A 111569-nucleotide genomic window follows, 5' to 3' on the forward strand; every position below is an offset into this window, starting at 1 on the left:
CTGCCTAACATGAGATGAAATGACTCAGACTAGCAGAGTTTCATCCCTGTTCAGTCACCATCTACCATGCTCTGTAGCTGAAAGTTCTGGCAACACCCGAAGTATTTGTTGAAAGCTGACCGAAACCCAGCACCGATCACTTCCATTTCCTCAATAGGGCACTGACAGACAAGGCGGGATAGTTTAGTTTACGCCACACTCAGCAATATTACAGCTTTATGGCAGTAGTCAGTAAATAATCGAGTCCAGACAATCCAGTGATCAACAGCATGAGCATCGATCTAAATTGGTAACCGATGACATCGTGGAACCGATCCCGAGATGGCAAACAAATGGCAAAATCAATCATGTACGTGCAGTATTGTACATCGATTGCAATTCAAATTGGTTCATGCAACACATGTTCTCAACACCACAACGATCGTAACATCCTTACCTAACATATACTTATGAAAGTCGTAGTGCTAAAATCATTCCATGGGCAGGCTCCAGAACAGGTAACAAAATAACTTGCCAGATTAGTTCTGGCTCATCTGCATGACAGACCGCAGACCGATCCCTCTTCATAAAACTGACAGTGTACTGGTCAAGCAAGCGTTTGCCGACAGGCTTCTCCTCCTGCCTAAAGTCAAGGGTATCGCTAACAGAGTGAGAGACTCATGCTTTTCCACTCTGAAACAATGGGAAATGAGCACCATCAATACAAAGCATTAAAATAATAATAACATATAATCATGATAGCAAACTTAAAATATTAACAATTAAAAATATATCTACCACTTAGAAAAAGAAAGGAAATCTACCACAGGATTGAATTTAGTGAAGCAAGACGAGAGATAGATTACACTATCGTTTGGCCTCACTACTGCCCACATAACCGTCAAGCCACAGGGCTTGATTTAAGAGATGTTAACCCACTTGCACCGGAAGTGGTTTCGAGCTGCAAGTAGCCTTTATATTTACATGAAACCGTTCAGTTACCTTTGGAAATGTTAAACGTTCGTCATCGGGAACCTATCCCCAATCATTCGTAAGCTATCGGTATAGAGTTACCACAGGTCGTAATGTTACTTAACGCTTTGTAAATCGGGATCCAGGTCAAAGTTTTGACACACTAAATTTCAGTATCACTGCAAAATCAGGTTTGAACAGATTGTCCATTAGGATGACAGATACAGGTGGATTTATACGAATGACAGGATACAGGTGATTTATACGAAATGACAGGATACAGGTGATTAATATGAATGTTTACGTGTACAACTCGGTTGGTCTTCTGACGTATCCAGAGGCTCCTTGCAATAAACTTCCAGTACCTGTGGTCGTGTGGTCAAGTTTCTGTTTTCTTGATGTTACTAACAGTTGGTTCGATTCTCAGGTGAGATTCATCCAACCCCACATACATAAAAAAATAAAAACTTTAGACATATAAAGTTACACAAAAACACATATCACCAGCAAGGTGACTCTTGAAAAAGCAAGGCCTGTGTTTATGTTCATAATGGACCATGAAGAACGTCAAACAACTCATTCAAAAAAGCAACTGATGACGACTGACTAATCCTGACTGAGTTTGGTTTTCACGCCGCTAAGCAATATTCCAGCAACATCAATGGCGTAAACACCAGAAATGGGCATCACTAATACTGTAGCCATGTGGGGATTCGAACCCAGGTCGTCGGCGTGACGAGCCAACGTACTTTTAAATCCACTAGGCCACCCCCACCGCCCTGATGACGAATTAGACAAGAAAACATCATATGCCTCGAAAGATGTGCTTTGAGCAAGGGGATAGTTCTATGATATACAACTTCTTTATAACAATGTTCGAAGTTTTGTTTTGTCTCGAGACAACGAAACGATCATCATTAATAATATTGGGTATTTCACCAAATAAATCAACCCAAATATTTGTACATAACTGTTTTCGTTCATTGCATAATCTATGCCCAAATCCTATTTCATGCATGTTAATATTGAGAGAAATAATCTTAAGTATAGTATTACTGCTATGTTCGATTTCAGTTTTTCAAAGCTTTGAGGCACCTGTTGCTGCCCTAGTAATGAATAATATCCGGGTCTTTGTTCAGAAGGCGTCATCTGAGACACTTTCTGTGTGTGTCTTGATCTCTTTGGTTGGAATTGCTATTGCACCCAGGTGACTATTAACCCACATTTAGAGTATCAGTTCTTAACGTCAAATACCCGTGAAGATCCGGTTAGAGTTACGACATCCATGCTTGTCGTAAGCGGTGACTAACGGATCGGGTGGTCAATATTGACTTGGTTGACACATGTCATTGTATCCTGTGTTGTGTAGATCGATTCTCACGCTGTTGATCACTGATTGTCTGGTCCAGACTCGATTATTAACAGACCACCGTCATATAGCTGGAACAATTGAAGAGGTGGTGTTAACTAACCAAGAAACATAACGTCGAATAAACCACTCATAAAACCGTTGTCCGTCATAATCACGTGAGCGCTTTCTACATCATATGTTATTTACTTATATGCCATGTTTACGCACGAAGTTATTCCATACATTATAGCGCCACTGATGGCACATGTCACAAACAAGACAAATTCGGTTCCCTGAACAAATATTGGACACAATAATAAGGGAACCATTCTTTACCACAAATCAGATATATAGAAGTGTGTTCTTCTTAAGACCATGAACTCTGAACCTCATTGGATGAGTCTCATTAACCTTATTCAGAAAATGACCTACTTTTGAGGGCGATCCGTCTTTACTCGTGTAAAAGTGAAAAGAGACACTACAAAACAACTATGGTTACACCGAATTCCTATTCCTTTGTTTCCCCATAAGTAAATGGTATTTACCAGTTAATTTCAATTTTAAACTGTAATAACATCGTATTTCTATATTTTATGGTGCGGTTAAAGCAGCATGACCTTAACTAAGACGTCACAGACTGTCCCTGTTTGATGAGGTCGTAAAATGATTTACACCATCTGACTCACTAGCTACACCTGTTATGGGTTTTTTGTGCTTTATGCAGTGTAGTTCCGTAACGCACAATGTGATTGATAATCATATCAAGTCCGTACCGGAGCGCCAAACATTTCTAGTGGAGAGCCCTCGCCTTGGAGATTTCCATCGATTTCCAGATTTCTGTTTGTCAGAGCACGCTGTACGACAGAGCACGCTGCACGACGTGTTTGGTAAGGATTTGAAGGAACGTAGTGGTTGTAATATGCAAGTAGCTTAGATGTATCAAATAATACTAATTAATATTTATGTATCCATTTGAATGAATTGGTCTCAATATACTGGACTGGTTATTGTACTAAGGTGTACTATGACGGGAACCCAGTCAGCAGGAAAAGAGACTGTTGTAAAATCAATGTTTTGACTTGTGTTATTTGCAGCCAAAATATAACAGAATATATTGTAACAGCGTAGGACCCTTTTATACTTCGTTACATTATACTTCCTCGAACTTTGTACACAAAGTGAGAGTCACACTAGCTGGGCTGCTATTGCTCCGTCTGAATTATTGCATTCTACTGCGATTTGCCATTTCCAGACATCCCTCTGAGCGCCCCTCAGCGATATTCTTGCACATACACTTTCATCCCATTTAATATTCCGAACAACATATTATTATACCGAAAGTCGTTAAGACATCTGGATGGTCAATGCTTTGATTTAAACCTTAAGCTTGAAGCCAATGTGACAAGCGATTAATATGAATGTACCGTTGTGAAACACGAATAGCTAAGAAGATCCAAGGATGGTCCAAAATATGTTCAACTCCGACATTTAAACTCTTAAAGAAATACTAAAATTGGTCGTAATAATGAAAATCAGCTTTCCCATTCAACGCTAAAACATTCAAGGTTTCTTGGCTTTCAAACAATTTAAAGGTAGTCTTGTGGAAGACATTTCCAAATTGTCCGAATTAGTGACGAAGTTGAACTTGCACCATATGTTTCCTCCGCACGTCTTCGTGTGTAGACATATGAACAAATATAACTCTCACATATGTTATATCTGGGATTACACTTTCTTAGTAAAGTACAGATTCCAATACTTTTGTTGGGTTGAGTCACATCTGGATTCGACCCCCATACCCGCAGAGTCGGGAATCTTATCGCCAGTACACAATGTCAGCTGTCTAGTCCACTCAGCCATCGCAACTTCCACATAATACAACTGTTGTTTGTGTTTATGACGAGTGTCACTGGTGGGGCATGGTACACTCACATTCGCGAACACCTAGTATCATCATTATTTGAGAATAAATAATATTATTAATAATAAGCATTTGTAAGCAGGGCTAAATTGTAAATTCCTGCTCAAGGCGCACAAAATGTCAATAGAGTCACCAGACAGCATCTCGGAAGAGATGGGTGTTTAGGAGACTTCTGAATCTGGGATAAACAGAGCAGGATCAGATGTGGTGAGGCAGATCATTCCAATCTTTAGCAGCAGTTGAAGAGAAGGAACGTTATCCAAATCTGGTTCTGGTTTTCTGATCGAAGTGATCTAGATGGACAATAAGGTTGTATCAGTTCTGAGAGGTAGACAGGAGCTGTGCCGGTCAAACATTGATGAGCCAGTTCCCCTCATACAACATACTACTTAGCAGAGGTTTCTTGTGGATGTGGCTTAGTGTTTTGTGGGTTGTATTCCTGTATGTCCTAGGGAGGAACCTACATAGTTCAGCTTATAGACTGGTATTTGGGCGCCTGCTACATGTATCTGTTCTGCACTCTGGAATGTGTGTCGGTGGTGTGGATGTATGGTGAGTACAGCTGTCCCCATCAAGGTATTCCATTCAACATTTCCAAATTCGTTAAGTTGCTGATTGCTACTGAGATATACATTTACATATGTCATGATGCTGCGGCGACTACTAGTTAAGCTGATTGATGTAATCTAATGCGGAATGAGGGCTTGGCTAATGATAAAGTTGGACAAAGTAAGCACCAGCAGCTGAAACCAATGGTGCTAGTAGTAGCAGCAGCAACAGTAGTAGTAGCAGCAGCAACAACAACAGGTGTAGCAGCACCAGCAACAGCAACAAGTAGCAGCAGCAGTAGCTGTATCAGCAGCCAAGTAGCAAGTAACAGCAGCAGCAGCAACAGTAGCTGTAGCAGCAGCAACAGCAACAGCAACAGCAGCAGCAGCAATAGCAGCAGCCGTAGCAGCACCAGCAACAGCAGCAGCAGCAGCGGCAGCAAAGCACCGTGTAGCAGCAGCAGCAATAGCAGCAGCAGTAGCTGTAGCAGCAGCAGCAGCAACAGTAGCAGTAGCAGCACCAGCAGTAGCACAGCAGCAAGCTGTATCAGCATCAGCAACAGCAGCAGCAGTACCGGCAGCCGTAGCAGCACCAGCAATAGCAGCAGCAGCACCAGCAATAGCAGCAGCAGCCACAGTAGCAGCAGTAACAGCAATAGCAGTAGCTGTAGCAGCAACAGCAATAGCAGCAGCAACAGTAGCAGCAACCAGTAATCGTAGCAACATCACCAACAACTACTAGTAGTAGTAGTAGTAGTAGCAGCAGCAACAACAATAGTAGTAGTAACAAGAATAACGATGGCGATTATTGTGATTTGTATTTGTATGGTTTTGAAAACCACCCTGAAAACAGAACCAAAATGCGCTTTGAAAAAAGAAACAAGAAATTTCTTGATTTTAGTTGTCTTCATGTTTCTTGTCATTGTACAGGGATAAATCAAGCCAGCAAAGACTTCCAGATGATGATTGGAACACCTCTTCCAGTTTATGTGAAGATCCTCTGGGCTTTTGTCATCCCAGCAGTGCTGCTAGTAAGTGTAGTGTTGGCGATGTCCTTCCACCATGAGTGAACGAGTCTATTGCACCTATCAGTCAGTGGTAAAACATTTCTAACATGCATATATACTTCCCATCAAAAGTTTAGACTCACTTAAAGCACTCACTATATCTTATGTGTGTATGTATATATATATATATATATATGGTATACATGTATATATATGCATGTGCAAATATCGTGCATGTGAACAGCTGTGTTTTGGTGTAATGTTTTGTTAAGAATTCGCCAATTTTCACTGATTTTTATCATTTATTGAACTCATGACAATAATCTTTTCAACGTTACGAATTTGTTTTACAATACATAAGTTCATGTGTAAACAGTACCTTTAAACTGGGTATGAAAAATTTCAGCTAAGCCACAGGGCTGGTTAGATGTAAAACTTGCCAGCCCTGACCTAAACTTACCTGCCCGCAAATAATTTAGGTTTGACATCCAATTGGAATCCATCATAAAAAAGTTTAAACAGTATGGAATATTTTGCAAAATTTAGTTTAGAACAGTTGCCTGTAGTAAGTGGCTATATTTACACTAGTGAGTTTAAACTTTAATGGGAAGTATATATAAGTTGCTTATGAATTGATGTTATGTTTGCGTGAATGAGTGAGTTGGTTTTACGTCAGCGTTTAGCAATATTCCAGCGGGAGACACCAAAATTGGAATTCACACATTGCACCCATGTGGGGAATCGAACCCGGGGCTTCTGCGTGACGAGCGAACGCTTTAACCACTCGGCAGGCCCACCGCCCCGATGTAATATTAATGGTTAGTGTAATTGTTAAACTATTGTTTTTTCCTTCAGATTTTTTTCACACTGACACTTCTGTCATATCAGCCCCCGACCTATGGCAAGTACTCTTTCCCAGGCTATGCTGGCACAGTTGGATGGTTCATCGCGGCAGTTGCACTTATTCCAGTACCTTTCTACATGATCAAAGCAGTGAGGAAGCACCTGTCTGCTCACACACTCACAGAGGTACAAGTACAACTCGTTGTCAGTTCTGAAATGTGACTCCACCTAATGTATGTGACATGGAATACCCATGTTTGATTGTCCTGAATTCCTCTTTGTGTCAGTAAACGTTGATGTGCCACTACATGTTTAATGTGTTACAGATATCAGTCCAATATATGTTTAATGTGTCACAGTTATCAGTCCAATATATGTTTAATGTGTCACAGATCGGATTCCACTGTATGTTTAATGTGTCACAAATAGGAGTCTAATATAAGTTTACTGTAAGTGTAACAGTAATGTGTCACAGATAGGAGTTTAATATAAGTTTAATGTAAGTGTAACAGTAATGTGTCACAGATAGGAGTCCAATATAAGTTTAATGTAAGTGTAACAGTAATGTGTCACAGATAGGAGTCCAATATAAGTTTACTGTAAGTGTAACAGTAATGTGTCAGAGATAAGGTCTAATATAAGTTTACTGTAAGTGTAACAGTAATGTGTCACAGACATGAGTCCAATATAAGTTTACTGTAAGTGTAACAGTAATGTGTCACAGATAGGGTCCTAATATAAGTTTAATGTAAGTATAACAGTAATGTGTCACAGATAGGAGTCCAATATAAGTTTACTGTAAGTGTAACAGTAATGTGTCACAGATAGGAGTCCAATATAAGTTTACTGTAAGTGTAACAGTAATGTGTCACAGATAGGGTCTAATATAAGTTTAATGTAAGTATAACAGTAATGTGTCACAGATGGGAGTCCAATATAAGTTTACTGTAAGTGTAACAGTAATGTGTCACAGACATGAGTCCAATATAAGTTTACTGTAAGTGTAACAGTAATGTGTCACAGATAGGGTCTAATATAAGTTTAATGTAAGTGTAACAGTAATGTGTCACAGATGGGAGTCCAATATAAGTTTACTGTAAGTGTAACAGTAATGTGTCACAGATAAGAGTCCAATATAAGTTTACTGTAAGTGTAACAGTAATGTGTCACAGATAGGAGTCCAATATAAGTTTACTGTAAGTGTAACAGTAATGTGTCACAGATAGGGTCCAATATAAGTTTAGTGTAAGTGTAACAGTAATGTGTCACAGACGGGAGTCCAATATAAGTTTACTGTAAGTGTAACAGTAATGTGTCACAGATAAGAGTCCAATATAAGTTTACTGTAAGTGTAACAGTAATGTGTCACAGATAGGAGTCCAATATAAGTTTACTGTAAGTGTAACAGTAATGTGTCACAGATAGGAGTCCAATATAAGTTTACTGTAAGTGTAACAGTAATGTGTCACAGATAGGAGTCCAAAATAATATTAATGTAAGTGTAAGAGCAATGTGTCACAGATAGGAGTCCAATATATGTTTACTGTAAGTGTAACAGTAATGTGTCACAGATAGGAGTCCAATATAAGTTTACTGTAAGTGTAACAGTAATGTGTCTCAGATAGGGGTCCAATATAAGTTTAATGTAAGTGTAACAGTAATGTGTCACAGATAGGAGTCCAATATAAGTTTAATGTAAGTGTAACAGTAATGTGTTACAGATAAGAGTCCAATATAAGTTTACTGTAAGTGTAACAGTAATGTGTCACAGATAGGAGTCCAAAATAATATTAATGTAAGTGTAAGTAATGTGTCACAGATAGGAGTCCAATATATGTTTACTGTAAGTGTAACAGTAATGTGTCACAGATAGGGAGTCCAATATAAGTTTAATGTAAGTGTAACAGTAATGTGTCACAGATAAGAGTCCAATATAAGTTTACTGTAAGTGTAACAGTAATGTGTCACAGATAGGAGTCCAATATAAGTTTACTGTAAGTGTAACAGTAATGTGTCACAGATAGGGTCTAATATAAGTTTAGTGTAAGTGTAACAGTAATGTGTCACAGATGGGAGTCCAATATAAGTTTACTGTAAGTGTAACAGTAATGTGTGTCTGCAGATAGGAGTCCAATATAAGTTTAAACAGTTACTGTAACAGATAGGAGTCCAATATATAGTTTACTGTAAGTGTAACAGTAATGTGTCACAGATAGGAGTCCAATATAAGTTTACTGTAAGTGTAACAGTAATGTGTCACAGATAGGAGTCCAAAATAATATTAATGTAAGTGTAAGTGCAATGTGTCACAGATAGGAGTCCAATATATGTTTACTGTAAGTGTAACAGTAATGTGTCACAGATAGGAGTCAAATATAAGTTTACTGTAAGTGTAACAGTAATGTGTCTCAGATAGGGGTCCAATATAAGTTTAATGTAAGTGTAACAGTAATGTGTCACAGATAGGAGTCCAATATAAGTTTATTGCAAGTGTAACAGTAATGTGTCACAGATAGGAGTCCAATATAAGTTTTAATGTAAGTGTAACAGTAATTTGTCACAGATAGGAGTCCAATATAAGTTTACTGTAAGTGTAACAGTAATGTGTCACAGATAGGAGTCCAATATAAGTTTAATGAAAGTGTAACTGTAATGTGTCACAGATAAGCATTGTATGTTAGAAACGTCAATAACAAAGGTCCAGTGTAACTTTAATTTGCTATTGATATTTCAATGTATATTCGTCAGTTTATGAAGTGGCACTTGACACGTTGATTCCTCTATACTTTCAGAGTGTGACATTTGCCCTGGGGCTTGCGATGGGTGGTATCCTTCAGATCCTGTCTATAGACAGGAATACCGACAGCACTTAATGGAAAAACATTATTCTTTTCGAGATAACCTCAACCACATTGTTGTAAAGTGAAGTAAAGTGAAATATACTGAGATTATACATGTTTTAACCCTACATTTTCTTTGAATGAAGTGGAACGTACGTACATTCTCAGGGAGACAATCTAACAGTGCTTTACATGGTTGACAGAACCAAATAACATAAATGGAAAAGGGACCCGAGGGGGCAGGGAACCTGTCTTGAGAAAATCTAAACTTGCTTTGTTTAGGCTTCTGCAATTCAGAAAATGTTGGACGGAAGGGACAAAATAATGTGGACCAGGGCATATGCAGGACACACCATTGCGACTCATGCTACTTTGAATATTAGAGATCAGATCAATGTTATTTCCTTGTAATCCTGGTGCTGGTGAATTCACAGGTAAAACGAATGTTGATAGTTTGCATACCTATGACTTAGCTTGCATACATATCACTTTACTGCACGGACGTGAGGTGATTGTGAAGGAGATTCAATCCTAGATTTTGGACATAACGTCCATTCCATATATGGCAAGTGTTCACTGTTCGGAAGCTGTTCGCCTCCAAGTTTCAATTATCGATTTCAGGCAAGTCGTAAGGGATAATAAGTCGTTTATTGCATCAATAGGACGACAAAGCGAGTGCATATGACCCAATATATATATAATTTAGGCCAAAATATTGTCACAAATGTGCGACATTGTGCCTTTACAAGCGAGTCCGGAATTCCGCGCGTCCGGTAATTCCGCAGCTGCAATAGCGTACTTCCGTATCGAAGGTAAACATCGTTTGCTACCAAATTTACGCTTGAAATCGGGACATTTCTACAAGGGACTGGCTTTTAATCACCAAAGGTAAGTAAATAACAGTAACTGACAGATAAATTGACAGTTTTATGAAAATTCGTTTTTCCAGACTTAAATTTTAAACCTTTTTCTTCATTATTCATAATTGGATTTAATATGAAACACTCTTCCTTACATTGATGAAGTGATTTTTGAAAATAATCTGGCCCTAATACACTTCCATACTTCGGATCTCAGGGGCGTAGCTACCATTATAAAAAACTATCGTGCTTACACGAAAAAAATGGCCTTGGCAACGCGCCTGGATCTCCAGCTGGATGTTATGCGCATCAGCTGCTGCGCAGAATTACCGGACAGCAAGCGATGTCGTCAGAGCGCCGGTAAGGTCAACCGTATGGCATAATGCAACGTAAGAATCTTATAGTCGTCAATAAAACTTGTATTTCTAGATAAATATAATGCACACCAGCATGTAAACCACAAAAGTAGAGACGTTAGTTGCCGTGTTGCGATCGATGTGCCTCAGGTGCGCGGAATTACCGGACGGCATTGTATGTCATTTTATGATTTACCTTCGCCAGACTAGGGTCACAGTAGATTGCAACAAATATGACCACAGGATTCATGTTAATGGGGTTTGAACCTACCATGCCGCGGGCTTCCTGTAAAACCTCAAGGTTACGACGTAAATTGAAATAATAAAAACGCAAATTGTAATACTTGCAGCAAATTGTAATAAACTTGACGTAAATTGTAATAAAAATTGACGTAAATTGTAATACGCAAATTGTAATAAAAATTGACGTAAATTGTAATAATTTTCGTTGCGGTAAAATGTAATAAATATTTACGTAAATTGTAATAACAGTTTTAATCACTCGTAAATACGCGGGTGTTTGTTTTTCGTTGCATTTCATACATCAAATAAGCTTGTTAGGGCGATAACTCAAGAAAGAAATGATGGATTTTGTTCAAATTTGGTACCAAGGTATATTGGCGAGATTCACCGACACAAGTGAAATGGAGTGACCTTGAGATAATTTTCAAGGTCACAGCAAAAATCTGAGGGTTTTGCCAATATAAAGATTGTTAGCGCGATAACCCAAGAAAGAATTGACAAATCTTAGCCAAATGACGAAAATGATATTCGTCCTGATATATACTCTCCCAAAAAAGAAACGCATCATGAAAATAGCAATTTCATGTAGCAATGAATTAAAACGTGATTCATTTTACAAAAGGTTTTGCTCTGTTTATGAGTCCTATGGTGTTTATGTTTTGAAACATCACAACAAAACGCACCATCCGTAAAATACCCGTATGTAACAGCATGATTTTCAATTTCGGCGTGTAGTGTCACAGAATACACAATTCACATGCAATGCACGTGAAAGTTGGGGATCAGATAGTCTCAATGATGGGTATAAAAGGTTGATCGCTGTCTGTCGATTATTCACTGTATTTGGAATATTGTTGACGAACGCAAAATGCCACGTCTAAGTGAAGCCAACCGTCATATCGCTATTGGTTTGCTTGAAGCTGGCCAGTCTCAACGTGCAGTTGCCCGACGCATGAATGTTCACCAAAGCACCATTTCACGGCTCTGGGAGAGATATCGCCGGCAGAATGCGGTAGCAGATGCCCCTCGTAGTGGGCGACCTCGAGCGACCACTGCGGCGCAGGATCGCTACATCCAGGTACATCACCTGCGTCATCGAACAGCTACGGTGACCAGTACCGCTCGACAAATACCCGGATTGAGGAGGCTTTCTGCACAGACCGTCAGAAACAGGTTGAGAGAGGCTGGTTTACGTGCCAGAAGACCTTATTTTGGCCCTGTGCTTCGACAACAACATCGTCGACATCGAGTTCAATGGTGCACCAACGTTCAGGCCTGGAACCTACCGAATTGGCGTAGAATCTGGTTCAGTGATGAATCACGATTTCTATTGGAACGACGCGATGGAAGAATGCGGGTGTACAGACGTCGACGTGAACGTTTCGCCGACGCTTGCGTTCCCCAGGTGGACAGATTCGGCCGGGAAAGTGTTATGATGTGGGGAGCGATCACCTGCCGTAGGAGAAGTGATTTGGTGATGATCCAGGGCAACCTGACAGCTCAACGGTACTGTGACGAAATCCTACGCCCACACCTCCTTCCAATCATTGATCGCCAGAGGGAGTTGTTTCAACAGGACAATGCCAGGCCCCACACAGCACGTCACACTAGAGACTTCCTCCAGAACCACAACATCAATGTGCTCCCCTGGCCCTCAAGATCACCGGACTTAAACCCGATCGAACATCTGTGGATGCCCTGGACAGACGGGTGCGACGCCGTAACCCTCAGCCCCAGACACTTCAGCAACTCGCACGGGCACTACAGGCAGAGTGGGCTGCGATTGGGCAACACGAGATTTTGAGACTTATTCGTTCGATGCCGAGGCGATGCCGTGCAGTTCTGATGCCCACGGTGGTCACACGAGGTATTGACTTCAGCGCCACCACACGTCTCCATGTGACACTCAAACTGACTTTCCTCGAGTTGGTGCCAAAGACGGATAAGTCTGCATTCCCAGTGTGCAATTTCGCTATATTTCATTGACTCATAAATCCTACAAGATGTTTCAAAATAAACATAAAAATATAGTTGAAATTCCTATATGCGTTTCTTTTTGGGAGAGTATATAATCGATATAAAATCTCCTACTGTCCTCTGTATCATGTCTTTTCGCAAATATCTTTTGAGGTTTTGATATGTACAAATATAAAGTGGGTAGGGTTGGGGGTGGGTTTCTAACGGGTATATCAAATCAAATCAAATTAGACATTTGTATAGCGCTACATATCCAGAGTCCTGCTCATGTGCGCTTAGTCGAATGCTCGTTTGAAGAGGATGGTTTTGCGACAAGATCGGAAACTGTTGATATTTTCCGATTTTCTGACATTTTCAGGTAATCAATTCCAGAGTACAGCACCCGGTCTGCTAAATGATCTGTCTCCGTATGTTGTGGTTCGGACAAATGGAATAGCCTAGCTGACTAGCAATGAAATGCATCACAAATTAAACTTCAGGAAACAAAATATGCAAGAAACATTTTGCATGTTTGAGATTGGTAGAGGTCGGCTAGAATCAAACTTAGATATTAAACTGCACAAAAGGCAATTTGAAACTACAATCGCTTGTTCAAATGACTCCCCCTTCGGTTTACTGAAAGAACTCGAGAAAGAAATGATGGATTTTGTTCAAATTTGGTACCAAGGTTTATTGACGAGATTTACCGACACCACTTGAATTTAGTGACCTTGAGGTCATTTTAAAGGTCACAGCGAAGGTGTAACAGTTTTGCACATGCCAAGCTTGGTAGCCGCGAACTTAGGAAAGAATTAATAGATTTTGATCCAATTTTATATCAAGGTGTATTGGCGGGAATCCCCCTACACCAATTGAAACAAAATATGCAAAAAACATGTTGTATGTTGGTAAAAGTCAAACTTAGATATTAAACTGCACAAAAAGCAATTTTAAACTATAATCGCTTGTTCAAGTGACTCCTTCATGTTTACTGAAAGGGCTTGTTTTGGAGACACTACCCACCCCCTTTCAGTTGACGTCATCATAAGGATATAACTCATCCTAAAGTTTTCACTTATTCATACATGATGTCAAGGGTTCAAACTAAATACTGAATGGTCACACAAGTGTCAGCTCTCAATATGTTGTATATCTGGACACAATGTTTTTGAAAATTTAAAATGATGGTGTCCTAAAAAAACAGTCCCCGTCTAAATGTAAATCAAGCAATCCAAATCTTTGAATGTTGATGATGACGGGAAGTCATCCAATACTATGCTGAACATATTTTATATGATATTATCTGAGGGTATACCATTATCCAAGAGATAGCGCAATAGTGCAGTTGTAAGGCGTCTGCCTATCACGCTGAAGGCCCGGTTTCGAGGAGGCACCGAGGTTCGGTTCCCGAGATGGGCACATTTGCGTAGTATCCTTGGACAAGATACTTAGATCTACACTGTCTCAGTTCACCCAGCTGTTAAATGGGTACCCGTGAGTATGTGCTGGCAATGTGAGTGTTTAGTTCATTGCGCCTAACAGGCAGCATGGCTGTACAGTCCCCAGGGAGTTGAAAAGGTATCGGAAACTACGATAGTGTCCTATGATCGGGGATAGTAATGTACGTAGCGCCGTGAGCAGGCAATGTGCCTGGATGTGAGCGCCATATAAGCGGACTATTACTATTACTAGATACCAAATGGGAGATCGTTTTCCATTTTCTGCAAATTTGCAAGAAACATAATACCCCAATGTTGTGATGACTAATATCTCGTTAACCACATTACCCACATGAAATTTTGGATATGACTTTGCTAATGATTCCTTCAAAATAAAATGGAAGCTTTTTTTTTCAAACATTGGACATCGAGAATATAGTTAGTTTGACTACTTTTTCAACGCCCCTCGTAAAATACTTAAAAGAAAAGAGAACGTCTAAGGAAAAAGCAATTCGATCTCTGAATACTTCTGAGCTATTTAAGTACAAAAAGCAAAGGAATAAAGCAAATAATCTAAAAAGAATAGCCAAGGGAAACGTTTAATCTATTTTTGATAACTATTTATCACCTCAGTCTACTCAAACAGGTGGTTACTACTTCATCGGGACACATTCCCTTCTTGTAACTGATGATTCTGGGATACCTTCAGTTTTTACAGATTTGGATAAAGCTCAAACATTAAATGAATATTTTGTATCTGTTTCAAATGTTACTGATGGCGGCAAGACTTTGCCACCTGTTAGCCATCGCTGTGTTAACAGTATAACAAATGTCATTGTAACCGAAAAGGAGGTATCTGATAAGACCTTACCAGCAAACAAATCTAGTGGACCTGATGGCATTAACATGAGAGTGTTAAAACGAATTTGTACATCTATAGCTGAACCTCTTTGTTTGTTGTATAATATATCACTGAGTGACTGTATTTCCTACATTGTGGAAAACGGGTAATGTTACTCCTATTTTGAAAGAAGGAGATGCATCCCTCCCAACTAATTACAGACCTAATAGTTTATTACCTGTCCTTTGGCAAATCCTTGAAAGAATAATGGTAAAGCATGTGCACGACCATTTCCATGAACATAACATTTTAAGTAAATTCCAGTCAGGTTTTACTGCTAGTCATTCTACTACATCTCAACATAGACATTTATCATAATATATGCTCAGTCCTAGATAATCACCACCTTTACTGTATGCTGTTTTGTGATATTTCAAAAGCTTTTACAGGGCATGGCATAAAGGTTTATTGCACAAATTAGAAAAATGATGGTGTTCGTGGAAACGTACTTAGTTGGTTAACTAACTATCTATCTGGGCCCGGGTTATACTCGGTTATCTTAACCGCCGGTTAACTCCTAACGGCCGGTTAAATCCTTAACCGGCCGTTAGGTAACCGAACGTTAAATATGCGTTGTTCAAAACATGGTTAGTCATGCCGTTAGCTAACGTCGCCGTCAAAGTTTAACAGTGTGGTTAACGTCACTGGTTAGCTTCCATATATCCCATAGTTCCGTTTTCTGTTTACTTCCGGTTTACCAAAAATGGAAACGCAAAATGTCGCCTGCACCCCAAGGAAAAAGAGAAGTCGAAATTTCTCTGCTGACGAAGAGAATGTAATCCAGTCAATGGTTTACGAATCATAGGCATTTTGTACGAACGTTTTGTATTGGAACACAAGGTTCCAGCCGTTTGCATAATTTATATTTCAAAGACATTATATGATCCCAGCTCTGTGTAGGACTTACTTCAATTCCAGCAACAGAAAAGACATTTTAATGAAAAACTATAGCACAGCTATAGATAAAATATGATGAATCCATGAAAATAATATTAATATTAGAAGCATGTTGTCCGTGGATAGAAAATGTATAAATATTACACACAGAGTTACGCTTAGACGGCTACAGTCTTAATGAATCTTTGAATTCCCACAAGACCTATCGCTCACTTTTCACTCCTTAAATTGTCATGACTGTATGGCCAAGTCGTGAAGATGCTATCAATATCATTTATTAATTATTTGCCAAGTCTGTCAAAAAAATTGTAATGTATGAACACACATTGCCAAATCTTTTAACATCAAACAATATAGATGTTGTGAAATTAATACCATAGCTTTTATCTGAAATATGCATTCAATACCAATAGAAACTTAATATGTTACTAGCACCACGTGCAAGTAATCAAACTGTAATCGTACTATAGGCCCCAGGGCCAACACTGCTGAATAAAGTCGATCTATTATCAGACCTTACTGTTGACAGGAATCTCATGAATAATACTGTGCAATATCGTCATTATCTGAACGCCTTCACAGACGCATATTCCGGAAAGATGTCTTGAAAACATGAAGCTGCGTCTAATTTATAGATGAACATAATTTCCTCGATACTCATTAATCAGATGAACCTTTATTTAGTTCAATTCACAAGTGACTGCAGAAAATGCATAATTCTTGTTAATGACTTCACGGTCGGAAAACATATATTATATTTCATAAGTGCATTATAGAACGCTGCAACGATTCGACAGAGAAATACATGTATATGGACACTATTGGGACGCTGGTAACTGTCATCACACATTATTTGACGACATTTCTCATGGTTTGAATATAGCCGACTTTATAGAAGATAAATATCAGTTTACAACACAACTGCCTAAATCTTGGTATTTTCGGAACCAGAGAAGGGATATGCCGATATTTAGGTCGTTAACCTAGCATATTATGGTCACGAATATAATTTTCTATTTATTACCGAAGTCTTTAATTGCGGAAATTACGCGATAATCTACTTTCCAACAAAGGCAGGCTCCCCGTCATCGTTGTATTTAGAAGGCGGCTTCTTAGAAGCAACGTGACGTCATAACATTGTTCATGATGTCATGTCACCATGACAAAGTGATATTTTACCCGGTGCATATCGCATCAAAACAAATTATCCCCGATATGTTTGCCCTCGTAGGTTATAAGCATTGCTATGATCATTCTTTGAGGTTAATGCCACCCGTTGAATTCTTTGTTGTATTTTGAGCGGTGAAACTAAATAAATGATTTCTTTAGTCTACCCATAACAATTAAGGTGTCAACTTCCACTGTATACCTTACAGAAAGAAGTTTTGACTTTACTTTGATAACGAGCACATCTGATCGATTCCTTGAAGCAAATGATGCAATTCAATATCATTTCTACATTTTATTTTAAATGCATCAATCAAATACAACAAATGAGTCTAGACAGATTGACTGCTATGTGGCAAGGAATAACCAGGCGCCAGCGATTTATGATATCCTTAGTAAATGTAACTTAAAATTCCCTCTCATAAAAATACAATAATATGTAGTAATATGATGAAGAAAATAATACGAACCAGGTTAAACTATGACAACGCAATATATGAATGTATGATCGAAACATAAATCATAATAAATCACATATGATTAAAACATTAAATTAACTTCAAATATGTCATTGCGTCAACATTGAAAATAATTCGAAAATGAAGAAAAGAAACGTACATTTCAAAGCGTAAACAAACAATATCCTGTTATTTTGGGATATGCTATGAAGAACTTCAAAATGTAATAGAAATAACATTAAATTATTGAAAGCTATTGCTCGTAAAATATGTCCTTGCGTCAACATCGAAAATAACTCCATAATGAAAACAATTAACTTTAATTTTCGAAACATACACAAATAATCTCTGGCTTTTTTAAGACGTGTCACGAATAATTTCACAGCTGGTAGAATTAACATGAAATTATAGAAACCATATGCTAACAAAAATTTGAAAATTAGTAATGACAAAGCGTTTGTCACAAACATAGCTATTACCCCCGCCACATGTCGATATCTGAATGTCGCAATTATCCTCTGTCTGACCCTGAAAATTATGTAAACGTTACCGAAACTGTCATCTGATGCCTTGATACAAAATGCGAACAAATTCCATCCATTAGGTTTGGAGATATCGCAAGAATACTCGCTGTGACCTTGAAAATAATCCGAAGGTCACTGAATTCGACTGGCGTTAGACGATACTCCCAACGCATGTTGGTACTACCTTTAAGCAAAACATATTAATTCTGTCTTGTATTTTCGCACTAAAAAGTTAGACATGTGCAAAACACTTTTCACTGTGAACTTAAAATGAGCACAAGTTTCCCAATCAATTGGTGTTGGGGGAATCCCGCCAATACACCTTGATATAAAATTTGATCAAAATCTATTAATACTTTCCTGAGTTCGCGGCTACCAAGCTTGGCATGTGCAAAACTGTTACACCTTCGCTGTGACCTTTAAAATGACCTCAAGGTCACTAAATTCAAGTGGTGTCGGTAAATCTCCAATCTCCAGTCAATAAACCTTGGTACCAAATTTGAACAAAATCCATCATTTCTTTCTCGAGTTCTTTCAGTAAACAGAATGGGGAGTCATTTGAACAAGCGATTGTAGTTTTGAAATTGCTTTTTTGTGCAGTTTAATATCTAAGTTTGATTCTAGCCGACTTCTACCAATCTCAAACATAGCATATTTTGTTTCCTGAAGTTTGTGATGCATTTTATTGCAGATTTTACGTTTTTTGGGAGTACCAAGCCAAGATACAAAGTCTCACAAAATGGGGATCGTGAGGCTGCAACATAGCAAAACCAATTTGCTTGAGGCTGACAGATAATATTTAGAAAAATAAAACATAAAAACAGCTGCATTTGTATCATATTCTAGGTGAGGCTGACTACTATTTGAACGTCCCTCGTAGTTATACCCGTTAGAACACCCACCCACCTCTCCGACTCTACATGCATGCAAGTGTGTTAGATATACCCGTTAGAAACCCACCCCTACCCCACCCCCACTTTATATGTATACATATCAAAACCTCAAAAGATATTTGCGAAAAGACATGATACAGAGGACAGTTTATATCGATTATATATCAGGACGAATATCATTTTCGTCATTTAGCTAAGATTTGTCAATTCATTCTTGGGTTATCGCGCTAACAATCTTTATATTGGCAAAACCCTCAGATTTTTGCTGTGACCTTGAAAATTATCTCAAAAGGTCACTCCATTAATACTTTTTCCTTGTGTCGGTGAATCTCGCCAATATACCTTGGTACCAAATTTGAACAAAATCCATCATTTCTTTCTTGAGTTATCGCCCTAACAAGCTTATTTGATGTATGAAATGCAACGAAAAACAAACACCCGCGTATTTACGAGTGATTAAAACTGTTATTACAATTTACGTAAATATTTATTACATTTTACCGCAACGAAAATTATTACAATTTACGTCAATTTTTATTACAATTTGCGTATTACAATTTACGTCAATTTTTATTACAATTTACGTTTTTATTACAATTTACGTCAAGTTTATTACAATTTGCTGCAAGTATTACAATTTGCGTTTTTATTACAATTTACGTCGTATCCCAAAAAACCTCCGTTTGGAACACATACTGCACAAAATAATACATATCACGAATAACTCGGGTCAATGCGTTTATAAATTCACTAAAAAAAATACCCATTAATGTTTTTATCCCTAATTTATTTATATTCAGTAAACTACTCACCCTTTTCCGCATTACTGCTTCAGTATATTATTCTTAAAACTTTTAAATGTCTGTTATAAAATAAGGAATATTTCAAGAACTTACGTTATAGATTGAGCATCTGAGAATTCGAGAGAGATGAGAGACTGAAGGCCATAGTAGAAGAAGGAAGCATATTTTCCCCACTGCATCCACGGAGGGGGAGTGTTGAAGGCACCACCTGAAGAAAGAACCACAACACATTACTTCTCTCAACTCAGCATCCTGCTCCGGGCATCGTTAACTTAACTTCGATCATTATAATTAGATTCCAGAGGTACAGATAAGCTGCGTATCTGCGTAAATTACGCAATGTTGTATGTGAAAACTCAATTCCTATGAAGTCTCTTGCGTACAAGTATGCTTAAATGTTTGTAAATGCTCAATAAATTTGATCTTACATGCGTACAAACAAAAACAGATAAATAACTGAGGTATATTGAGAGGTTCTATTTTAGCAGTCTTTCTTATCGTTTCTAATATAACAGATCAAATATAAATAACAAACACATAAACCAACATTTAAACTTTAGCATATTTTCATAATTTATGGAAAATGGCAAAATACCCAACTGAGTTATTTGGTTACTCAAAGGAAAATTAGGACCCAATTGAGATGAAGACAAGCGAGTACATAAATCAATGACCTCCAAAGTTATCAGTAGTTTTGTAAGACTGAGTTAGATTTAAGACCGTCTTGAACACTATGTCTGTTTATGTCTGTTTTATTACGGGGAAATGATGCAGGTCTAAGATGTTATCACTTGACGACCAGTCACTGACGGTCAAAGAATCCTACTAAGGACGAATCGAAACTACGACCATATGAGTGAGTGAGTGTATTTGTACGCCGCTTTAAGCAATATTCCCGCAATATCATCACGGGGGACATCAGAAATAGACACCACAACGGCCGACCACGGGGCGCTGGGGTAGCCTAGTGGTTAAAGTGTTTGCTCGTCACGCCGAAGACCCGAGTTCGATTCCCCTCATGGGTACAATGTGTGAAGCCGATTTCTGGTGTCCCCCCGCCGTGATATTGCTGGAATATTGCTAAAAGCGGCGTAAAACCAGACTCACTCCTGCAATGCTAGGAAATGTGTTCAAACAGATTGGTTCAGTGAAGACTAGGATGTGAGGACTCCTACCTGGTTTCAAATGTGAATTTGTGTAAAAATATGGGTGGGTTTTTTTCAATGTTAAGATGTCTGAGCAGTTGATTTTATGCGATACTTTTAATTTTGTAAAAGTACAACCCAAATTGTGATAATTGAAAAATAGGACTGTAGAATGTATTCTTTAAATGTTGATATACGGCCACTATGGTTCAAATGTCAGTAACTGACTGACTGACTGACTGACTGAGTTTGGTTTTACGCCGCTTTTAGCAATATTCCAGCAACATCACGGCGGGGAACACCAGAAATGGGCTTCACACATTGTACCCATGTGGGGATTCGAACCCGGGTCTTCGGCGTGACGAGCCAACGCTTTAACCATTAAGCTACCCAACCGCCCCTCAAATATCAGTAACATTTTCAGTTGAAAATCAAACCTATGACAAAATCAAGTAGTTTCTCCACAGTTTTCGTATTTACTTGTTCTGGGTTATATGCCTGTCAACACCGTCGTTATTGAGTGAGCGTGCGCGTGTACGTGTGCATGTGTGTATGTGGATGTACCAATCAACATCATGGACAGCAACCCCAGCGACATCACGGAGACGGTCCACGGCGGGTTTAACATTGTGCCAAGAAACAGTCCGATACTCTGTAAATTGCGAGTAAGGAAACTTAACATTAATATAAAGTTATTACATGACATGTCTTAAAAAAGAGGGGATTGGATGGGATATGCATGTCAACTTCTCTATCAGGTGACGAAGGTGTAACCATGTACACGTCATACAGACCCATGAAAATCCGGGTTAGCACCGGCCTTCCCGCGAAATGGTAGCTAAGGAACTATTGCAACCCAGTAGAGTGAGTGAGTGAGTTTTACGCCGCACTCAGCAATATTCAGTAAATAATTGAGTCTGGACCAGACAATCCAGTGATCAACGGCATGAGCATCGATCTGCGCAATTGGGAACCGATGCAATGTGTCAACCAAGTCAGCGAGCCTGACCACCCGATCCCGTTAGTCGCCTCTTACGACAAGCATAGTCGCCTTTGTGGCAAGCATGGGTTGCTGAAGACCTATTCTAGATCTATCCCGGATCTTCACGGGTCTGCAACCCAGTAGAGGCCTCAGTGATAGAATGAGCCAGAGTGAGGGTGCGCCCATTTCAAGGCCCATGTACACAAGGCTATCTCAAACCTAAGGTGATCCTAACTCCCACCCTTCAGCATTGGACCCTTGAAGATCTGGGTTAGAATTGGTCTTCAGTAACCCATGCTTGTTGTAAGAGGCGACTAACGGGATCGGGTGGTCAGGCTGGCTGGCTTGGTTGACACATGTCAACGAATCCCAATTGAGTAAATCGATTCTCATACTGTTGATCACTGGATTGTCTGGAACACTGCTGCGTGTGGTGTTAAACAACAAACAAATAAACAGACAAACAAACTTGTGACACAAAAGTTGAAATCCATGCATGTGACCTCTGAATCACTTCTAAAAGCGGAGATATCTATACACCATGCAAGCATAAAAAACACTAACTTGTTCTTTTGAAAGCTTCTACAGGACGTGTACCGCCTCCATGGTTTAGTGGTTGGAGCGTCCGCCTGGAGAGCGGAAGGTAGCGGGTTCGATCCCCGACTGCGTCATACCAAAAGACGTTAAAATATGGTACTTGTTGGTCCCTGCCTGACGCTCGGCATTAATGGGTACAACAAGGACTGGTCAGCTCGGAGTCAGTATAATGTGTCTGAGTGGGGTATTCATGCTTCACTGCGGCATGGCATCTCAGTGGGCTAGCACTATAAAACCAGCTCAGTCTGGCTCAGTACTAAAAGCCGCAGATATCTATACACGCATGCACGTCGTCATATGAGCGAAATATTCTCTAGCACGACGTTCTTTTCACCTCACCTCTTCAGGACGTGTAACCTGGAAGTGGATCAATAAGGCCGGGGAATCATAGGTTGAATCAGTATAAGTAGTTACCTGAGCTGCATAGACATCAGCGATGACGACGCCGACTGACTTGACGAAGGCGTTGGCGCTGTTGAGGTTGGCAACCCAGTACATGACGCCCATGTATAGACAGGGTTGAGTATGGTGAGTGGTAACTCGCTGATGCTCTTGGCTAGACAGTAGGCGCTCACTCTGTACAGACCCTGTACTCTCTCCCTCGTCACAACCTTCAGCTCCTTGGGGACTTGGATACAACAGAGGGTTTTACTGGTTGGTTTACTGACATTCGCTTAGTGTGTGAGTTAGTGAGTGAGTATGGTTTTTACCCCGCTTTTTAGCCATAATCCAGAATATCACACCAGAAATGGGCTTCACACACTTTACCCATGTGCAGAATCGAACCTGGGTCTTAGGCGTGACGACAGAACGCTGTAACGACTAGGCTAGCCTAGTATCCTGAGTTGAACTGTTCTTTGAACAATATTTACTTATGTCATACGAAATGAACCTGACTGACTGACTGAGTTTGGGTTTACGCCGCTTTTAGCAATATTCCAGCAACATCACGGCGGGGACACCAGAAATGGGCTTCATTACCAATGTACACCCATGTGGGGATTCGAACCCGGGTCTTCGGCGTGACGAGCCAACGCTTTAACCACTAGGCTACCCCACCGCCCCAAATGAACCTGAAGTGATGCTTCGTTTTATGCTTAATGCATCTGCTGAAACCAAAGAGCATCGTTTTACGCCGCTTTTAGCAATATTCCAGCAACATCACGGCGGGGACGCCAGAAATGGGCTTAACACATTGTACCAATGTGGGAATTGATGTTTGGCGTGACAAGACGCTTTAACCACTAGGCTACTCCATCGCCCCACAAAGAAATGTAGTCAATGTAGCAGCATCCCTGCAACCCACATACTCACATGTGAACACAGCATCGAGGAGTGCAAAGAACGCCCACTGAACGGTTGTGAAGAAAAACTGGAAACAAAAAGTAAGAAAATGACGTCATCCAGCAGCAATAGCAGTTTTGCTGATCGACCCGTCCAAGAATATAAACTGACGTGCAAAAGAAGGTATTACACTTGAAAAACGGGGTTTTACCAAAACATTACCAACGTTTTCAAACTCGGCAGAAAACAGTCGTCGAAACACTCCAAAATCCGGGTCCGAAACACAACTTGGATTCTCCGTATGAAATATACTCATGCCAATAATGGTTGTCACCCCCTCCCCACCCCAACCCTACATACACCTCACACCCCCACCCCACACCCTCTCAAGTTAAAAATTGAAAGGGGTGACAACCATTATTGGCATGAGTATACTTGCTTGCTGACTTGGTTGACATATGTCATCGGTTCCCAATTGCGCAGTTCGATTCTCATGCTCTTGATCACTGGATTGTCTGGTCCAAACTCGATTATTTACAGACCACCGCCCTATAGCTTAAATGTTGCTGAGTGCGGCGTAAAACTAAACTCACCCACTCACGTAAGAAGCGACTAACGGGATCGGGTGGTCAGGCTCGATGACTCTCCTAGACACATGTCATCGTATCCCAATTGCGTAGATCGATTCTCATGTTGTTGATCACTGTTGTTGATTGTGTGGGCCAGACTCGATTAATTACAGACTGTCGCCATAAGTGCGGAATAAAACTTAACTCATTAGCTCACCCATAATACTGTGATGTCTTAAGGCAGTGTAAAACCACAAACAAACTATACTTTACTGGTATTTTGCAATAACTAGTAAATATCATCTATATAACGTTTTTATTCACCAGTCCCATCCTGTCCATGACCTTGCCCTCTGTCCTCTCTGGTCGCCACCATATAAGGACACACACGACCAGAATGTACGTGTTCTGAAGAATGCTGATTGGGTTTAAAATCCGCCGTCGCGCATTCCGGAAGTTGCGTGACGTCAGCGTTGACAGCTGAATCAAAAATGACGTCTGACCTCTTTGTTTCCAGTGTTGATGTTCTTCTTCGGATGATTTTGATTCTATCATGAGTGATACTTTATCTGAAATAAATTGCATAATTATCTGTTAATGAAATACATGTTTTACAATAATTCAATATAATTTGTAGAAGATTCCCGGTATAAAGGAATAAGCAAACGTTAAGAATAAAAACGTTTTGTCATCAACAAGTCAAAACATTGATTACACAACAGTCTCGTTTCCTGCTGACTGGGTTTCGTCCTATTGCGCAACATAGTACAATAACCAGTCCAGAATTTGTTAGACCAATTCATTTAACTGGATACATAAATATTAATCAGTATTATTTGATACATCTAAGCACTTGTATATTGCAACGCTACACTCCTTCTAACCCTTACAAACACGTTGTGCAGCGTGATCTGTCGTACAGCGTGCTCTGACAGACGTAAATCTGGAAATCTCAAGACGAGGCTCTGCCGCTAGAAAATTGTGACGGTCTGGTACGGACTTGATATTATATCAATCACATTGTGCGTTACAAAACTACATTGAATAAGCGCACAGAACACATAACAGTGGTGGTGAAACCACTGAGCTAAATGAATTGTGAATCATTTTACGACCTCATCAAACAGGGCAGTTTGTGAAGTTAAGGTCATGCTGCCTACACCTCGCCATAAAATATAGAAATACGATGTTATTAAAGTTTAAAATTAAAATTAACTTGTAAATACCATTTAAAACAAGGAATAGGAATTCAGTGTAACCATAGTTGTTTGTGGTGTCTCTTTTCACTTTCACACTAGCAAATTCCGAACGGCTGAAAAATAGGTCATTGTCTGAATAGATTAATGAGACTCATGTTTCGGTTTGAAATGTTCTATTAGGTCCGTGGGCACACGTTATCAGAGTTACGTCTCTTGACTATGCCAGAAACCAGTCACCGAAAGTCTGAACTTTGTTAACGTATACATTTCATGCTTACTGTGTTGCAGGATCGGGGTTCAAATCCCCTATTCACACAGACTGTATTGCTTGGTGAATCAGATGAACCTGATGAGAAAACGGGGCAGTGGGGTAGCCTAGTGGTTAAAGCGTTCTATCGTCACGTCGAAGACCCGGGTTCGATTCCCCACATGGGCATAATGTGTGAAGTCCATTTCTGGTGTCCCCCGCCGTGATATTTCTGGAATATTGCTAAAAGCGGCGTAAAATCAAACTCACTCACTCACTGATGAGAAACGAACACGACCTACATAACTTCAGGCCTTCCTACATGAAACTGATGAGCTGTTATACAATCTCCCGATAACACACACCCACTCACTCACCCACCCATCCATCCACTCACTCACTCACTCACTCACCCAAAGCCACTCACTCAGTCACTCACCCATCCACACATCCACCCACTCACTTACTCATTCACTCACTCACTCAACAACTCACTCACTCACTGTACCTTCATCCACCACTGCATCGTTGTCCCCACCATGAGAGTTCTTCAAACGGGTCCTGGCCTCTCTGACCGTTAGGAACTGTTTGCGACAGTCCACGCCATTATACGTTACGTCTCCAGAGCGGTCCCTGTAAATGTGACGTGTTCACCAAGCGTTACCTATGACCGTGGGTTCGATAAGGTCAAACTGTCTGCAAATATCAATTTGAAGCCTTTTTATATTGAGATAACCCAAACATACTGTGAAACGCTACGTATCCAAAATTAAATTCCAATTTGAATGAATTAGTATGAGTGAGTTAAAATTTATCGTCACATCGGCAATATTTCAGCCATATCGTGACGAGAACAATTAATTTTATACAGAGTAATGAATGGTAAATTGAAAAACCTGTCAACGAAGGACAGTAAAATAACTAGATTATCACAGATTCGAATTTAAAACTGGCAACTAAATCTAAAACAGTTTAACTATAGATGACAATACAAGGTAAACCCAGGCTATATATTGCCAACAACTGAAGGTAGATCACCATACTTGGGACCATGGGGACTTACAGTACATTTGCTTCCTGCATAGATATTCGCGCAAGAATTCCACTTTGAGGTTAATCTAATGTGAACATCACAAAGATAAATTGGGAAACGCTACTTAACCATATGAAATGAGTTCTCAAGTCAACACCTCTGTATCAACGAAATATTAAATGGGAGTAGTTCGTTCCCATTGCAGGTTTTGTGGGTTCGAGTACCGTTTTGCCCAGACAATGTGTCAAGGTAAACGTCATGCTCGTGCTTGTAGGTTTCAACAATGTGGTAAAATTTAGACGTTCACCACGTTTTTGCCACGTTCATCTGACACGCCCTGTGATAACTGGCATATTGATCTAATCAGCGTTAAACCCACTCCTCACTCACTATTCCAGTTTGTAAATCTATGCATTTACGACCCGGCTAGTCCATCGATAGGTCGTATCAGCAGTACTCCCTATAGTGTACATAATCTCTCCGACTGGGAATAGTTACCTCCATTGCGGACTTGCCTTGATTAATCCTTTCAGCTGACTGGTATCGTCATAATGATCCTCACTTGTAAGGAGTTCTACTGAAAGATGAGATTTGTCGAGTGTTCTTACACACAAAGGGAGGAGGTTACGACCAAAAATATTCCAACCGTAAACTTATATTGGTTTTTAAAATGTGTCCCGTGAGGACTCCCCAGCATATAGAACTGATTTTAGATTGTTAAATCATCAGAACTGATAAAGACCTATGCACGTTTTACAGTAGTAACGTGTAAAAGGAAAGAAAAATGGATAAGTTCTTGTAATCTTTGGCAAATATTTCCTACATTTTCACTCTTTTCAAACGTACCAACATCGGTTGTACAATTATGGACATGGCCTGTGTAAGTAAAAAATGGTATCTTTAAATCATATTTACATGTACGAAATCTAAGTGAGCAAGGTTTAAAACAACACACACACATACACATACACACAAAACTCTCTCTCGCTCTCTATCTCTCTGTCAGACTCACACAGGTACACGTGCACGCACACACACGCAAACACACAAACACACGTATAGCATGGATTCTGATAGAAGTTCATAGATTTGAAGATATTCCCAGAGATTGGATTCAGGTTTGCCCACACTCCACACTATGAACTGTTTTGTAAATTACTGTGTTCAACAGCACACGGTCTTCACTTACACATGAAGTCAGCCATGTTTGTGTTGGCTGGGTATGTAATGTTGGCTACATGTAGTATCTCAGTCAACATGGACGTCTCCCCAGAATACACCATCTACAACCAGAACACCATCATATTGCCATTAGATGTTTATTCGCGTTATCGTATAGTTCTAGCATACAAACATATTTCATCATTAAAGCATTGTTGTACTGTAACTATATCAAAGAGATGAATATAGGTTCAAGGTACAAGAGGTTTGTTAAGGTACACACAGGAAGGGAAGACGGGTTGACGGGTTGACTTGCGGGTGAGAAGACTGCGTGGTGACAGGTGGGTGGGAAGACGGGTTGACCAGGTGACACGATTGTGGGGAGACGGTTTGTCGAGGTGACCAGGTGACACATGCGTGGAAAGACGGTTTGACCAGGTGAAGATGGGTTGAGGAGGTGACACGTGGGTTGGAAGACGGGTTGAGGAGGTGACACGTGGGTTGGAAGACGGTATGGCGAGGTGACACGTGGGTTGGAAGACGGTATGGCGAGGTGACACGTGGGTTGGAAGACGGTATGGCGAGGTGACACGTGGGTTGGAAGACGGTTTGGCGAGGTGACACGTGGGTTGGAAGACGGTTTGGCGAGGTGACACGTGGGTTGGAAGACGGTTTGGCGAGCTGACACGATGACGGGAAGACTGTTTGACGAGGGGACACGATGGTGGCAAGATAGTTTGACGAGGTGACACTTGGGTGGGAAGACGGTTTGGCGAGGTGACACATGGGTGGGAGCATGGTTTGGCGAGGTGACACGATGGTGGGAAGACTGTTTGACGAGGAGACACGATGGTGGCAAGACAGTTTGATGACAGAGGTGACACATGGGTAGGAAGACAGGTTTACGAGGTGACACGTGGTTGGGAAGATGGGTTGATGAGGTGACACGTGGTTTTATTGAAGGAACCAATGGACATAAATGGTGTCCAAGAAACTTACTACCAGGAACCTATGACTGAACATGATGAGTGATGAACAAACGAATATTTTTAAATCCGATAAGACGATGATTTCTTACCTCGCCGTCATGCAGGAAGATGACTTTAGAGCACATCTGGTATATCGCGCTGCTGACGCTTTCGGTTGCTATGACAACTATCTTGTCCAAGCTTTCTGCTAAATATTTCAGGATTCTCATAAGACGTAAAGCTTCCACAAAACTTAGACCCGCAAAAGGCTCCTGAAACGTCAGGATATATTTAGAAAGTCGTAACAAAGTTCATGGTTCACGTTAACAGAATGTACAAATATTTTGTCACGTTGCCGGATAAGTATTCGAATGTTAAAATCATGTACTTATCTCATATGCAAAAAAAGATTTTCAGACACCCTTGAACACTTGGCGAAAGACCTCACCTCATATATTCAAATATTTACTTCATACACAAAATATCAAGGAATGGAAAGCAAAAAATGGTCTGAGACATTTTTTCGAAAATGACGGTGTATATTTGGAAGCAAAACAGGATAATCCAGAGAAGAAGCTTACATCTACCAGCAGGGCACACGGGTCGGTCAACATCTCACACGCTAAGCTGAGACGTCTTTTTACCATTGGTGATGTGAACTGCGCGGCTGTGGACAGACCAATACTTCAGTATATTTAGACGTATTGTTGTTTGTTAATGCCGCACTCAACAATATCCCAGCTATATGGCGGCGGTCTGTAAATAATCGAGTCTGGACCAGACAAACCAGTGATTGACATAAAAACATCGATCTACGCAATTGGAATACGATAAATGTGTCAACCAATACAGCAGTCTGACCACCCGATCCACTTCCTCGCCTCTTACGACAAGCATGGGTTGTTGAAGACCAATTCTAACCCGGATCTTCACGGGTCTGTTTAGATTGGGATTGAAATTACCATATACACCCAATGAAGGAATATTCTTTGAAAGAAGGGCAATGTATTCCATTCGATAGTTCCGTTATCATTTACCTAAGACAACGTATGGCTTCAGTCCAAAGAACTCAATAACTTTGTCGGCTCTGACGTCCCTTTCAGACAGCGTCATCCGTGACGGCAAACGAAGGGACGCGTCATACTGAAAACATATACATCACTTTTATTGCGACTGTTTTGTTTTGTATTTAAAAGGAAAATTTCTGATATTTCTTCTTTTATTTATCAGATGCAATCCTATATCATTATGCTACCTGTGTTATGGCTCCGTTTCTCTTTTCCAACCTACCTGCACTGTTTCCTTAACTGTCAACAATGGAAGAAAGATGTCGTCTGCTCCAACTACAGAGAGCTCCTGTCGTCTGCTTCCTAGTAGGTCACCCCCGAGGTGGACTTGACCAGTGGTGGGCACTCTTCCCCCCAGGGCGTACACCAAGGATGTCTTTCCACAACCTGGTTGAAGAAAACAAAATATGTTTTCAAAAAGTTCTAAACGTTTAGGTTGTCATTCATGATTTTTGTTTGAGTCATGGTTCTACAGATTGGACTTCAAACTTCAAAGCAAACATTAATGAAAATTCGCCGGCCTTACAACGGCAGAAAATGGCATTCAGTGATATTGTGCTTATTAAGAATAGGTTTATCAATAAATATAATAATGTGTTTATACATATAATTCCTCATTATTACGCGAAAATAGTAGCATGAAGCTCCTGAAATGTCTGAAGTCTTTGCCCAGGACAATCTAAGTATTCCACGCGCACGTAAACATCGTTGCCTCATCAAAAACCCATTACATTGAACGTTTGTTGACTGTTAACTGAGAAATACCTTTCGGACCAAGAACTGCCAATATCTCTCCTTGCTTCACACGTCCAGTAGCTTGTTTTAGTGCAGGACCTCCACCTCTGTTGACAGAGAGTCCCTTGAACACCAGGTCTCTGTTATCAGGCTGACGTCGTGAGAACATTGCGTCTTTATTCGATAACCCTCCTTCGTGTAAACGTCCCTCCTAAGAACTTCATCCACCCGTTGCCATTCAATCTGTTCTAATCATTGAGTAGTCACTGTAGTGATCAAACAGTGTCAAAATATCCTGGGTTTGGGTAGCAAAGTGGTTAAAGCATTTGCTCGTCACGACGAGGGTCCCGTCTCGAATCCCCACAGTGTTACAATACGTGAAACGCATTTCTGGCGTCCCCCGTCGTGATATCCCTTGAATATTGCTAAATGCAGAATAAAACCCAACTCCTTCACTGATCCACTCACTCAAAATAGTCTATAACTCTCAGTTCCTATTAGCTGTTTCCAAAGCGAAGTAAAAGTCGAACAGCCTCAGTCATGGCAAGTTCTGTCTCACGTTAGCTCAAGAGTGGTTTCATATTTAGGATCAAATTTTCTCTCACTTTAAGACTCTTTCCATGAAATTAAGCTACGATATCCCTGAGTTAAAACTAGATCTTGTCTTGCATCTAACCTTCTATGCCATATTGTTTTATTTTCGTGATCCCACTGACTCGATGTTAACATGGGTGTACGGACAATTGCCCATCAGGACAATTCTCCACTAGGACAATTCCCCACATAGAACAGTTCTAATGTTTTCATCTGCTTTGTAGAGTTCATACAACCCAAGATTCTGCACTTTTCTCCAAGTGTTCTGGGTCAGATGATAGAAACATCCTTTCAGGGAAACGTGACCTCCAAACACTGATGCAGATGCTCTCAAGATTAATTAATCCCACCGCATCTATTGTACTACAATTTTATGATGTGTGGGGAGTTATCCTACTGGTTACAAAACAGGTGTGGCGAATGCTCAAATACTCAAAGATCAATATTTACAACAATGGTAATGTGAACTAGCGTCTAGTGCGAAAGGAAAATTTTACCAAAATGTTAAAGACAATTTATGCTTTGAAAACTACCTCTTCCTTCCCAAATCTATACATAATCCAATTCTTAGATTTAAGTTATCAAATCACAATTTACCGATAGAAACAGGGCTCTGGTACAACATTCTTAGAGAAAATAGACTGTAAACTTTGAGATTCTCCGTCTGTTTGGGACGAATTCCATTACCTTTTAAATGCGAAGCTCTTCTCCAACAGCGGATAATGTATATTCCAAATTATTACTACGACTGGCCTAATCTATTCAAACTTAAACGGCTATTTTCAATAAAGAAAACAAAGCATTTGAAAACCTAGATAAATGTTTAAATGCCTTGTCAAATGCCCTGAAATCGCAAACAAATTGTGATAATAATACTCTATCTAAGTATTCTATTATCCGCCATCTTGATTGTATATTTATGTTAAATTGTATATCATTATATTCTCATGTACCACCGTGGGTGGGTTTTAGAGAATAAAATGTTCTGTTCTGTTCTGTCAAGATGGGGAAAGGTCATGTGGGGATTGTCCCAGTGGGGAATTGTCCTGATGGGGAAATTCCCTACACTCGTTAACATGACAGACTGATTAATGTAGGCCCTGTGGTACAATATGATACTAGCAATGCCATCGATTCAAGGTGCCCCCTGTCGATTCCTAAGTTAAACCATAACTTTCTCGAGAAATCTATACTCAAAAGAACTCCCCGTGAAAGCTACAAACAGCAAAATACACGATTAACAGATATATAAAATTAAGTATAGGTTATATATTAACAAAAGTTTAATTTAATATCAACTACAATTAGTGCGCAGTATTTACAAGGACAGTATACAATGGAGTGGGAGTACAACATTCAGTTACAGTGGAATCATAATGACTATATAAAATAAAACAGTAGTGACAGTAGCAATAGTCAATGAAAACAACCTTCACCCTTCCACCAACAGTTGACAACAGTTGTCAAGACGCCAACATAGGCCTGGGCTGATTATCTTGGGTGAAAGGTGACATTACAAGTCAAAACATTGATTACACAACAGTCTCGTTTCCTGCTGACTGGGTTTCGTCCTATTGCGCCAAATAGTACAATACCCAGTCCAGAATTTTGAGACCAATTCATTCAACTGGATACATAAATATTAATCAGTATTATTTGATACATCTTAGCACTTGTATACTGCAACACAACACTCCTAACCCTTACAAACACGTCGTGCAGCGTGATCTGTCGAACAGCGTGCTCTGACAGACGTAAATCTGGAAATCTCAAGACGAGGCTCTGCCGCTAGAAAGTTTTGACGGTCTGGTACGGACTTGATATTATATCAATCACATTGTGCGTTACAAAACTACATTGAATAAGCGCAAAGAACACATAACAGTGGTGGTGTAACCAGTGAGCTAAATGAATTGTGAATCATTTTACGACCTCATCAAACAGGGGCAGTCTGTGACGTCTTAGTTAAGGTCATGCTGCCTACACCTCGCCATAAAATATAGAAATACGATGTTATTAAAGTTTAAAATTAAAATTAACTTGTAAATACCATTTTCTTGTGAAACAAGAAATAGGAATTCCGTGTAACCATAGTTGTTTGTGGTGTCTCTTTTCACTTTCACACGAGAAAATTCGGATCGGCTGAAAATAGGTCATCGTTTGAATAGGTTAATGGGACTCATGTTTCGATTTGACAAACTGCGGCATTAATCTATGCGATTCTATAAACTTCTATATTACTCTCGGCGCCCAGTCTAAATATAGCAATTACACTGCAAGACAGCACTGCAGTCTACCGAATCTTAACAGAAACACTGTGATGTAAACACAACACAGTTTTGCTCTCACAACAACAGACACGTCATTTAAGAATGATGTAGGGTTAGACACACATTATCTCAGTGATAGCAGGGATAATCTACGTTATATAGTCTCCCTGGTGATAGTGAGTATGGATTAACGCCACCTTTAGCAAAATATTCCAGCAATGAGCTTCACACATTGTATTAATGGGGGATCGACCCGAGTCTTCGAACGCTTTAACCACTAGGCCACCCCACACATGGATAATTTGAAACCCACTCGATCCCTACAATAACAAATCTTGTGGTAAGGCCATTGCTTCGCTCAAAGTCTATTCATGTCCATCTCAACCGTTCACACCCTCAATTCGGTATCCCGTGAAACAGCTGACCTGAACAATACAAGTTATAAGGCTACCGTATAATTAAAAGGGTTGCCGTTTGCATGCTCGTATGAGGCTTCTCAAATTCTAACATGTGTGCTATCATTAATCATCTGTTAAACATGATACATTACACGTTTTGGGTTGTAGGGCATATAATACCTCCGGGCCAGTTGTCTATATGCGTCCTAGCTCATTTGCATAGACAGGTTTATACGAAGTTGTTTTACACATTTTGCAACAGGGACATTGGAGACACAAGCATTGTGAGCTGTTGGTTTTGTATTTGGTTTTGGTTTAATATATAAACTTACTGATATTCTCACTCCCCACTTACGAAATTACAATAATATCGCCACACGGCAAGGAAGCGATTTGGCCATATGGTTTAAACATATTTATTTCATGAAAAAGCAAAGACAGAATTTTCATGAACTGGATTGGTCAACAAGCTCGAAAGAACTTATATGAAGACCGTTCCAATATACATAGATATATGAAACAGTATCATGACAAGAAAAGATGATATCTAAAATGAAAGTAGATGGTATGACATGTAGTCGGAAACTTAAAATCATGATGGTTGTATACATTCATGGCATCTGCAGTCGGGATCCATAGTAGTATAGCTTTGAGAATTATAGGTTTTAGTGTATGACTTGCTCAGTTAAAGCGCCTAGTTTCAATTATAAATAGATGGACTGATTTTAAGATATGTGATTGAATTTGTGGGTCCATGGAAGACGTTCCGTATAAGATTGTTTCTAATGAAAAGCCATTGGTATAATAAAATTTATTTATTCTTACAGCATCAAATCTGGGACATGCAAAGAAATAATGACGTGCATCTTCTCTGATACATGTCTGTTGTGTTTGTCGGCGTTGAGATCGCTACATCCTAACCTTAAGCGACAGTGGAGGATTTGACAAACTCTTGAACCTATATTTGGATCGAAATGAATGTCTTTAGCTCTATGACTTAAAGCAGATTTAAAATCATTGATGTCTGTAAGAGATTTAATATTTTGCGGTAAAGCATTCCATAAACTTACAGCGTCCGGTAGAAATGAATTGTCATATAGAGCAGTACGGCAGGCAATAGTTTGCAAATGCGATGCGTTACGTAAGGGATAGTTACTGACTTGAGAGACGAAGGGAGGGACGAGTTCGTTTAGATAGTGGGGTAATCTGTTATGATGCATTTTGAAAATGTGATTAGTTTAGCTATTCTTCTTCTTTCGCGAAGAGAAACAGAGGATGTTTCAGCGTAGATTTTATCGTGACTGGTGCCGCGAACAGCTCCACATATCGTACGTAACGCGTCTAAGTGCATGTTTTCCAAGATTGTTGCTTGAGTTTTGGTACAATTGTCATAAATATGGCTACAGTAGTCAAAGATCGGAAGTATAAACGACGTATACATACGATTCAGGGTGTTTCTCGTTAGTCGATATTTGAGGCTTCTTAAGCAATTTATCATGGGGCTGACTCTCTTAACGATATCGTTTATATGTATATCCCATGTACAATCGTTTTGAAGAGTTATACCTAAATGTTTATGGCTCGAAGTTTTTCAATTCGAACGTCGTTGAAAAACAAGCTTGGATGAGGATTTGAATTTGGTTTCCTACTGAATAAGACTGTTTTAGTTTTAGATGGGTTGAAATCGATTTTCCAGGGTTTTGCCCAGTTTGGTACTTTTAGTAGATCATTATTCAGACTAAACGCCGCTACGTAAGGGTCATCTATTTTTACATAGATAGAAGTATCATCTGCAAATAATCGTATATTACTGTCAATGCCTTCAACAATATCATTTATGTAGACCAAAAACAGAAGTGGTCCTAGATCAGAACCCTGCTGGACGCCAGCTTTTACCGGTTGAATATTAGAACTATAACCATTTATGACTACACGCTGGGATCGATATTCTAAATAACGTTTAAACCATTGTAATAGTGAACCATCGATTCCACATGATTTTAACTTATGCACGAGACCTTTGTGCCATACTCGATCAAAAGCTTTGCTGATATCGCAAAATACTGCACGTATTTCCTTACCTTCGTCCATTGCCTTGGCTATGAAATTATACAAATATGTCAACTGATTCACGCAAGAGTCCCCTGGGATGAAACCTGACTGTAAATTGGATAAGATGTTATTGCCTCTGAGATAGTTGAAAACATGTTTGAATATACATCGCTCAAATATTTTAGATACACAACTAGTTAAGGCTACTGGTCTGTAATTTGTACAATCATTTACACTTCCCTTTTTGTGAATCGGTATAACGCTTGCTTCTTTCCAAACTGCCGGGAATACGCGTTGTTGAAGTGATAGATTAAAAAGTCCCGTTAAAAGGGGTGAAATACTGACAGCGATTAATTTAAGAATTCTATTTCCAATGCCGTCGGGGCCGGTTGCTTCATAGTATTAACACTCATTAAGATATCATATACTTCACTGTTAATAAGTTTAATTTCTGATAGGCTATTGATTGTCTTTATATTGATATTGGGGGGGTGTTGAATCCGGATTTTCTACTCGCGATTGCCGAGTGAAATAATCATTTAGAGAATCAGTTATATCTTGTAAATCATCGCTTACGACATCATTGAAAATCAACGGGGAAAATTATAGTTGTTTTATTTCTCTTCACGTAATTATTGACTAATTTCCACCAACATTTGTCCGTAGTGGATCGATTTATCGTTTCATCTAGTTTATTTGCATACGCTCTTTTCGCTTTTGGATAGCCGAGATTACTCTATTTCTACTGTGTCTGAATCGAGCCCAACGGATAACAGAATTTTTCCTCTTAGCGAGCTGATGATGTCTATTGCGCTTACGTATTAGCGATCTCATTTCGTTATTCATCCAAAGTGGATCCGATGGTCGAATAGTAACAATTTTATTTGGGATATTCTTGTCACAAGTATTCCTTATTATAGTCGTTAATTTATTTGCTATGTCATCCACGTGGTTGTTTAAGAATAAGTCATTAGTGTCAAGATTATTGATATCAGAAATCATACCATTAACGTCCATATGTTGATAATCATATATTTTACGTTTAAAATGTATGACACCTGGGTCTAACAGATTTGATATCAACATATATCGGACAATGGTCACTGCAAATAGGGTCTAACACCCCGCGATCCTGCACATTTTGCATAGAGGATATAAATATGAGATCAATTAAAGTACTGGATTGCGGGGTGATTCGAGTTGGTTTGTCAATAATTTGGGTTAGTCCGTGTAAGGATTCCAATAATTGAATTTTACGATTGCTTTCATTTAAAATATCTACATTAAAGTCGCCAGTAATAACGGTAAATAAGTTAAGATCAACAGCGTTTCCAATTGACTGATCAATTAGTTCCCAGTACGCAATGCTCCGGTCAGCTCTGTAGAAGGTACTTATGAGGTAGGTACGATGTTTACATTTAACATGAACCCATACGGCTTCAAGTCCAGCAATGTCGAGCTGGTGCATATGCTCCGCATACAAATTGTCTTTAACATATATAGCCACACCGCCCCCGCGACTCCCTCGATCTTTGCGGAATGGAGGTTGAAATCCCGGTATAAGAATATCATCGTTCGGAATGTCTTTATGCAACCACGTTTCAGTTATGCAAATGATATCAAAGAGTTAAATTCAACTTCTATAACATCTAATTTGTCTTTGAGACTGCAAACATTTAGGTGGACTATCTTTAAAGTATTTCGTACTGGGCCAGGGTTAGGATGTACGTCTCCACAACAGAGTATTAGAAGAGATGCGATAATACTCACAGATTTGCTGAAAACGCAAAGATGTCGGGATGGAAAAGTGAAAATATTTAGTTTACAAGCTGCATGTGAGTGTAGCCAGACTGCAAATGTCCCCACTGCCTGTCTGTACTGACTGATGTCAACCGGCATCTATACATTCAAACATTCCATTGTAGGCGGCGGGTAGATGCACAGCAAAACCATCATGTACTTGTTTTAAATACACACAAAATGTCATTTCTTTCAACATATACGTTTGCAAATAGATATCAGAGTCAACTGACGGAGCGTAAAAGCATCCAGTACAGTCAAAGAAAATGTTTTTACATAAGTAGAGAAAAGAAAGAAAACATGTAAAAAGAGGAATGAAAAGTCCACACCATCATTTCGATGAGATGGGGAAATACCATGGTGGAAACAGTATGGGTAATTAAAATGAAATAATTTGTACAGAAGGGGAAAAGTGCCATAAACCTGCTAATTGCTATAAAAAGCAATAGTAGGGAATAAAATACCTAAGGTAAGTTTGTATATCATTGTTAATTTTTGATTAATTATATTTATGTCTATAATCGCTAGAGGTTATGTATGTTACCTTACATACAACAGAAACAAGTGTGTATGTTTAACTATAATATTAACTATAAATAGTATTGAAAAATAAAATAAAATTATAAATAAATAAATAAATAAAATAATAATAATTGAAAATAAAAATAAAAAATAAAAATACATATACACACATACATACATATATACATACACACATACATACTTATACACACACATACATATACACACATACATACATATACATATGCAAAAGTAATAATAGTAATAGTAAAGCAAAATGAAAACATACATAAAAAAAATATCATAATAATAACAGTGTTGAGACATCAAATGAAGTCAGTCAACACGAACTTCAACAACAATAGCATGGTCTACAACAACAAAAGCGTTACGTAACTCGTGCGCTTACATAACTCGTGCGAGGTCACCGCATGGCTCGTGGATACCTGCCGGCTGTGAGCTCAAATATCTATGGATAATTGTGAAAACAGACAACCTTGCGATGTCCTCACAGGGTACCTACCATGATTAATGACTTCCTATCCAGTGAGTAAAACCCTTGCGTTGAATTGCTCAATATTTAGAACATAAATAAAATAGAGATCTGCAACAAAACAGTAACCTCGGCGGGTTGCATGATTTGCACGTGAAACCGTAGATAATCATAACGTAAACAAAAGCAAGGGGTCAGTGCAGACAAAGCTTCTATTGTCTGATGTTAAATAAAGTTTAAGAACATACATAATGTGAGTCAGTGCAACAAGACAAACAATCCGCTTCGTTATTGTCAATATAGTTATTTTGTCAACTATACCATCGGGTATTTAATCCACTTGCCGAGGAAGATGCTATATTACATGACAAAGTAACAGCAATGAAGTTCAGCTGACATTAATTTACCCACGACAAATGGAGTCTTAATAAAGCATCAGAAAATCAAGAACCATTTATGCAATTGCACACTTTGTAGAACGATAGCTTTGATTGGTCTCGTCAGTGCTCTCGCATCAGGTAAAACGGCAAAACAATAACGCTGGCGTATTTTACATGTGCAACCGTAGATGATCATAGCGCAAATAAAAGCAAAGGTGTCGATGTAAGCAGAACTTCTATTGATCGATGTTTAACCAAATTTAAGCACATACATAATGTGAGTCTTAGTGCAACTAGACAAATAACCAACTTCGTAATTTGTTTTATCAGCGATACCAGTTTAATCCACTTACCGAGAAAGATGCTATATTAAATGATGAAGTAATAGTAATGGACTTCAGTTAATATTCATTTACCTACGACAGTTGGGGTCTCAACAAAGTAGCATAAATTACGAACCAATTACACAAGAACGCACTTTGTGGAACGATAGCTTTTGTTTGTCAATAGATTCGTATTAAGGTAGCACTTTTAGTAGAAAACTATTCCATCCAAGTATCAAACATAAGCTGATATTCAATTATTGTTGGCACAACACATTGACATGATGATTGTAATTGGTCGTTGCTATGACAGGAAAATAATATATATATTCACTATTAATATTGCTGTTTGGTAAGGTTGATACATCAGGAACATAGAATCTGAATATCGTGATTGATGAGAATGGAACAGTTCTGTTTAGGTATGGAAATCAACTGGCAAGTGATTTGGTATTGTTCGATTAGGGTAGCATCTTGATGAATATTGTTTCATCAGGATATCAAGATAACAAGCCTGGACTAGTATACGGTTGTTGGTGACAGAACACAATGAAGCAATGATTGCAATTAGTCGTTGATCTTGTAATAGAAGCATAGTTACTGTTGATATTGCTGTTTAGTAGGGAAGACACAATAAGTCAGCATATTAATATCATGGTTGATGAGACTAAAACATTTATGTTGTTGATGTGTAAATCAACTGGAAAGACATTAGCTAGTGTTCAATTAGGGTAGCGTCCTTAATGAATATTACTTCATCAAGATATCAAGCCAGGGCTGGTATACGGTTGTTGATACAGTATAATGAAGCAATGATTGCAATTGGTCGTTGATATTATAATAGAAACATAGTTACTGTTGATATTGTTGTTTACTAGGAAGACACAACAAGTCAACAGCATCTGGATATCTTGGTTGATGAGAATATAACAGTTTGTTGATATGTAAAATCAACTGACAAGTCATTAAATATTGTTCAATTAGTTTAAACATATTTTTATTCCGTCAATGCAGAAACCTGGATAGGCGAACAAGCCTAGTGGCTTATATAAACACCGCTCCAGTACACGATTCCAATATAGCTGGATACATTTTGAAATAGTCCCACAAGAAAAAAGAATAATACTGAGACAAAATTACACTCAGAAAAATGATTGAATAATAAATATTTGGTTATGGTGTTGGTTGTGCCTAGCAACGAAAAGAGCTGCCGCAGAAAATCAAGTTATATAAATCTTGTCTTGCATTGAATATACATGTATATGTAGAGATGATAATCACTGGAAGCGCTTACTTTTAGAAATGAACTGGTGTAATGAGTTGAGAATGTCACAATTTGTTCAGTTATCCAATGCGTCGTTACCGTATAAGGTAGTTTTCACATCGTATCCTTGAATATATAAAATACACCGTTGTTCTTAAATTTTGATAGTTCCGACACGTGAAAAGGTAGTGAATGACGTCTTCGGTATAATGACCACATGAACACTTAGCTGTTTCTCATATATGTCGATTATATCTGTCTGCGTTCAGATCACTACAGCCGAGCTTGAGACGACAACGGATGTTTTGACAAAATCTAGTCCCAAAATGTAAATCAAAGTAGTTGTCAGTTTCTGTTGGATTTATCATGGTTTTAAACTGCCTCACGGAACTAGTGTTAACAGCTCCATCGGGCAATGAATTCCACGACATAATCGCTTAATGTAAGTAAAGCCTTTGACAAAGTTTGGCACAAAGGTATTATTCATAAACTTTACGCTTATGGTATACAGGAGAACTGTTTGAGTGGTTTAAAAGTTATTTAGATTGTAGAATGCAGAAAGTGGTAATAAATGGATAAAGTTCAGGTATCAAATCTGTGGAAGCTGGTGTACCCCAGGGTTCCGTATTAGGACCACTTCTGTTCATCATTTATATTAATGACATTGTAGATGGTATAGACAGTAACATTCGCCTTTTGCTGATGATACATCAATATATGCTATAATCGATGATCATATTACAGCAGCCGCAATTATAAACAATGATTTGGCAATAAGTTCAGACTGGGCCAGAAAGTGGCAGGTAAGTTTTAATCCTAGTAAGACTGAGAGTATAACATTCACTCGTAAAACGAAGATTTATGCCAGGCCGAACTTACTAATGAATGGCGAAACTATTAAAGAAGTTGATAACCATAAACACTTAGGTATAACACCTCAAAGCGATTGTTCTTGGAAAGTTCATATAGGTGACATGGTAAAGAAAATTAGTCCAGTGATCAATTGTCTGAGAAGTTTGAAATATCGTTTATCTCGGAAAACGCTAAATACTTTATGTAACTCCTTTATCTTACCACTTTTTGATTACTGCTGTCATATATGGGATAATTGTACGATTGAACAGGCGATTTTACTGGAAAATTAACACTTAGACGCATTAAGAACTATATGCGGTGCGGTTCGTGGCACCAGTCATGGTAAAATATACAAGGAAACCAATTATAGCACACTGGAAACAAAGACGATATCGCTATAAACTTATAACTTTCTATAAAATGTATCATCGTCTGACTCCTGATTATCTGAATGATCTTGTACCAGGTAGAGTATTTCAACAAAGCAACTATAATCTTAGAGATAGTATTTCCATTCAAACTACTAACTGTAGAACGCAAAAGATATTCTCAATCATTTTTACCGAGCGCGATTATGTCGTGGAATTCATTGCCCGATGGAGCTGTTAACGCTATTTCCGTGAGGCAGTTTAAAACCATGATAAATCCAACAGAAACTGACAACTACGGTAACGGCGCATTGGATAACTCAACAAATTGTGACATTCTCAACTCATTACACCAGTTCATTTCTAAAAGTAAGCGCTTCCAGTGATTATCATCTCTATAATACATGTATATTCAATGCAAGACAAGATTTATATAACTTGATTTTCTGCGGCAGCTCTTTTCGTTGCTAGGCACAACCAACACCATAACCAAATATTTATTATTCAATCATTTTTCTGAGTGTAATTTTGTCTCAGTATTATTCTTTCTTGTGGGACTATTTCCACTATGTATCCAGCTACATTGGAACCGTGTACTGGAGCGGCGTTTATATAAGCCACTAGGCTTGTTCGCCTACCCACGAGTCCCAAGAAGGGACACCCCACGCATCCCAAGGAGGGATAGGCCTGCCGACGTGCCAACCGGCGAAGGCGACCTCCAAAGCATCTAACACAACAACAACATTGTTCGCCTATCCAAGTTTCTGCACTGACGGAATAAAAATACGTTTAAACCACAATCAAGGATATAGGAAATCGAACCCAATATCCGAGCGAACACTATAAACCCTCCACTGTCCATCACCATGTTGAAAAATATATATGACGACAATTCAGAGGTAGTCAAAGAAATATATACAAAAGTTGCATTATATCTCCAGCAGCAGCGATGACCAACAGCAATGTACATATCGAAAATTTTAATTAAATACTGACCTTCGAGTGTGATAGATCCCCACACAAACCCTCCTCGAGCAATGGCTGCTTAGTGACTCAAGTCAATTTCACCTGACTAGATCAGATGGCATTTTATGCTAGATCAGGGCGTGATGGAACTTTAACCGGGCCCTGCTGATGGATGAGATATAAGTTGATAAGCCTAAACGTGAAGAATTGGGGGGTGTTTCACAAAGACAGGAAGACCTCTTAAATATTCAAATAACATTGTGTATTCTACAAATTTATTCGACGGCTGTCGAGATAGTGTGTGATTGATTGGCAGGAGATTCAACACGATTTGGCCTGTCTGTCGTAAGAGATAAGGTGGGGTTGACAATATAATCATATACATCTGATAAACACGTGATGTAACATTTCTTGGAGATATGTACGACCCGTGCGGTCTATATTCCCTTCTGTTGGTTTTGATCAAGAGTCTCTTCGTTATGTGACTATGTAAGTGATGTTTATATAGAACAAACATATGATCAAAGGATATAAGGATCAAATGTAAGCTGTGACTATGTAAGTGATGTTTATATAGAATAAACATATGATCAAAGGATATAAGGATCAAAGGTAAGCTGTGACTATGTAAGTGATGTTTATATAGAACAAACATATGATCAAAGGATATAAGGATCAAATGTAAGCTGTGACTATGTAAGTGATGTTTATATAGAACAAACATATGATCAAAGGATATAAGGATCAAAGGTAAGCTGTGACTATGTAGTGATGTTTATATAGAACAAACATATGATCAAAGGATATAAGGATCAAAGGTAAGCTGTGACTATGTAAGTGATGTTTATATAGAACAAACATATGATCAAAGGATATAAGGATCAAAGGTAAGCTGTGACTATGTAAGTGATGTTTATATAGAACAAACATATGATCAAAGGGTATAAGGATCATAGGTAAGCAGGTAATTGATCTCAACTTTTGACACTAAGTTAATGTTGTTAACATCTTGCTATATTACCGTTGCTATATTATATGCTGTTCACGTTATCGAGATGGCAAATGCTCAAGTACGGATCACCTTTATAGAGAGTGTCAGAGGGGGAAGACACTTGAGTACATTACGTTTCATGATAGACCGTTGCCTTTAATAAACACTCAGAATAAACATCTGCCTGGAATGAACACCTACCCGGTTACACAAGCTGGTCATACGCGGTACTGAATAAAATAACTAAATGCTTGACCTGCCTTTAGGTGTACATGCTGAAGACAGATTTTCTGTTTATGCTGTCTTGAACAGTTTCTTTGAGATGCATTTTAGAAGTTGTGTAGATGAAGGAACACCAAGTTCTGTGGATAGTCAACTTCTTTATTGCAATGAGTGCGACGTTTCGGTGTAGGTACTAACACCGTTATCAAGCAAGTGATACAAAGAGTTGTAACATGGGAAATATATACATAGCTGCAAAGTGTGTATATACAATTGACAAGGTTGATATACATTGGAGTGCTAATTAGTGCTTTGAGCAGAGTAGATTGATGTACATAGTGATAGTGATTAAAACAATATGCAGAATGAGTTTATACAAAAGATATAAGCGACTAGTGTCTTTGTATGACAGAGGTTAGATGACCTTTACACTGTGAGTTTTAACTACTATATTTCCCCGATCAAACCTCGGGATCTCAATTAAACGCCGGTATTCATCCTGGAGCAAATTTCGCCAATTTTATTCTTGCTATTACACGCCTACAGTCTGGATTAAGTACTGGGGCCGGGACTAAGTTAAAAAGTAGGCCACGAAATTCCTCTCGTTATTATTCTTGCAATGCCTCCTGGAGTTACGAGGAAATACGGAAGCATTCCATTGATCAATAAATATGTGTAACCTTATGTGTTGAAACCGTAAGTGTGCGTACTCAAACATACTGAGAGTCCTTGTATGACGCAAATACTTCAAAGAAAATGTTGTCATTTGATTATTGAAATTGAGAAAACCTTTCTCTGACTTCTGTTTCAATGTCAGCTGCGACGACACAGTGCATGTGCAATTAAACATACCCAATCATAATGACATGATACCAATACCTATTCCAGTCTCAGGCTAATATTATATCATTAACGATGTGTTAATTTGTAACTTCAAAACTTTGCGTTTTGCGAAAGACTGTTCCTTCGACTGCCTCTACAAGAACCGTACTCTTCAAGTTCCCACCCTTATCTAACGGTACTCTACAACTTCCCACCCATATCTAACGGTACTCTCTACAACTACCCACCCATATCTAATGGTACTCTACAAGTTCCCACCTTCATCTAACGGTACTCTACAGTACTCTACCAGTTCCCACCTTCATCTAACGGTACTCTACCAGTTCCCATTCTTATCTAACGGTACTCTACAAGTTCCCACCTTCATCTAACAGTACTTACAAGTTTATCTAATGGTACTCTACAAGTTCCCACCCATATGTAACGGTACTCTACGTTCCCACCCTTATCTAACGGTACTCACAAGTTCCCCACACTTATCTAACGGTACTCTCTACCAGTTCCCATGGTCTTACAAGTTTCATCTAACGGTACTCTACAAGTTCCCACCAAGTTCCCACAGGTATCTAACGGGTTCCCACTTATCTAACGGTACTCTACCAGTTCCAACCCTTATCTAACGGTACTCTACAAGTTTCCACCCTTATCTAACGGAATTCTGCAGGTTGCTACTCTTATCTAACAGTACCTGCCACTGTTATGCGCATCAGTTAACACAAGTTACCTTTCACATTCATATGTTTTGTTTATTTTACGGGGTGTATATAGTGTTCTATCAACTTGTCTGCCATCGGACGTAAAGAAGGACTGGTGACCATCGATCCATGTTAATATCAATATTTGCAGGTATTTACTGGGGTTTTAATGTAGTGAATTATTGATTTTCCCTCTTGTTATTCATTTATGGAGCTGGAACAAGACGCTAATGACTTCTTGTCAACTAATGTAATCTGTACTGAACAATCTCGCAATTTCCACCTATGGAAACGAGCGAAATATGCCTTAAGTGCGAGAAAGCGTGATCACAAGAAACACCACACAATCGGTTAATTTATATCTTGACCAACAACAAAAAGTTGGTAAAGAGAAGGTTTACTAACGACGTTGTAAACATGTACAAAAGTACCATGAATTAACAGGTATATGCTACAATGATGCATTGGTAATTTGCTGTAACACTCCTGCTTCCATGCACCCGTGAAGGTCAGGATAGAATTGATCTTCAGTAACCCATGCTTGTCATAAGAGGCGACTAACGGGATTGGGTGGTCAGTCTCGCTAGCTTGCTAGACACATGTCATCGGTTCCCAATTATGCAGATCGATGCACATGCTGTTGATCACTGGATTGTCTGGTCCAGACTCGATTATTTACAGACCGCCGCTATTTAGCTGGAGTATTGCTGAGTGCGGCGTAAAACTAAACTCACTCCTCCTGGTTTACATGCAGTTGCTTAAGAAATACAGTTCGCTCTACCACCATGTATAGTGTAATAAAGCACACTTTCGCCCTGAACTATTATAGTTAAAGTACGAGGACGCTTGCGTTCGAGTGTTTTAACGTTATAATAGTTCAGGGCGAAAATGGTTCTCACGTACGTAGTACAAGCTCCAGCAGCACACATTCCAACTGAAACAATCCCAAAGACTACAAAATATCCAAGTCATACTAAAGGTGGCTAAAGACGATATTGCAGACATTGTCTTATTATAATTTGACGTCTTTGCTGTAAATTCCGTTTCAGAACACATCTTGGTCTGAATGTCCTACTTGTGAATTTTCTTTTCTGGCACAGTTTATGAACTGTGAAGTTTATGTTGATATTCCATGCATTTATAGCATATATGTCGTGAAATTTATGTAATTATGTACCGTACATGTGTTGCGGATATGTCGTAAAGGTTATGTGCAAGTACCGTGCATGGATAGTGGATTGGTCGTGAAGGTTATGTGCCAGTACCGTGCATAGGTCGTGAAGGTTATGTGTGTACCGTGCATGTATAGCGCATGTGTCGTGAAGGATAGGTGCAAATTACCGTGCATAGGTCGTGAAGGGTATGTGCAAGTACCGTGCATGGATAGTGGATTGGTCTTGAAGGTTATGTGCAAGTACCGTGCATGTATAGTGAATGTGTGGTGAAGGTTATGTGCAAGAACCGTGCAGGTATAGTGGAGTGGTCGTGATCGTTATGTGCAAGTACCGTGCATGTGTAATGGATGTGTCGTGAAGGTTATGTGCAAGTACCGTGCATGTATAGTGAATGTGTCGTGAAGGTTATGTGGAAAGTACCGTGCAGGTATAGTTGATTGGTCGTGATGGCTATGTGCCAAGTACCGCGCATGGATAGTGGATTGGTCGTGAAGGTTATGTGCAAGTACCGTGCATGGATAGTGGATTGGTCTTGAAGGTTATGTGCAAGTACCGTGCATGTATAGTGAATGCAAATGTCGTGAAGGTTATGTGCAAGAACCGTGAAGGTTAGTGGATTGGTCGTGAAGGTTATGTGCAAATTACCGTGTATGTATAATGGATGTGTCGTGAAGGTTATGTGCAAAATTACCGTGCATGTATAGTGAATGTGTCGTGAAGGTTATGTGGAAGTACCGTGCAGGTATAGTTGATTGGTCGTGATGGCTATGTGCCAAGTACCATGCATGGATAGTGGATTAGTCGTGAAGGTTCTGTGCAAGTACCGTGCATGGATAGTGGATTTGTCGTGACGGTTATGTGCAAGTACCGTGCATAGGTCGTGAAGGTTATGTGCAAGTACCGTGCATGTATAGTGAATGTGTCGTGAAGGTTATGTGTAAGTACCGTGCATGTATAGTGGATTGGTCTTGAAGGTTATGTGCAAGTACCGTGCATGTATAGAGAATGTGTCGTGAAGATTATTTGCAAGTACCGTGCAGGTATAGTGGATTAGTCGTGATTGTTATGCGCAAGTACCGTGCATGGATAGTGGATTGGTCGTGAAGCTTATGTGCCAAAGTACCGTGCATAGGTCGTGAAGGTTATGTGCAAGTACCGTGCATGCATAGCCCATGTGTCGTGAAGGTTATGTGCAAGTACCGTGCATAGGTCGTGAAGGTTATGTTGCAAATTACCGTGCATGTATAGCGGATGTGTCGTGAAGGTTATGTGCAAGTACCGTGAAGGTATAGTGGATTGGTCGTGAAGGTTATGTGCAAGTACCGTGTATGTATAGTGGATGTGTCGTGAAGTTTATGTGCAAAGTACCGTGTATGTATAGCGGATGTGTCGGTAAGGTTATGTGCAATTACCGTGAATGTATATGGATGTGTCGTGAAGGCTATGTGCCAAGTACCGTGCAGGTATAGTGGATTGGTCGTGAAGGTTATGTGCAAGTACCGTGCATGGATAGTGGATTGGCCATGAAGGTTATGTGCAAGTACCGTGCAGGTGTATAGTGAATGTGTCGTGAAGGTTATGTGCAAAAGTACCGTGAAGGTATAGTGGATGTGTCGTGAAGGTTGTAATGTGCAAATACCGTGTATGTATAATGGATGTGTCGTGAAGGTTATGTGAAAGTACCGTACATGTATAGATGGATGTGTCGTGAAGGTTATGTACCAAGTACCGTGCCTGTATAGTGGACTGGTCGTGAAGGTCATGTGCAAGTACCGTGCATGTATAGTGAATGTGTCGTGAAGGTTATGTGCAAAGTACCGTGCAGGTATAGTTGATTGGTCGTGATGGTTATGTGCCAGTACCGTGCATGTATAGTGGATTGGTCGTGAAGGTTATGTGCCAAGTACCGTGCATGGATATAGTGGATTAGTCGTGAAGGTTATGTGCCAGTACCTTGCATAGGTCGTGAAGGTTATGTGCAAGTACCGTGCATGAATAGTGGATGTGTCGTGAAGGTTATGTGCCCAGAAGTACCGAGCATAGGAATGTGTCGTGAAAGGTTATGTGCAAGTACCGTGCATGTATGGCCAGATGTCGTGAAGGATATGTGCAAGTACCATAGGAAGTGAAGGTTATAGTAGTGGATTAGTCGTGAAAGGTTATGTGCAAGTACCGTGTATGTATAGTGGATGTGTCGTGAAGTTTATGTGCAAGTACCGTGTATGTATAGTGGATGTGTCAGTGAAGGTTATGTGCAAGTTCCATGCATGTATAGTGGATGTGTCGTGAAGGTTATGTGCCAGTACCGTGCAGGTATAGTGGATTAGTCGTGAAGGTTATGTGCAAAGTACCGTGCATGGATAGTGGATGTGCCATGAAGGTTATGTGCAAAGTACCGTGCAGGTATAGTGAATGTGTCGTGAAGGTTATGTGCAAGTACCGTGAAGGTATAGTGGATGTCGTGAAGGTTATGTGCAAATACCGTGCATGTATAATGGATGTGTCGTGAAGGTTATGTGCAAGTACCGTACATGTATGTATGGATGTGTCAGTGAAGGTTATGTACCAGTACCGTGCATGTATAGTGGACTGGTCGTGAAGGTTATGTGCAAGTACCGTGCATGTATAGTGAATGTGTCGTGAAGGTTATGTGCAAGTACCGTGAAGGTATAAGTATTGAGGTCGTGATGGTTATGTGCCAGTACCGTGCATGTATGGTGGATGTGTCGTGAAAGGTTATGTGCAAGTACCGTGCATGGATAGTGGATTAGTCGTGAAGGTTATGTGCAATGTGTCGTGACCTTGAATGATGTAGAGGTCGTGAAGGTTATGTGCAAAGTACCATTGCATGAATAGTGGATGTGTCGTGAAGGTTATGTGCAAGTACCGTGCATGTATAGTTGATGTGTCGTGAAGGTTATGTGCAAGTACCCGTGAAGGTATGCGATGGATTGGTCTTGAAGGTTATGTGCAAAGTACCGTGCATGTATAGTGAATGTGTCGTGAAGGTTATGTGCAAGTACCGTGCAGGTATAGTGGATTGGTCGTGATGGTTATGTGCAAGTACCGTGCACCGTATAGTGGATTAGTCGTGAAGGTTATGTGCAAGTACCGTGCATGTATAGTTGATGTGTCGTGAAGGTTATGTGCAAGTACCGTGCAGGTATGAAGGTTATGTGCAAGTACCGTGTAAGGTCGTGAAGGTTATGTGCAAGTACCGTGCATGTATAGTGGATGTGTCGTGAAGGTTATGTGCAAGTACCGTCCAGGTATAGTGAATGTGTCGTGAAGGTTATGTGCAAGTATCATTGCAGGTTTAGTGAATGTGCCGTGAAGGTTATGTGCAAAAGTACCGTCCACGTATAGTGGATGTCTGGTGAAGTGAAGGTTATGTGCAAAGTACCGTGCCTGTATAGTGATGTGTGTCGTGAAGGTTATGTGCAAGTACCGTGCATGTATGGAGTAAATTGTGTCGTGAAGGTTATGTGCAAGTGCAGTCCCAGTATAGTGAATGTGTCGTGAAATGTGTTGCAATAAGTACCGTGCATGTATAGTGGAATGTGTCGTGAAGGTTATGTGCAAGTACCGTACATGTATAATGAATGTGTCGTGAAGGTTATGTGCAAGTACCAAATGCATGTATAGTGAATGTGTCGTGAAGGTTATGTGCCAGTACCGTGCATGTATAGTGAATGTGTCGTGAAGGTTATGTGCAAGGACATTCATGCATATATGGTGAAGTGTGTCGTGTAGGTTATGTGAGTTAAGTAGATGCATGTATAGTGAATGTGTCGTGAAGGTTATGTGCAAATTACCGTGCATGTATAGTGAATGTGTCGTGAAGGTTATGTGCAAAGTACCGTGCATGTATAGTGAATGTGTCGTGAAGGTTATGTGCAAGTACCGTTCAGGTATAGTGGAATATCGTGTCGTGAAGGTTATGTGCAAGTACCGTGCATGTATAGTGAATGTGTCGTGAAGGTTATGTGCAAGTACTGTGCATGTATAGTGAATGTGTCGTGAAGGTTATGTGCAAAGTACATAGGTAATTGAGGTTATGTGCATGTATAGTGAATGTGTCGTGAAGGTTATGTGCAAGTACCGTGCATGTATGAGTGAATGTGTCGTGAAGGTTATGTGCAAGTACCGTGCATAGGTCGTGAAGGTTATGTGCAAGTACCGTGCATAGGTCGTGAAGGTTATGTGTAAGTACCGTGCATGTATAGTGAATGTGTCGTGAAGGTTATGTGCAAGTACCGTGCAGATGTGTATGATGAATGAATGTGTCGTTAGAAGGTTATGTGCAATTACCGTGCACATAGTGATGTGTCGTGAAGGTTATGTGCAAAGTACCGTCCAGGTATAGTGAATGTGTCGTGAAGGTTATGTGCCAGTACCAGGTTATGTGCATAATATAGTGAAGATGTCGTGAAAGGTTATGGATATGCAAAGTACCGTCAGTTATGTATAGTGAATGTGTCGTGAAGGTTATGTGCAAAGTACCGTGCATGTATAGTGAATGTGTCGTGAAGGTTATGTGCAAGTACCGTGCATGTATAGTGAATGTGTCGTGAAGGTTATGTGCAAGTACCGTGCATGTATAGTGAATGTGTCGTGAAGGTTATGTGCAAAGTACCGTGCATGTATAAGTTGAAGATGTGTCGTGAAGGTTATGTGCAAGTACCGTGCATGTATAGTGAATGTGTCGTGAAGGTTATGTGCAAGTACCGTGCATGTATAGTGAATGTGTCGTGAAGGTTATGTGCAAGTACCGTGCATGTATGAGTGAATGTGTCGTGAAGGTTATGTACAAGTACCGTACCAAAGGTATAGTGAATGTGTCGTGAAGGTTATGTGCAAGTACCGTGCATGTATAGTGAATGTGTCGTGAAGGTTATGTGCAAGTACCGTGCATGTATAGTGAATGTGTCGTGAAGGTTATGTGCAAGTACCGTGCATGTATAGTGAATGTGTCGTGAAGGTTATGTGCAAGTACCGTGCATGTATAGTGAATGTGTCGTGAAGGTTATGTGCAAGTACCGTGCATAGTTCGTGAAGGTTATGTGCAAGTACCGTACATAGGTCGTGAAGGTTATGTGCAAGTACCGTGCATGTATAGTGAATGTGTCGTGAAGGTTATGTGCAAGTACCGTGCATGTATAGTGAATGTGTCGTGAAGGTTATGTGCCAAAGTACCGTAGAAGGTATAGTGAATGTCGTGAAGGTTATGTGCAAGTACCGTGCATGTATAGTGAATGTGTCGTGAAGGTTATGTGCAAGTACCGTGCATGTATAGTGAGAATGTGTCGTGAAGGTTATGTGCAAAAGTACCGTGCATGTATAGTGAATGTGTCGTGAAGGTTATGTGCAAGTACCGTGCATGTATAGTGAATGTGTCGTGAAGGTTATGTGCAAGTACCGTGCATGTATAGTGAATGTGTCGTGAAGGTTATGTGCAAAGTACCGTGCATGTATAGTGAATGTGTCGTGAAGGTTATGTGCAAGTACCGTGCATGTATAGTGAATGTGTCGTGAAGGTTATGTGCCAGTACCGTGCATGTATAGTGAATGTGTCGTGAAGGTTATGTGCAAGTACCGTGCATGTATAGTGAATGTGTCGTGAAGGTTATGTGCAAAGTACCGTGAAGGTTATGTGTGAAGGTTATGTGCAAGTACCATGCATGTATAGTGAATGTGTCGTGAAGGTTATGTGCCAAGTACCGTGCATGTATAGTGAATGTGTCGTGAAGGTTATGTGCAAGTACCGTGCATGTATAGTGAATGTGTCGTGAAGGTTATGTGCAAGTACCGTGCAGGTATAGTGAATGTGTCGTGAAGGTTATGTGCAAGTACCGTGCATGTATAGTGAATGTGTCGTGAAGGTTATGTGCAAGTACCGTGCATGTATAGTGAATGGTCGTGAAGGTTATGTGCAAGTACCGTGCATAGGTCGTGAAGGTTATGTGCTAAGTACCGTGCATGTATAGTGAATGTGTCGTGAAGGTTATGTGCAAGTACCGTGCATGTATAGTGAATGTGTCGTGAAGGTTATGTGCAAGTACCGTGCAGGTATAGTGAATGTGTCGTGAAGGTTATGTGCAAAGTACCGTGCATGTATAGTGAATGTGTCGTGAAGGTTATGTGCAAGTACCGTGTCAGTATATATTGAATGTGTCGTGAAGGTTATGTGCAAAGTACCGTGCATGTATAGTGAATGTGTCGTGAAGGTTATGTGCAAGTACCGTCAGGTATAGTGAATGTGTCGTGAAGGTTATGTGCAAGTACCGTGCATGTATAGTGGAAGATGTGTCGTGAAGGTTATGTGCAAGTACCGTGCAGGTATAGTGAATGTGTCGTGAAGGTTATGTGCAAGTACCGTGCATGTATAGTGAATGTGTCGTGAAGGTTATGTGCAAGTACCGTGCATGTATAGTGAATGTGTCGTGAAGGTTATGTGCAAGTACCGTGCATGTATAGTGAATGTGTCGTGAAGGTTATATGTGCAAGTACCGTGCATGTATAGTGAATGTGTCGTGAAGGTTATGTGCAAGTACCGTGTATAGTGGATGTGTCGTGAAGGTTATGTGCAAGTACCGTGCATGTATAGTGAATGTCGTGAAGGTTATGTGCAAGTACCGTGCATGTATAGTGAATGTGTCGTGAAGGTTATGTGCAAGTACCGTGCATGTATAGTGAATGTGTCGTGAAGGTTATGTGCAAGTACCGTGCAGGTATAGTGAATGTGTCGTGAAGGTTATGTGCAAGTACCGTGCATGTATAGTGAATGTGTCGTGAAGGTTATGTGCAAGTACCGTGCATGTATAGTGAATGTGTCGTGAAGGTTATGTGTGCAAGTACCGTGCATGTATAGGAATGTGTCGTGAAGGTTATGTGCAAGTACCGTGCATGTATAGTGAATGTGTCGTGAAGGTTATGTGCAAAGTACCGTGCATGTATAGTGAATGTGTCGTGAAGGTTATGTGCAAGTACCGTGCATGTATAGTGAATGTGTCGTGAAGGTTATGTGCAAGTACCGTGCATGTATAGTGAATGTGTCGTGAAGGTTATGTGCAAGTACCGTGCATGTATAGTGAATGTGTCGTGAAGGTTATGTGCAAGTACCGTGCATGTATAGTGAATGTGTCGTGAAGGTTATGTGCAAGTACCGTGCATGTATAGTGAATGTGTCGTGAAGGTTATGTGCAAGTACCGTACATGTATAGTGAATGTGTCGTGAAGGTTATGTGCAAGTACCGTGCATGTATAGTGAATGTGTCGTGAAGGTTATGTGCAAGTACCGTGCATGTATAGTGAATGTGTCGTGAAGGTTATGTGCAAGTACCGTGCATGTATAGTGAATGTGTCGTGAAGGTTATGTGCAAGTACCGTCCAGGTATAGTGAATGTGTCGTGAAGGTTATGTGCAAGTACCGTGCATGTATAGTGAATGTGTCGTGAAGGTTATGTGCAAGTACCGTGCATGTATAGTGATGTGTCGTGAAGGTTATGTGCAAGTACCGTGCATGTATAGTGAATGTGTCGTGAAGGTTATGTGCAAGTACCGTGCATGTATAGTGAATGTGTCGTGAAGGTTATGTGCAAGTACCGTGCAGGTATAGTGAATGTGTCGTGAAGGTTATGTGCAAGTACCGTGCAGGTATAGTGAATGTGTCGTGAAGGTTATGTGCAAGTACCGTGCATGTATAGTGAATGTGTCGTGAAGGTTATGTGCAAAAGTACCGTGCATGTATAGTGAATGTGTCGTGAAGGTTATGTGCAAGTACCGTGCATGTATAGTGAATGTGTCGTGAAGGTTATGTGCAAGTACCGTGCATGTATAGTGAATGTGTCGTGAAGGTTATGTGCAAGTACCGTGCATGTATAGTGAATGTGTCGTGAAGGTTATGTGCAAGTACCGTGCATGTATAGTGAATGTGTCGTGAAGGTTATGTGCAAGTACCGTGCATGTATAGTGAATGTGTCGTGAAGGTTATGTGCAAGTACCGTGCATGTATAGTGAATGTGTCGTGAAGGTTATGTGCAAGTACCGTGCATGTATAGTGAATGTGTCGTGAAGGTTATGTGCCAGTACCGTGCATGTATAGTGAATGTGTCGTGAAGGTTATGTGCAAGTACCGTGCATGTATAGTGAATGTGTCGTGAAGGTTATGTGCAAGTACCGTGCATGTATAGTGAATGTGTCGTGAAGGTTATGTGCAAAAGTACCGTGCATGTATAGTGAATGTGTCGTGAAGGTTATGTGCAAGTACCGTCCATGTATAGTGAATGTGTCGTGAAGGTTATGTGCAAGTACCGTGCATGTATAGTGAATGGTCGTGAAGGTTATGTGCAAGTACCGTGCATGTATAGTGAATGTGTCGTGAAGGTTATGTGCAAGTACCGTGCATGTATAGTGAATGTGTCGTGAAGGTTATGTGCAAGTACCGTGCATGTATAGTGAATGTGTCGTGAAGGTTATGTGCAAGTACCGTGCAGGTATAGTGAATGTGTCGTGAAGGTTATGTGCAAAGTACCGTGCATGTATAATGTGTCGTGAAGGTTATGTGCAAAAGTACCGTGCATGTATAGTGAATGTGTCGTGAAGGTTATGTGCAAGTACCGTGCATGTATAGTGAATGTGTCGTGAAGGTTATGTGCAAGTACCGTGCATGTATAGTGAATGTGTCGTGAAGGTTATGTGCAAGTACCGTGCATGTATAGTGAATGTGTCGTGAAGGTTATGTGCAAGTACCGTGCATGGTATAGTGAATGTGTCGTGAAGGTTATGTGCAAGTACCGTGCATGTATAGTGAATGTGTCGTGAAGGTTATGTGCAAGTACCGTGCATGTATAGTGAATGTGTCGTGAAGGTTATGTGCAAGTACCGTGCATGTATAGTGAATGTGTCGTGAAGGTTATGTGCAAGTACCGTGCATGTATAGTGAATGTGTCGTGAAGGTTATGTGCAAGTACCGTGCATGTATAGTGAATGTGTCGTGAAGGTTATGTGCAAGTACCGTGCATGTATAGTGAATGTGTCGTGAAGGTTATGTGCAAGTAAGTACCGTGCATGTATAGTGAATGTGTCGTGAAGGTTATGTGCAAGTACCGTGCATGTATAGTGGATGTGTCGTGAAGGTTATGTGCAAGTACCGTGCATGTATAGTGAATGTGTCGTGAAGGTTATGTGCAAGTACCGTGCATGTATAGTGAATATGTCGTGAAGGTTATGTGCAAGTACCGTGCATGTATAGTGAATGTGTCGTGAAGGTTATGTGCAAGTACCGTGCATGTATAGTGAATGTGTCGTGAAGGTTATGTGCAAGTACCGTGCATGTATAGTGAATGTGTCGTGAAGGTTATGTGTGTCGTGAAAGTACCGTGCATGTATAGTGAATGTGTCGTGAAGGTTATGTGCAAGTACCGTGCATGTATAGTGCATGTGTCGTGAAGGTTATGTGCCAGTACCGTGCAGGTATAGTGAATGTGTCGTGAAGGTTATGTGCAAGTACCGTGCATGTATAGTGAATGTGTCGTGAAGGTTATGTGCAAGTACCGTGCATGTATAGTGAATGTGTCGTGAAGGTTATGTGCAAGTACCGTGCATGTATATAGTGAATGTGTCGTGAAGGTTATGTGCAAAGTACCGTGCATGTATAGTGAATGTGTCGTGAAGGTTATGTGCAAGTACCGTGCATGTATAGTGAATGTGTCGTGAAGGTTATGTGCAAGTACCGTGCATGTATAGTGAATGTGTCGTGAAGGTTATGTGCAAGTACCGTGCATGTATAGTGAATGTGTCGTGAAGGTTATGTGCAAGTACCGTGCATGTATAGTGAATGTGTCGTGAAGGTTATGTGCAAGTACCGTGCATGTATAGTGAATGTGTCGTGAAGGTTATGTGCAAGTACCGTGCATGTATAGTGAATGTGTCGTGAAGGTTATGTGCAAGTACCGTGCATGTATAGTGAATGTGTCGTGAAGGTTATGTGCAAGTACCGTGCATGTATAGTGAATGTGTCGTGAAGGTTATGTGCAAGTACCGTGCATGTATAGTGAATGTGTCGTGAAGGTTATGTGCAAGTACCGTGCATGTATAGTGAATGTGTCGTGAAGGTTATGTGCAAGTACCGTGCATGTATAGTGAATGTGTCGTGAAGGTTATGTGCCAGTACCGTGCATGTATAGTGAATGTGTCGTGAAGGTTATGTGCAAGTACCGTGCATGTATAGTGAATGTGTCGTGAAGGTTATGTGCAAGTACCGTGCATGTATATGTCGTGAAGGTTATGTGCAAGTACCGTGCGTATAGTGAATGTGTCGTGAAGGTTATGTGCAAGTACCGTGCAGGTATAGTGAATGTGTCGTGAAGGTTATGTGCAAGTACCGTGCATGTATAGTGAATGTGTCGTGAAGGTTATGTGCAAGTACCGTGCATGTATAGTGAATGTGTCGTGAAAGGTTATGTGCAGTACCGTACCATGTATAGTGAATGTGTCGTGAAGGTTATGTGCCAAGTACCGTGCATGTATAGTGAATGTGTCGTGAAGGTTATGTGCAAGTACCGTGCATGTATAGTGAATGTGTCGTGAAGGTTATGTGCAAGTACCGTGCATGTATAGTGAATGTGTCGTGAAGGTTATGTGCAAGTACCGTGCATGTATAGTGAATGTGTCGTGAAGGTTATGTGCAAGTACCGTGCATGTATAGTGAATGTGTCGTGAAGGTTATGTGCAAGTACCGTGCATGTATAGTGAATGTGTCGTGAAGGTTATGTGCAAGTACCGTGCATGTATAGCAGATGTGTCGTGAAGGTTATGTGCAAGTACCGTGCATGTATAGAGTAGTGAATGTGTGTCGTGAAGGTTATGTGCAAGTACCGTACCAGGTATAGTGAATGTGTCGTGAAGGTTATGTGCAAGTACCGTGCATGTATAGTGAATGTGTCGTGAAGGTTATGTGCAAGTACCGTGCATGTATAGTGAATGTGTCGTGAAGGTTATGTGCAAGTACCGTGCATGTATAGTGAATGTGTCGTGAAGGTTATGTGCAAAGTACCGTGCATGTATAGTGAATGTGTCGTGAAGGTTATGTGCAAGTACCGTGCATGTATAGTGAATGTGTCGTGAAGGTTATGTGCAAGTACCGTGCATGTATAGTGAATGTGTCGTGAAGGTTATGTGCAAGTACCGTGCATGTATAGTGAATGTGTCGTGAAGGTTATGTGCAAGTACCGTGCATGTATAGTGAATGTGTCGTGAAGGTTATGTGCAAGTACCGTGCATGTATAGTGGATGTGTCGTGAAGGTTATGTGCAAGTACCGTGCATGGTATAGTGAATGTGTCGTGAAGGTTATGTGCAAGTACCGTGCATGTATAGTGGATGTGTCGTGAAGGTTATGTGCAAGTACCGTGCATATGTCGTGAAGGTTATGTGCAAAGTACCGTGCAGGTATAGTGGATGTGTCGTGAAGGTTATGTGCAAGTACCGTGCATGTATAGTGAATGTGTCGTGAAGGTTATGTGCAAGTACCGTGCATGTATAGTGAATGTGTCGTGAAGGTTATGTGCAAGTACCGTGTGTATAGTAGGTGTGTCGTGAAGGTTATGTGCAAGTACCGTGCAGGTATAGTGAATGGTCGTGAAGGTTATGTGCAAGTACCGTGCATGTATAGTGGATGTGTCGTGAAAGGTTATGTGCAAGTACCGTGCAGGTATAGTGAATGGTCGTGAAGGTTATGTGCAAGTACCGTGCATGTATAGTGAATGTCGTGAAGGTTATGTGCAAAGTACCGTGCAGGTATAGTGAATGTGTCGTGAAGGTTATGTGCAAGTACCGTGCATGTATAGTGAATGATGTCGTGAAGGTTATGTGCAAAGTACCGTGCATAGGTCGTGAAGGTTATGTGCAAGTACCGTGCATAGGTCGTGAAGGTTATGTGTAAGTACCGTGCATGTATAGTGAATGTGTCGTGAAGGTTATGTGCAAGTACCGTGCAGGTATAGTGAATGTGTCGTGAAGGTTATGTGCAAGTACCGTGCAGGTATAGTGAATGTGTCGTGAAGGTTATGTGCAAGTACCGTGCAGGTATAGTGAATGTGTCGTGAAGGTTATGTGCAAGTACCGTGCAGGTATAGTGAATGTGTCGTGAAGGTTATGTGCAAGTACCGTGCAAGGTATAGTGAATGTGTCGTGAAGGTTATGTGCAAAGTACCGTGCATGTATAGTGAATGTGTCGTGAAGGTTATGTGCAAGTACCGTGCATGTATAGTGAATGTGTCGTGAAGGTTATGTGCAAGTACCGTGCATGTATAGTGGATGTGTCGTGAAGGTTATGTGCAAGTACCGTGCATGTATAGTGAATGTGTCGTGAAGGTTATGTGCAAGTACCGTGCAATGTGTATAGTGAATGTGTCGTGAAGGTTATGTGCAAGTACCGTGCATGTATAGTGAATGTGTCGTGAAGGTTATGTGCCAAGTACCGTGCATGTATAGTGAATGTGTCGTGAAAGGTTATGTGCAAGTACCGTGCATGTATAGTGAATGTCGTGAAGGTTATGTGCAAGTACCGTGCAGGTATAGTGAATGTGTCGTGAAGGTTATGTGCAAGTACCGTGATGTGGTCGTGAAGGTTATGTGCAAGTACCGTGATATGAATGTATCGTGTGTTCGTGAAGGTTATGTGCAAGTACCGTGCATGTATAGTGAATGTGTCGTGAAGGTTATGTGCAAGTACCGTGCAGGTATAGTGAATGTGTCGTGAAGGTTATGTGCAAGTACCGTGCATGTATAGTGAATGTGTCGTGAAGGTTATGTGCAAGTACCGTGCAGGTATAGTGAATGTGTCGTGAAGGTTATGTGCAAGTACCGTGCATGTATAGTGAATGTGTCGTGAAGGTTATGTGCAAGTACCGTGCAGGTATAGTACCGTGAATGTGTCGTGAAGGTTATGTGCAAGTACCGTGCATGTATAGTGGATGTGTCGTGAAAGGTTATGTGCAAGTACCGTGCATGTATAGTGAATGTGTGGTGAAGGTTATGTGCAAGTACCGTGCAGGTATAGTGGATTGGTCGTGATGGTTATGTGCCAGTACCGTGCATGTATAGTGAATGTGTCGTGAAGGTTATGTGCAAGTACCGTGCATGTATAGTGGATGTGTCGTGAAGGTTATGTGCAAGTACCGTGCATGTATAGTGGATGTGTGTGAAAGGTTATGTGTACAGTACCGTGCATGTATAGTGAATGTGTCGTGAAGGTTATGTGCAAGTACCGTGCATGTATAGTGAATGTGTCGTGAAGGTTATGTGCAAGTACCGTGTGTATAGTGAATGTGTCGTGAAGGTTATGTGCAAGTACCGTGCATGTATAGTGCATGTGTCGTGAAGGTTATGTGCAAGTACCGTGCATGTATAGTGAATGTGTCGTGAAGGTTATGTGCAAGTACCGTGCATGTGTATAGTGAATGTGTCGTACCGTGAAGGTTATGTGCAAAGTACCGTGCATGTATAGTGAATGTGTCGTGAAGGTTATGTGCAAGTACCGTGCATGTATAGTGAATGTGTCGTGAAGGTTATGTGCAAGTACCGTGCATGTATAGTGAATGTGTCGTGAAGGTTATGTGCAAGTACCGTGCAGGTATAGTGAATGTGTCGTGAAGGTTATGTGCAAGTACCGTGCAGGTATAGTGAATGTGTCGTGAAGGTTATGTGCAAGTACCGTGCATGTATAGTGAATGTGTCGTGAAGGTTATGTGTAAAGTACCGTGCAGGTATAGTGGATTGGTCGAAGGTTATGTGCAAGTACCGTGCATGTATAGTGAATGTGTCGTGAAGGTTATGTGCAAGTACCGTGCATGTATAGTTGATGTGTCGTGAAGGTTATGTGCAAGTACCGTGCATGTATAGTGAATGTGTCGTGAAGGTTATGTGCAAGTACCGTGCATGTATAGTTGTTGTGTCGTGAAGGTTATGTGCAAGTACCGTGCATGTATAGCGGATGTGTCGTGAAGGTTATGTGCAAGTACCGTGCATGTATAGTGAATGTGTCGTGAAGGTTATGCAAGTACCGTGCAAGTAGGTTATGTCGTGAAGGTTATGTGCCAGTACCGTGGTATAGTGAATGTGTCGTGAAGGTTATGTGCAAGTACCGTCCAGGTATAGTGAATGTGTCGTGAAGGTTATGTGCAAGTATCGTGCAGGTATAGTGAATGTGTCGTGAAGGTTATGTGCAAGTACCGTACATGTATAGTGAATGTATCGTGAAGGTTATGTGCAAGTACCGTGCATGTATAGCGCTTGTGTCGTGAAGGTTATGTGCAAGTACCGTGCATGTATAGTGAATGTGTCGTGAAGGTTATGTGCAAGTACCGTACATGTATAGTGAATGTGTCGTGAAGGTTATGTGCAAGTACCGTGCATGTATCTCGCATGTGTCGTGAACGTTATGTGCAAGTACCGTGCAAATTGTTTATGCCTACTGACATTTTTAGGGAGTTTGAGTATTAGGCAGGAACTATGAACATATAGATGCTTTTACATTCGTGTTTGGTACCATCGTCAAGAGACCAGTAAATGTCATATATGTGGTGAGGACTCGCCCGGCAGAAATCCAACCTGTTCCACCAGGGTCCACCATGCCACTTGGCACATGGGTTGACTGAGTTCTTGCAGTGATCCTTGGCACAGAAGTGACTCCCATCCAGGGTTCTAGCTGGGTACCCCAGGTAGAAGCGGTCTCCGAAAACGCCATCCCCAGTGAACCCCGACACCGACAGCCGATACTCCGAGGCCTCGTCACCTACGGAGAAGGTGTTGTAAGATACCTTTCCGGCAGTGCTATCAAATTTCTTCAACGATATGTTCAGCGTGTAAGGTCTGACGCTGGTCAGAGCATACATCTTCTCCAGACCCAGCCACATGTAACAGTTCGAGTGGGTGAAACCAGACTTGTAGTCGGCCCAGGGAACGTTGAGGTACGTCACGGGCGCAGCATCACAGCCACTGATGGTTTTGTCCCTGAACATGATCATGGTAGTGACGCCATGACAATCCATGTCAAACGGTTGTGGGGAGTTAGTCGGCCAGACAGTGTAGGTTCCAGTAGAATTACCAACGTACAGGGAAACGTCTGTACAGTCTGAAACAGTGACGTGATGACTGTCAAACACAGGTAAATGATGGACAATGATGGACAAAACCAATGAAGGAATCAACCAAGAACGCCAAAGAGTTGGACAACCCATCTTTGAACGGTATTCGAATTGGTTAGAAATAGAGACTCTGTTATAACTGAACTGTGATTCACAATACGAAGTAAGAGAGTCAACTCGTTTTCAACAGCATTTCAACTACAGCACTGTCTGTCAGCTTGACCACGTGACACTTTGGTGAAACCCATGAGCTCGGTTTGTGCCGACTGACCTGGAAGCATGTACAGTGACAACCTGAGGTTCGAACCCACCATCACTGGTGTCCCTCGCGCCTAACTGACGCAACTTCTATATGGCGGTACTGATGGAAGGTGATATATTTAAAGGTCACATGCAACCAAAAAACATAATGAAAACACAATTATCACTTATTCATGACATATAATATACATTGCTGATTGTGAAAAAACATATAAACAAAATTATATGCCTACAATCGCGAATATTTTGTACTTGGGTTTACTTCCCTCGAAACGAAGCACCCGGGAGACCGAACCCAGTCAGAGCGAGTGGGCGTGCACTCAGGTTTGACGAAGTCTCTCATTGGCTGGTTCATTTGTCAATACCCTGAGGGCTCATTGTGTGTGTGTGTGTGTGTGTGTATATATAGAGATGATCTGTTTGATTGGCATTTTAGAAGTCTGGTGAGTAATAAGAAAGTAAGAGTGACAACGGTATAAGAATCCATACCGAAACATAGCATCATATACAATAAAAGAAGTTGTTATCCATAAAGAATGTGTATAGAGATGCTGGGTTTTGTAAATATATGATCTCTGCATTTGCGTTCGATCCAATCAACAAATGCTGAGATGTTGAACTACTGCGTGGCTGGAAACTGTAGTTCGTCTAAGCAGGGATAATCTACAACATATAGTCTTCCTGGTCAAAATACAAAGCAGGACTTGAAAGTGACAATCTGAGTTTGCACCGGTTTCCGTCCGATCCAGTCATCCGAGAAAAATGGATGCAGTTTTTTTGCAACCCACAGACATAATAACATGTCATGTGTACAAGTATCACACCTGCCTGTCTGTGTAATTACATAATGTGACAGAGACAAAACTCAGGTGCACGACCCATAAATCAATGTATTTTGTTTGTGGTGTATAGCCTGATAGGTGTTAAGTGCCAATTGCATGTGGTCAATGATTGAAGTTGTGTATTGCATATTGTCATTAGCAGACAGGCAGGCAGACACATAGGTGTCAATAAAACAGATATTGAGTTTTTTCTGTGACAGAGACTGCTTATCACAATCAACATAGTTTTCTGTGTTTCCATAGACATGTATTAAACATTCCAGTTTCAAGCTGAGCAATTTTTAACAATGAAATTAGTATTTCTAATGCTACACTTTCTTGAAAACTTGGTTTGCAAATCTGCAACCAAGTATGGGACCAGTGTATTTTTATTACTGCAGACCCAGGATGCTTGTAATCACAAGTAACATCTTTTGTTCTCCAACTTCGACCACAGCGATAATCCTTGCACGCATCACTTGCTGTGTTTTTACGAGTCGCCTTCCCGGTTCAAGCCGCGCGAACCTAATCACTATGGGCGCAGCGCAGCACAGCTGTTGAAACCACTTTTCACCCCACTTTTCATCGCGTTATTTTTCAACTTTATAAGTTGAATTTGCATTTTCGATAATTTGTTACTGTAAGTCTCTACCGAAAGGTATCAGAATCTGCAAAGTTGTGTTTTGCGTTGCATGTGACCTTTAACAGGAATTCTTTAGGAATTCATCTTTTGCTTCCTTGCAGAGATCTTCACGATTGGTGAGTCCGGTTACACATACAAATGAAACTTCTGGGAAATGATTCTTACAAAACAGGATCACATAAATAGGACCTGATAACAAAATATTCCATATCTGTAACTGAAGGTTTACCTTCTATCCTGGTCTCACAGTTCTCTCCTGTGAAGGCAGGTGGACACTGACAGGCAGCACCAAGAAAGCTTCCACCATTCTGGCATGATGACGAGGTCTAAAACAAAACAGAGGTTGTTTTTTCTCACATTTATACAAAGGACCACACCAGATGTTTGCACGGTGAAAGACCAAGGTAAGAGACATCACAACTGGCCAGTATCTTCAAAATGCGATTTCAAAAATACTTCTTTCTTATCTCAAAGAAGAAATTGTTCTTGTACCTATAATGGTACGTGCAACCTATCCTCAAAGTACTCGTTGTGTCCTGTTTAAGCAAAGGGTCACAAGGCCTGAGCATTTACGCAAGAAGAATTCAATCAAGGCAAAAATGGATTTTCAACCTAACAAGTGTTGGGGTAGCCTTGTGGTTACAGTGCTTGCTTGTTATGCCGAAAGATACGGAATCGACTCCCCTTATGTATATAATGTCTGAAGGCCATTTCTAGTATTCCCCAAAGTCACATTCCTTTATTGTTAAAGGTGGTGTAAAACCATACTCACTTGCCCAGTTTAACATTATCCAAAATACAACAACGAAGAATACTACACATTTCTGGATTTACAGGTTATATATACAGTTTTTGTGTCCAACTTGTTGGGAGAAGCCCATTCCACACGCTCAGTTTGACAGAGTAGAAATTATGATGAGTTATTGATGGTGATTTCGGCACATTCAAGCACGACACGATTTTCGACTGTTCTAATTGTTCAATATCGTCCAGTCACGATATAGCTGAAACCAGTCATTGTATCTTTCATATTTAATTCTTTAATATCTTTAATTGATTTACAATTATCTACCCTGAAAATATTCAAATTTGAACTCACCTGACTGGAGGTCGTGACCTCTAAGAATGCCTTGCAGGTCGGGTAGGGGACGCTGACGGGAACGGAAGGCTGATCCGATGTCAAAATGGAGCATCTGTTGTCGATGTTGCAGTAGATGAAACCGGTGCAGTTGGCGACGCCGTTGCAGTTGATGGCACATTGAGGGACTGACGTCGTCTGTACGTAGTCGAAAACCATTGCTGCGTCAACACCTGCCTGTACCTCCTGGTAAAAACTCGAAACGGTACATTGTGCACAAAGGATTGCAGTCAATCCTGCAAAACCAGTAAGTAAAAGGTGATTCGATTTCATAATTTCCTTCGTGAGATACTTATAGAAGTCTTTCAGTCCGAGCTACTTTCCTGCGACTGTCTCAGTGTGACGTGTGACAGAACTTCTAACTCTGGTTCCTCTACGCGGCCTGCGTTACCATGACTACATGATACATCTCACTACATGGCGAGGGTTGCATCATGGGTATTATTTCTCCTCAGTTGAACGAACAACCCACATAACAAATCGTATTCTACTTAAAATAAGTTAAGGATCAACCAGAACCTCTCCTGTTCAATAGTTCATCTGGTACGTCAGTAACTTCAGTGATATGATGGAACCGGATCAATATCGGTATTTACTGTGGTTTTAATGATTTTCCCCCTTTTTTATTCATTTGTAGAGCTGGAACAAGCTGCTAATGACTTGCGAGCTATTAAGTGTTATTATTTATATTTGATATAAAAGACTTCAAGTTGCCAAGTTCATGTCATAAAATAGAGCCACTGAATATACCTGTTATTTTATCTATCCACCGGTACCCATGCTAAGACTTGACATATTTGTGTGTACGCATGTAAGATCACATTTATTGAGTACTACTATTTATAAAAATTCAAGCGTACTTGTATGCAATAGACTTAATAGGAATTGAGTTTTCACATATATATTTGCGTAATTTACGTAGATACGCAGCTTATCTGTACCTCTGAAAATATTTCCCCAGTGATCATGGAAAGGTTTTGTCATCAGTGTGTGTAAGAGCGTACTGGTAGATGGTATATAGGAATCCTCACGATTGTTTGTTTGCAGGACCATGTCTTCACCTATAATTTGTATACAGACGGTTCCCCAAACCATGAAATGTCTAGTTTTACAAAAAATGAGACCAGACAATCCAGTGATCAACATCATGAGCATCAATCTGCGCATTTGGGTTACAATAACACGTGTCAACCAAGTCAGCGAGCTTGACCACCCGATCCCGTGATCCCGTTAGTGCAATGACAAGGATGGGTTGCTGCACACTCCGGCACAGCGATGACTTAACATAACATCACTGCCACAGGCTAATTTGCATATCACGTGACCGGACTTTTCTCTTGTTTATAATCAAACGCGCATATTCATAATAAGAAAAGACTGGACTCACGAAAGCTTTTCGGCGCTCACTTCATAATGTTTTACATTGTTACATATATATTCTTCCACAACTGCGACAGTAAGGTCTATGACAGTACATATTTAGATATCAAACTGGCTGCATCGTTTGCTCTCGATCAGCTTCGATGACAGCACGTGGAGCCGTACAACCTATGTAAACAAAGGATCGCTACGCAAATCGAAATAGTGTTACATGTTTTTGGATTTTTCTCAGTGAAACTAAACCATTCTATTAAAGATGTTTAGTTAGATGTGTAGACTCGTCAAAAATAAAAAGTAAAAGAAATATGTATATTATATTGAATGGACATTGCAAGATGTGACGAATCGTCACATTTTTCTGGCCTGTGGCAGAGGTACTATGCTGGCTTGCCGCATGGAACTCTGGGTAGGAGAGTGGGGCTGCTGAAGGTGAATTCTCCAAGGATCTTCAGGAGTCTTTTTACAAAAAATGACAAAATAAATGACAAAAAGCTGAAATATTACAGGACACCTCTCAGGTCAATATTGTTGAAGGTTTGATTCTCATAATTATTATTACTATTTTTATTATTAATATACGATATATTTATATAGCGCACATATCCACGTAACTAGTACATGCTCAAGGCCCTGGAGTGTTGATCAACGGATGTCTTTTTTTCTGGCATTCTTTTCGGCACCAACTCAACTCCATGGGGAATATTCAACTCATGCAACCTGTTAGGTGCAGCGAGTTGTCACACAGCCTTATCCTCATTTTGCAGCTGGGTGAACTGGGACACATAGTCACATAGCCTTAGACTGCTCGCCAACCTTTCCCCATGCACCTTCAATGCATTCAACACATCACATAAGGCACTGGTCATTTATTACAGAAAGGAAAAGTGCAAGATCCACAAAATAACATATTTATTATCCTTATTGTTCAGTATATTAGTCAATAAATGTCAATTCATACGTAGCAGCCATAAAGTTACCTCATACAATTTGAAACTAGAGACTTTCTGATGTTTGCTAGAAGTTTAATGCCACACTCCAGCTATATTTCCAGCTATATGATGGCAACATGTAAATAATGGATTTTCGATCACACAATCTGATGATTAATATTGTCAGCAACGTACCATTCCATTAGGATAGGATGGCATGCATCAACCATGTCACCAAGCCTGACCACCCAGTCCCTTTGTTTGCCTCTTAGGTCCAGCATAAGTTGTGGACCAAGAACAGAGGGGTGGCCTAGTGGTTAAAGTGTTTGCTCACCATGCCGAAGCCCTGGGTTCATTTCCCACATGGGTACAATGTGTGAAGCCTATTTCTGATATCCCTGGACCTGATATTGCTGGAATAATGCTAAAAGCGGCGTAAATCTTTACATAGTCACTGCTGTGGATCAGAGTGTCGTTGTACAATGCAATCATAGCGCTAAAGTGACCATAACACCCATACCTTAATATAGACTTAAGGTTGTCTTAGCGCTAAGGTTGTTTTGTACAACAGCTCCCTGTTCTAACTGTGAGTCCACACACTGGATTCTGATATGAGATCACAAGCTTCGTCTACGTGAGTAGAGAGGGTTATTCTGTCCACTTCCTGACAAACCATAGTCAACTTTGGATGATTCTATGTCGTGGTATGTACCTTCTTTCATCATCAGAATCCCCATCATTGAAGCCCTTCCTTTCTCTAAATAGGGTGCAGTTACTTTTCCTGAAACTTGATATGAACATACTCAGATAAATGTTGGACACCAGTAGGGCATACAATTCTTGTGGGATTTGAAAGACTGATGTCATCTAAGGCTGGAGCCTTGTCAACATGACCACTGAGGTTAACTCTGTGATGTCTTATGTTGGGTGACTCTATCCCATGGTGCACATACCCATGATTGGAATCAAACCTGGATCCATGGCATGATAAACAAACACTTGAGCCACTAGCCTACCCAACAACTTCACCATTGATGTACATGTACTGATAATTAACATAAACTTTAATTATTATTTGTACTGAGGGTCATGTGGCCTTTTCAAAATAAACATCTTGTATTATCTACCCCCTTGCCATTAATTACGAACGGTCCCTTATTCATCATAGAAAATTCTAATGTAGATGCTGGCAATTCTAATCTACCATCAACCTGAAGTTTCGTAAACCATTGATACCAAATATGAGACTTGTCATTTGCATCAGTTTTTATTCCCATGTGATGTTGGGTGAATTCTCCACCTTCCCTTGCCCCCTATCTCATAACTGAGCAATCCCCAAATACACAGGCCACATTTTGATTGTAATACTAGCATCCATACATTTCAGCTCTTCACTCAAGAGGAAGCACTAGAGGACAGACATTGCAAAAATAGAGTCAGTGGAATACATGAGCATATCACAGTCTGAAATCTCATTGGTCATGGCTGTTAAGGTTTTCATCCATTGGCTGTTACCATGGCCACCGTGGCGGTTTAAGACACACCCCTGATCCTAGCACAGTGAGCTCTTCCAGGTGTTTCACAGGGATATGGGTAGTCAGCTCGGAGAGTTCATCATGAACCAAGGGGTGTATGCACACTGATAAAGCTGGTCTGGATTTTTCAAATCTGAAACAAAAGAAAGCATTTACATAGGATTAAAATAATAAGTGCAAAGCAAGCAATTTGGAAAACAAAATCTCATTCAAAATTGCCATATTTTTACAGGGTTTTCTTTTTCTTTTTTGGGGGTGGGGGTGGGGGGGGGTGGGGGTGGGGGTTGGGGGTGGGGGGTGGGGTGGCACTAAGGTGAAACATTTGCAGTTTGAAGATATTATTTAGACCCGTGAAGATCCGGGGTAAAATAGGTCTTCAGCAACCCATGCTTGCCACAAAAGGCGACTATGTTTGTCATAAGAGGCGACTAACGGGATCAGGTGGTAAGGCTCGCTGACTTGGTTGACACATGTCATCGGTTCCCATTGCGCAGATCGATGCTCATGCTGTTGATTACTGGATTGTCTGGTCCAGACTAGATTATTTACAGACCGCGGCGCAATTTGACAATTGACTGTTGCAGCCTAAAGGGAGTGCTGGGTTTGGGTTTAATGCTACTTTTAACAGTATTCATGTCATAGAGGGGACGGTGGGGTAACCAAGTGGTTAAAGTGTTCGCTCGTCACCTCAAAGAGCCGGGTTCGATTCCCCACATGGGTACAATGTGTGAAGCCCATTTCTGGTGTATTTGCTGAAATATTGCTAAAAAAACTCACTCACTCACTCACTCACTCACTCACTCCATAATGTTGGAGAAAAGTCTGAAGTATTGCAGGTCTCAGATGTTTACCATTTTCTTTATAAAACATAAATGAGAATGATCGGCTACAACACTAAATACTGGTGAAAAATTAACTTCAAATACACTGCAAATGGATTCCCAATAGATGACAATTCCACACTCTGAGGAACACAAAATTATACCTCCAAGATCCTTCGTCAACCTTCAAGACAAACATTAAATATATACTGCCATTTACCATCCATTGATTGGCTACACCTTGTAACCATGGAAACCTACCTGCGCATCAGTGAAGTCTGCAGGTGTTTACAGCTGGTGAGAGTTGCACATGTAAACAGCTGTAACGACACCAGGGACTGCAGCTGCAACAGAGAATGAGTTCACAGTACAGTGTCAGTTTATCCTACACACCATGCATTCAGAGAATCACAAGCATAAATACACAATATCATTAAGAAAGTGGTCAAATGTAACATGTTATACTCAAGATTACACTTTCTCAGGAAAGTACAGATACCCCTCTGACAAGTGTAAAATGACACTGCTCCCATAGTCGAAGTTATTAATACACAAGGTTTTCACTGAGAAAGTGTAATCCCAAATATAACATTTTACAGTTAACCAATTTCTAAAAGGCATTGTGTATTCACAACTTTGACCATGGGAGCCGTGCAAGTTTACACTTATCTGAGGGTACACAAAGTAAGTGATCAGATTGTCAGATTGATAGAAGCTATTGTGGATATATGGATTAGATTGCTGAGTTTGCTTGCTAGCGATTAGGTGTATGGGTTCTCCTGGTTGTGCTAAACCTCGAAAGTACTCAACTGAACTTTACCCAGGAAGTCAAACTCCAAATATAGTATATGTAGTCTTCCATTTCAGCAAACAAAACAGTCCAGACAAAATATCATTGAATTATAATTCTTGATGACACAAGAATAATTTAAACAAAACAACATATTCTAATACATTCTTGAAGAACAAAGAAATTCCTCTGAGAAGATAAGTGAAACCAGCTGAAAAATATAAACAAAGACTGGCCTTACGATGTTTATGATGGATGACATAACCTACCTTGTCAACAAACTTGTTTACTGCAGCAGCATCTATGAAGGTAGCGTTTTTGGACAGAATACAAAGTCTCTCAAACGTGGAACAGTTGGAGCAGGCTGAGAAGAAGACGCTATCCAGCTTCAGGTACGGCTGCTCAAGTCTACAGAGAACAGAGAGGCAGTGTTTAATTTCCAGCTTCAGGTACGGCTACTCAAGTCTACAGAGCAGAGAGGCAGTGTTTAATAGAGCAAGCTATCCAGCTTCAGGTACGGCTGCTCAAGTCTACAGAGAACAGAGAGGCAGTGTTTAATATCCAGCTTCAGCAGATAGCTATCCAAGCTTCAGGTACGGCTACTCAAGTCTACAGAGAACAGAGAGGCAGTGTTTAATACAGCAAGCTATCCAGCTTCAGGTACAGCTACTCAAGTCTACAGAGAACAGAGAGGCAGTGTTTAATACAGCAAGCTATCCAGCTTCAAGTACAGGCTACAGCAAGCTCCAAGTCTACAGAGAACAGAGAGGCAGTGTTTAATACAGCAAGCATCATTGGAAGCATCATCACAGCTGCTCAAGTCTACAGCGAACAGAGAGGTATGCATCATTAGCATCATCACATGAGTATGATAGTAGGCAGTATGTAGCAGTATTCCAGCAACATCACAGCTTTAGAAACTGTCCCAATGTTGGGAACGTGGGTCTTCCGCTGTCAATGTTTGGAACTCTTGACCAGCCCACTACCACATAAAAAACATTTCAGTATGAAAGAAATCCGTCAAGACAAAACATTTTTTTAACTATAATCATCATCAAACGCCCATATGAGTGAGTGAGATTAGTTTTACGCCACTTTTAGCAATATTCCAGCAATATCACGGAGGGGGACACCAGAAATGGGCTTCACACATTGTACCCATGTGGGGAATCGAACCCAGGCCTTCGACATGCTGAGTGAACACTTTAACCACTACCCCACCGCCCACCACCCATATGACTCACATGGGCCGAACAAACCAGTGATTGTCAACATAAGGCACTATCGATGATGTTGTGTTCCTAGTTTTACGCTACAGTACCCAATATTTTACAGTACACTGACATACCGGTACGCATAATCAGCCTTGGGCCAAACAAACCGGCTGTTTTGCAACTTTGCAATCTGTCAGTGTGTAATGACATACAATCAATGAAATCACCACTGAGTGAGTGAGTGAGTGACTGAGTGAGTTTAGTTTTAGGCCACACTCCGCAATATTCCAGCTATATGGCGGCGGTCTGTAAATAATCGAGTCTGGACCAGACAGTCTAGTGATCAACAGCAAGTTGATTTGCGTGCCGTTGTTGACTTTATCTTGGTCATCATCTGTCTAATTTCAGACCAGTTTCTCCAATCACACACAAACTAGTAACTGTGGTAACAATCCCCAAGATGTTCTACACACCTCAGGTCCCTGAGTTTCTGGAAGTGGTTGAAGGCTTCACAGAGTGAGCGGATTTATTGACAGTTCCCCGACATGCCCAGGTGAGCTATGTACATCCTCTCCAGGTGGACGCAACCCTTCGCTATAGCAACCAAACACTGACCCTGGTGAATACCTTCAACAGAGATAGATACATATGAAACAGTGCACCAGCTCACTGTTCAGATTCATCTACACCTGCTCAGGACCTGCCCATCTACCCAAAGTCAAGCAGCAGACAGTACAAATACCCTATTTCTCAGAAGTAATAAAACTAAGGACATTAAAAGTATTGGTTCATTATACACTCCCCATCAAAAGTATAGACTCACTAGTGTAAATATAGCCACTTACTTCAGTCAACTGATCTAAACGAGATTTTGCAAAATTTCTATACAGTTTAAGGGTACTGTTTACACATGAACTGATGTATTGTAAAACAAATTCGTAACGTTGAAAAGATGATTGTCATGAGTTCAACAAATGATGAAAATGAGTGAAAATTGGCGTAATCTTAACAAAACTTTACACCAAAACACAGCTGTTCACATGCACGATATTTGCACATGCTTTCCAGCAATTTGATGCATGATCCTCGTGCAATTCATCTGCATAAGTTAGTGGAGAAATTCATCTTCGATGTAACCACATATATATACATAACATATATTGCGTGCTTTAAGTATATGACAAAGATTTGTTGGTTAATTATTTAATACTACATAAGAGTGGTATTCCAGCTATATGCAAGTGGAGGAGCCTGGACCAGACTATCCAGTGATTAACATCATGAGCATCGATATATGCATTTGGGACATGATGACATGTTCAGTCAATGCAGCGATGATGATTTTAAGGGGTCGAGTTTTATGACAATCATGGATTGCGACATCAAAATTATGATACACAGACTATTCAGAAAATAGTGTAATGGATTAGCATGATTATTTCAATGCTGATAATGGAACAATGATTATGATTATTATAAAAGGGATGATATTGATGTAAGGGACAAAACATTTCACACATAGCCGAGTGGTTTCATACTGGAAAATTCAAACAATAAGCATAAGAATTCTATTATGCAAGCCTTTGGCAGGTGTCATACATGTTTCATATTCCTAAACAATTTCATTTACAAAAGGAAAACTCACAAGGGTATTAATCTTTCAATCATGTAATGTCATCGTCGAAACGATCAATATTATGTTCTATTCACCAAAGTAACTTTAAAATGCAGGAATATAAAGCCTAGCCAGAACAGCTCCATCAGTGATGGAGGGCCAAATGGGGAGAATTAGAATGACCTTGGGAGATTCTATAGTACAGTCATCTCACCTGGTACCCCTGTCAGTTGCAGATACTTCAGATTGGTCCACTTCCCGATACACAGCAGGTCACAGTCCTTCACCTTGGCAGCCATCATACTGAAGAAAGAAAGGTTCAAAAACAATTTATTTCTACGTTGTTTAAAGCCGCACTCCGCAATATACTATCTATTCGACAGCAGTCTCTGTCAAATCAAGTCAAGACCAGACAATCCAGTGATTGACTTCATGAACATAGTTCCAGCTGGGTAACAATGACCTGTATCAGCCATAGCAAACCACATAAATTGATCAAACAACCTCAAATTCTACAAGTACCAGGATTTCGTGGTTCTAAACAAAGTGTCCTTGGCAGGTACATTTGGGGGAAAAGACATTATTTTGTTTAGATTTGGGAATTATTTTGTATATTATTTATGTAAATTCATGAGCATCCGAAGAACATACTTTCATCATGCATCCATATCAACAATGTAAATCTAGGAATTCAAACGCATCTTCCTCATCACTGATCCCAATAACATTAGTTACATGGTTAATTCAAATTTTGGAATTTTCTGTAGACTTGGGGCCCAATATAGACCTGTGAAAATGTGTAAATACATCCTGGTGTACTCCTAAGGTTACCTTTAACATGAGATCAGTTTGTTTGTTTGTTTCTTTACACCGAAGCAATATTTCAGTTATATGTTGGCAGCCTGTAAATAATTGAGTCTGGGCCAGACAATCCAGAGTAGTATATACAATAGCGGTACAATATCAATTCCAACAAAAGACTCTGTAAAGCTTCATTTATGAAATAAAGCTTTTGTCAGGCCCTTATCTCTCTCCGCTATTGTATATACCACTGTTTGATTCCCCAGTTAACTTCCTGGTCACTATGACCGCGAACCAACACTTTCCTTATCACGTGATACTATTGTGATCGCCTTATGTCGTGTTGACCTCGAGGAAACAGTTTAATGTGAATCGCCTATGAGCTGTTTGGTCTTCGTGATGAAGGCTTGCCGGGCTTGTTGTATGCCTTATTCTATGTACTTTTCTTTCTCGGCTTCGCTGACGGCAGTCTCACACGACTTGGTTCGAATCTCTTGTTTCATCTCATGGTACTTGGTGAGTTCAGAGAGGACCAAACGAAACTCCTCCTCCTAGATCTTGTTGTCTGTGAGTGCCGTGGAGATATGGTCGCTTACCGTGTTCAACTTTGCTTCAGCTAGAACCCTGATCTCGTCGTGCTTCAGCGCGCTTTACGATGCAGTCTGTGGGATGCAAATTTAAACACCAACCCCATCAACCCTGACACCCCAGCTGTTATTTCAATGCCCAGCACTATGGGAGCGGCTACAATGGTGGTCAACAAACCGACACCTACAGCCCCAAGTCCCATGCTGGTTGTCATAAGGGCGGTATCGGCCCCGTCCACGACATTGAAAGCTCTATGGTACTTCTTAGATAACGCTGCCCGTGTGTCGCGGTCTTGTTCTAGTTGGCGTTTTACGTCGCATAACTGCCTCAAGCGGAACCTGTCTACGGTTTCCAGTGTATTCACTACTTCCTCAACGACTGGATACAGGCCCATCCTGTGCGTATGATATATACTACAAGATATTTTTTAATTGGACTTCATTTAATAGTCGATCAGTGTACTTGAGGCTTATAAGGCCTACGTGCTCGTGTAGGTGAATAAGGGAAAGGTCAATAGGTAACTCTTGTTCTATACTAACTTTATCGTTGCTTATTAAGGGGGGCAGCAACCCCAGTGAGGGGTCCCGAGCTCCGTCGTATGACGATACGACAATGTTGGACGTACAAGATGTCTTCCTCGCCGGGCAGATCGAACCGCTCCATGTCTCCTAGGTCGTTAAGCGTGACGTTGGGCCGATGTCTGGTCATTGCTATATTACTATCACGAGATAGTTTCCAACTGTTTTTCTAAGCGGTGCATTTCATCCCCATGAGGTGTATGTTGTTTGGTAGGAATATCTTGGTGAGTGATATCGTGTCTTCCACGGTCACGGTGACCCCCTGCAGACTGGTGTGGGAGCCGACACCCACCCGCACGTAAACAGTGCAAACCTGATACTGGTGTTGTTTCATCCACCGGAGTTTGATCCCCTTCACGACTTCGACTTCGGGCTGTGGTTCACCTAGGTAGATTTGGATGGCCAGCGTGGAGTTCGCCGGTAGACTCCCCAGGATGTTGACCACGCCTTCGAATTCAGACACCACCTGCAATGCCACGTTTTGCGCCCCGGGCTTACTTGATAGCATGTGGGCTGCCATACTGGAGAGTGGGCTGATGACTACGCTACGCCTCTGCCTCGGGACGTAAGCCACGAGCAGGGTTCTGTTGTTCACGACTTTGTTTAGGTAGTTGTCTTTGTTCTCCGAGAACACGTAGGGGGAACCGAGACTAATGTTGAGAAACCAGTCGACTCGAGAGGGTAACAGCACCCACTCGGTGAAGACGAGCGTATATGGCTTGTTTCGAGCAACGGTCGTGCTCTCGACGTCTTCTAAGTCGAACAGTTTACCGCCGAACGATGGGTATCCCGACCATCTATCATCACCAAAGCGAACTAGGTCGAGCCGAGTGTTGAGGGACGCTCCTGATGTATCGACATTATCACCTAGGGTTCTACAAGAGGGGACTTCAACGCGTTTGTAAATGCTGTTTTTAAGCTGTAAGTCATACAGTCTACCCTCTACTCCGGTGTCGTCGAACCCGCGTGTGTCCCCGAGGTCGGAGATCCCTACATTGACGCATCTCTTCACCCTTCCGGGTCCTTGTGCGCTAGTCATCTTATGTGTAGCGTTATGCTGAGGTATCCTATATTAACAGGATTATGCTTTATATCTAACACTGATATTACCAACTCCGGGATAGTGCCCAGAGTTAACCTCTTGTACTGCCGCGGTGAAAACGACTCGGTTCTTCCGTCGTTGTACTTCTCCGTCTTCACCGGTATGGCTCTCAACAGCGTGGAAGGGTGGCCACCTTGAATGTTGTCCGTCGTGCTCGGCTGGCCGAGATGAATGCACAGCTCGCGGTACGGGACTAGGTCGGGTTACTTCGAACCAGTGACCGTCATTGTGGGTTTTATCTCGTCCGGCAGCAGCCCGAGTGTCCTCGCCAATGGTCGGCCGAGCCTGAAGGCCTTTACTCCGTTTTTGGTTAACACGACCGTGCCGTTTGATTCGTTAATCTTGAGTTCGTCTCCCACGGGCTCGAAGACTTCATCGCTTAGCGAGCACACGCTGTAGTAGCCGTTAGTTATGTGATTGCGGACGCCACTGACGAACAGCTTGTTGTTGCCATCATTGATGTTGGTCCACCGCGGCTCTTCGGAGCCCATTTCATTGATGTGTTCGGCACTTATAGGCTTTCGGTGACGAACATCAAGGCAGTCCACACCTGGTTAAACAACCCGATGCAGTTCTGGCAGAATCAACTCAACTTCGCCGTCTGGTGTGCGACGACTGGGTGTGGCTTGACGTTGACCGATACTCGGCGGGGACTGCTGAGTCAGTCTGTGTTCACATTTCACGTATACTACCAGGTCAGGCATATCCTCAAAGAGATCAGCGCTCCGCTCCCACAGGACAAAGCATGGGACGCAGTAAACAACCCGTACGATAGACGGGCCTACGAACGCCTTTGCAATGAATTCAAACTAGACCCGAGGACGGATTGGCGTTTGCCGGGACCGAGCCACGGGTTTGGTATTCCATATGATGGGGGGCGACCCGTGAAAGAAGTCAGTGATGATTTACTGAAACGAGATGTACCACACCAGGACTTTGCTTTGTCAAGTAATGAATGGCGAGATGACCGTATGAACTTTAAAGCTGGTGTTGCGGACGATTGGAAAATGTTCATGCTGGACACGTCGAAAGGGTTTATTCGTGCCGTTGTCACCAGATTGAACGGCTCGATTCGAACGTACGTGTGGGTGCTGTTGGGTGCGCAGACGCAAACGTGTTCCAGCATCATCGGTAATGGGACTGCTTACGACGCTCAGAAACAGTTTCGTTGCCAACGCCGAGGATACCATCGCTGCCCCGGTCGACCTGCCGAGTGCCATCCAACGCTACCAACACGTATTGGAATACGCCCGGTCTAAAGTCACGTCCCACCTCCCACAACCCGTGAAACGGGCATAGGGTACGGCCCGCACAGCCACAGCCACTTTCATTACGTGAAATGGCTGAGAACAAGGAACATATCGCTAGTCATTGCTGGGATTGCAATCGGCCTCATTTGGTTAAAAACTCCTTAGCCAAGACGAACGCCAGCCCGGCCACGGCGACGATGGCTGCCCACAGGTTTTGGCCGAGCCACGTGACAGTTTTAGTCAGCGTGCTCAGCAACCACGAGACGATGCTACCCAGGATGCCGGGCAGGGCTTCGGCGGCCGTACCCGCGAGTTTAGCCAGGGCCTCCCCAAGGGATTTCAGGTGTCTTCTCACCCAGTCTCTGGCGTCGCCAAAACTTGGGGGTGTTGGTGTACCTCCCGTCATCGATACGACCAGGGTTGATATGATGAAGCCCAATGCCTTCAGAATGCTGGCGATGGTGATCCCTTCCTCTCGGAAGAGGATTCGGATCCTGTCAGCTAGCGTGGTGTCCTGGTAGAGGACTCGATCGATGGTTTCCCGCCCTAGGCTGATCTGGGATCGAAGCTGTTCTCGGAAGGAGGACGCCGCTTCAAGCCGGGTCGACCTTTCCTCTTCCAAATTGCGTATTCGTTCCTCGATGGTGGCTTTCAGAGACTCGTCAGCCTGACTGAGTTTGGTCTTTTCACGGGCGATGTGGGCGTCGATCGCCGGGTAAGGGTTTGTTATGGTAGATGGCCAACAATTCATCGATGGCACGTTGGGGCTCATCGTTGAGTTCGGCCCTGGCTGCTTGCAGATCTTGGATGGCCTTCGGGGGAAGCTTGGGCCGATAATCTATGAGGTTTAGTGCATCGCGGATCAGTTGCCCACAATGGCGACTGATGTGTGTCGACAGGGCAAGCGGTTCTCTTGTGCGTTTGTTCACGAGATTGATCCCTGGCTGAGCCTTCAATCGCAGCGTGTCGTTCTTTTCAATAGTGAACTTGGAATAGTCTCGTCCTAACGGAACGACGTTGTGTTTACGCCTCAACCCGTCGTAGTATTCGGCGGCAGCCTGCTTCACAAGTTCGTCGACTTGCGTGAACGAGGTTTCCTCCTCTCCGAACGAGTGGGAGTGTAATAGTGTATCCCACATATCATCCACCTGGATGCATCGTAACCTTCAGCCTTATTTAAATATGTTAAACTTATATATTTCATGTATATAACAATGTCATATGGTAGGAAGCTAGACCCTTTCCGGAGATCAAGGGAGCCTCTAGGCGTTAGAGCCGTGCGCCAGTCGGTGACCATCACCAACAATCCTAGCAAGATAGATCATAACCAAACGCTGCTGGTTCGATTCCCCAACCTGGGCGAGAACGACCTCATCGTGCCCGGCACGGTTCGACTGGCATTCAACATTACGTTGACCTCTGACAATGACAAACGCAAGCTCGTGCGGAACGTAGGTTGGGCAATCATCAAGAAAAACACCATCAAGATCAGCGGCAACGAGGTGTTGAGTATAGACGACAGAGACGTGTTTTACTGCTACGCTGACCTCTGGAAAAGCGATGAAGAATGCGTCAACGACGCGTACCAAGGCATCAACAAGTCGACCAGGTTGCGCATCGCATACGGCTTCATGCAAGACCAGCTCGACAAGGTCTCGGCTAGTGAAAAGGCCATCACCCAAACCTACAGGAACAGGTTCTGCGTGCCGCTCGACTTCGAGTTGCTCACTGGGCACGTGCCGTTTTACCAGGCCACACTGGCTGATAGACTTGAATACGAGTTCACGTTTAACGACTATGGCAAAGTCGTGCGTACGCCGAACGGTGATGAAGCCAGTTATGCCATCGACAACATCTCTCTGGAGTTCGACATGGTCACTAGCCCGGAGCTGGCCAGGCCGGTTCGAACACAGTACTCGGGGAAGGTGGCCATCCTCTACGACTGCATACTGCGGCATAGAATGGTCATACTGGACAAGAGCGACACGGTGTGGAATATCAACCTAAATGTGCCGGCGCGATCGATGAAAGTCATCCTGATCGTTCCCGTGGAGGATTGCGAGCCATTCCGAAGGGACAGCAAGAAGTTTTTCAACCCCGAGATCATGAAGTTGGAAGTGACCATCGAGGGCGTGCCCAACCAGCTGTTCAGTGCTGGTATGAGGGCACACCAACAGTGGGATGAAATAACGAAGCTACCGAACCGACACCAACACGTTATCAAGGACCTGGATCTAAGCTCCGTGCAGATCGGTGAATACCTGACCACGAAGTACGTGGTATGGTTGGACATGCGATCCACGCACGACAATCAATTGCACGGCAGCGACGCCGCATCGACAACGGCAGCGAGGGGATAACCGTCCAGATTACCAAGAAGGCTCAACCCGCGGGCAAGTTGAAATTATATCTGTACGTGATTATGGACGCGCAGCTTAATATAGATAATGGGAGATTCGTGCAAGCCATCTATTGATCTACCCTGCGATGCACACTGCGCCATAGTGTACGGGCAGACTGGTTGTGGGAAGACTGTTTTCGTGCTGGATATGCTGGAGAATTACTAAAGGGATACCTTTGACAATGTCGTTATCATGTGCCCTACTCTGCACATCAACAAAACGTACATGGAAAGATCTTGGGTGATGAAGGACCCGGACGTGCACAAAGTCGACCCGGGAACACGTCTGCAGGATTGGTTGAAAGCTTATCACGGGAAATTTAAAGGGGAGTCGACGCTGTTTATCCTGGACGACTGCAGTGCTAATAAAGAGATAAGAAAAAAAGAGAGACATGCTATCGTATTTAGCCTTCTCCGGCCGCCACGCAAAGCATAGCGTTTGGGTGCTGACACAGAAGTTCAACTCAGTGTTGAAAGACTTCAGGGAACAGACGCGATGGGTAGCCTTATTCAACTGCAAGGACAGGGATTCGTTCGAGGAATGTTTGAGGGAAAACGATGTGATCAGCAAACTAGAACGGGAACAAGTGAAAAGTGAGCTAGCCAAAACTAAGCATGCTAAGCTCGTGCTCAAGTCCAACCAACCCGTGGCTTATGAAGTGCTAAGCAATGCTAAGCGATGCTGAGCCATGGCTTAGCAATTAAAAGTTACTATTCTATATGGCTTGTGAAGTGCTCATCGTGTGCAAATAACCTTCATCTCGCTGTGTTTCGCCTTCAAAACGTGCACAGGATCAGCCCAATGAAGGGTCGCCGCGTGATCAATATATTCATGATCCAGCACGGTGGTAAGTACCACTATGCGTGGATAAAACACTTCAGCAGGCTGTTGCATGACCAATCGAAATTTGACGGGAAAAAACACTTTTGTGAACAATGCCTACACGGCTTCACGCGAGCTGATTTATTAGAATCCCACCGGGAGGATTGCCTAGGCGTGGGACTGACGGCCATACGAATCAACATGCCCAACGAAGGCGACAATGTCTTAAAATTCACCAACCAAGAACCAGATGTCCATGCCTTATGTCATCTACGCCGACTTCGAAGCCTTGATCAAAAGCGTTGACATCGGGCCGATCCCCAACACGCACAAAACGCAGGAGTACGAGGCCTGTGGGTTCAGATACGTGGTCGTCTGATGTGATGGGGAAACGAATGCTCCCGTAGTGTACAGGGGTCCCGACGCGGCTGAAAAGTTTCTAAAGTGCTTGTAATGGGAAGAGAAAACCATCAGGAAGAAATTGTACACTATCATTCCCATGCATATGACCCAATCATTCCCTGCTCACAGCGCATGCAATGCCAAGCTCAGAATCAACCCAAAGACAATCAACATCCCCGTGGTCTTCCACAACTTGAGAGGGTACGACTCTCACTTGATCATGCAGGCCATCGCGAGGGTCGACGGCAACCTGACGTGCATCCCCAACAACATGGAGAGATACATCTCCTTCTCCCTGAACGGCCTGAGGTTCATAGACTCAGTTCAGTTCCTGCTGTCATCTCTCGACAGTTTGGTCAAGGCCAACGATACCTTCCCCGTCACTGATCGATACACCGACGCCGAGACTCGGCCCCTGCTGATGAGGAAGGGTGTTTACCCCTACGAGTACATGAACAGCTGGCCAAGTTCGCCAATACCCGAATACCCCCCATGAGTAAATTTTACAGCAACTTGACCGACTCGGCCATCACGGAGGGCGATTACGACCACGCCCAGAATGTGTGGGAGAAACTGGGCTGCAGGAACCTGGGTGATTACCACGACCTGTACTTGAGAACGGACGTACTCCTGCTGGCTGACGTGTTCGAGACGTTCAGAAAGACGTGTTTCAAGCAGTATCAACTCGACCCTGCGTGGTATTACACCAGCCCCGGTCTCTCTTGGGATGCCTTGCTTAAGAAAACCAGAGTTAAACTGGAACTCCTCACTGATTACAACATGCACCTGTCCATCGAGAAAGGATTGCAAGGTGGGATCTCCATGGCTGCCAAACGTTACGCAAGAACCAACAATAAGTACGTGAAGGGCTACGATGCTAGCAAACCCATTAATCATCTCCTCTATCTTGACGCCAACAACCTGTACGGTTGGGCTATGAGCCAGTATCTACCCACCGGGGGGTTCGAGTGGGTGACTGAGATAGACGTCATGAGCATACCGCCGGATTCGGGGGCAGGTTACATCCTCGAAGTTGACTTGGAGTACCCAGCAGCATGACACAAGTCACACAACGGCTACCCCCTGGCCCAAGAACGTTTGATGGTGAACCCAGACTGGATGTCCGACTACCAACAGAACTTGCTGGGGGGTAATAAGCTAGCCAAAGTCGAAAAACTCGTACCCAACTTGATGAACAAGACCAAGTACATCGTTCACTATCGCAACCTGCAGCTGTACCTGCCAATTCTAACCCGGATCTTCACGGGTCTAACATGAGATGAAATGACTCAGACTAGTGCAGAGTTTCATCCCTGTTCAGTCACCATCTTACCATGCTCTGTAGCTGAAAGTTCCTGGCAACACTCCGAAGTATTTGTTGAAAGCTGACCGAAACCCAGCACCGATCACTTCCATTTCCTCAATATGTGGGCACTGACAGACAAGGCGGGATAGTTTAGTTTTACGCCACACTCAGCAATATTACAGCTTTATGGCAGTAGTCAGTAAATAATCGAGTCCAGACAATCCAGTGATCAACAGCATGAGCATCGATCTACGCAATTGGTAACCGATGACACGTGGAACCGATCCCGAGATGGCAAAACAAATGGCAAAATCAATCATGTACGTGCAGTATTGTACATCGATTGCACTAAATTGGTTCAAGGCAACACATGTTCTCAACACTACAACGATCGTAACATCCTTACTCTAACATATACTTATGAAAGTCGTAGTGCTAAAATCATTCCATGTAAGGTGGCCCAGAACAGGCAACAAAATAACTTGCCAGATTAGTTCTGGCTCATCTGCATGACAGACTGCAGACCGATCCTCCTCTTCTTGGCAAAACTGACAGTGTACTGGTCAAGCAAGCGTTTGTTGACAGGCTTCTCCTCCCGCTCTGTGTCAAGGGTGTGGGTCAAGCAACAGAGTGAGAGACTCATGCTTTTCCACTCTGAAACAATGGGAAATGAGCACATCAATACAAAGTATTAAAATAATAATAACATATAATCATGATAGCAAAACTTTAAAATATTAACAATTAAAAAATATATCTACCACTTAGAAAAAAAGAAAGGAAATCACCACAGGATTGACTTTAGTGAAGCAAGACGAGATAAGATTTCACTACTGTTTGCCTCACTACTGCCTACATAACCGTTCGCTTTCACAGGGCTTGATTTAAGAGATGTTAACCTACTTGCACCGGAAGTGGTTTCGAGTTGCAAGTAGCTTTATATTTACATGAAACCGTTCAGTTACCTTTGGAAATGTTAAACGTTCGTCATCAGGGAACCTATCCCCACCGTCATTCGTAAGCTAATGGTATAGAGTTACGACAGGTCGTAATGTTACGAACGCTTTGTAAATCGGGACCCAGGTCAAAGTTTTGACACAATTAAATTTCAGTATCACTGCAAAATCAGTTTGAACAGATTTCCGTCCATTAGATGACAGGATACAGGTGATTTATACGAATGACAGGATACAGGTGATTTATACGAATGACAGGATACAGGTGATTAATACGAATGTTTACGGTGAAGGTCCCGGGTTGGTCTTCGTGACGTATCCAGAGGCTCTTGTACAACTTCCAGTACCTGTGTGGTCGTGTGGTCGTTTCTGTTTTTCTTGATGCTACTAACAGTTGGTCTGGATTCTCAGGTGAGATTCATCCAACCCCACATACATAAAAATAAAAACTTTAGACATATAAAAGTTACACAAAACACATATCACCAGCAAAGGTGACTCTGAAAAAGCAAAGGGCTCGTGTTTATGTTCATAATGGACCATGAAGAACGTCAAACAACTCATTCAAAAAAAGCAACTGATGACGACTGACTAACTGACTGAGTTTGGTTTTACGCCGCTTTAAGCAATATTCCAGCAACATCACGGCGGGGAACACCAGAAATGGGCATCACACATTGTAGCCATGTGGGGATTCGAACCCAGGTCGTCGGCGTGACGAGCCAACGCTTTAACCACTAGGCTACCCCACCGCCTCTGATGACGAATTAGGACAAGAAAACATCATATATGCCTGAAAGATGTGCTTTGAGCAAGGGGATAGTTCTATGGATATACAACTTCTTTATAACAATGTCTGAAGTTTTGCTTTGTCTCGAGACAACGAAACGGATCATCATTAATAATATTGGGTATTTCACTGCAATAAATCAACCCAAATATTTGTACATAACTGTTTTCGTTCATTGTATAATCTATGCCCAAATCCTATTTCATGCATGTTAATATTGAGAGAAATAATCTAAGTATAGTATTACTGCTATGTCTGATTTCAGTTTTTCAAAGTTGAGGCACTCGTTGCTGCCCTAGTAAATGAATATCCGGGTCTTTTGTTCAGAAGGCGTCATCTTGTGACACTTTCTGTGTGTGTCTTGATCTCTTTGGTTGGAATTACATATTGCACCCAGGTAATTATTAACCTACATTTAGAGTATCAGTTCTTAACGTCAAATACCCGTGAAGATCCGGGTTAGAGTTACGACATCCATGCTTGTCGTAAGCGGTGACTAACGGGATCGGGTGGTCAGGCTGGCTGACTTGGTTGACACATGTCATTGTATCCCAGTTGTGTAGATCGATTCTCACGCTGTTGATCACTGGATTGTCTGGTCCAGACTCGATTATTAACAGACCACCGTCATATAGCTGGAATATTGAAGAGTGCGGTGTTAACTAACCAAGAAACATAACGTCAATAAACCACTCATAAAACCGTTGTCCGTCATAATCACGTGAGCGCTTTCTCTACATCATATAAGTATTTACTTATATGCCATGTTTGCATGCAATGAAGTTATTCCATACATTATAGCGCCACTGATGGCACATGTCACAAACAAGACAAATTCGGTTCCCTGAACAAATATTGGACACAATAATAAGGAACCTATCTTTACCACAAATCAGATTTAGAAGTGTGTTCTTCTTAAGACCATGAATCCTGAAACCTATTGGATGAGTCTCATTAACCTATTCAGAAAATGACCTACTTTTGAGGCGATCCGTCTTTACTCGTGTAAAAGTGAAAAGAGACACTACAAACAACTATGGTTACACTGAATTCCTATTTCTTGTTTCATAAGTAAATGGTATTTACCAGTTAATTTCAATTTTAAACTGTAATAACATCGTATTTCTATATTTTATGGTGCGGTTAAAGCAGCATGACCTTAACTAAGACGTCACAGACTGTCCCTGTTTGATGAGGTCGTAAAATGATTTACAATTCATCTGACTCACTAGTTACACCTGTTATGGGTTTTTTGTGCTTATGCAGTGTAGTTCCGTAACGCACAATGTGATTGATAACATATCAAGTCCGTACCGGAGCGCCAAACATTTCTAGTGGGAGAGCCTCGTTTTGAGATTTCCACGATTTCCAGATTTCTGTTTGTCAGAGCACGCTGTACGACAGAGCACGCTGCACGACGTGTTTGCAAGGATTTGAAGGAACGTAGTGTTGCAATATGCAAGTGCTTAGATGTATCAAATAATACTAATTAATATTTATGTATCCATTTGAATGAATTGGTCTCAATATACTGGACTGGTTATTGTACTAAGGTGTGCAATATGACGGAACCCAGTCAGCAGGAAAAGAGACTGTTGTAAAATCAATGTTTTGACTTGTGTTATTTGCAGCTAAATATAACAGAATATATTGTAACAGCGTAGGACCCTTTATACTTCGTTACATTATAATACTTCGGAACTTTGTACACAAAGTGAGAGTCACACTCAGTTGGGCTGCTCCGTCTGAATTATTGCATTCTAAACATTTGCGATTTCCAGACATCCCTCTGAGCGCCCCTCAGCGATATTCTTGCACATACACTTTCATCCTATTTAATATTCCGAACAAATATTATACCGAAAGTCGTTAAGACATCTGATGGTCAATGCTTGATTTAAACCTTAAGCTTGAAGCCAATGTGACAAGCGATTAATATGAATGTACCGTTGTGAAACACGAATAGCTAAGAAGATCCAAGGATGGTCCAAAATATGTTCAACTCGACATTTAAACTCTTAAAGAAATACTAAAATTGGTCGTAATAATGAAAATCAGCTTTCCCATTCAACGTTAAAACATTCAAGGTTTCGGCTTTCAAACAATTTAAAGGTAGTCTTGTGGAAGACATTTCCAAATTGTCCGAATTAGTGACGAAGTTGAACTTGCACCATATGTTTCCGTACGTCTTCGTGTAGACATATGAACAAATATAACTCTTACATATGTTATATCTGGGATTACACTTTCTTAGTAAAGTACAGATTCCAATACTTTTGTTGGGTTGAGTCACATTCGGGATTCGACCCCATACCCGCAGAGTCGGGAATCTTATCGCCAGTACACAATGTCAGCTGTCTAGTCCACTCAGCCATCGCAACTTCCACATAATACAACTGTTGTTTGTGTTTATGACGAGTGTCACTGGTGGGGCATGGTACACTCACATTCGCGAACACCTAGTATCATCATTATTTGAGAATAAATAATATTATTAATAATAAGCATTTGTATAGCAGGGCTCAGGGCTAAATTCCTGCTCAAGGCGCACAAAATGTCAATAGAGTCACCAGACAGCATCTCGGAAGAGATGGGTGTTTAGGAGACTTCTGAATCTGGGATAAACAGAGCAGGATCAGATGTGGTGAGGCAGATCATTCCAATCTTTAGCAGCAGTTGAAGAGAAGGAACGTTATCCAAATCTGGTTCTGGTTTTCTGATCGAAGTGATCTAGATGGACAATAAGGTTGTATCAGTTCTGAGAGGTAGACAGGAGCTGTGCCGGTCAAACATTGATGAGCCAGTTCCTCATAAACACATACTACTTAGCAGAGGTTTCTTGTGGATGTGGCTAGTGTTTTGTGGGTTGTATTCCTGTATGTCCCTAGGGAGGAACCTACATAGTTCAGCTTATAGACTGGTATTTGGGCGCCTGCTACATGTATCTGTTCTGCACTCTGGAATGTGTGTCGGTGGTGTGGATGTATGGTGAGTACAGCTGTCCCCATCAAGGTATTCCATTCAACATTTCCAAATTCGTTAAGTTGCTGATTGCTACTGAGATATACATTTACATATGTCATGATGCTGCGGCGACTACTAGTTAAGCTGATTGATGTAATCTAATGCGGAATGAGGGCTTGGCTAATGATAAAGTTGGACAAAGTAAGCACCAGCAGCTGAAACCAATGGTGCTAGTAGTAGCAGCAGCAACAGTAGTAGTAGCAGCAGCAACAACAACAGGTGTAGCAGCACCAGCAATAGCAGCAGCAGTAGCTGTATCAGCACCAGCAATAGCAGCAGCAGCAACAGTAGCTGTAGCAGCAACAGCAACAGCAACAGCAGCACCGGCAGCTGTAGCAGCACCAGCAATAGCAGCAGCAGCAGCACCCGTAGCAGCAGCAGTAGCAGCACCAGCACCAGCAGCAGCAGTAGCTGTAGCAGCACCAGCAACACAGCAGCAGTAGCTGTAGCAGCACCAGCAACAGCAACAGCAGCACCGGCAGCTGTAGCAGCACCAGCAATAGCAGCAGCAGCACCAGCAATAGCAGCAGCAGCCACAGTAGCAGCAGTAACAGCAATAGCAGTAGCTGTAGCAGCAACAGTAATAGCAGCAGCAACAGTAGCAGCACCAGTAATCGTAGCAACATCACCAACAACTACTAGTAGTAGTAGTAGTAGTAGCAGCAGCAACAACAATAGTAGTAGTAACAAGAATAACGATGGCGATTATTGTGATTTGTATTTGTATGGCTTTGAAAACCACCCTGAAAACAGAACCAAAATGCGCTTTGAAAAAAGAAACAAGAAATTTCTTGATTTTAGTTGTCTTCATGTTTCTTGTCATTGTACAGGGATAAATCAAGCCAGCAAAGACTTCCAGATGATGATTGGAACACCTCTTCCAGTTTATGTGAAGATCCTCTGGGCTTTTGTCATCCCAGCAGTGCTGCTAGTAAGTGTAGTGTTGGCGATGTCCTTCCACCATGAGTTAACGAGTCTATTGCACCTATCAGTCAGTGGTAAAACATTTCTAGCATGCATATATACTTCCCATCAAAAGTTTAGACTCACTTAAAGCACTCACTATATCTTATATATATATATATATATATATATGGTATATATATATATATGCACGTGCAAATATCGTGCATGTGAACAGCTGTGTTTTGGTGTAATGTTTTGTTAAGAATTCGCCAATTTTCACTGATTTTTATCATTTATTGAACTCATGACAATAATCTTTTCAACGTTACGAATTTGTTTTACAATACATAAGTTCATGTGTAAACAGTACCTTTAAACTGGGTATGAAAAATTTCAGCTAAGCCACAGGGCTGGTTAGATGTAAAACTTGCCAGCCCTGACCTAAACTTACCTGCCCGCAAATAATTTAGGTTTGACATCCAATTGAAATCCATCATAAAAAAGTTTAAACAGTATGGAATATTTTGCAAATTTAGTTTAGAACAGTTGCCTGTAGTAAGTGGCTATATTTACACTAGTGAGTTTAAACTTTAATGGGAAGTATATATAAGTTGCTTATGAATTGATGTTATGTTTGCGTGAATGAGTGAGTTGGGTTTTACGTCGCGTTTAGCAATATTCCAGCGGGAGACACCAAAATTGGAATTCACACATTGCACCCATGTGGGGAATCGAACCCGGGGCTTCTGCGTGACGAGCGAACGCTTTAACCACTCGGCAGGCCCACCGCCCCGATGTAATATTAATGGTTAGTGTAATTGTTAAACTATTGTTTTTTCCTTCAGATTTTTTTCACACTGACACTTCTGTCATATCAGCCCCCGACCTATGGCAAGTACTCTTTCCCAGGCTATGCTGGCACAGTTGGATGGTTCATCGCGGCAGTTGCACTTATTCCAGTACCTTTCTACATGATCAAAGCAGTGAGGAAGCACCTGTCTGCTCACACACTCACAGAGGTACAAGTACAACTCGTTGTCAGTTCTGAAATGTGACTCCACCTAATGTATGTGACATGGAATACCCATGTTTGATTGCTATTCCTATTTGTGTCAGTAAACGTTGATGTGCCACTACATGTTTAATGTGTTACAGATATCAGTCCAATATATGTTTAATGTGTCACAGTTATCAGTCCAATATATGTTTAATGTGTCACAGATCGGATTCCACTGTATGTTTAATGTGTCACAAATAGGAGTCTAATATAAGTTTACTGTAAGTGTAACAGTAATGTGTCACAGATAGGAGTTTAATATAAGTTTAATGTAAGTGTAACAGTAATGTGTCACAGATAGGAGTCCAATATAAGTTTAATGTAAGTGTAACAGTAATGTGTCACAGATAGGGTCCAATATAAGTTTACTGTAAGTGTAACAGTAATGTGTCAGAGATAAGGTCTAATATAAGTTTACTGTAAGTGTAACAGTAATGTCTCACAGACATGAGTCCAATATAAGTTTACTGTAAGTGTAACAGTAATGTGTCACAGATAGGGTCTAATATAAGTTTAATGTAAGTATAACAGTAATGTGTCACAGATAGGAGTCCAATATAAGTTTACTGTAAGTGTAACAGTAATGTGTCACAGACATGAGTCCAATATAAGTTTACTGTAAGTGTAACAGTAATGTGTCACAGATAGGAGTTTAATATAAGTTTAATGTAAGTGTAACAGTAATGTGTCACAGATAGGAGTCCAATATAAGTTTAATGTAAGTGTAACAGTAATGTGTCACAGATAGGGTCCAATATAAGTTTACTGTAAAGTGTAACAGTAATGTGTCAGAGATAAGGTCTAATATAAGTTTACTGTAAGTGTAACAGTAATGTCTCACAGACATGAGTCCAATATAAGTTTACTGTAAGTGTAACAGTAATGTGTCACAGATAGGGTCTAATATAAGTTTAATGTAAGTATAACAGTAATGTGTCACAGATAGGAGTCCAATATAAGTTTACTGTAAGTGTAACAGTAATGTGTCACAGACATGAGTCCAATATAAGTTTACTGTAAGTGTAACAGTAATGTGTCACAGATAGGGTCTAATATAAGTTTAATGTAAGTATAACAGTAATGTGTCACAGATGGGAGTCCAATATAAGTTTACTGTAAGTGTAACAGTAATGTGTCACAGACATGAGTCCAATATAAGTTTACTGTAAGTGTAACAGTAATGTGTCACAGATAGGGTCTAATATAAGTTTAATGTAAGTGTAACAGTAATGTGTCACAGATGGGAGTCCAATATAAGTTTACTGTAAGTGTAACAGTAATGTGTCACAGATGGGAGTCCAATATAAGTTTACTGTAAGTGTAACAGTAATGTGTCACAGATAGGAGTCCAATATAAGTTTACTGTAAGTGTAACAGTAATGTGTCACAGATAGGGTCTAATATAAGTTTAGTGTAAGTGTAACAGTAATGTGTCACAGATGGGAGTCCAATATAAGTTTACTGTAAGTGTAACAGTAATGTGTCACAGATAAGAGTCCAATATAAGTTTACTGTAAGTGTAACAGTAATGTGTCACAGATAGGAGTCCAATATAAGTTTACTGTAAGTGTAACAGTAATGTGTCACAGATAGGAGTCCAATATAAGTTTCCTGTAAGTGTAACAGTAATGTGTCACAGATAGGAGTCCAAAATAATATTAATGTAAGTGTAAGAGCAATGTGTCACAGATAGGAGTCCAATATATGTTTACTGTAAGTGTAACAGTAATGTGTCACAGATAGGAGTCAAATATAAGTTTACTGTAAGTGTAACAGTAATGTGTCTCAGATAGGGGTCCAATATAAGTTTAATGTAAGTGTAACAGTAATGTGTCACAGATAGGAGTCCAATATAAGTTTAATGCAAGTGTAACAGTAATGTGTCACAGATAGGAGTCAAATATAAGTTTACTGTAAGTGTAACAGTAATGTGTCACAGATAGGAGTCCAATATAAGTTTAATGTAAGTGTAACAGTAATGTGTTACAGATAAGAGTCCAATATAAGTTTACTGTAAGTGTAACAGTAATGTGTCACAGATAGGAGTCCAAAATAATATTAATGTAAGTGTAAGTGCAATGTGTCACAGATAGGAGTCCAATATATGTTTACTGTAAGTGTAACAGTAATGTGTCACAGATAGGAGTCCAATATAAGTTTAATGTAAGTGTAACAGTAATGTGTCACAGATAAGAGTCCAATATAAGTTTACTGTAAGTGTAACAGTAATGTGTCACAGATAGGAGTCCAATATAAGTTTACTGTAAGTGTAACAGTAATGTGTCACAGATAGGGTCTAATATAAGTTTAGTGTAAGTGTAACAGTAATGTGTCACAGATGGGAGTCCAATATAAGTTTACTGTAAGTGTAACAGTAATGTGTCACAGATAGGAGTCCAATATAAGTTTACTGTAAGTGTAACAGTAATGTGTCACAGATAGGAGTCCAATATAAGTTTACTGTAAGTGTAACAGTAATGTGTCACAGATAGGAGTCCAATATAAGTTTACTGTAAGTGTAACAGTAATGTGTCACAGATAGGAGTCCAAAATAATATTAATGTAAGTGTAAGTGCAATGTGTCACAGATAGGAGTCCAATATATGTTTACTGTAAGTGTAACAGTAATGTGTCATGCAGATAGGAGTCAAATATAAGTTTACTGTAAGTGTAACAGTAATGTGTCTCCAGATAGGGTCCAATATAAGTTTAATGTAAGTGTAACAGTAATGTGTCACAGATTGGAGTCCAATATAAGTTTATTGCAAGTGTAACAGTAATGTGTCACAGATAGGAGTCCAATATAAGTTTTAATGTAAAGTGTAACAGTAATTTGTCACAGATAGGAGTCCAATATAAGTTTACTGTAAGTGTAACAGTAATGTGTCACAGATAGGAGTCCAATATAAGTTTAATGAAAGTGTAACTGTAATGTGTCACAGATAAGCATTGTATGTTAGAAACGTCAATAACAAAGGTCCAGTGTAACTTTAATTTGCTATTGATATTTCAATGTATATTCGTAAGTTTATGAAGTGGCACTTGACACGTTGATTCCTCTATACTTTCAGAGTGTGACATTTGCCCTGGGGCTTGCGATGGGTGGTATCCTTCAGATCCTGTCTATAGACAGGAATACCGACAGCACTTAATGGAAAAACATTATTCTTTTCGAGATAACCTCAACCACATTGTTGTAAAGTGAAGTAAAGTGAAATATACTGAGATTATACATGTTTTAACCCTACATTTTTCTTTGAATGAAGTGGAACGTACGTACATTCTCAGGGAGACAATCTAACAGTGCTTTACATGGTTGACAGAACCAAATAACATAAATGGAAAAGGGACCCGAGGGGGCAGGGAACCTGTCTTGAGAAAATCTAAACTTGCTTTGTTTAGGCTTCTGCAATTCAGAAAATGTTGGACGGAAGGGACAAAATAATGTGGACCAGGGCATATGCAGGACACACCATTGCGACTCATGCTACTTTGAATATTAGAGATCAGATCAATGTTATTTCCTTGTAATCCTGGTGCTGGTGAATTCACAGGTAAAACGAATGTTGATAGTTTGCATACCTATGACTTAGCTTGCATACATATCACTTTACTGCACGGACGTGAGGTGATTGTGAAGGAGATTCAATCCTAGATTTTGGACATAACGTCCATTCCATATATGGCAAGTGTTCACTGTTCGGAAGCTGTTCGCCTCCAAGTTTCAATTATCGATTTCAGGCAAGTCGTAAGGATAATAAGTCGTTTATTGCATCAATAGGACGACAAAGCGAGTGCATATGACCCAATATATATATAATTTAGGCTTAAAATATTGTCACAAATGTGCGACATTGTGCCTTTACAAAGCGAGTCCGGAATTCCGCGCGTCCGGTAATTCCGCAGCTGCAATAGCGTACTTCCGTATCGAAGGTAAACATCGTTTGCTACCAAATTTACGCTTGAAATCGGGACATTTCTACAAGGGACTGGCTTTTAATCACCAAAGGTAAGTAAATAACAGTAACTGACAGATAAATTGACAGTTTTATGAAAATTCGTTTTTCCAGACTTAAATTTTAAACCTTTTTCTTCATTATTCATAATTGGATTTAATATGAAACACTCTTCCTTACATTGATGAAGTGATTTTTGAAAATAATCTGGCCCTAATACACTTCCATACTTCGGATCTCAGGGGCGTAGCTACCATTATAAAAAACTATCGTGCTTACACGAAAAAAATGGCCTTGCAACGCGCCTGGATCTCCAGCTGGATGTTATGCGCATCAGCTGCTGCGCAGAATTACCGGACAGCAAGCGATGTCGTCAGAACGCCGGTAAGGTCAACCGTATGGCATAATGCAACGTAAGAATCTTATAGTCGTCAATAAAACTTGTATTTCTAGATAAATATAATGCACACCAGCATGTAAACCACAAAAGTAAGAGACGTTAGTTGCCGTGTTGCGATCGATGTGCTCAGGTGCGCGGAATTACCGGACGGCATTGTATGTCATTTTATGATTTACCTTCGCTAGACTAGGGTCACAGTAGATTGCAACAAATATGACCACAGGATTCATGTTAATGGGGTTTGAACCTACCATGCCGCGGGCTTCCTGTAAAACCTCAAGGCGAGGTACCACAGGATCCTCATAATAAACATTACATATACAAGCACTGACACATAGGCCCAAACTGGCCAATCGATGTTGTTCATCTTCAGTACGACTTCCGCCGGAAACTGGGTTGAAGTTGTGTTAGAAGCGAGATCCACGACTCCACACATCGCTATCATGCTTCCGTTCTCTGAACACCTAACAACGACAGGACAAAGTGGCTTTGGATAACTCATTACAATATCAAACCGAAACATGAGTCTCATTAACCTGTTCAGACAATGACATACATTTCAGCCGATCCGAATTTTCTTGTGTGAAAGTGAAACAAGACATCACAAACAACTATGGTTACACTGAATTCCAAGTCCTTGTTTCATAAGAAAATGGTATTTACAATTGCATTTTAAGGTGAGTGAGTGAGTGAGTTCAGTTTTACGCCGCTTTTAACAATATTCCAGCTATATCACGGCGGGGGTCACCAGAAATGGGCCCGTTAGGCGAGGTAACAACAAGTACCATTTTAACGTCTTTTGGCGACTTTAGGTTGGAACCACCAACCCTCCGCGCTATAGGCAGACACTAGACCACGGAGGCGATCCCAACTCAAGACGCTTCGCTGGTTGCAACCTGTTACAAATTGCTGCAAGTATTACAATTTGCGTTTTCATTACTGTTACGACGTAAATTGTAATAAAAACGCAAATTGTAATACTTGCAGCAAATTGTAATAAACTTGACGTAAATTGTAATACGCAAATTGTAATAAAAATTGACGTAAATTGTAATAATTTTCGTTGCGGTAAAATGTAATAAATATTTACATAAATTGTAATAACAGTTCTAATCACTCGTAAATACGCGGGTGTTTGTTTTTCGTTGCATTTCATACATCAAATAAGCTTGTTAGGGCGATAACTCAAGAAAGAAATGATGGATTTTGTTCAAATTTGGTACCAAGGTATATTGGCGAGATTCACCGACACAAGTGAAATAGAGTGACCTTGAGATAATTTTCAAGGTAACAGCAAAAATCTGAGGGTTTTGCCAATATAAAGATTGTTAGCGCGATAACCCAAGAAAGAATTGACAAATCTTAGCCAATATATACTCACAAAAGAAACGCATCATGAAAAATAGCAATTTCATGTAGCAATGAATTAAAACGTGATTCATTTTACAAAAGGTTTTGCTCTGTTTATGAGTCCTATGGTGTTTATGTTTTGAAACATCACAACAAAACGCACCATCCGTAAAATACCCGTATTTAACAGCATGATTTTCAATTTCGGCGTGTAGTGTCACAGAATACACAATTCACATGCAATGCACGTGGAAGTTGGGGATCAGATAGTCTCAATGATGGGTATAAAAGGTTGATCGCTGTCTGTCGATTATTCACTGTATTTGGAATATTGTTGACGAACGCAAAATGCCACGTCTAAGTGAAGCCAACCGTCATATCGCCATTGGTTTGCTTGAAGCTGGCCAGTCTCAACGTGAAGTTGCCCGACGCATGAATGTTCACCAAAGCACCATTTCACGGCTCTGGGAGAGATATCGCCGGCAGAATGCGGTAGCAGATGCCCCTCGTAGTGGGCGACCTCGAGCGACCACTGCGGCGCAGGATCGCTACATCCAGGTACATCACCTGCGTCATCGAACAGCTACGGCGACCAGTACCGCTCGACAAATACCCGGATTGAGGAGGCTTTCTGCACAGACCGTCAGGAACAGGTTGAGAGAGGCTGGTTTACGTGCCAGAAGACCTTATTTTGGCCCTGTGCTTCGACAACAACATCGTCGACATCGAGTTCAATGGTGCACCAACGTTCAGGCCTGGAACCTACCGAATTGGTGTAGAATCTGGTTCAGTGATGAATCACGATTTCTATTGGAACGACGCGATGGAAGAATGCGGGTGTACAGACGTCGACGTGAACGTTTCGCCGACGCTTGCGTTCCCCAGGTGGACAGATTCGGCCGGGAAAGTGTTATGATGTGGGGAGCGATCACCTGCCGTAGGAGAAGTGATTTGGTGATGATCCAGGGCAACCTGACAGCTCAACGGTACTGTGACGAAATCCTACGCCCACACCTCCTTCCAATCATTGATCGCCAGAGGGAGTTGTTTCAACAGGACAATGCCAGGCCCCACACAGCACGTCACACTAGAGACTTCCTCCAGAACCACAACATCAATGTGCTCCCCTGGCCCTCAAGATCACCGGACTTAAACCCGATCGAACATCTGTGGGATGCCCTGGACAGACGGGTGCGACGCCGTAACCCTCAGCCCCAGACACTTCAGCAACTCGCACAGGCACTACAGGCAGAGTGGGCTGCGATTGGGCAACACGAGATTCTGAGACTTATTCGTTCGATGCCGAGGCGATGCCGTGCAGTTCTGATGCCCACGGTGGTCACACGTCGAGGTATTGACTTCAGCGCCACCACACGTCTCCATGTGACACTCAAACTGACTTTCCTCGAGTTGGTGCCAAAGACGGATAAGTCTGCATTCCCAGTGTGCAATTTCGCTATATTTCATTGACTCATAAAGCCTACAAGATGTTTCAAAAATAAACATAAAAATACAGTTGAAATTCCGATATGCGTTTCTTTTTGGGAGAGTATATAATCGATGTAAAATCTCCTACTGTCCTCTGTATCATGTCTTTTTCGCAAATATCTTTGGTGGGGGTGGGTTTCTAACGGGTATATCAAATCAAATCAAATTAGACATTTGTATAGCGCTACATATCAATTTGAAACTACAATCGCTTGTTCAAATGACTCCCCATTCTGTTTACTGAGAACTCGAGAAAGAAATGATGGACTTTGTTCAAATTTGGTACCAAGGTTTATTGACGAGATTTACCGACACCACTTGAATTTAGTGACCTTGAGGTCATTTTAAAGGTCACAGCGAAGGTGTAACAGTTTTGCACATGCCAAGCTTGGTAGCCGCGAACTTAGGAAAGAATTAATTTTGATCCAATTTTATATCAAGGTATATTCACGGGAATCCCCCTACACCAATTGAAACAAAATAAGCAAAAAACATGTTGTATGTTGGTAAAAGTCAATCTTAGATATTAAACTGCACAAAAATGCAATTTTAAACAATAATCGCTTGTTCAAGTGACTCCCCCTTTCATGTTTACTGAAAGGGCTTGTTTTGGAAACACTACCCACCCCCTTTCAGTTGACGTCATCATAAGGATATAACTCATCCTAAAGTTTTCACTTATTCATACATGATGTCAAGGGTTCAAACTAAATACTGAATGGTCACACAAGTGTCAGCTCTCAATATGTTGTATATCTGGACACAATGTTTTTGAAAATTTAAAATGATGGTGTCCTAAAAAAACCAGTCCCAGTCTAAATGTAAATCAAGCAATCCAAATCTTTGAATGTTGATGATGACGGGAAGTCATCCAATACTATGCTGAACATATTTTATTTGATATTATCTGAGGGTATACCATTATCCAAGAGATAGCGCAATAGTGCAGTTGCAAGGTCTGCCTATCACGCTGAAGGCCCGGTTTCGAGGAGGTGCACTGAGGTTCGGTTCCCGAGATGGGCACATTTGTGTAGTATCCTTGGACAAGATACTTAGATCTACACTGTCCTCAGTTCACTCCAGTAGCTGTTAAATGGGTACCCGTGAGTATGTGCTGGCAATGTGAGTGTTTAGTTCATTGCGCCTAACAGGCAGCATGGCTGTACAATCCCCAGGGTTGAAAAGGTATCGGAAACTACGATAGTGTCCTATGATCAGGGATAGTAATGTACCGTAGCGCCGTGAGCAGGCAATGTGCCTGGATGTGAGCGCCATATAAGCGGACTCATTACTATTACTAGATACCAAATGGGAGATCGTTTTCCATTTTCTGCAAATTTGCAAGAAACATAATAACCCCAATGTTGTGATGACTAATATCTCGTTAACCACATTACCCACATGAAATTTTGATATGACTTTGCTAATGATTCCTTCAAAATAAAATGGAAGCTTTTTTCAAACATTGGACATCGAGAATATAGTTAGTTTGATTACTTTTCAACGCCCCTCGTAAAATAATTTTAAAAGAAAAGAGAACATCTTAGGAAAAAGCATTTCGATCTCTGAATACTTCTGAACCATTTAAGTACAAAAAGCAAAGGAATAAAGTAAATGATCTTAAAAGAATAGCCATGGGAAACGTTTTAATCTATTTTTGATAACTATTTATCACCTCAGTCCTACTCAAACAGGTGGTTACTACTTCATCCGGGACCCATTCCCTTCTAGTCACTGATGATTCTGGGATACCTTCAGTTTTACAGTAGATTTGGATAAAGCCTCAAACATTAAATGAATATTTTGTATCTGTTTCAAATGTTACTGATGGCGGCAAGACTTTGCCACCTGTTAGCCATCGCTGTGTTAACAGTATAACAAATGTCACTGTAACCGAAAAGGAGGTATCTGATAAGATCTTTACTTACCAGCAAACAAATCCAGTGGACCTGATGGCATTAACATGAGAGTGTTAAAACGAATTTGTACATCTATAGCTGAACCTCTTTGTTTGTTGTATAATATATCACACTGAGTGACTGTATTTCCCTACATTGTGGAAAACGGGTAATGTTACTCCTATTTTGAAAGAAGGAGATGCATCCCTCCCAACTAATTACAGACCTAATAGTTTATTACCTGTCCTTTGGCAAATCCTTGAAAGAATAATGGTAAAGCATGTGCACGACCATTTCCATGAACATAACATTTTAAGTAAATTCCAGTCAGGTTTACTGCTAGTCATTCTACTACATCTCAACATAGACATTTATCATAATATATGCTCAGTCCTAGATAATTACCACCTTTACTGTATGCTGTTTTGTGGATATTCAAAAAGCTTTTTACAGGGCATGGCATAAAGGTTTATTGCACAAATTAAAAAAATTATGGTGTTCGTGGAAACGTACTTAGTTGGTTAACTAACTATCTATCTCTGGGCCCGGTTATACTCAGAAGATCTTAACTGCCGGTTAGACTCCTAACGGCCGGTTATTATCCTTAACCGGCCGTTAGGTAACCGAACGTTAAATAAGCGTTGTTCAAAACATGGTTAGTCATGCCGTTAGCTAACGTCGCCGTCAAAGTTTAACAGTGTTGTTAACGTCACTGGTTAGCTTCCATATATCCCATAGTTCCGTTTTCTGTTTACTTCCGATTTACCACAAATGGAAACGCAAAATGTCGCCTGCACCCCAAGGAAAAAAGAGAAGTCGAAATTTCTCTGCTGACGAAGAGAATGTAATCCAGTCAATGGTTACGAACGTTTTGTATTGGAACACAAGGTTCCAGCCGTTTGCATAATTTATATTTCAAAGACATTATATGATCCCAGCTCTGTGTAGGACTTACTTCAATTCCAGCAACAGAAAAATACATTTTATCGAAAACTATAGCACAGCTATAGATAAAATATGATGAATCCATGAAAATAATATTAATATTAGAAGCATTGTTGTCCGTGGATAGAAAATGTATAAATATTACACACAGAGTTACGCTTAGACGGCTACAGTCTTAATGAATCTTTGAATTCCCACAAGACCTATCGCTCACTTTTCACTCCTTAAATTGTCATGACTGTACATGGCCAAGTCATTGAAGATGCTATCAATATCATTTATTAATTATTTGCCAAGTCTGTCAAAAAAATTATAATGTATGAACACACATTGCCAAGTCTTTTATACATCAAACAATATAGATGTCGTGAAATTAATACCATAGCTTTTATCTGAAATATGCATTCAATACCAATAGAAACTTAATATGTTACTAGCACCACGTGCAAGTAATCAAACTGTAATCGTACTATAGGCCCCAGGGCCAACATTGCTCGCTTAATAAAGTCGATCTATTATCAGACCTTACTGTTGACAGGAATCTCTCATGAATAATACTGTGCGAAAATATCGTCATTGTCTGAACGCCTTCACAGACGCATATTCCGGAAAGATGTCTTGAAAAACATGAAGCTGCGTCTAATTTATAGATGAACATAATTTCCTCTTTACTCTTTAATCAGATGAACCTTTATTTAGTTCAATTCACAAGTGACTGCAGAAAATGCATAATTCTTGTTAATGACTTCACGGTCGGAAAACATATATTATATTTCATAAGTGCATTATAGAACGCTGCAACGATTCGACAGAGAAATACACGTATATGGACACTATTGGGATGCTGGTAACTGTCATCACACATTATTTGACGACATTTCTCATGGTTTGAATATAGCCGACTTTATAGAAGATAAATATCAGTTTACAACACAACTGCCTAAATCTTGGTATTTTCGGAACCAGAGAAGGGATATGCCGATATTTAGGTCGTTAACCTAGCATATTATGGTCACGAATATAATTTTCTATTTATTACCGAAGTCTTTAATTGCGGAAATTACGCGATAATCTACTTTCCAACAAAGGCAGGCCCCGTCATCGTTGTATTTAGAAGGCGGCTTCTTCAGAAGCAACGTGACGTCATAACATTGTTCATGATGTCATGTCACCATGACAAAGTGATATTTTACCCAGTGCAGTATACTGCATCAAAACAAATTATCCTCGATATGTTTGCCCTCGGTAGGTTATAAGCATTGCTATGATCATTCTTTTGAGGTTAATGCCACCTGTTGAATTCTTTGTTGTATTTTGAGCGAATTGAAACTAAATAAATGATTTCTTTAGTCTACCCATAACATTAAGGTGTCAACTTCCACTGTATACCTTACAGTAAGAAGTTTTGACTTTGCTTTGATAACGAGCACATCTGATCGATTCCTTTGAAGCAAATGATGCAATTCAATATCATTTCTACATTTTATTTTAAATGCATCAATCAAATACAAGAAAAAATGAGTCTAGACAGATTGACTGCTATGTGGCAAGGAATAACCAGGTGGGCGCCAGCGATTTATGATATCCTTAGTAAATGTAACTTTAAAATTCCCCTCTCATAAAAATACAATAATATGTAGTAATATGATGAAGAAAATAATACGAACCAGGTTAAACTATGACAACGCAATATATGAATGTATGATCGAAACATAAATCATAATAAATCACATATGATTAAAACATTAAATTAACTTCAAATATGTCATTGCGTCAAACATTGAAAAATAATTCGAAAATGAAGAAAAGGAAACGTACATTTCAAATGAAACAAACAATATCCTGTTATTTTGGTATATGCTTTGAAGAACCTCAAAATGTAATATAGAAATAACATTAAATTATTGAAAGCTATTGCTCGTAAAAATATGTCCTTGCGTCAACATCGAAAATAACTCCATAATGAAAAAATTAACTTTAATTTTCGAATCATACACAAACAATCTCTGGCTTTTTAAGACGTGTGTCACGAATAATTTCACAGCTGGTAGAATTAACATGAAATTATAGAAACCATATGCTAACAAAAATTTGAAAATTAGTATGACAAAGCGTTTGTCACAAACATAGCTATTACCCCGCCACATGTCGATATCTGAATGTCGCAATTATCCTCTGTCTGACCTCTGAAAATTATGTAAACGTTACCGAAACTGTCATCTGATGCCTTGATACAAAAAAATGCGAAACAAATTCCATCCATTAGGGTTTGGAGATATCACTTAAGATTACTCGCTGTGACCTTTGAAAATAATCCGAAGGGTCACCGAATTCGACTGGCGTTAGACGATACTCCCAACGCATGTTGGTACTACCTTTAAGCAAAACATATTAATTCTGTCTTGTATTTTCGCACTAAAAAGTTAGACATGTGCAAAACACTTTTCACTGTGAACTTAAAATGAACACAAGTTTCCCATGCAATTGGTGTTGGGGGAATCCCGCCAATACACCTTGATATAAATTTTGATCAAAATCTATTAATACTTTCCTGAGTTCGCGGCTACCAAGCTTGGCATGTGCAAAACTGTTACACCTTCGCTGTGACCTTTAAAATGACCTCAAGGTCACTAAATTCAAGTGTCAGGTGTCGGCAAATCTCCAATCTCGAGTCAATAAACCTTGGTACCAAATTTGAACAAAATCCATCATTTCTTTCTCGAGTTCTTTCAGTAAACAGAATGGGAGTCGTTTGAACAAGCGATTGTAGTTTTGAAATTGCTTTTGTGCAGTTTAATATCTAAGTTTGATTCGAGCCGACTTCTACCAATCTCAAACATAGCATATTTTGTTTCCTGAAGTTTGTGATGCATTTTATTGCAGATTTTACGTTTTTGGGAGTACCAAGCCAAGATACAAAGTCTCACAAATGGGGATCGTGAGGCTGCAACATATAGCAAAACCAATTTGCTTGAGGCTGACAGATAATATTTCCGAAAAATAAAAATAAAAAACAGCTGCATTTGTATCATATATTCTAGGTGAGGCTGACTACTATTTGAACGTCCTCGTAGTTAAACCCGTTAGAACACCCACCCACCTCTCCGACTCTAAATGCATGCAAGTGTGTTAGATATACCCGTTAGAAACCCACCCCTACCCCACCTTACTTCTTTATATGTATACATATCAAAACTTCAAAAGATATTTGCGAAAAGACATGATACAGAGGACAGTTTTATATCGATTCTATATCAGGACGAATATCATTTTCGTCATTTAGCTAAGATTTGTCAATTTATTCTTGGGTTATCACGCTAACAATCTTTATATTGGCAAAACCCTCAGATTTTGCTGTTACCTTGAAAATTATCTCAAGGTCACTTCTATTTCACTCTGTGTCGGTGAATCTCGCCAATAAACCTTGGTACCAAATTTGAACAAAATCCATCATTTCTTTCTTGAGTTATCGCCCTAACAAGCTTATTTGATGTATGAAATGCAACGAAAAACAAACACCCGCGTATTTACGAGTGATTAGAACTGTTATTACAATTTATGTAAATATTTATTACATTTTACCGCAACGAAAATTATTACAATTTACGTCAATTTTTATTACAATTTGCGTATTACAATTTACGTCAATTTTTATTACAATTTACGTTTTTATTACAATTTGCGTCAAGTTTATTTCAATTTGCTGCAAGTATTACAATTTGCGTTTTTATTACAATTTACGTCGTAGCAACCTTCTTGATTGCATGTCCCCGTTCCATGAGTGTAGGGAATCGACCTGGATCTTCCGTGTGGCACTTTAACCACTAGGCTACCACACCGCCATTCCTCATACTGGCAATAACTGGTTGGCCTGGGTCCTGTTTCACAAAGCCATCTTAGCCCTAAGGTGATCGTAACTCTTATACTTTAACATAGACTTACGACAGTCGTAGCGCTACGATCTGTTATGAAACGGGGCCCTGGTCCAGATAAATATCCCTATGAGTGGCCGTGTTGGAATATGATTATCAATGTGTCGCTAACAGCATTCACTCACCCATTCGACCTCTCGACTGTCCCAACTGATATTGAATTAACTTTGTTAAAAGCGACGGAAATTATTCTCACTCAGTCATGCTTTTTAATTCTCTCTGTCCCAAAAAACCTCCGTTTGGAACACATACTGCACAAAATAATACATATCACGAATAACTCGGGTCAATGCGTTTATAAATTCACTACAAAAAATACCCATTAATGTTTTTATCCCTAATTTATTTATATTCAGTAAACTACTCACCCTTTTCCGCATTACTGCTTCAGTATATTATTCTTAAAACTTTTAAATGTCTGTTATAAAATAAGGAATATTTCAAGAACTTACGTTATAGATTGAGCATCTGAGAATTCGAGAGAGAGATGAGAGACTGAAGGCCATAGTAGAAGAAGGAAGCATATTTTCCCCACTGCATCCCCACGGAGGGGAGTGTTGAAGGCACCACCTGAAGAAAAAGAACCACAACACATTACTTCTCTCAACTCAGCATCCTGCTCCGGGCATCGTTAACTTAACTTCGATCATTATAATTAGATTCCAGAGGTACAGATAAGCTGCGTATCTGCGTAAATTACGCAATGTTGTATGTGAAAACTCAATTCCTATGAAGTCTCTTGCGTACAAGTATGCTTAAATGTTTGTAAATGCTCAATAAATTTGATCTTACATGCGTACAAACAAAAACAGATAAATAACTGAGGTATATTGAGAGGTTCTATTTTAGCAGTCTTTCTTATCGTTTCTAATATAACAGATCAAATATAAATAACAAACACATAAACCAACATTTAAACTTTAGCATATTTTCATAATTTATGGAAAATGGCAAAATACCCAACTGAGTTATTTGGTTACCTAAAGGAAAATTAGGACCCAATTGAGATGAAGACAAGCGAGTACATAATTTAATGACCTTCAAAAGTTATCAGTAGTTTTGTAAGATTGAGTTAGATTTAAGACCGTCTTGAACACTATGTCTGTTTATGTTCTGTTTTATTACGGGGAAAATGATGCAGGTCTAAGATGTTATCACTTGTGTAAAACGACCAGCCACCGACGGTCAAAGAATCATACTAAGGACGAATCGAAACTACGACCATATGAGTGAGTGAGTGTATTTGTACGCCGCTTTAAGCAATATTCCCGCAATATCATCAAGGGGACATCAGAAATAGACACCACAACGGCCGACCACGGGCGCTGGGGTAGCCTAGTGGTTAAAGTGTTTGCTCGTCACGCCGAAGACCCGAGTTCGATTCCCCTCATGGGTACAATGTGTGAAGCCGATTTCTGGTGTCCCCGCCGTGATATTGCTGGAATATTGCTAAAAGCGGCGTAAAACCAGACTCACTCCTGCAATGCTAGGAAATGTGTTCAAACAGATTGGTTCAGTGAAGACTAGGATGTGAGGACTCCTACCTGGTTTCAAATGAATTTGTGTAAAAATATGGGTGGGTTTTTCAATGTTAAGATGTCTGAGCAGTTGATTTTATGCGATACTTTTAATTTTGTAAAAGTACAACCCAAATTGTGATAAATGAGTGAAAATAGGACTGTAGAATGTATTCTTTAAATGTTGATATACGGCCACTATGGTTCAAATGTCAGTAACTGACTGACTGACTGACTGACTGACTGACTGAGTTTGGTTTTACGCCGCTTTTAGCAATATTCCAGCAACATCACGGCGGGAACACCAGAAATGGGCTTCACACATTGTACCCATGTGGGATTCTGAACCCCGTCTTCGGCGTGACGATCAACGCTTTAACCATTAAGCTACCCAACCGCCCTCAAATATCAGTAACATTTTCAGTTGAAAATCAAACCTATGACAAAATCAAGTAGTTTCTCCACAGTTTTCGTATTTACTTGTTCTGGGTTATATGCCTGTCAACACCGTCGTTATTGGAGTGAGCGTGCGCGTACGTGTGCATGTGTGTATGTGGATGTACCAATCAACATCATGGACAGCAACCCCAGCGACATCACGGAGACGGTCCACGGCGGGTTTAACATTGTGCCAAGAAACAGTCCGATACTCTGTAAATTGCGAGTAAGGAAACTTAACATTAAATATAAAGTTATTACATGACATGTCTTAAAAAGAGGGATTGATGGGATATGCATGTCAACTTCTATCAGGTGACGAAGGTGTAAACCATGTACACGTCATACAGACCCATGAAAACTGGGTTAGCACCGGCCTTCCCGCGAAATGGTAGCTAAGGAACTATTGCAACCCAGTAGAGTGAGTGGAGTGAGTTTTACGCCGCACTCAGCAATATTCAGTAAATAATTGAGTCTGGACCAGACAATCCAGTGATCAACGGCATGAGCATCGATCTGCGCAATTGGGAACCGATGCAATGTGTCAACCAAGTCAGCGAGCCTGACCACCCGATCCCGCGTTAGTCGCCTCTTACGACAAGCATAGTCGCCTTTGTGGCAAGCATGGGTTGCTGAAGACCTATTCTAGATCTATCCCTGATCTTCACGGGTCTGCAACCCAGTAGAGGCCTTCAGTGATAGAATGAGCCAGAGTGAGGGTGCGCCCCATTTCAAGGCCCATGTACACAAGGCTATCTCAAACCTAAGGTGATCCTAACTCCCACCCTTCAGCATTGGACCCTTGAAGATCTGGGTTAGAATTGGTCTTCAGTAACCCATGCTTGTTGTAAGAGGCGACTAACGGGATCGGGTGGTCAGGCTGGTTGGCTTTGGTTGACACATGTCAACGAATCCCAATTGAGTAAATCGATTCTCATACTCGTTGATCACTGGATTGTCTGGAACACTGCTGCGCGTGGTAGTTAAAACAACAAACAAAATAAACAGACAAACAAACTTGTGACACAAAAGTTGAAATCCATGCATGTGACCTCTGAATCACTTCTAAAAGCGGAGATATCTATACACCATGCAAGCATAAAAAACACTAACTTGTTCTTTTGAAAGCTTCTACAGGACGTGTACCGCCTCCATGGTTTAGTGGTTGGAGCGTCCGCCTGGAGAGCGGAAGGTAGCGGGTTCGATCCCCGACTGCGTCATACCAAAAGACGTTAAAATATGGTACTTGTTGGTCCCTGCCTGACGCTCGGCATTAATGGGTACAACAAGGACTGGTCAGCTCGGAGTCAGTATAATGTGTCTGAGTGGGGTATTCATGCTTCACTGCGGCATGGCATCTCAGTGGGCTAGCACTATAAAACCAGCTTCAGTCTGGGCTAGTACAAGCAGCCGCACATACACATACACACGCATGCACGTCGTCATATGAGCGAAATATTCTCAAGCACGACGTTAAACCCAATTTCACCTCACCTCTTCAGGACGTGTAACCTGGAAGTGGATCAATAAGGCCGGGGAATCATAGGTTGAATCAGTATAAGTAGTTACCTGAGCTGCATAGACATCAGCGATGACGACGCCGACTGACTTGACGAAGGCGTTGGCGCTGTTGAGGTTGGCAACCCAGTACATGACGCCCATGTATAGACAGGGTTGGAGTATGGTGAGTGGTAACTCGCTGATGCTCTTGGCTAGACAGTAGGCGCTCACTCTGTACAAACCCTGTACTCTCTCCCTCGTCACAACCTTCAGCTCCTTGGGGACTTGGATACAACAGAGGGTTTTACTGGTTGGTCTACTGACATTCGCTTAGTGTGTGAGTTAGTGGAGTGAGTATGGTTTTACCCCGCTTTTTTAGCAATAATCCAGCAACATCACACCAGAAATGGCTTCATTACATTTTACCCATGTGCGGAATCGAACCTGGGTCTTAGGCGCGACGAGAGAACGCTGTAACCACTCAGGCTAGCCTAGTATCCTGAGTTGAACACTTCTTTGAACAATATTTACTTATGTCATACGAAATGAACCTGACTGACTGACTGAGTTTGGTTTTACGGGATTCGAACCTGGTCTTCGGCGTGACGAGCCAACGCTTTAACCACTAGGCTACCCCCAACGCCCCAAATGAACATGAAGCGATGCTTCGTTTTATGCTTAATGCATCTGCTGAAACCAAAGTGCATCGTGACAGTGCTGAAGAAACTAAACGAAACACAATGCATATGGTTTTTTCTAAATTAAATAAAACAAATCAGTTGCATTCTTAATATGAAATTGCTAATATGACGTACAATCTCATTCACTCCTAAACATATTTACATTGAGAAGGTTCTTCCTGTTTGTTATATGATATCTGATAGGATCGGTAGGAGAATAATAAATTGCTGTCAGTATCTATCAAATTTTTCGAAATTGTGAACATTTGTCAATAAAATAAAAATTCCCCTTAAATTCCAAAGTTGAAGGGATGGCTTCGAACCACGTACAAATATTTTTGACGGTTTTGAAAGTGGTTCCTTCATTAACTTATTATTTTTTAATTAAAAAAGAAATGAGTGGGTTAGTGAGATGATTTAGTTTAACGCCGCTTTTAGCAATATTCCAGCAATATCACGTAGGGGACACCAGACATGGGCTTCACACATTGTACCCATGTGGGGAATTGAACCTAGATCTTTGGCGTGACGAGCGAACGCTTAACCACTCAGGCTACGCCATCGCCCCACAAAGAAATGAAGTCAATGTAGCAGCATCCCTGCATCCCTGCAACCAACATACTACATGTGAACACAGCATCGAGGAGTGCAAAGAACGCCCACTGAACGGTTGTGAAGAAAAACTGGAAACAAAAAGTAAGAAAATGACGTCATCCAGCAGCAATAGATTCTCCGTACGAAATATACTCATGCCAATAATGGTTGTCACACCCGTCCCCACCCCAACCCTACACACACCTCACACCCCTTCATCCCTCCCACACACCCTCTCCAATTTAAAATTATTGAAGGGGGTGACAACCATTATTGGCATGAGTATACATCACCATAAGTATCCCATGTTTAGTTCATTTTAGCCATCATCAAATACGAAAGTTTTACAATACTTTGTTTTGCCCGGCAGCTTAGAATCAGTAATCCATGCGACTAAATGGATCGACTCGATGGTCAGCCTCGATGACTTAATTTATTGGATTGATGCTCATGATGTCAGTCATTGTTTGTCGGGTCATGATTAAATCATTATCATACCATAATATTGTAATACCCGTGACGATCCGGGTCAGTAACCCATGCTTGTCGTCGACTAACGGATCGGATGGTCAGGCTTTGCTGACTTGGTTGACACTATGTCATCGGTTCCCAATTGCGTAGATCGATGCTCATACTCTTGATCACTGGATTGTCTGGCCCAGACTTGATTATTTACAGACCACCGCTATATCGCTGGAATATTGCTGAGTGCGGCGTAAAACTAAACTCACTCACTCACGTAAGAAGCGACTAACGGGATCGGGTGGTCAGGCTCGATGACTTTCAGACACATGTCATCGTATCCCAATTACGTAGATCGATGTTCATGTTGTTGATCACTGTTGTTGATTGTGTGAGCCAGACTCGATTAATTACAGACTGTCGCCATAAGTGCGGAGTAAAACTAAACTCATTAACTCACCCCATAATACTGCGATGTCTTAAGGCAGTGTAAAACCACAAACAAACTATACTTAACTGGTATTTTTTGCAACAACTTGTACATATCATCCATATAACGTTTTTATTCACCAGTCCCATCCTGTCCATGACCTTTGCCCTCTGTCCTCTCTGGTCGCCACCATATAAGGACAACATAACGACCAGGATGTACGTGTTCTGAGAATGCTGATTGGGTTTAAAATCCGCCGTCGCGCATTCCGGAAGTTGCGTGACGTCAGCGTTGACAGCTGAATCAAAATGACGCCCGACCTCTTTGTTTCCAGTGTTGATGTGCTTCTTCGGATGATTTTGATTCTATCATGAGTGATACTTTATCTGAAATAAATTGCATAATTATCTGTTAATGAAATACATGTTTTACAATCATTCAATATAATTTGTAGAAGATTCCTGGTATAAAGGAATAGGCAAACGTTAAGAATAATAACGTTTTGTCATCCACAAGTCAAAACATTGATTACACAACAGTCTCGTTTCCTGCTGACTGGGTTTCGTCCTATTGCGCAACATAGTACAATAACCAGTCCAGAATTTTGAGACCATTTCATTCAACTGGATACATAAATATTAGTCAGTATTATTTGATACATCTAAGCACATGTATATTGCAACACTACACTCCTTCTAATCCTTGCAAACACGTCGTGCAGCGTGCTCTGTCGTACAGCGTGCTCTGACAGACGTAAATCTGGAAATCTCAAGACGAGGCTCTGCCGCTAGAAAAATTTGACGGTCTGGTACGGACTTGATATTATATCAATCACATTGTGCGTTACATAACTACATTGAATAAGCGCAAAAACACATAACAGGTGTAACCAGTGAGCTAAATGGATTGTGAATTATTTTACGACCTCATCAAACAGGGCAGTCTGTGACGTCTTAGTTAAGGTCATGCTGCCTACACCTCGCCATAAAATATAGAAATAAGATGTTATTACAGTTTAAAATTAAAATTAACTTGTAAATACCATTTTCTTGTGAAACAAGGAATAGGAATTCAGTGTAACCATAGTAGTTTGTGGTGTCTCTTTTCACTTTCACACTAGCAAATTCCGATCGGCTGAAAAATAGGTCATTGTCTGAATAGATTAATGAGACTCATGTTTCGGTTTGAAATGTTCTATTAGGTCCGTGGGCACAGGTTATCAGAGTTACGTCTCTTGACTATGCCAGAAACCAGTCATCGCAAGTCTGAACTTTGTTAACGTATACATTTCATGCTTACTGTGTTGCAGGATCGGGGTTCAAATCCCCTATTCACACCGACTGTATTGCTTGGTGAATCAGATGAGCCTGATCAGAAAACGAACACGACCCACATAACTTCAGGCCTTCCTACATGAAACTGATGCGCTGTCATACAATCTCCCGATAACACACACACACTCACTCATCCACCCATCCACACACCCACCCACTCACTCACCCATCCAAAGCCACTCACTCAGTCACTCACCCATCCACACACCCACTCACTCACTCACCCATCCAAAGCCACTCACTCAGTCACTCACCCATCCACACACCCACTCACTCACTCACCCATCCAAAGCCACTCACTCAGTCACTCACCCATCCACACACCCACTCACTCACTCACCCATCCACTCAGTCACTCACCCATCCACACATCCACCCACACTTACTCATTCACTTACTCATTCATTCACTCACTCACTCCACTAACTCACTCACTCACTGTACCTTCATCCACCACTGCATCGTTGTCCCCACCATGAGAGTTCTTCAAGCGGGTCCTGGCCTCTCTGACCGTTAGGAACTGTTTGCGACAGTCCACGCCATTATACGTTACGTCTCCAGAGCGGTCCCTGTAAATGTGACGTGTTCACCAAGCGTTACCAATGACCGTGGGTTCGATAAGGTCAAACTGTCTGCAAATATCAATTTGAAGCCTTTTAATATTGAGATAACCCAAACATACTGTGAAACGCTACGTATCCAAAATTAAATTCCAATTTGAATGAATGAGTATGAGTGAGTTAAAATTTATCGTCACATCGGCAATATTTCAGCCATATCGTGACGAGAACAATCAATTTTATACAGAGTAATGAATGGTAAATTGAAAAACCTGTCAACGAAGGACAGTAAAATAACTAGATTATCACAGATTCGAATTTAAAACTGGCAATTAAATCTAAAACAGTTTAACTATAGATGACAATACAAGGTAAATCCAGGCTATATATTGCCAACAACTGAAGGTAGATCATCATACTAGGGACCATGGGGACTTTACAGTACATTTGCTTCCCTGCATAGATATTCGCGCAAGAATTCCACTTTGAGAATAATCTAATGTGAACATCATAAAGATAAATTGGGAAACGCTACTTAACGATATGAAATGAGTTCCTCAAGTCAACACCTCTGTATCAACGAAATATTAAATGGGAGTAGTTCGTTCCCATTGCAAGTTTTGTGGGTTCGTGTACCGTTTTGCCCAGAC

The 111569-nt window shown here is 40.9% G+C and overlaps 2 protein-coding genes and 1 long non-coding RNA gene across 3 annotated transcripts; all 3 read right to left on the bottom strand.

The window, feature by feature from the left end:
- Window positions 1-20047: 20047 nt before the first annotated feature.
- On the bottom strand, window positions 20048-31114 carry LOC124258913 (ABC transporter G family member 14-like). Its single transcript, XM_046692977.1, is given in 14 exon segments — window positions 20048-20166; window positions 21668-21755; window positions 23097-23206; window positions 23209-23310; window positions 23997-24054; window positions 24860-25104; window positions 26490-26614; window positions 27513-27591; window positions 28204-28297; window positions 29254-29415; window positions 29725-29810; window positions 30181-30286; window positions 30434-30597; window positions 30976-31114. Coding segments are annotated over 14 exon segments (1677 nt in total).
- Window positions 31115-61560: 30446 nt separating this feature from the next.
- Window positions 61561-65594, bottom strand: LOC124258928 (angiopoietin-1-like). Its single transcript, XM_046692989.1, has 3 exons — window positions 65129-65594; window positions 64259-64355; window positions 61561-62291 (listed from the first exon to the last, which is right to left on the bottom strand). Exons 1-3 carry the CDS (start codon window positions 65438-65440, stop codon window positions 61657-61659), a joined length of 1044 nt encoding a protein of 347 aa, XP_046548945.1. The 5' UTR covers window positions 65441-65594; the 3' UTR covers window positions 61561-61656.
- Window positions 65595-68747: 3153 nt separating this feature from the next.
- On the bottom strand, window positions 68748-82797 carry LOC124258919. Its single transcript, XR_006893710.1, has 6 exons — window positions 82730-82797; window positions 73666-73754; window positions 72310-72463; window positions 70892-71030; window positions 70094-70176; window positions 68748-69144 (listed from the first exon to the last, which is right to left on the bottom strand). It is a non-coding gene; the product is annotated as an uncharacterized LOC124258919 (long non-coding RNA).
- Window positions 82798-111569: the final 28772 nt, after the last annotated feature.

The sequence above is a fragment of the Haliotis rubra genome, unplaced genomic scaffold (genome assembly GCF_003918875.1).
Source record: "Haliotis rubra isolate DU_JTF1 unplaced genomic scaffold, ASM391887v1 Scf702, whole genome shotgun sequence".
Classification (NCBI taxonomy): domain Eukaryota; kingdom Metazoa; phylum Mollusca; class Gastropoda; order Lepetellida; family Haliotidae; genus Haliotis; species Haliotis rubra.

Bases quoted from the DNA above. Each gene is read 5' to 3' on its own strand.
- LOC124258928 (XM_046692989.1), bottom strand. From the start codon at position 65,440: ATGAAATCGAATCACCTTTTACTTACTGGTTTTGCAGGATTGACTGCA. The intron at 64,356-65,128 runs GTGAGTTCAAAT...GTTTTGTTTTAG, and splicing joins AGGTCACGACCTCCAGTCAG to ACCTCGTCATCATGCCAGAA. The intron at 62,292-64,258 runs GTAAACCTTCAG...TCACTGTTTCAG, and splicing joins CTGTGAGACCAGGATAGAAG to ACTGTACAGACGTTTCCCTG.